We start from the raw sequence: 144,179 nt of genomic DNA on the forward strand, positions 1-144,179 counted from the left end.
TTGTTACCTGTGCTTCTGACCAGTAGGCTATAAATCAGAGATTCCCATGACCCTCTCCTTGGGTTCAATTAATTTGCTAGAGTGTTTCACAGAATCCAACACTTACTAAAGATATTTAATTATAGATTACTGGTTTATTATAAAAGTATAAAACTCAGGAACATCCAGACAGAAGAGATGTATAGGATAAGGTATGTGGAAAGGGGCTTGGAGTTTCCATGCCCTTTCTCTGAATCATCATGTGTTCACCAACCGAGGAACTCTCGAACCAGTCTTGTTGAGTTTTTGTGGAAACTTCAGTATGTAGCTACAATTAAGTTGTTGGCCATTAGTAATTGAACTCAATCTCCAGCCCCAGTCCCCTTCCCAGAGAAGGAGGGAGTGGTGGGACTGAGAGTTCCAAACTTTTAATCACATGGCTGGTTGCAGGGGTGTTCCAAAAGTCACCTCATTAATATAAACTCAGGTATGTTTAAAGGGCCTTGTTATGAATAACAAAATATGCTTATTGTAACTATCAACAATTATTCTAGCTAATTAAATAAAATCAATGCATTTGGAAGTTGGGGCCTGATGACTATTTGTAGTATCTGTAAACCAGGCACAATTATTATTATTTTTGTTTTAGGTCAAAAGATTATTAAAAATTCCTCATGAGTTCATAGGTATTTATGGTTAAACATTCAATTTCTGTGAGAATCTAAGAGCAAACCAGAAGTTGTTCCTTAAAAATCAGTTATCTGAAGAAGAGGGCATGGTTTTCTCCCAAACCTGAGAAGTGTGCACTAGGATATTTGTGTTAGGATTTTCCAGTGCCTTCATAGAAAAATTCTATTTTCTACGGACAATTTGAGTAAATCTGGATTAGCTGGATCAGAGGACAAGGTGCAATCTGCTGATGGCATCCTGGGATTGCTGTGGAGATTTTTCCTGCTGTGGGCTCCACTCACAGATGGAAGTGTTATGGCTTGCTTGGTAAATGGGTCAGAGTTGTATACTCAAGCATAGCATAGTTTTACCTTTAACATCTATACATTTTCTCCAAGATCTCTCACCAACTTGTTTCATCTCATCATGCTCTACATCCATGGATCTCCAGAAACTTCACTGAGATAACAGCCTTTGAAATCCCTGGCATTTATATTATACTTTCTAGTTCATATGCATCTTGATAAGGCATTTAAAATATGTACCAGGTTTTACTCATCAGGTCCAATTGACTTAATGTCATCAGTATTATACACAAGAATGAGACTCTGTGAAGTCCTGGTGTGTTCTGTGGAACAGCAAGATGACTGAGATCTTTGTAGACCTTTATATGGTGTAGATCAGGAGAACTGACTCTGGAGAGGCACTACTGTTTGCCAGATGAAAAAAAAAAAAAGACTCCTGGTAGGGCTTCATACAAAGAGAAACCACTTACCAGTTTCAGGAATACCAGTTGTGACAGTCTCTGTTGAATTGCTTTCTAAAACTGTAGCTGTACTGGAGTCACCACATGAATAAATTATAATAACTCATAGCCATTTCTCAAGACAGTCTCTTTTCTACATAAACCGACTGCACATTAAATGAGGATGTGATAGTCATGACCACCCTGAATCTTTAAGTCCTTGGCAGTAGCATTAGTCTCTGTAATACCCCGAGGAATGACTTACTGTACTAATAGAGTGATAGAACCAGGACATAGCTCCATTTAATCCCTTGATTTTGTAAACTCCTCTATGACTGGTTGACTATTGTTGCATTTTGATTCTGTAGAATTAGCGTCATGTCAGGGCTAATACCAAATAATCCACAAACATTTTGGTTATTTTACCAACTTCATTGCTAAGACACCCTGGCAAGTGACTTCAAGTTCCTTTAATTTTTTGTACACATTTTTTTATTCTATTGAGGTAAGGTTGGTATATAACATATTAGTTTCAAGTGTACAACACAATTCAATCTTTGTATACACTAAAAACTAATTGCCGTCAAGTTCCTTTAGAAAAGGCTCGGAGAAAGATTTACAGTACAGAGTTTTGGCTGAGTAGCAGAACATTTTCTCAAGCAAAAAGGGACTCTCTTTTATTCAAAAGTTTCTGGGTTTGTGAACTGTCTCATATCTAGGAATTTTTTGAGGAGAAACATCTCTCTATTATGATTTTGATAATAATATTTGATAATTTGATATGATGATATTAAAAAATTCAAAACTTATTTAAAAGATCTAGAATTTTTCTGCTTATACCAGCCACGTAAGATTTTATAATGCCCATCTGTCTCAGTTCTTTAGATAGTATGATACATAAGCCAATGACAACAATCTCCAAGTGTAAAATCATTCTGATCATGACTTTGAATATTTTTCAATTATGGTAAATATGCTCACCTGTCTCTGGCATTTAAGTGCCACCACTTGACCCATACGATCCCAGGATCCTGCCCTCATTGAATTCAGGAGACTCAGTTCAATGACAGCAATTCCCACAGTCACTTTGTCATTAAGATGATATTCTCACAGAGCTCTCAGGGATGTTAGCATTCCCCTCACTAATGTATGTTTCGCAGTTTTGCTGGTATGCTGGTGTCCAGAGTAAGGTTGTGTGTGAGCGGCTGTTACATAAGAAATTAATGCTGGTCTTTCCATCTATCTGTATCTTTAGTTATCTTTCTTTGCAGCATAGAAATAAGTTCTGACATTTCATTTTCATTCTGTGTCATCTATCTTTGCATACAGATTTCAGTCAGTCAGCCAAACAAACTGAAAGAGACACTCTCAACATGCTTAAGCTAACACTGAATATGGAATCTCTGATTACTGTACCATAGATACATAGCAAACAAGCTTTTCCCAATTCAACATTTCTATTCCACCCTGATCCAACTCTCTGCAGTTTTTTCCACACATGTTCTCCAGATTTTGCTATGTAAATTACCAACATCTTGAAATTCTTTTGGTTTGTATGGCACCTCTCCACAGGCCAAACTTTGCACTTGACCGCTTGGAGTGTACAGGACCTTGCTTCTAGAATAGAAGTAATGAGAAATGGTGGAGGTGGGTTCTGAAGAGCAGTCTCATGCACAAAAACTACTTCAGAAGAGGAAAGTCACTTAGAGGAAACTAGCACCTTGGACAGAGGAAGAAGGGCTATTTCTACTGACAAAGAAAGCTCATATAATTAAAACATTCAAGGTCCTAAGCTTCATTTGCATATTTTCAATAAATGTGTCATAGTGAAGTGCCTTTGTTGCTGTAGGTATGGGTTAAGGAATTGTTGACTGTGTAGCAGGGATGTACTGGGAGGTGAAACATCTGCTCATGTAACTTGCTTGTGCTTCTAGTACCTACCTGAGTTCAAAATTATATGTACATTTCCTATATGACTGAGTAATTTTAACCTTATTTTTTCTTGGCTTAGTGAAGCAGCTTACACATTGCTTATTATAGAGTCTCAGGTTGCAGAGTCTCTTGAAGTGTCGTATTCATGTTTTCAGTCTTTCAGAGGAATATAACATGTCTTTTCACTAAGTAAGGTGTAATTCTCTAATTCAGGATTGCCTCAGGCTCCATGCAGTATTTTCACCAGACAAACTTTGAGTACCATTTCCTTAGTTCCAAGTACCAATCAGCGTAGCAACTCTCTTTCAATTTATACGCTGGAAATCAGTTTTCTTTCTGTGGGCCTTACTCACAGATGTCAATAAATGAGGGATTACACTCATATGTAAAATATTTTTCTTATTAGCTTCCTTACTCTTGCACCATCAGATCTTTCCAAGTGTTACCATTCTGATTGGTGGCATTCCTCTCCTCTCCTTCCCGATCAATGCTCCTGCTTTTATATAACATAATTAGCATGGCCATAAATTCACTCAATGTTGACTTTGAAATATAAGGAAAGTTATACCACTTATCAAGGATCAAGGTTGTAATTTCCGTGTAAATGTATTTGTGCTCTTTTTCAGAACATCCAAACTTACCATACCATGTCAGAAGACTCATGCTTTAAGAGGAATTGATCTTTTTAAATTATCAAAAAAAGTAAGTTATCTAAACTCATAATTTTACAACGCTGTTTTTAAATAGCGAAGTATATTCTTGTTTTCTTCAAGTTAAAATGTATATAATCCTCATGGTAGTTCTGACAAACTCTTTCATTGGTGGGAATGTCAATAAATTATTTATAATGCAGTTGCAAGAGGTATTTTAGTGTGGAAGGAAATCTTTTTGGGAGAAATTCAACCAGTTGAGCCTTCTGTCTTAATATCACTCTGTTAGAAGAGTCTTGAATACATGTTTTTGCCTCATAGAAAGGTGGCGTTAACAAGAGCCTTAATTAAAAGTCTGAGCAATAGTTGGCCAAAAGTGGTCTTGGGAGCGGGGGAAGTTATTCTTTTAGTTCACAGCCCTTGGGCAAGTTATCAATATAGAAGGAAAGAGTTCCAGGGAAGTTGAAGAAAGTGGAGATATTTCAGTCCTTTAAAGACTCTTATACCCCAATCTTTAAAGTACAGTCATAGTTTGGATTTTTAACAGAAAGAAAATCATCATTTATGTCATTCCTTTAAAAGCTAACTCTGTTCCTCCTAAGATGATAGCCACTTCTTGAATCTTAACTTTGGTAGGTCTCTTTGTGATGTGAAATAAGTGAAATAAGTTTATGCTATGATCTGAATGCTTGTGTCCCCCAACAAATTAAATTTCATGTATTAAAATACTAACTGCCTAGGTGATGGTATTAGTAGGAGACGGAGCCTTTGATGTTAATTAGGTCATGAGGGTGGAATCTTCATATTTGGGATTAGTGTTCTTATAAATGAGATTTCAGAGGAGACAGTTGTCCCCCTCTGCCATCTGAAGACAGAGAAAGAAGATTCCCTCCTGGGAAGTGGGCTCTCACCAGACACTGAATGTGCCGGCACTTTGATTTTGAACTTTCTAGCCTCCAGAACAGTAAGAAATAAATAACTGTTGTTTATAAGCCATCCAGTCTATGGTATTTCTGTTATGGTAGCCCAAACAGACTAAGACAGTTTATATTTTAAAATATTAACCTGCATGATTTTCTTTTTCCTCTTTTTTTTTGAGAGGGAGGGGTAATTTCTGGGGCTTTCTTGGAACCCTTCACCTGAGGCTCAATGAGGGTAGAAGTCAACAAAGAGAAAGGAGAAATCACTGAGCTTTGTCTTTCAAGACAGAATTTTTCAAACTAGACTCTTGATAAATCTCCAAAGACAGTAGTCACAAATTGATTGCAAGAGTGATCTTCTTTAGAAAGAAAAGAGTTTTCTGATCTCCAGAAATGTGCACGTAATTTTCATGAGCAAAATTTGAAGGAAAAGGGAGAGTTAATGGACTCCAAGGAGATGAAAACATTCTTTCTATACAATATAGAAACACTGTGCCAAGATTCACTGACCAATTACATTCTCATTTCCCTTAAGATTTCTTAGAATAGATACAGGTATTATTATTTTGGCTTATCAGAGTAAATGAAAAGGAGCCCCCCCCCCCCAACACACACACATACACAGACAAGAAATCTGCTTTTCTGTATGTTATTCACCCCAAGTCAATAAACTGGAATGACTTGGATGAGTTATACAAATGTAGATTACTGTTACAAAAGTAAGGAAATTTCATGTCTGTGTTCCAAGAAGTATATATATATTTCTGAAGATGAGTCTCATCAATCAACAGTTATAATTTGAATCTCATTTAGACAGAGACATTTCAAAATGATTCTAAGGTTTTAAAGGAAGCCCATTTTTTTCTCTAAAACTTTCTAATATAAGCTAATTGCTTCATTTTCTATAAAATAGAAACATTTAGTAACTTTTGACAAAGGGGCATTCTTCGAAAATGTTAGTGTGTCTTTTATTCTGAGTATGCTCTCTCATGTGCTGTCAGCAGCCAAAAGCTATGCAGAATAAAATACACAAAGATATATAATGGGTGTTTCTAATACTACACCAGCTATCAGACAAAATAATGTGAGATAAGCCTAACCATTGGGATCAGATAATATGATGTATTTTTGAGTCATTACTTTTATTGGATTTTATCAGATCACGATGTCTTAAAAGGTACAATATTTAACTCATAAGTAAAAGATATTTTTGATTTATGTTCACATATCAAATTTGGCATCTTATGGATATTTATTTATATCCCCTTGCTTTTTATGCATAGTAATAGGATCCCGATGTTCCCAGAGAAGCAGCGAAGTTCTGCTGTTTGGGTCTAGCCAATACAAGGTCAAAAACAAATTGATTGTCACTGATTTTTTTCTCACATAATTTATCCACACTGTGTGTGGTATTGCAGTGGTTAAGCATCATCTCCTTTTCTGAATGATTCTATTTGATGTTCAGTAGATTGTATTTCCCCTACTGTTTTTATGTAGATCTTTATATTTTGTTTCTGTCTCTTAGAAAATTGTCTGAAAACAAATTTACTGACAAAATTGTTTGGAAATTGTTCTTCAAATGCCACTTTCCGTGCACTAGTTTCCAGTGTCATTTAAAATATAAAAATTATTTAAGAAAAAATATATTTTAAGTGTTTTTATTTTTTAAGATAAAGTTTATATTCTGTTAACTATGCTTACATTACCTATTTAAACATGTTTTTCAGCATTTTCTGTGCATTTTTATTCTATAATTAAGGAACTTTTTTTGAGTGAAATTTTTGAGTACAATTTTAAGAATAATTTCTAACACTATTTCATTATATTGCTATAATTCAAAACAATTTTTGCTTTCGAGATTAAAGCTATAGAAAGAAGTAGGTGCAATCTCAGTGACAAGTTTAGATGTAAAAAAATGAACTAAATGCTAATAAAACATACAAAACTTAAAAGCCCCTCTCCCAGGGTTTACAAAAAAATTTTTAATAGAAGGATAAAAAATGCTTCAGTTGCATGAAATTTGCAAAATCACCCCTGTGATCCAAGAAATTATAAATAATTGGAAGCCTTTGCTTGGAAGTGTTCACCTTTATTCAAACATCATTTTGAGCCATTTATCATTATGATCAATTTATCACATCAACTATGCTTTTTCAGTTTTATCCCTATGTTTAAATAAAATGGTCTACATTTGCTGGTGTCAGCTGTTAATTACAAAGTCACTAGAAATTAAAATGCTACTCAAGGTAATGACTCACAAAATTACTTTTTTTCCTTTATCCTTTCAGTTTGTGGCACAGTATTACCTTAGAACATATATCAATATAATTTATAGAATACACACTTTTATCATTTTCAAAATTTCAATCTCCTCTGCGTAAGGAAGATGAAGAAACTAATATTCATTTCCTTTATTTGCAGAAGAAATAATTAAATTGATGTTTACTGAAATGTTGATTTTAAAATATCTTCTCCTTTCTTTTTTAATATTGGTTTTTTAAAATATCCCCAAAATGTAAGTTAACTTTCTGGTTATTGTTCACTTCATCATATAAAGCATAGTTTATTGAGACATATGTAATAGAATATGTCAGGTAGTAAATTGATAAAATACAAAATTCCCACTGGAACAGTCTGCTAAATTTTCTTGCTGACTTACCTCACTTTTACATACAGAGCCTCAAGTTAAGAGAGTTACTGTGCTGGAGGAGGGATTAATCCCGTCTACCAAGGGGAAGTTGAACCACTCCTCCACAGTGGAGGTGAGAAGTCCTTGTCTGGACTACAGGAGATCCCTTAGAGCAGCTCTTAGTACTATTGTGCCCTGTGATTAAGGTCCATAAAAAACTACAAAAACCTAATCCAGGCAAGACTACGAATGGCAGACTCCTCCCAGATGAAGTTCAGGGTCACCCCGTCAGGTGAAAAACCATGACCAGCTGAGGCACGTGCTGAAGGCAAAGGGGATACAGAGTGGATAGTGGAATGAGGTAGTCATCAGTACCCACCACAACCACGTGGCCAGTTACAGAACTGAGGACTGTAATTGTCATGAGTACTTCCTCCTTATCTTGATATGAATCTGTGTATTTGTGTGTGTGAGCAAGTATCTTTTTTCTTTCCTCCTTTTTTCTCTTATCATGTAAAATAAGATGTATTGCGTTATTTATAGTATTTAGTATTGTTAATTTTATGCAATTTTATTTGAGGTATGGGATATCAAGGAAAAGAGTAAATATCACTCATTTAGCTCCTCTTCTGGGAAGGGGTTTGTTCACAATTGTACCATGTGAGGCAGAATTATGACTGTTAATTGTTTTTAGTTGGAGATTAATTACAGTTTAAGGAGATAGGTATAGGTACCAACTTTACAAGGAGTAGACTTATGATGACAACTTCATATGTCAACTTGACTGAAATACAGGGTGCCCAGATATTTGGCTAAACATTTTTTCTGGGTGTGTCTGTGCTGATTTTTCTGAATAAGATTAATATTTGAATCATTAGACTGAGTAATGCAATTTACCCTCTCCATCGTGAATTGGTATCACTCAGTCCCTTGAGGATCTGAATATATCCTATTGATTTTATTTTTCTGGAAAACTCTGGCCAATACATTGGCCTAAATTTATATTCAAAGTTTTCTTACAGCTCTAAGATAGCATAATTTGAGGATTATATAAATATAACAAAATTAAAATATAGTAACAACTAGATAAAAGGGAATGACCAAAGTTGAAATGAATTAGTGAGAGATGAACTCTGGTTCTTTTGTCAAATCTCTTCTACAATGTATAATCCACACTCTAACCCTAGGTGTAATACTTCAAACACAATTCTTATATTTTCCCAGTTTTTACTTGCCACAATGGAAAGTGCAATGTTACATCACATTCTATCTCTAAAGTATCTCAAATTGTACTTTCTGTTGCTACCAAATATTTGTATACGTTGTCCTTGTCTGCTATTTCTAACAATTTGAATAATAATTATGGTTTAACAATTTATTAGTCAAAGAATGTCAAGACCATTTTCAATTTGAGGAAGGCAATTCCTGTTGTGGACTTCAGTTTTCTTATTTCTGAAATGCATGAGGTTACCATTGCTTTCTCTGAACTCTGAGATGTGATGAATCTATAAAGAAATGAAGAAAATACTATTATAAATGTATGTTACTAAAAGAGGAGTTGTGGATACAGGATATTAGGTAACATACTACATGTGACTGATTCAGCAGTTTGAATATGAGCGTGTGTGTTTGTGTGTATTCATTCTACTTGTTCTTCTCTGAACTTAATTGGATCTATGGTTTGTTGCTTGTTATTAAGTTTGGAAAATTATTAATTATTTTCATTCAAATGTTTCTCTTCTTCAGTTATCTTTCTCTTCTTTGAGATTTCAACTGCACATGTATTATTTCATTTGATATCCTCCATGGCTCTTGGATTCTCTGACTTTGGATTTTGATTGTTTTACTATTTTTTCACATCATGTTTTCTTTTCTCTAAGTTTACTGATCTATCTTCAAGTTCACTGGTTCTTTCCTTGGCCATATCAAGGCTTTTGATGAGCCCATAAAAGGCATTTTCATGACTGCTTCTAGATTGTCCATTTCTATCATTTCTATTTGACTTTTTGTCATAGTTTCCATCTTTTTGCTAGAATCACTGGCTTGATCTTGCATTGAGTCTACCTGATGATTAGAGCTTTTAATAAGTTAATTATGGTTATTTTACATTCCCTTTCTGATGGTCTCAATATATATGTCATATCTGAGTCTGGTTCTGTTTTCTTTGTCTTTTGATAGGGTTTTGATGCCTGTTTTAAAATATTTTATGTGCCTCCTAATTATTTCTGTTCAAAATCAGACATCTTATATAGTATAGTAGAAGCAGATGTAAATGGTATCTTTGTCCTGAAATAGACAAAACTTTCTTTGTGAAAGGGCTTTACTGTGGGGATCTGAGTCAGTCTGGTCAGTAAGTGAGCTTGGTTTGGGATTTGCTGTTGCTTACCCACAGTGTATAAAAGGGTTCACATTTCTCTAAGGTCACTTGTGTTTAAGATGGAGGCTGGTTTACCACTCATTCTTTGTTTAACTCTCAATTTTATAACATTCCTTTCTGCTGTACTTCAAAATGGGCCTCTCTTGTCTCCCAATATTTGACTCTTACTTTTTAGTCCATATTTACTAGCTTTGTGGTGACAGTGGGAATTGTCCCAGTATTCTGATTCGGCCTCTGTCTTAGGTGGTTACTGTGTTCTTGTAGGGAATTCTCAGAAGTCTTTCTCCTTCCCATCTCTAGTATGGGCCAAGCATATATTCCTACCCTGTCCTAGTGGTAGAGGGTTTTTTATTTTCCTTTAACTCAATGCAGTGGATTTTCACCAGTGCTCAAAGGCAGCAGTGTTTGCTGTCCCTCTCTTAGTAGCTTAAGGTTTTGATTCAGTAAAAGAGATCAGGGAATGGATCTGGGCAGATTCTATTTCTTTACTGTAGTCACTGCCATTCTCATTCCCAGGCACTCACCATGAAGGAATCCTTCTCTCATTTCACAGTGATATTTTACTGAGGACCTTGTCTGATTTGTGGAGAGACTCCTGCAAACTGTATGAAAATTCCCCTTGTATCTACAACCCCCAGAGGTTCTACGTTTTCTTGCTAGTGCATACTTGCCCTTTATCAGTTCATTAACAACTGCTGCTCAGTTCTTCTTCCTGGTCTCCAGAGACACCTGCCCCAGATAAGCAGGTATTCATACCCTCTGCCTTGGTAAGCACTTGTTTTTTCCTTAAATTTCAAGTTAGTTGGTTGCTTGGTGACAGCATCTCTCTGATGGGTTTAAAGTTTGTGAATTTGAAGATGGTTTGACCATTATTGTTGCTATTATACAGTGGGAACAATGCCTTTTTCAAATTTTATATTCCAGGCAGAAACCTGGAAGAAGTCTTTTGCTTCTCAAAGAATCTTTTGTACTTTCGGTTTGGTCAAGCTGTGAACTTGGGCAGGCAAATTCTGAAGAGCTTTAACTTCAATTCCTCCATTTAATTCAGAAATGCCTTTTACCAAATTATTTAACTCACTATATCCTCTATTATCAGTAATTGAAGAGAAGACACATAGATTCTTCGTGAGATAACCCTAAATTTAAATTGCCAATATATCTGGTAACAAGCCTGTAAGATCATCAGAAATTTGAGAGTAGTTAGCGTGTCTTGATTTTGAAGTTTCCTAAACAGTACTGTCCCTCCAAACTAAGTAACATAGAAAAAAATCTAAGAAAAATTATTTCTAAAGATTGTTCAGCTCAGTAGTTTAGGAAAAGAATAGGACTTTAGCTCAGAGAAACTAATTACTGTTGATAATTCTATCACATTAAAATAAAAAGAAAAATCTTTTTGATACTTTTGCTCTTCTTTCTGCCTCCAGACTATCATATCCACAGATTTAATATGTATTCATTCTGTTGCAGCATAATATGTGACATCCTTTATATAATAGTATTTTAAAAACTGGATTATCTCTTCTCAAAATCATAGCTTAGAAGGATGGACTTACATTCATTCTAATAATCATTTGCGATTCTTCTCATTCACACTGTATATTGTATGTACAAATTATATTTGAATTATTCCACTGGAAAGCTGACAGTTCTATGATTTGGTATTATCAGATTAGATATCATATAGTACTTAGTGACATTTTGCTGTTTAAATTACTTTATAACTTCAAGGCCATGAAAAACTCTGAAGAATCTTCTGAATAATATTTTTCTTGTATTAAATTACATATTGGGAATTCTACTCTATTATATTTGCATTGAAATTTTTGATTTTGAGTCATCCATAGATAGTCTGCATACTGAATCAATTCCTGTATTTGCCTAAACAGATAATTCTGTTCATTAACTGCATCAGTGACCAACATTCCCATAGTATTGCCTAAGTTTGACTAAATGTTAGATGTATATATGTTTTTTCAAATTCTATCCAACTTTGAGTTCCCATACCCTGATAAAAGTCAACATGTTTCCCATGTTCATTTGGCTTTTGGCTTATGTAAGGCAGACATTTTTGTCAGTTGTCTTATATCTTTAAATTTTGGGGGATTTCCATAAAATGTACTTTAACTTTTTTCTGTATGTCACTAGGAACAGGGTAAATATCACCAAGTAACCTCTTATTAGCTACTCCCCCAAGTTAATAAATTTTATTCACTATCAACCTGACTAGATTTAGAGTAGCAAGTTAAATGTTGAAATTATCATAGTCCATGATTTGTTCTTGGTGGTCTTTGATGTTTTGAGTAAAATACCCCATAAAATATTCTCATGATCTATGCAACTTTTCACTGAGCTCAATAGGATACCCCAAACCAAACTATAAACTAATGTCTGTAAGGAGAGATCTAGGAACACAACGGAAATTAACAAACATGGGAAGGAAAAATATATTACCTTACAGGTAACTTGCTTTAAATATTATTGCTTGGAATTATTAAAAACAGAATGGTAAAGGGGAAGCCTTCATTATCTCTACTTTTGATTGCTAGTCCAAACTGCTTCATTTGGAAATGTTGTTGTTGTTCAGATATACAAACTGTACATGTCTTTTATAAGGAGCATTAATATATAGTAGAAGAAAAAGAGAGAGCGAAGGACAAAAGAAGGAAAGGGAGGTGGAGAGGAAGGGAAGGAAAAGGGAGGGAAAAGGGAGAAAAAAGAGGGAGGGAAGAAATAAATGGTAAAAGGATAGAAGGAAGGGAAGGAAGAAAAAAAAGATGATTTAGCTAATCACCTCTTTAATTACTCTTGCCTGCACTCCATCAAAAAAGAAAACGTGCTTTCTGTGTATTTAGGTTATAATTTTCTCAGTTCTAGGGGTTATAGTACTGTTAATAGATGTTGAAGGTGTAATAAATAGTAAATTAAACGTGTTTCACTCATGAGGTAATTTTCTACATAGTGGGTAGGTTCTTCATTTTTCCTTGGATTATCATTTATTACCACACAAACTGTCTTACATATTACGCATTAAGCTCACCGATGTATCATCAAGAAATTTATTTTGCCTGTATACCACAACACTATCTTTGCTCACAAATATTTGTTTTTACATGATGATGATCCAGATCTCATGATTTAAACACTGAAAGTAGCAGCTGGAGAGAAAGTGTCTTTAAGAAGAGATAATTAGGGGAGCTGCTTCAAGAGTTATTGTCTTCGTAAGACAGTGACATTCTTAAGAGTCATGTTCCTAACCTCCACTTAGATCAGAGGGGAAAATAAAACTCATTAAAGTTTCACGTCATATCATGAAGTGAGCATGACTTTTGCCCACTTATATTAACCTTTTAATTTTTCTTTTACTCAGAACAAAAAATTATCTATTTTATGGGAAGTTTTTTGATTGATGAAAAACTAGTTATGTTTAAGTTTGTAACAATGGTAAACATAAAATTATTTTAGCTGATTAACTTTTTAAGAGTCAAAAACTTATTTTGGAATTGGAAGAGATAATTAATACCTATGTGTTCAGTCATGAAAGAAAAATTTCCATTAACAAATATAGATATATTTGAAACAATCTCAAAATCTATAAAAGTTGTTTAAAACAGCCAACATACTGCTTTTCAAAGAAGAGGTCATAGCACACATTTCTAACTGCATTGAAATAATGTACCATAAATATTTATTGATATTTTAAGAAGTGTCACATTAACTGGTGCTAGATTTTAAACCAGTCAGCACATGCCCATTATTAGACTCAGCTGGGAGTCTCCAAGGACACAACCCTAGGACTGTTTATAATAGAATTGCAAGAGCTGAAACAACAAACTAAAAAACAAAGTTGATCAGCAAAAATTCTTTGAACAGAACACTTTCTTTGCACACTATGTTATAAAATAAAGCTTCCCAAAAGACCTTGATTATTCTTTAATAATGTCAGCAATCAGCAATCAAGAGGCCCTATGTCTAAATAGAGGGAAAACATTGGACTGCCCCAGGTAAGTCAAGTATTGATGTCTGCATCATGCATGTCCTTGACAGACAGTTGAGGGATATCATACAACATGGCAGAATCAATGTCATTTGGCTCTGCTTTCCAGGAAATAAACATATATTTATTTAGCAATTGATGTTGCTAATCTAGAATATTTTTAATAATCAATTGAATGCAATCCTATGAAATACTTATTAAGCAACTCCTGAAATAGGGACACTAAACCAAACACACTAAACCAAACCAAACAAATAACAAAAACTGGTTTGCCAGCATCAATGTATTCCCATCACATTTTTGTTTATTCAGAAATAATTTAAAAAATTATTCTCAGTTCCATAAAGAATTCTATCCACAGAATGCTGCAATAAAGACTCGTGAATTCTCTGGGCCATGACATCTGGAAGTGTTCCAGCCAGAACCTTATCTAATACACAATCCATATGGCACTTGAGTAGAAGCAGAACTTCAGAGAGATTCAGACTGTAGCCCAGCTGCTCTTTCTCAGGGCACCCAGTGAATCATCTCCAAACTCATCTACTACTCTGTCTGTGCTCGAGGGACCATTTTATTCAGCTTGATATCTAGTAGCTGAATGGAAGTCCTTTATTTTTCTCTTGCTTTTATTAGTGATGTTCTATACCTGGCATTTTAACCTGTAACCTCATTTCTTAATCTCCTAAATTTAGAATCTTGTATGATTTCTTTCTACAACCTGCAGTAGAGAGAAACGTATTTGAAGAATGGGATGCTTGAGTCCTTATTTATTGTTTACATCATGTAAAGCCCTGGGCCTTATATGATTATATATATTAGAATATACATATATGTGTGTGTATCTTTAATGTATTTTATTTGAAATCATATTATGTGCGTTTTGCTTTATATATTTGTAAGTCATAGAAAACTTGTATGTTTTGGAAGCTCAGATCTAAAATGTGATATGACAATAACTGATCAAAGTCGATGCAAAAAGTCACATCCTATGAGGTTTTACCAATTACCAATTTGAAATTTTTTAATTCATAGAAACTTCTACTCTGATTACTATGGATAGCATATTTTGATTTTATGATAAAGATAACAAATTTATTGTGTACTTATATAACAGGAACTTTCTGAATTCTTTATAATGGAATCTCTCATTCAATTTCGTTCAAATAATTTGAGATTGGTAAAGTTAGGGCCAATCTATGGGTAATTAAGTTGAAGCCCTTTCTATTGTGTAATCTATCCAAAATCTCCCAACAAATAAGTAGTGCAATAGGATGCAATACTATACGTAGTTTTTCTGAAAAGTGAGTTAAATAGGCAGAAATGTCATCTTCTGGGTTTAAAGCACCCATCTTAAAAAATGCACACGTACTTGAATTTATAGATCAGATGATTATTACCTGAGGTTTAAAGAGATTTTACAAAGCATATAGTTTACTATCATGCTATTTATTTCTGCAAAAAATTCAACTTTGTACACTCCTTGTCAACATAACTCTATTTATCTTGAACACTTATAAGAGAATTTCATTTTAGTTTGAAACTACTTGATCTTTACTTCTTTCTACTGAGATTTGTTCCAGAGACAGAACATTTCAGCCTCTGCTTTGCAGCACCTACTTTTAAAATCACTAGATTCCCATGATGACAGACGACACTATGTACCAAGAAGAAAATGTCAAGATACGCGTTATTGTCAAAAGTGTCTGACACTGTTGAGATTGGACCTAGAAGCTTAACTTAAAATAAATATGCTCTCTAAAATGTCCTTATCATAGTCTTCGTGTTATCACCACACTAAGGGTTTGCTGCACTGTTTCTCTTCTTCTTAAATTAACTGAATAAGTCACAGCTTCCATAGACACTGCATATGATGGCTTCAAGGATGAGGGTGTGGGGAAAAGTTATGCCATTTATCTGCATAAGGAGGAGAAAACTTGGAGCAGTCATAAATAAGCCTGCAGAAGTAAGATTGCCTGTATGGAATGATGGACAGTATTAAAAATGAAAAAAGAAAATTACATTAGAGTTAGAAAGTTTTTCTTAAACTAATAAATAGTCTCACTATAGGTTAAAAAGATTTATTTTTCTCTACCTAAGATTTTGTATTAGAGTGCTATATATAAATATACAGACACACACACACAGCACACACCCATACATATGCACAGAATTCCTCCTTATCCTATAGAGAAAATGTAGACCAGATTTCTAAACACAACAAAGAAAGTGTCTAAAAGATGTACTATGATTGAAAAATTTTCTTTCTAGTACAAAAATGATTATGTCAAGGGTTTTTTTCAGTTGTTGTTCTGTTAATGTCACCTAAATTTGGGGAGATTGGCAGTCTTTACTATAGTCTGTCTTCTGGTCCAAGAACATGATTTGTTTTTCAACTTGTTTAAATCTTATTTGATTTCTTCACTGAGTTTTACAGTTTTCTGCTTGTAGGCCTTGTACATATTTTGGGGTTTTTTGTTTGGTTTGGTTTTCTTTGGCTCGATTGTAAATAGGATGGTGTTTTTAATTTTAAATTTCAATTGTTCATTGCTACTATATAGGAAAACAATTGATACTGCATAATACTCCTACAACCTGTCACCTTTCTGTAATCACATATTAGTTCCTTCGGAATTTTTTCTTGGTTGCTGTTGTTGATTCTTTGGAATTTTATACATAGATAATCATGCCACCTGAGAACAAAGACAATTTTATTTCTTCCTTCCTAATCTGTATACCTTTTATTTTCTTTTATTGCCTTATGTTTTTGCTGTCAGAAGAATTGTTTTGTCAGCTTTTTCTTTATAGCTGATCAGGGCAAACTTGATTAAAATGATTTGTTTTAGAGTTAAACACTAATCTTTTACAACTTAAAAAAACTTCAATGATTAAGTAACAGATTTTATATCGAGATATTTCTTACTGGCTTTGTGGAATGACAGTAGTGGTAGGAGTGAAGTAGAATTAAAACTGATTAAAATTGATTCTTCAGATGATTTCTCTTCCGGGAATTCTATCCTAACTTACAACTTCTGCATCATTTACGGTTATCAGTACCTAATGGTGTGCCACAGACCTTCTGTTTGCCCTTTCCGAGTCATTCTACATCATGTTTTACCAAGTTCCTTCTTCTGCAAACCAATGGGTTAAACTAAATTAACGAAGTTACTTTTCCTCTAGCTTCAAGTTGGGTTCAGACTGTGTAAAGACCCAGACAAAGGAGGCAGTGGTTTCAGTAACCAGATAGATGTGCTAGATCTAATGAATGTTTAAAATTTCCATTCACCAGACCATTGACTAGGAAATGCAATCTAGTCCTGAGACAGGGAAAATAGTCCTAGATGGTTTGGGATCTGGTACAGGTGCCCAGGGCCACAAATGTACAAAAGAAAAAAATGTGCACCAAAAAAGCAAGAATAAAGAGGGAGTTTGGAGAATAATGATGTGAAATTACCAAAGATCATCTGAGGTTTTTTCAGAATTTAGTCTGTGACTAATACGGATTTTTGACTTTCTATTACAAAACTATATAATAGAATAAGAAGCTATCTTATTACTATGGCCTGAATTATATTCCCCTAAAATTCATATTTAAGGCCCTAATCCCCAATGTGATATATTTGGAGATAGGTCCTACAAGGAGGTAGCTAAAGTTAAATGAGGTCAGAAGAGTAGGGCCCAGGTAGGATGGAATTAATACTAATATTAGAAATATCCCACAACAAATTCATGCCAGTGGTAATATTTAGAGGTCATTCATTTACCTAAATGACAATGGTGCCTCTATAATTATTTTTAAATATCTCTTGAGTAAAGGCAAATCAAGTAGTTGATGCATTTTCAAGTCTGAAAAAATGATGGTTATATGGCAATTTGATATTTTCTCAGGTTACTAAGATTTTGATTTACTATTAAAACAGAAATTAAGGAGCCAAACTGTTATGATAAACAGTGTAAAAATCAACAGTGGCACCAGTGCACCTTACATGTTCCTTAGGTAAGTCAGATCAAGGTTCAGTGACTTTATAGCCTTCAGTGAAGTGAAAAGCCAAACTATTTAGATGAAGTTGTGATAGCACACTTCAGTTTACACCATTATGGGCCAGTGAGGAGTAGGTGGATGGGGATGGAAAAAAAATAGGAGGATGGGGAATATAAGATTCTACTTTATTACAAAGAGGAAATTTTTGTAGACCATAATTAGATCATATTTACATTTGTATTTAGGTGCATACATGTTTTACCACGCATTTTTATAGTAAAATGACCCACAAAATGCCTTGTAAGGAACTTATATTCTTAGTGTTCAGAAATTCAACACATGAGATATTCATGGCTGGACAATTTATTGGAAACACTGTATGATTCCTAATAAACTTTCTAGTATGTTCCAGAAAGACAGACTTCTACACAGGCTGATTTATATTTATTGGTGGTATTCCAATATCCAGTCATTTGGGATATGAGTAAATTATACAATAGCAGGAATAAGATTTAGATACAGCAATAATGTTACACTATCTGAATATGCCAACTTTCCATTGCCCATAGACAGTAACAGTATCTTGTTTATTCTTGGTGATTTCCTAAGAAACATAAATTTTTTTGTTGTGATTCAGCTTAATCTGTTATTTGACAAATATCAATGCCATGTGAATATTTACCTATTTGTTTTCAGACAAGACTTGAAAGGAAGTTTCAATTTGGAGTTTATACATTTATTTTGTTATAAGAAATTGTGCTAGGTAATAATGCCAACTATTTAAGCAGGTATATACTCAGATTGTTCAATAGCTGTAGTAATTAATTTCAAACAGAATTTTATTTTGAAAATAATACTTCTGAAGTATTCTTGAAATTTAATCCAAATAATAGACTATTCTATAAATTATCTATTTTATGGTTTACAGGTATATAAGATAGAAAACAAAATGAACATTATATATATCTTATATATTTCTATGTTAAAAAGTTATTTTTTTCTACATTAGCATGAACATTGGACCATTGTTTGTCATTTGACGTCTTCAGGATTCCATTGCAGAAAAAGTTTCTCTAGATATTTTAAACAGAAAATGATTTAAGTTTGTGAAATAACTGCTGAATACAGGAGTTGGCTCTAGATGGGGTCTCCAAAAATGACTCCAAGATGTCATGACAGTGCCTGTTGGAGGAGCTGCTGCTTCTACTCTGCTATGGGGGGAGGGACTGATCTAGCCCCTGGAATGATATCAGTAAGATCCTAGGTCTCCACAGGTCTCCACAGCTGTGTTTGTTGACAGAAAACGACTAAGCAAAAGGCCAATAGACCATCAAAATCTCATTGTGAATGCCTCTCATTGATTTAAAGTGATTTGCCAATGAGAACTCTGAGATATGTCATTTTTAATATTATAGTCTCTTCAGCTCAAGTGGAGCACATTGGGAGAAACAATAGAAAATGAGAACACTAATCCCACTATTTATCATAATTTAAAATTACTTTTTAAAAATTTCAGATGCATTTCTTAATCTTTTTCAAAATAAAAGGACAAATTGAAAATAGGAAGACTATTATCCTGATGAGTAATAAGATGATCCTTATGCATTTTATGCATGACATCAGATAAATAATTTTACTTAAGTACAATTCCTGGTTTTATGTTATGAAATCACAACTAATCCTTGTCTGCATTCCTAAAACGTCTAATATATTATCCTCAATTTTGTTTAAATGATGAGTTTAATCCTTAAGTAGTAATTGAAAAGGTATAAACGTGAATTGTATGCTCTCCACATTTATTTTATTAAACTATAATCACATAGAAAGTGAGAGGCTTTCCAGTATCTACAGTTTTGAAAACAGTAGAAAATGAAAGGGGTCTGAGGGAGGGAAAAAGTAGAAAGAAGGAACATAGTCCTGGAAATGGCTTTCAGCCTGTAGTGACACAGGCCACAGGGGTCTGTGAGCTAATACGTTTTTTCACCCTTGCTAGCAATAAAACAGTCTGAGACTTTTCAGTTTATATATTCATGACTTTTGGAGTTTTCAGGACGTAGTGAGGCAGTTTAGAGTATCACAAGGCAGAATATCATGAGTCAGATCACAAACACTGGGGCCAGAATGGTCAGGTTTGCCTCTCAGATTTGACTGCTTACTGGCTGTGCTTGCTTAGAATCCTCTGTGCTTCAGTTTCTTCATCTGTAAAATAATAATAGAACCTAATACAGGATTGTTGTGAGTGTTAAATATTACAATCCACATAAAATTCTTAGAATAGTGAGTATTCATTCAATAAATCATTTATATTTATCATGTACATAGCAATGCTTAAGCATTCTGTAATCATAATCCAGTAAGACATGCTTATCTTCATTTCTATTTAAAATTATAAAAAAATTAATTCTGTGATGGACCCCAAGTAGATATTAAACAGATAGTCATGTGTTTGTTCATTTTCTAAGCAATCGGATTCAGAAAAATAACAAAAATTACATCATAAGCACACATTCTCACCCACACATATACATATATAGCATGAAACAAATGGTAAGATAAGCTATTATAAATGGTTAAATAAATTACTTAACACTGTAACCCTATTTATAGTGTTAAATAGGACTAAATGTTTGTGTCTGTCCGAAATCCATATGTTGAAACTCTAATCCCCCAGGTGATAGTATTTGGAAGTGGAGCCTTGGGAAGATAATTAGAAGTATATTAGGTTATGAAGGTGGAACCCGCCTGATGGGACCCCTGCCCTTGTAAAAAGAAGAGACACAAGAATGCTCCCTCTTTTTGAAAGGTTGAGGGAGGACATAATCAGAAGAAGGCTCTCACCTGACCATGCTGTCAACTTGATCTGGGACTTCTGTCTCCAGAACTGTGAGGAATAAATTTCTGCTGTTCAGACCATCCAGTCTGTGGTAATTTGTTATAGAAGCCCAAGCTAAGACAAATACTAAGTTATTCTTTGTAGTTATTAGTCAAGAAAAATAGTTAAGTGATTAGTCATGAATATCTGTAAAGGTGATAAGTTAATTTAGATATTTATTTTCATAAGGTACAATGAGTGCTAAAATTGAATGTACTTCTAAAGGATATACGTAGTTTTCCTTAGGTTCAAAAATGGAGATTTACCAAAATGTAGTAATTTCATAAAACTGATACGTATAAAAGTTAAACTCCACACAGCCGTTGTTTCATAAATTATAAGACAGTGAGAACACACTGAGAAAGTTTTCATGCAGTCAAAAATCTATATCCTGTGTATTCAAGCAACAACATAAATAATGGTACTACATTTTTTAACACTAGTGAAAGAAGATTAAATTTTTTAAAAGCTTAAATTAATTAAGAAATTTTCATGGCATTATTTGTAAATACATATATGACAGATTCTTGAAGTTCTAATGAGAATTAAAATTTAGTTAGAAAGTTAGAACTTTGTCCATTATTTCATTTAAAAAAATCTAGATATCAGATTTTATATAAAGGATTAATGCCTTTGAGAAGTACATCCAATAAACATTCTTATTCTTCTGTATTTTCCCAATTTTTAAATTGATTCAGCTCCCTCTTTAAAATCTATCACTGTTGAATGTGGTGATCATCATCTTAAATTTACATATATGTATGTTTCCCAATCTTTTTTAACACTGAATTTTGATGTATTTCTGTTACAATTTTAAAGCTTGTTTTGGTCTAAGTAGGTATTGTTAAAATGTGATCTTTTTGACCATTTAGCTGACTTTAATGCTGAGAGGAGGAGGATGTCTAACGAAACTTGTGTATGGAAATAAAGATAGAGGGTGTATTTGGAATTGTATAGATACAGCACTGCCAAGCCTGCTCAGGAGTCTTTGAAACCTAACTAATTTTAGAGAGAGGTTTTATTGATTACACAGAGACAGGGCACATTTTAATCATTTTTACAGCACTGTATTGCCTGAGGTACCAAAACCACTAAACAAGGATTATAAACTTTGTTTTAAACCGGATCCTTAATTGTTTCTTGATGTATAGTCAACAGAAGCTCTATAAGATCAATCAGAGTTACTAAGGCATATTTAAATTATCAGCCTTAATTTTAATCGCTCATATGCCTGAATTTCTGAGGTGCAGCTGTTTCATGAAACTAAATTAGTTTTGTTCCTGACAGGAGTTTTGTTTTAAGTTTGGTCCTTCCTCCCCTATAAGACATCTTAGCTGCTCTATTTTCATTTATTTTAATACTAATGTCTTTTTCTGAACATAAGATAATTTATTGTATCCTTGCAGAATCCTGACTGGTTTAAGCATGCCACTATACACTTGGGAAAACAGTAGTTAGTATGTTTTAACAGAACATATATTTTATTGTTATAAATGAGTAATTGACTTGATTGATTCCATGAAAAACTGATTTACATCATTAATTTTAATATAACTAAACATATTTAAAGTAAATAGCTTTATTTTACTTTGGAAGGGTGCAGAGATAAATAAGTGGAGTACAGTGGACTTTAAGGTCAGTGAAAATACTCTCATCATTTCAATCACATAATGATCAATCAAAACACAACATATATTTGTCCAAACCCATAGAACGTACAATGCAAAAAGTGAACCCTAATATAAACTACAGACTTGGGTGACTATGATGTGTGAATGTGTGTTCATCAGTGATAAAAAATGTACCACTCTGGTGATGGATGTAGGTATTGGGTGAAGTTCTGCATGTGTGGGAAGAGGAGGTAAATGGGCAGTCTCTGTACCTTCTCCTTAATTGTGCTGTGAACCTCAAACTGCTCTATATAAGTAAAGTCTTAATTTTAAAAATTAAGTAGAAGAAAAGTAATTAGTGTAAACAAGATAATGAAAACTCTTTTGAAGGTGGTGGATAACATAAAGATAATGATTAGCTAGAGCAGAACTGACTGTAGGAGAATGATCTGAACCATAAGAACAAATCTAAGTAAAACCAAACAAGATGAAGCTGGAGAGATGAACCTTGTCAATGTCAAGTGACAAAGAGGCTGAGGTAAGGAAATTGCTGGATAGCACAATTGTGGGCATGCTTTATTATAATTTGATTTATCATGAGGTTTTAAGAAATTCATCTTGTGGTGTAAAAATAAACTATCTCTTTTCTCTAAGTCTAGGGCAATATCAGAAGTTTAATCAAGGAATGGGGACAATGTGATAGGACTGTGGAACACCATCATTCCCTACAGCTGTCTCCAACACCCTCTGCAATATCATTCTCAGTTTGTACCCACAGTTCTCATTTGAGACAATGATTGACCTTTTTGGCAGGGAATATGTTTTATTCTTAATGTCTCCAGAACCTAGCATAATACCTGTCCAAATAATAGCATTAAACACATAGATTGAATAATACATGTTTAAATAGCTTGCATATTTGGGAAAGATTAATCCGATATGCTGAATTAATTAAAAGGAAAAAACTGTTGATGGACTTTTGATAGAGAAGACTGAGGCAAATATCCAGATATATACTGAAGATGGTCAATGAAAAGCTAGACTAAGTAGCACCAGGATTCAAGATCGATAAAGGGAGAAATTATTGAGATAAATAAAAAGTCTTTTTTGAGACTTTGGTTATGCTGGTTTCTCAGTCTAGACAGGACAAAGTCTTTTCCTTGCCCTACTCAATTCTTTCTGTCCTAAAAGGAGAAACTAAAAGCTCCATTGTTCCCTTGTTTTCTCAGAATACTAGAACCAAATCTGTTGAAATCTTGATTTTATTATGGGATATGCATTCAATGTCAGAAACAAAGGTTAGAATTCTAGTTCTTAGAGGCTACTTTAATGTGTCTAATGGATATGTATTAGTTAATAGAACTCAGATAATATTTTTTCTGATTTTTCCCATAAATTGAAATGAAATGTCAAAAATGATCACAAAACATTAGTATCCTTTGGTCTTTGCATATACAGTTGTTCCTCAGTATCCCCAAGAGATTGGTTCCAAGACCTCCTGTGGATACCAAAATCCACAGATGCTTAAGTCCCTTATATAAAATAGTGTAGTATTTGCATATAACCTACATACATCCTCTGTATAGTTTAAATTGTCACTATGTTACTTATAGTACACAGTACAATGAAAATGCTATGTAAATAATTATAAATACAATGTAAATACTATATAAATAATCTCTAGAGCAAGTACTTTCTTTATGGGACTTTCTGGAATTTTCTTCATTTTCTAACATTTTTGATCTGAAGTTGGTTGAATCTGAGGATAGGGAAACCTAGGATAAGGAGGGAAGATTGTACTTTTGAAAAACTGTTTTTTAGCAGCTGAATCCAAATAACTCAGCCAAAAAATATTTGAATTCCAAATCAAATGCTACCCACAGTGACTAACTTGATGATATTATCACATTTTTTTCAAATTTCTATGAATTCAGTATCTTATAAAATAATGTAAAGTGACTTTTTTGTACTTACAGTATTTCATACACACATTAGAGCTGTAATGAGTTAGAATCTTATGTTTCCACCAAAATTTGGTAAAGTTTTTACCTAATATGCATGTACAGGAAATTTTATATTGACTATACCTTTTAAAATTAAGCAAATTAAAATAAATATGCGAATTAGAATTCATCTACTGTAGTCACCTTTTCTTAGAATTATCAGGTTTCTATTCTATTCTACTGTATAGTATTAGACTTTTTTAAAGTAAGGGAGTTAAAATGTGACACTTCTATGTATTTAATCATCACATTCTCCCTAGAAGTTAAGCTTTACCTAAGCATTACATATTTGTTTAAAAAAGCCTTTTGAAGAGCCATGGAGATCTTTAGCCAAGGTAAAAACTTAGCAGAAGGTCACTACTCCTTGATGGCATGGGGACACTCATTGATCAATGCTGACAGAATCCAAAATTCTGTCGTTATCTTAAATGTTAAAGGACAAAAATCAGCCTCAAGCATTGGGTATCAGATATATGAGAAAAACATTGCATGAATCATCATAAAATTATTGGGCAACATTTTATACAAGTTTAAACTTTCAGTGAAAACAGCAAATACTTATTTTCATTGATGTATAGAAAAAAGCAGGAATTATTAGAATTACCAAATACTAAAATTATGTGATATATACTGTATTTTTTTAAACTCCCTCAATATATTCACATTCATATAGGGAGATAATATTAATATTAAATATTTGCTAATATTTTAGGTACTATTAAAGATCACAAAACTGCCTTTTTATTTTTGAATCTTTTAGAGTATTTATTCAGCCTCTGTTGTCTTAAAAACATTGTGATATATTTTGGGTGGTAGACAAGTTAGACCCCCTCCCTGCCTTCATGGAATTCACATTATAATATAGACATTTAAAAATTATTACAGGAAGGAGGCTTGAATGTGAAAGGAGTAGAAAAACAAGTGGGCTAGCAAATTTACTATTGCTTTGATTTGATAAAATTGAAAATAAGAACATGTTTTTGTTCAGAAGGATCACACATTTTTCAATGAAGGGAAAGGAACACCAGATTGTTTGTACAGATCATTCAAAACACCTAGTTACCAAATGTTGGAAGTTGTTTGGGGCAGTATATTGAGATATATAGAAGAACCAAGAGATGAAATCAGTTTGGCAAGGAAGGATAAGTGTTCAGTTTGATTATGAAGTAATTTTGATTATGAGATGCATGAAGTAAATTTAAATATCCATGAGATATTGATAGGTGTTGAGATGGGAGAGAATAGCTAAAGCAAAGAAGTCAGTATAAGTGTGAATTTAAAAATCATTGTGACGTGTTGAAGTCTCTTTGTACTTGCTGAATTCCAAAGGAAAGAAAAAAAGAAAAATCAGAGGATAGAGCTTATGTAAAAGTAAAGTATAGAGAAGAAGCAGGATTTCCACTTTATACTTAAAACTTTAAGATGATGAGCTCCTATTCTATTAATTTAATATTATAATCTATTTCATTAATCATAAAATTTCAAAACATTTAATCAAAAGTTGAGTGTAGAATTATTTTGTTTTATTTTTAAAAATTAAGGATTTAAAAAAAAATCTAAAATATCATTTCCTATTTTATATGCTATGAAGAAACTGTAAACAAAATTTTCAAAGAGAACAAAAGTATCCGTTAGATGTATGCAAGTACTCTAGTGCAGAAAATGAAACTTAAAAAATAAAGACATATTCTGAAATGAAGAGACACACTATAGTGATAAAATTATTTTTATATATTTATTCTGGTAAATTAATAGAAAAATTGAAAATTCACGAATAGGGAAATTAAAATATAAAGATTAGAGCTGTGCAAAAAAAAAAAAAGATGAAGCAGTGTTTATCATATAAGTAAATGTGTTCCACGGGATTATGAAATGTACTGAAAAACCCAGAATTAGAGATGCAGTATTTGAAAATGATATATTAAGCTTAACTATATGACTCTACATCCTGATACTTTACCTAAAATTAAGAAATGTGCAGAAATTTGAGCGTAGATGTAAAAATAGAACAAGCGTCTCATCTTAAATGAAGGCAGGGCAGTTGTTACAGTTAATTCTTATGATTGACCATAAAAGAAAATGAAGTTCAAAATAGTTTAAACTAACATTATTTCATTTATTCCAGATAACAGAGGGTAACATGTCTAAAGTGCATACAGCAAATGTCCTAAAAAAATTAAAACAAATGTAGAAACCAGGAAACTTGATGATAAAAGTAAAATTAATATGACTGCTCAAAAGATAAACCTCACATGACTGACATATGTATACTTAGAGGTTTGTATTCTGCAAGAGAAAGCAGACACATGATCATATCAAATATTCATGGAACATTTACAGAGAGCCCAGAAAGTTATCTAAAGACATCTAAAGTGTGGTCCAAAGAGAAATATTTAAGAAATAAATAACTGGAATATTTTAAAAAAGGATGCAAGTATTTGGAAATTCAAAACTATTCTCAGAAATAGACCAAACCATCATAATCTCTGGTTTGTTAACAACAGCACATAAGTATAATTTATAATACAATCATGAGTGTTTGGGAAAGAAAAAGTCCATTGTTAAATAAAGATGAAAAAGTTTGACTCATAGAATTATCTCACTTTGTTCTTTCTGTCACAGATCTCAAAATAAAGTAAAATGTATCATTACGGATGAAAATAAATATTTTTAAAGTTTGGTAGATCTAAAGAATATATAGAAATGAAAATGTATTTCTGGTTAAGTATTTAAAAGTAACACATAGCTTTTTTTTCAAGTAAAAGCTTAGGACAATTGTTAGGAATTTTTGGCATTAGTACTTCCAAGCAGATTTTGGTACATAAAGTAGGTAACATAATTCTCAATTTTTATTTAATATTCTCCATATTGTGATATTTTATGAATAACACTATGTCAGTAATATTTGGATAAATTACTACTTTTTAACTGTTATATATGACCATATTTTTCTCATTCCTCTAAAGATAATTTCATTGTAAATATTTTGTGTCAGTGGTAGAAATGCAGCCTCCCCCAGTTAAATTATATTCACCTGAAATCTTAAAACACCAATGAATGCTTCCAGGGTAAAGTTAAGAGCTGAAGTCAAATGGCCTGGGGTTTTATTTTGATTGTATCTCTTACAAGCTATACAACTTTAGCTCTTGAGATCCTATTATATGTGAAAAAGGGTTAATCATAATACCTAATCTTTAGTTTCAACACCCATTTGGGTTTAATGGACTGGCAAAGTACAGATTGTTGTTGAATATTTTCTGGATTGCTCATTCATTAATTTTTTAATTCACTCATTCATTTAAAAATATTTTCTGAAATGCTGCTGTGTTGAAATTTTTTTATACTTTTTTTTATTTATATACATATATTTTTATTGAAGTATAATCAGTTTACAATGTTGTGTCAATTTCTGGTGTGCAGTACAATACATCAGTCATATAGGAACATACATATATTCGTTTTGGTTACATTAATGAACATATAAAAATCTCTGCCCTCCATGGGCTTATATTCTAGTGATTGCCAGACCAAAATGTAAAAGCAGCTAAACATGGTAATAGTCTCAGAGAAAAAGCACAAAGAGCAGCTATTTATAAACTTTATTTTATTTGATTGTGCAGAATTGGGATTTTTTTAAATAACCAAATTGGGGATTCAGCCCAATAGGTTTAAAAAGTGAAGTTCAAGTGCAATTATTTATTTATTTTTAATTATTAAATTAAAATTTAATTATTAAAGTTTTAATTATTAAGATTTAATTATTAAACTACTCATTTAGAATATTATGAATGTTTCTATTACTTCTTGTTTCATTTTTCATTTTTTGATTCTTAGCTTTCCAACTCTTTTTGTGTACTAAGTAAATGTGAATGAGTTGAGTAATTCAGAGGACAGCTGTTGTTTTGCAGTACGTTTGACAATCTACATTGACTGACTACTGCTTTTTTTTTTAACCATTGGTATTTTTCCTCAAACTTACTATCTCTTTAACTGAAAGGAAAGGAGAGGGGGAAATAATTAAATGTTTTAAGCCTTTGCTATCTGTCTAATGATTTAATGCCTTGAAATGCCCATAGCACTCATGGGAGCTATGCTCTCATATTAGAATTATTTAATGATAAAAAATGGAGACTAAACTGGTAATTGACAGAAAATATTTGATCCCTGATTGATCTGATACCACAGTTTATTAACTTTATTACACAAAGTTGAATTTGGACAAGTTATTGGAGAAAGGCAGCATTCTCTCTGCATAATCAACCACACAAATGAAGACAGGGAAGTTTGTGCCAGAATATGACTGATACATTTCTAGGAGTAACTGAGATTTCTATGGATTTAAACCCACCTTTATAGGCTGTTACAAAGCATACGATGGTAGAGTTAAATTGTGATCCTGAGTACTTTCATACCCAGCACTTTGATGGTGTTGTCATTAGATATCTCTGGACTGAATATGTGAAAGTGATTTAACTATAACTAGCCATGAAACAGTCACGGTATTATCACCAATTCAGATGTGAATGTTTTCTGCTAAAAATTACGTCTCTTTGAATACGTGCTTCTTGATCTGTCAGATATTGACCAATAACCTGCAAAACTTTGCATTGCTCTTTTGTCCAAATACCCAGAGACTCAAACTCTTAAACATTTCTAAGCATCAGCCTCATCAATCATTTTGACAGCCACTGGGGTGGATCAGAGACCCGTGAAAAGTCACATTATGGTTGAAAAACAACTCAGTAGAAAACTGTTGAAAATGAAAACTCTCCATCATTCTTACATAGTTTACCTACTTGAATTTTCATACTTCAGCAGAAAAGAGAATGAAAACAGCAAGTACAATGGCAGGTAAAAAGTGAGAACCTAACTTCACTGATTTGTATGTTCTTTCTCAAATATGCTTTGAGAACATTTGTTTACTCATTATTTAGATGCTTGTATAATACATGTTTCAATTTCTAACTTGAATTTTTCTGTATCAGTAATTGATAAACAACTCCTTCAAAACTCATTTAATTTCCTCCTAATGAAATTTCTCATTGAAGATTATATGCTTCCTAGCCATGTTTTTAAAAAAGTAATTTTAACTTGCATAAAAAGTACGGGAACTGCTGTTTTTTTTTAATTTGATTTGTTTGTTTTGGAAAAAAAGTATCACTTTTTTCCCTAAAATGAATGTTTGTAATCTGAATGATTGTATGTTTGAAAAGTTTGGCTTTTCTAGCTGAAATACAATTCAGGCTGTCTGTGAAATAATGTTGCCAAAATATCCCCTAAACAAAAATTAACTAGTAAACTAAAATTAGCTCTAAATTCAGTTATGTAAAAGAAGATATATATGTGCTAAAAACAGAAGAATTAAAACTTTTTTCCTAGAAAATTTTGTAATAATTTTCTCTTTTAAAAACTTCAAATAATTTGACCATTATTCCAAATGAAAGAATTTTAGTTCATCCCTTTCTCAATTGTTATCACACTTAAATACTCTATTTGTGATAAAACAGTATATTTAAATTACTTTTCTCTATTGATTGTCTTTCATATTGTCTGAATTTATTTTTAATAAGTACCATTAGCTGTGAAAAGCTTTCCTAGAAAAAAATCTACCTCAAGTGTCTGAAACAGAGTTATTTAGAAATCATTTTAAGATGATGAAATGTAGATATTGAATTTATATATTTAATTTTCAATTTGACTGAATTATTTCAGACAAAGATCTAGCCTTAAGAGTACTTTCATTGCAAAAACATTTTTTTTTTTGGAGGTAATCTCTTATTCTGTTTCTGCTACATAACTTTAACTGGATTTGCAAATAATGTTGCGTTAAAAAGCCCATGAGAGTTTTTAAAGCAATATATTTCAACAAGAAAATGTATTGAATATTCTGATGGCATGAGGCAAGAGGTAAAGTTTTTAAAAAGTATAATTTTAACATACTGGTTATAATGATCAAATTATAGAAAATAAGGCAAAATATACATTTAATATTTGTAGGTGAAGAACAAATTCCATTTTTCAGTGTTTACTTTAATTAAAGTTTTCTTGGTAGTTTCCTGAAAAGATGCAATTGATGCTTGCTTGCATACGAATCACAGTCTCCTGTGTTTCTAGGCTCACAGTCAGTCATTGCTTGAGAGCTTTATCTATTAATAGAGTCACTCGAGTTACTCTCATTATGTCTTCCTAATCTTTGACTCTGCCACAAATATCGATCTGAAAATGGATTGCCTAAGGACAGTAGCACCATGAATTGCTAGGTATTCTTAAAACAATTAGAGACACTTGCTCTTGTACGAATGGATAGTGAAATCTGTCAGCCTGATCAGATAAGGTTGTATTACCCCTGGACTGAAGAGACTCCTCGGAAACGTTCTCCACGTATGTCCATATTCCACTTCTCATGATAAACACACTTAATATACTTTATTTCTATATAGTTTTTTCTAAGAAATCTTCATTTTGGGGAATATGTGATCAAGAATAATATTGAATCAAGACACTACTTGACACACCAGTTATAACAGGTAAAAAAAAGTAGTAAGTCTTGAATAAAATAGTGTATCAAATTTTTGTACAAAATGGACTGAGCTATTCTAAAATCCTGCATATATTCCCACCTCTTTGTCAAAATACATCAATGTATATAAATCTTAATTAAAAACACAAGTATTTAGGTCAAGATTAAGTCATTATAAAGCATTGTTATATCCTCAATGTTAAAGTAACTCACAGAAATTCATTTTCATTGACTTTGTAATTGTCAGACCTTATAATCATTTCCTATGTATCTGGACCATAAATTAAAATACCTGACAATATAAATAGCATAATGATATCATTCATGTACATGATTTAAAATTTTAATAAGTGTTATGATTTTTTAAGACATCATCAGTTTAGAGGTGTCTCCTTAGACTTGACTGGCTTACTCTTTAAAAAATACTAGAAACTGAATTATTACTATTTTTATTATCATCTTGATTTATTACTTGACTTTTTAATATGTATTATTTTATCTCATTAAGTGACAACAAGCCACAAAGGAATGTTTTTTCTGCATATCATATGTATGATAATGATTATCCCAACAAAGGCTTTTCAAATAGAGACACATTGTTCCTTTTTTGTTGATTTATAATGTGTTAGTTTCAAGTATACAGCATAGTGATTCATTTTTGTTGCAGATTATATTCCATTACAAGTTATTAGAAGATATTGGTTGTAATTCCCTGTGCTATATAGTAAATCTTTGTTGCTTATCTATTTTATGGAGAGTAATTGGTGTCTGTTAATCCTATACTCCTAATTGGTCCCTCCCTCCCCTCTTCTCCTCTTTGGTAACCGTAAATTTATTTTCTGTGTTTGTGAATCTGTTTCTGTATTGTATATACATTCATTTGTACTATTTTTTTTAAATCTCATATACAAGTGATATCACATAGTATTTGTCTTTCTCTGATTTATTTCACTAAGTATAACATTCTCTAGGTCCATTCACATTGCTGCAAATATAATATTATTATTTTTAATGACTGGGTAATATCCCACTACCTATTTATCTAGGTAGATAGATAGATAGATAGATAGATAGATAGATAGATAGATAGACAGACAGACAGACTGCATCTTCTTAAGCCAGTTGTCTGTTAATGGGCATTTTGGTTGTGTCCATGTTTTGGCTCTTATAAACAATGCTACTATGGGCATTGTGGTGCATGTATCTTTTCAAACTAGTGTTTTAGTTTCTTCCAGGTATATACCCAGGAGTAGGATTGCTGGATCATATGGTAGTTCTATTTTGAATTTTTAGAGCAACCTCCATGTTTTCCATAGTGGCTGCCCCAATTTACATTTGCACCAACAGTGTAAGAGGGTTCACTTTTCTCCACATCCTCTTAACATTTGTTGTTTGTACACATTTTGATGATAGCTGTTCTGACAAGTGTGAAGTGATATCTCCTTGTGGTTTTAATTTACTGTTCTCTAATAATTAGTAATGTTGAGCATCTTTTCATATGCCTGTTACCCATCTGCATTTTTTTTCTTTGGAAAAATGTCTATTCAGGTCTCCTGCCCATTTTTTGATTGGGTAGTTTGTTGTTTTGATACTGAGTTGTATGAACCGTCTGTATATTTTAGATATTAATCCTCTTTTGGTCTTATCGTTTGCTAATAATTTTGCTCATTCCATATGATGTGTTTTTATTTTATCGATGGTTTCCTTTGCTGCATGAAAGCTGTTACGTTTGATTAGGTCCCATTTTTTTATTTTTCTTTTATTTCTTTTGCCTTGGAGACTGATCTCAGAAAACATTGCTATGATTTATGCCAAAATGTGTTTTGCATATGTTCTCTTTTAGGAATTTCATGGTAGATACATGGTTCATGATTTATCCATTCACTCATGCGACAAATGTTAATTTCACATGTAAAGATCTGGTACTGTGTTAGTTGTGGAATTCATAGTAAAGGACAAAAATTACAGCCACACCTCACAGATAGACTTTAGTTGAATGAAAGTGAAATTGAATTTGTATGTATTTTACACAAATTTTGTTATGTTCACCCAAACTGATTTTTTTGAAAAAAATGAGATAGGCATGTACATCATGAAAGAAGCCACCTACGATTTGAAAAACATTGTTGACCTGTAATAAATCGACTGTCAGATATTTCTCTAGCAAAGATGAGATTATTTGGGATCAATAATTTGGGGTCTACAACTATGGTGAGCCATGTGTGAGTCCCTTATACAGCAAGGGAAGAAAAATACTTTCATAGAGAGAAAAAGGAAATTGGAAGGGCTATAATAAACAAAAAATCTGTGGTTTTTCTGTGATTGAGTCCTTGCCAGGAAAGAAGCTTTTCTTCTTCCTATTGGACTCTGCTATCACTGCAGGTCATGAGAACTCCTCCTTCTGGTCTCCCAACTCTATTTCATTGACATTTCTGTTTATTAATTTTTTTATGTTTTCCCTTTTTGATTCAGATCTTTTTCTGAAAGCATATATTTTTTATTATGATAATGTAATACTCTCCCCCTGAAGACTGAAGGTGTATACTTAAAAATTTGCTGAGGATAGATCTTATTTAAGTGTTCCTGTCACAAAAATAATAGTAATAATAAAGAAGGTAGAGAAAACTTTTGGAGTTTATGGATATGTTTATGGCATAAATTGTGGTGATGGTTTCATGGCTCATCTCAAAACTCATCAAGTTGTATACATTAAATATATACAGCTTTTTGTATGTCAATCATACCTCAATAAGTAGCTTAACATTTTAAAAATAAATACCTTTTTAAAAGTTATGCTTACCCTAGTTTGTTGATTATAAAATAATTTAAATATTGAAAAATAGTCTTGCAAATCTTTTTCTTAAAACTGAAGAATTCCTCCATTATGTGTCTGTAGTAATTTATACATTTTACTTTTTAAAAAATCTATGTTCCAACTTGTCTAGAATGAAGGCCCATAGTAATAGTAATAAACTTGAAATTACATATACATACTACATACCAATTAGAATATAAAATGGAACCTTTAAATAACTAATTCAATCCTTTACTGAAAAATACTCTCAACTCTGAAGGAATTCAGAATGTGCCATCTCAGAAAATGCTGGTGTCGCACATTTAATATTTTGAGTTACAGGCCCTTGAAAACAATAAATACAAGAGAAGCACTCTGAATTTCCTTTTTTTTTTTTCAAAAACAGGAGGTGAAATTCCCATGTGTAAGGTGCCCTCCCTATATCAAAAGGAAAGTAACATTCTTATCAAGGATGAGAAATCGAGGCCAAGAGAATCCTATACAAACAGACCTTGTTAAAATAATTTGTATCTTCCTTTAGCTTCCCCACGTAATGTAGTTACTTCTGCACAATTGCCTCTCCTTGTTCAACCTAATATAAAAGTAGGTAGGTTTTGCCATTCTTAGGTTCTTTATTCTTATGAAGGCTCCCATGCCACATAAAACTTGTTTAAAACAGATCCATATTTTACTGCTGTTGATCTGTCTTATGTCAATTTAATTCTCAGGCCCAGCTAGGAAAAAAAAAGCCTAAGATGGTAAAGGTAGGGGAGATGCCTCCCCTACAACTCCAATCCAAGGCAATTTCTAAACTATGTCAAAGAAAATATATAGGCATTTAAATATGCAAATAAAATAATATTTTAAATTAAGGTAATTAAAACCAAGAATTCAGATTAAGTACATGAAAGCAAATAAACACAGATATTAAACAAGAAGCCGTTTTAACAGATTGCAATTTACAGTCAGTAAAGGGAAATACCAATGGCATGTATATAAACAGGATCATCAGGAAATTTTTTGAGTGTGATTAGAGAGATCTGGTTACTTTTTTCATATTCTAAAGCATGATAGTAAGCTCCTTAAAAGGGTGTAAATGATTAATAATAATGATAATAATAACTATGGAAAATATGTGTAACCCAGTCCTTATTGGTTCTAAAGAAAAACATAAAGGATCTGATCTCATTAGATTATAAACAGAGAAGGACCTCTTAATGCTTTGATGTCATAAAAGGCAAGGTCGGACCATCCAAGCTCTCAGAAATTTCTGCCCTGGCCCCTATCACCCTCACCCCTCTACTGCCAAAGCTCTGTTCAAACACAACAATTTCATGTTGCATAATTTGATTTTATATTCCCTGCGACGAAAACTTTTGTGCTATATTCTGTTATGTTATAATAGAATGCATAAACATGCAATGAGATTTAAAGACTACAAAAAGCCATTTAGTTAATGAAGATACTCCCAGATGCAATATATTTAAGATCCTTAAAATGTTTTTTAGAAATCCAAAATACTCCAACAATAATTTTATATTCCACGGATGCAGCAAATACTTACATTTCAGTATAATGGGATAATATTCTTGACAGAAGATTAATCATGATGCTTATGATGGTTGAGGATGTGGTTAGGATAATGTCAATGATAATATTAAGTCCTGCTCTACAGAATGAAAGATTCAGACATGTTGGCATATGTGTCAGGATAAAGGAAACAGCATATGAGGATCTAAAATCTTGGCAGATGTGTCATTTCCAGCTGCCAGTCTGGGAGCAGGTGCTCATAAATAAGGTACAATATAGAAACAGCTTCCAATCGAGTTCCTGAAGCACTAATATTGCAACCATTTTACTTTTCCATACTTTTATCTTAGAAGTTGCCAGGGAACATAGATTGGATTTTGTCCCTTGTAACTGAATAGAAGCATCTATAGAGCCAATAACTCAAAAAGTAAAGACTTCATATTCACCTTCAATTTGGAGAAGCAATACAAGTGAAGGCAATCTATGACAGTCATGAGAGAAAATGACAGAGAGAATTACAACACTTCTTATTAACCACGTTTACCATCTGCTGGGCTACAGCACTGAGATGTCTTTTATATATTAACTCACCGAATCCTCAGAAATATTCTTTGAGGTGGGTAATATTAATATCATCATCATCCCCATTTTTATTAAGATTAACCCTAGGCAAAAGTACTTTAATAACTTGCGCAGGGTCACACAGCTCGAAAGTGACAGAGCCAGAAAATGACAACGAGGTCATCTGACCTCTGATTTCACACTCTCAGCAACCAGACTGTATTGCATGTCTTTAATGACATTTAGACAATCTCTTCTCATTTTTTCTCCATTATTAGCTTCAGGAGAAAAAGAAAGAAAATACATTTTCTGTAGTCATTTTCTTTCCTTTTAATTTTTTTTAATGTATTTAGGATTCCTCTTCAAAGACTTCATGTTAAACTACCTAATATTTAAATTACATTATTTTCATATATAGCTAACATACGCTATAATACAAATTACTTAGAGTTTATCATTATAAAGACAGCTGATGAATGCTGAGTTAAGTCAAAAGCCGATAAAAGAAATATAATCTTCAATATTTAGAAGTAGTGTTAAAAAGACTGGCAATTTTGATCTAGAAGGAAAAGAATATATTGCTTTTAACTGATGGTTGGCTTCAATATGGCTGAAGAAGGAATCTCATCTATCTCCTATTTGTGGAAGGGCCAGGGGGGCAGAGACCAAATTTGCAAGTGACTGTCTTCTGTCTGTTACCCCAAAACATAATAGTAATAATTTAATACTATAATTGCACCCCTAAACTCTTCATTCGGAATTTTAAAAATTTCTAGATTTAATGAACTCATCAAGAAGATAGTCTCTGAGCATATGGTAAGGTGAAAAATCATGCCTTGATGATAAAGGGGAAAAAAGAGAAAAAGAAAAAAGACGAATCCTTAAAGAAATTGATGTTTGCAAGAGAGAACTAGAATATTTAGTGAATGCATAAATGAATATAAGGAAAGTTTTAGCAGAATGGTGCAATGTTTTCTCTGAAAGCAGCTAGCATGCCAAATATATTGGGTCATAGATTCCACAGTCAATACTTCACAAGTCTCAAATACTTTAAATCCTCATTACCAAGAAGACAGATTTCCAGGTTCTTAAAATTTCAAACACATTTTTAGAAGATGTTGGGGAGTTCAAGGAAAAAAGAATAAGATGTATATTAATACAATTCTGTTTTTTTTTTTTAAAGCATTTAACATCTTCACCATAAAGTGTGCATTATACTTCAGGTTCACAGGAAGTAGACCCTAATGTAAAGTTAGTGTGAAAGATATTAATTATTTAATATTCTCAGGATTTACACCTGTGGTTAATTTTTAAAAAAGCTTAGTGAATGTATGTTGGTTTTTATGGGGAAACATTCTTGTTTAATTTGAACTGGAAATTTTTATACTTATCCTTAAATTCATTACTTAATAAATCCATATAATTTTCCAATAAGATAATTTGGGTTCTCACAGCATTTTTTTCCCCCAGAGTTCTGTGTTAGAAAACTGAAGTCCTTCCTACTTCACAGTTGTCGGACAGGCAACTCTGGGGAGGAGCTCTCAGGTCATTGTCTGCTCAGCCCAGGAGCTATGCGGGGTTCTGTCTTTCCGGGAGGCAGGGCTAAGCCTGATGAGGCTCCTTGTCCCAAGACTTGTGGGACTGGAGGGTTTGATGTCCTGATGCCAGAAATGTTTGCCAATGCTCATTTACAATAAACGTTTCTAATCTTGGCTGATGAAAATTAAAATTTCCCTGATAAGATCTGAAGGGAATTTAATCAAAAATGTTATCTTTTTTTAAAAAAATAGGCTTTATAAAACTTGATTAGAGTATTATGATTCAAAGTATATAACTTTTGAAAGAAGCTGCTCGTGTTTTAGCTGAAAATAGTTTTAATTTATCGTAGAATTCAAAAGTGTAGGAAGTTACCATACTCATTATCATTTTACCCAAGCATCCTCTCATTCCAAGGGAAAATACTGATCAGATTTGAGGAGCATGAGCACTCACTGTCTGCTCCACACTGACAGAGCTGTCAAGTGGGAGAAGCAGAGAAAATGTCTATCAGCAGCCAAAACTCATTCTCTTTCTCCCTGACACAGTGTCTGGGTCATTATATAGAGATTGTACTATTGCTTTAGATGCCTTATGCTCTGTTAACATCCAGTGTCTCTTGATTTCTCAGAGTGAAACTGGTTAGACATTTTATTTGTAGTATTCTGCTAATTATTCCAGAAAAAAAATGTAGAAGCGGAGAAAGGTCACCTACCATTATCCATATTCCTGTAACCTCAAAGTAACTATTTTAATAAATATTGTTTTATCTTTATCATTTATGATGGATGTACATGCATCTTTTAGAAAATTAATAAATGTTAAGGAATTGAACTCGTACCGCAATAATGATAATCATCTTTACCATTTCCATGATTCAGCAAATTGTTTGACTTTATAGATATTACATTTCTGTTAAGCTTACAGTAATCCTTTTTTATAATGAGTTTTTTCTGTAGGATAATTACTACCTAGTGCTTTCTTATTATAATATTGATTCTAATCTTACAGTAACCTTAGAAACTCAGTCTCATGATAATGCCACATTCCTTATCTCTTCTTTCCCATTTGCTTTCATCTCAATGAATGCCATTCTCTCTTTCCTTTTGAGTTATATACATATATTTTTAAATATTTATTAAAGTTTCTCTGTGGAAATGTGAGGGCATACACATACATGCAAAAACCCAAAAAGCTAATTTTTTGTACATATATATATAGTACATATATATATTTCATATATATATAGTATATCTATATTTTATATATATATTATTTTTTTTTACTGAAGTATAGTCAGTTTACAATGTTGTATCAATTTCTGGTATGCAGCATAAGGCTTCAGTCATACATGAGCTTACATATATTCATTTTCATACTTTTTCATCATAAGTTACTACAAGATATTGAATATAGTTTCCTGTGCTATACAATATAAACTTGTTGTTTATATATTTTATATATATTAGTTAGTATCTGCAGATCTTGACTCCCAGCTTATCCCTTCCCACCCCTTTCCCCCTGGAAACCGTAGTTTGTTTTCTATGTCTGTGAGTCTGTTTCTGTTTTGTAGATAAGTTCATTTGTGTCCTTTTCTTTAGATTACACATATAAGTGATATCATATAGTGTTTTGCTTTCTCTTTCTGGCTTAATTCACTTAGAATGACGATCTCCAGGTCCATCCATGTTGCTGTAAATGACATTATTTTATTATTTTTATGGCTAAATAGTATTCCATTGTATAAGTATACCACCTCTTCTTTATCCAGTCATCTGTTGATGGACATTTAGGTTGTTTCCATGTCTTGGCTACTGTAAATAGTGCTGCTATGAACATTGGGGTGCAGGTATCTTTTTGAATTAAGATTCCCTCTGGATTTATGCCCAGGAGTGGGATTGCTGGGTCATATGGTAAGTCTATTTTTAGCCTTTTGAGGAATATCCATACTGTTTTCCATAGTGGCTACACCAAACTACATTCCCACCAACAGTGTAGGAGATTTCCCTTTCCTCCACGGCCCCTCCAGCATTTATCATTTCTGGACTCTTGAATGATGGCCATTTTGACTGGTGTGAGGTGATACCTCATTGTAGTTTTGATTACCATTTCTCTGATAATTAACAATACTAAGCATTTTTTCATGTGCCTATTGGCCATTTGTGTGTCTTCATTGGAGAATTGCTTGTTTAGGTTCTGCCCATTTTTGGATTGAGTTTTTTTTTTTTAATTTTTAATTTCTTTTTTTAAAATTTATTTTATTTGAAGCATAGTTGACCTACAAAGTTATATTAGTTTCAGGTATACAACATACTGACTTGATACTTATATACATTATGAATTGATCACCATGGTAAGTTTAGTAACCATCTCTCCCCATACAAAATTATTGCAATATTACTAACTATATTCCCCATGCTGTACATGATGTCCCAGTGACTTATTTACTTTACAACTGGTAGTTTGTACCTCTTACCCCCTTCACCTATTTCACCCAACCCTGCATACCCTCTCTTCTGGAGACCACCAGTTTGTTCTCTGTAGCTGTGAGCCTGTTTCTGTTTTGTTTTGTTTCTTTGTTTTGTTTTCTAGATTCCACATAAAACTGAAATCATATAGTATTTGTCTTCCTATACCTGACTTATTTCACTGAGCATACTACCTTCCAGGTCCTTTCATCTTGTTGCAAATGTCAAATTTTCATTCTTTTTCAAGGCTGAGTAGTATTCCTAAATGTATATTCACACACCACTGTTTTCTTTATCCATTTATCTATTGATAAACACTTAGGTTCCTTCCATATCTTGGCTATTGTAAGTTATGTTGCAGTGAACAGAGGGGTGCATGTATCTTTTCAATTTTGTGATTTCATTTTCTTTGAGTAAATACCCAGAAGTGGACTTGCTGGATCATATAGTCATTCTATTATTAATTTTTTGAGGAACCTCTATATTGTTTTCCATAGTAGCTGCACCAATTTATAATCCCACCAGTAGTGCACAAGTGTTCATTTTCTTCCACATCCTCACCAGCAATTGTTTTGTTGTCTTTTTGATAATAGCCATTCTGATAGGTATGAGGTGAGATGTCTCATTATGGTTCTGATTTGCATTTCCCTGGTGATTAGTGTTGAGCATCTTTTCTTGTATCTGTCAGCCATCTGTATGGGATCTAGGGCTGTCAAAATAGTAAGACTTGTAAATCCACATGTACATCTAGGATAAAAGAGAAATTTCTTTTCTATAAAATTTTACAGCTTATTCTGGAATTCTAGCAAAACCAAAAAGAATTAGTGTGAACATTTTATTTATTAAATGAACATGGAGTGTATGAGGAACAGAAATGACATTTCCTCTGAAAACATCCGTATAAAAACAAGTGTACCATCTTAGAAAGAGCTGAGACACATTATCAACAAGAGAAAATAGCCCAAAATTTTCACAAGAAAAATAATATTTAGTACTACCAGATATTAAATTTAATTAAGTAAAACTTACAGAGTCTGGATTTTAATATGAAAGGGGCAACTAGTGCATCATATTCTATAGCTTTTCAAAGAATAATGGAGACAGAAATCATTAAAAATGCACATAATATATGACCCAAGAATTACATTTGTAAGAATTTATCCTCTGCAAATGTACATATATATACAAAGATATCTGTACAAGAATGTCCATCATAGTATTGTTTATAATAATAAAAAATCAGGAATAAACTACTCAACATAAGGTGATGCATTAAATAAATTAGTTTGATTTATTCAATAAAACATAAGCTATATTTAAAATTTATACTGTTTATTATATCAATATATAATAATGAACTTTCTTTATATACTATGAATTGATTTTATAATGAGTATGTTTATAATTATATATACATACATATTCTAGAAAATATGTAGAAAAAGTTTAATATTGATTATCCATGATAAAATTATATGATTTAAATTTTTATTGTCATTCTATAATGTAGTTGATTTCACCACAGTGAGTATATATTACTTTTATAATTAGAGTTATGTTTATAAAAATAATCTCTTTGAATTTCTAAACTATTAGATTAGAGTAAAATGATAGGTAACCTATAAATATAAAACTATATCAAATAAAATGCATAATATTTATAGAGTGAAAGGCTGCAATCACTTAGTATATAGTGTCTAGATATTTTTTAAAGTTTCAATAAGTATATGAATAATTTTTCCAATAATGGTTGTAGAAGTGGTAGAATTGTACAGGATGTTCTAATTAAATCTCTCCAGTAGAAAAACTGCAAAAATGAATTATCTATGTGGTATATATTTATGAACATAGAACAATAGAAGGACAGTGAAAAAACTATTCCATTTTATTTGGTTAAATGTCATTTTACTCGTATTTTCTCAATATTAACTAATCACATTTGATCAAGGTGGTTATAGTTTATCATTTAGTCTCTGATTCCATTTGGCACACTGTAGAAAACTTCTTAAGAAATTACTTTCTCTCTAATATGATGAACATTATGTAGTAATAAAAAGGGAAAAAAAAGCAGTAGCTCCTCAAGTTTTTGTGTATGTTTAAGGGGCAATGCAGTAGTCATTTGAGAGAAAGCCTTAAGGTATTCTTAGGATTTGGTAATATGCAGATTATTTGGGGAAACTTACACTTTCTTCTTACAGAAGCCAAGTAGCAAGGCATAGTAACTAAAAATCAATAAATGTAAACTCTACTCATAATATGTTTGTTAGTTTCATATCTTGTATATATGTATATGCTTGAAGATTATTAATAGAACACATTGATCAATTCATTCATAAACAAAGCTTTTCCTTTTTTTAAAACATTTTTTATTGAGTTATAGTCATTTTACAACGTCATGTCAAATTCCAGTGTAGAGCACAATTTTTCATGAGCATACATACATTCATTGTCACATTCTTTTTCACCGTGAGCTACCACAAGATCTTGTATATATTTCTCTGTGCTATACAGTATAATCTTATTTATCTATTCTACATATGCCTGTCAGTAGCTACAAATTTTGAACTCCCAGTGTATCCCTTCCCTCCCTCCTCCCCCTTGGCAACCACAAGTTTGTATTCTATGTCTGTGAGTCTGTTTCTGTTTTGTATTTATGTTCTTTTCTTTTTTTTTTTTTTTTTAGATTCCACATATGAGCAATCTCATATGGTATTTTTCTTTCTCTTTCTGGCTTACTTCACTTAGAATGACATTCTCCAGGAACATCCATGTTACTGCAAATGGCGTTATGTTGTCGGTTTTTTATGGCTGAATAGTATGCCATTGTATAAATATACCACCTCTTCTTTATCCAGTCATCTGTTGATGGACATTTAGACTGTTTCCATGTCTTGGCTACTGTAAATAGTGTGCTGCTATGAACATTGGGGTGCAGGTGTCTTTTTGAAATAGAGTTCCTTCTGGATATATGCCCAGGAGCGGATTACTGGGTCATATGGTAAGTCTATTCCTAGTCTTTTGATGAATCTCCATACTATTTTCCACAGGGGCTGCACCAAACTGCATTCCCACCAGCAGTCTAGGAGGGCTCCCTTTTCTCCACAGCCTCTCTAGCATTTGTCATTTGTGGACTTTTGAATGATGGCTATTCTGACTGGTGTGAGGTGATACCTCATTGTAGTTTTGATTTGCACTTTTCTGATAATTAGTGATAGTGAGCATTTTTTCGTGTGCCTATTGATCATTTGTATTTCTTCCTTGGAGAATTGCTTGTTTAGGTCTTCTGCCAATTTTTGAATTGGGTGGTTTGTTTTTTTCTTATTAAGAAATATGAGCTGCTTATAACAAAGCTTTTCCTTGATAATGAGTGTATCTATGTAAATGATAACTGAAAGTAAATTAACTTTAGATTTAATCAAACTTCTATTCATTCTTAAATACAGATCAAATTCATACAACTCTACAAAATGCCAAGTATTTACAACTTGATATAATAAATAAGGTTTTTGCTTCAGAAATGACTATAATTCATAGCAGAAATTTATATTAACTAATCAGAAAGTATGTTTTATTTTATGACACATTTTATTAGACATGTAACAAGGCATAATGGTATGCAAGTTATTAAAATCTGCTAACGAGGTATGACACACATGTACTACTTACTGAGGTTTCTGTAATCATGGCTTTTTCAAGCCCCATTATGTTTTGGGCATCATAGACTTTATTTGATTAAGAAAAGCATGTTTATGCAGCAGCTGTCTGGTCATTTCCAGAATGTCTCTTACTGACACAACATTTTTCTGGAATTGTTCTATACATGAACGGCACCAAAGCATAACAATATTGTCATGGCCATGAAAAGTCACTAATTAGAGCTGACAGTTATGCTACAGGAAAATAAATTCAGCCCAATTCTATAGATAGATTGAATTTCACAAACTTTTTTTTCACTCTTAAGGGAATCAAAACAACTAAATCAGTGAGAAAGAAAATAATCTAGCGCGGTGATTATTAATAAAAACAACAACAAAAGTCAAGGAGCCACTTTTTTTCCTACATATAAACTATACATACACAGAAATGCATTCTGGGTAGAGTAGTCCCAGAATCTTGCCATCTCTCTGGACTAGACTAGAAATGTGACTTGTAAAAATTCTTAATGTCGTTCCTCATGATGATCAATATGCCAACCTTATTTTTATGTTTGAATACTGGCTGTTATTTCAACTATGGCACTAGTGAAATTGCTAATTCTTGGTTCCAAAAAAAAGGAGAAATATGTAGCTGTTAAAGGATTTCATGGGACAAATCATGGTTGAAAAGTATTGGCCCTTCCCATCCCACTCCCCAAATCTAGAGAGTCTAGGAGCAAGACAATGGGTAGCTGATATTTTGGGAGGCTGATGAGACCAGAAGTTTAGGTACTTCAGTTATTTTGCTTTGATTTTGTATGGATGTTTTCTTTGAATTCTCTAGAAATGCTCACTTCTAAGTTTTTAACTGTCAGAGGGGTGTCAAAACTAACCAGAGAAGGACCAGAAGTGTAAATCCCTAAATTCCTAAAGGAATTTCTGGTTCTTTAGCGGCTCCCTCTGATATCCGTGAATTCCACATCAAGAAAACATATTTGGAAATGATGAGATGCTGCTTAGCAGTTGTCCTCAGCATCTTATGGGTTCCAAAATCACAAATAAAGTAAATCCACCCAGACCCAGGTACAGTCCAGGGCTACACGTAATGTCCAGTCAGGCTGTGGCAGATCTCCATACCCCACACATCCACGAGGTGCCTTCCACATAGACCACCATATAAGTGGCTCTCCACCATGCTGTTTAATGTGGTGGCCTCGATCAGTACCAAGAAAAACAAAAACAAAATATACAACAAACAACCACCACCACAAAAACCTGCTGACCCACTGAGGGAATGAAATCCAAACCAGAATACTGTAAAGAAGCCAAATCATGTACTTAGGCCAAGCAGGATGGATTTAATTAGGTAGGCAGAAGCATTACATTACACTCACAACTAAAGTTCCATTCTTCCAAACCAACTTAACGTATGCAAGGAATTAAAAATGCATTTGTCCATAGGTATCCTCAGGGGATTGGTTCCAGAACACACTCCCTGCAAGATACCAAAATTCACAGATGGTGAAGTCTCATATAAAATGATGCAGTATTTGCAAATAACCTATGCACATCTACCTGAATGCTTTAAATCATCTCTAGATTACTTATAGTATCTAATAAAGTGTAATACAATGTAAATAGTTACCAGCACACAGCTAATTTAAGTTTTGCTTTTTGGAACTTACTGGATTTTTTATAAATTGAGGTATAGTTGATTTACAATACTGTGTTAGTTTCAGGTGTACAGCAAAGAGACTGAGTTACATATGTATTTCAGATTCTTTTGCTTTATAGTTTATTACAAGATATTGAATATAGTTCCCTGTGCTATATAGTAAGTTCTTATTTTTTGAATTTTTAAAAAATATTGTAGATTTGTAGTTGATTGAGTATGTGGATGGAGAACCCACAATATGAAGAGTTGACTGTAGATCACTTCATTCACCAGTGGGGAAGCAGCTTCTGATATTATAAAACCTGGTCTCATTACTTCAGCCACAATGTAGGACTGAGACTAGTGAAGTCAAAACAGCCTATTCATGTATGACTGAAGCATTATGCTGTACACCAGAAATTGACACAACACTGTAAACTGACTATACTTCAACTTTTTAAAAAAAGTAAAAAAACAAAACAAAACAACCCCCCCCCCCCAAAAAAACAGCTACTTCTGGTGCTGATAAAGGCTCCAACTGGGGTAAGCTGACACCAACAATCAATAAATTAATTAAAACATGAACAAATATTCAGGCCTTTTGAAAGCCATTTTATTTGACACAGTAACATGAAGGGGCTGAGCTTCGATCAAGAAACAAAAACGAAACAGCACCTAAAATACTGACCATTTTAAACTGTTTATTTTCTTCCCCTTGAAACAGGTGGTTGAGTAATCAAACTTGGAATTATTTTGGACACAGCACTGCACATGTGCAAGATGAGAACCCTTGTCTCCAGGATGACCCCAGAACCAAGAATCTTCAGTCTACAGAATTTAAAGAATAGAAAACCCTTCACAAAGGGAAAAGCCCTTCAAAAAGAGAAATCTGGCTTCCAACCACACGAGTAGCTTATATAGCCTGATTCAGGACTAGCCAATCAGCTCCTAAGTTTGAAATTCCTCTACCTTCTTCAGTTGTGCTCAGAACGCTGGATCCAGGAAACAGATTTCAGAGCCTTGCTTCTTGTCTTCTTGCTGATTGACCTTGCAATAAAGCTATTTTCTCAAAAGCCAGTGCCCTGATATTGGCCTCCATGCACCTCGGGCAGTGAGCCCTTCCTCAGTGACAATTTTGCTGACCATGAAGGGGCTTAGGTCTTGTGACCATGCGCCCCAGGCACTGCAGCCCCCGGCAGAGTAGGGGCCCTTGCCACCAACGCTGCGTGGCCACCTCGACTGAATCCATCTAGAGAGTCAGCTGTCGGGCTCCTGCTTCCCTTCTGCTGCTGCACTCCAGGCCCCACCTGCTACTTTGAGAGAAGAAACAGCTCCTGGGTCAGACCTTTTCGGTGAGTTGACCTTGTTAAAGCTCGCCTGTGCCTAAATTGTCTAATAATCTCCTCAGAATTGTGGGTTAGAGCCTCATCCTAAGGGAGACAACAGGGTACAGCAGCTGAGGCACTCAGAGAATCGGGTCATCACCCCAAACTCTGGGTTAGAGTCTCAGGCCTTTGGACTTTGTCTGTGTCTCTTTTCCTTGTTAGGATTGGGTACGAGGGCTTGGCTTTTGGATGCCTGTAGTAAAATGTCTTGGGCCTGATACTAGTGAACGTCCTCTGACTGTGGAGATAAAAGGCTTTGCTCTCTGACTGCAAACCTTGCCTTACGGAGATGTGGGGTTGGGGTAGGGGTGTTTCACCCACTCCCAACATAATCGTCTGGCGGTGTTGATACAGGTGTGTATTCTTAATGAAACCAGCCCTGATTACCTTGTTGAGTAAGAAGGTAAAGAAGAAACGAGGGCGTGTAAAGCAGGAAAACTCCCTACCCCAGAAGAACGTACCCCGTGCCTGTGTTAAAAGAATTTTATACAGAGACATTCTGGATTTTTCCTCACTGAAAATTTTAACCTGTTTTTGTATGAACCAAACTAGCAGGGAGTTAGCCTTGAACTGCTTTCAAGTGTGTGTGTATACATCATATATATACATACATACATATGTGTGTGTGTTAAAAAGGAAAGTTTTCCAGGAGAAACAAATTTTGGTGGTAGAGCTAAAGACCATGGACTAAATGAGGCCTCAGACTGGATATATTCGATCTGGAAATTGCCTAGATGTCTAGATTAGCTTGTCTGTGTACTTTGCTGGGGAATTAAAATGTTTTGGTCATCTACCAGAAATATTAAACCCCAACATGCTCAAAGGAAGTGAAGGCTTGAGTGTTTTCATCTGTATACTCATGACTAACTCTCTCAGATTCAGCTCTGAGTCTAAGACAGTGTCCTCATCTTGCTTTTCCACCTCTACCACCCTCCTCATCAGGTGGGGTCATAGTATTGGCTTCTATGAGCTTTGGGCAGCGAACTCTTGCTTGTACCAAAAAATATTATTAGTACCTTAATGAAAAGTACTAATTGATGAAATGGAGACTTAGGGAAGAGAGTAATCAGTTTAATCTTATCTGGGCATAAATGGGGTTCTCCAATTTTCTATTTTATGAAAGATGGGAAGAGTTTGAATCATAAGGTGCAGTGATAAGGGGATGAGTCTGGAGGAGAGGCACTAGGGTTGAATGTTGACTCTGTCACCCAGTGGCTGTGATTTTGGGCAGCTTGGTTAGGGGTTTTATCGGTTTCTTTATCTATGGGTACAATGATAGAACTTGTGTCTCAGGTTTACTTTGAGCAGTTAATATTAAAAAAGACTTGCAAGATTCCTCAGCTCACAATAAGCACTATGTGTATTAGAGTGATCATTGACCAAGATAGGGAAGACTGCAGATAGAACAGCTGTGGAGGATGAGAAACAAGGGTCTACTTTCATGCATACAGAGTGTAAGACATCTATTACACTCAAGTTCAGAAGTACAGAGTGAGATAAATGAATGATTCCAGAAAGTGGGATGAAGAATCCCGAGTTCTGGAACTTTCCAATGTTAAGGATATCAGGGAAAAGAAGAATTAGTAAAAGAAACTAAAAGGAATATTCAATAAGATTAGAATAAGTAAAAAGATGATATATTAGGATATTTTAGAAAGTGAAAAACATCCAGGGGATAGAGGAATCCCAGTGACAGTTACTGCTGATGCTAAAAAGGACTGGGAATTGGCAAGAGAGGACTACAATGTTGACTTTAACCTTGACATGAGCAGGTTTATTATGGTGGTGTGGTCAAAGTCTAATTAGAGTAATTTTAAGAGAAAAACTTAGTTACTATAAATCTTTTGAGTTTTGCTGGAAGGAAGAACAAAAAGATGGGTTAATAACTGTCAAGAGAAAGAGGACCAAGAGTATTTTCTCTTATTTTTAAAAATATTTTCAAGTAGGAATAATAGCAGCATATTTGCATGTTGATGGGATTCATTCAGTAGAAAGAGAAAACTGGTATGGAAAATGACTGGATGGACATCCTAGACAAAGTGAGAGAGAATGGAAACTAGTGCTCAAAGGAAAGGATTGATTTTAGATAAAAGCACTGATAGTTTATATTTAAGCAGGGTATGAGTTTTCCCAAATTATGTTCTGATTGATTCACCTATTTTGGCTCCAGCTTTTCATTAAGTATTCTAGGCTCCTTAAATACTGTAATCAATACATAATTGAATCTCCAAATACAGAAATGGGCTGCAATATGTAGTTCAGATACTTTGTTCCCACAAAATAAAGCTGAATATATGGCAACTTGAACAGAAAATTGACTTACAAATGTATTCACAGAGTTACATCTTCCATAGTTTCCTAAACCATTGAGGTTTATCCATGAGGGTCCTCGACTTTCATATATTTAAAGTCAAAGGGTTCTGACAAGTTTTTTGGGAAACACCCAGGAAACAAAATCAGTAACTCTAAGGACATGTACGGAAGCTATAGCATGTTGGATAGCAGTGGGCACTCAGTAAATTCTTGTCAAACAGAACTTGATTTGGGGATTCTGTTTTGGTGTTCCAGGCTCTGGTGTCAGGTTCATAAGGTCAGCACATGTAAAACTGAACACTTTGCTGATGAGATTTATATCTGCAACTCTAAGGCAGCCAAAATCCACCTGATTTGCATTAGTTATTTTAGTAAGCATAATAATTATCCTAAAGATGTCCGAGTTCTAATCTCAGAATATCTTACTGTATATGTTGGAAGGGACTTTGTTAGTATGATTAAGGTTAAGGACTGCGATATGAGGTTCATTCTGGATTATTCACATGGATCTGATGTAATGACACAGAGAGAGACAGGAGGATCAGAGTCAGAGGGGTGATGACACAGCAGAGGTAGGAGTGATGTGGCAACAACCCACAAAATACAAGCTCTAGAAGGTAGAAAATGCAAGAATTGGATTCTCCCCCACGACCTCTAAATGGAACACACCTCTGCCAACACCTTGATTTTTAGTCCCTTATGACTCAAGACTTCTGACCTCAAGAACTGTAAGATAATTAGTTCTGTGCAAACCACTAATTTTGTGATAATTTGTTCCAGCAGAAACATTGGGAAATGTCAAAAATATTAGGAAAGTAATGCAGCTATGAACCAATAAATGTGCAGTAATAAGTACTTTATATAAATGTAAAAGTATGAATTATATGTTCATTATATGTAAATTTCTTAGTGACATGTCTTAAAATTAACAAATGATAGATATTAAATATAAATAAACAATGATTTATCTATTTATCTTATGGAAAGCAGAGATAAATTATAAGACAGTATTAACAAAATTAATTGTTAAGATAAACTTTTTTTTAGAAATTATCTGGGTAGAATTTGACTAAAAGTATTATATATAAAAGTTTTAATAGAGAAATATTTAAGTCAAAAATATTTCTAAATACACCATATTGGATCTCTCAGCTAATGAGTCCTCTGGCCAAAAAATGCAAAGATAAATCATAGACTTTTGAGACAGTCCTATACCAAGCTGGGTGCCTTCTTAGGTGACAATTATCAATTCTCTCTCTCCCTTTATTTCTCAACCTTTATTCTCCGTCTCTGTGTTTCTCTTTTATTCTTCCAAATTTAATAGCACATATCAAGGAAAAACATCACTTTAGACCCACTTTTAGAGTAAACCCCAGCTGTAAATTAAATGCCTAAATAGAAGTGTGTGTGTGTATTTAAATGAGTGATCTGATAAAGATAATATTCGTGCATAGTATTATCTTTATATTATGCACGAATATTATCTTTCAAGCAGTCAAAATGTGATGGAGAGGACTATAACAAGAGAAAAAGACTTAGCTCTGAGGTCATGATGGACATATCTTCCTTTGAAGAACTCTGTCAATCCTATTACATACTAATTCTTCTCCACACATTTGATTTGAACAAGAATCATCTCTGTCCACCACAAGCTATAGACAAGTTATGTGAACCAACATCAGGGTAGTCAGAGCAGTGATCCCTGACTGCACCAGGAGACTAGCTATGTGCTTGTTGCCTTATTAAAACAATTATTTAATTCTTCCCTGGACATTTTGGGAAAGCTATTGAGAAAGATAATCTTTCTTACCCTGGAATTATAGCCATCTTGTCAACACTAAAAGGGAGCCTATCTCAGAAAAATCAGAAATAGAGAATGAAGTGAATAAAGGGAAAGGGTGAAAGCAAGAGTGAGTGTGGGAGTACACAAGAGCTTGATGTCATCACTTAAAATTCTGGACCTAGCTTTGCCTAACTTCCCCCATCCCATTTTACCAGTTACATGAGACAACAGCTCAGGCTGGGTGTATGTTTTATTTGCAGTGATAGTAGTCCTGATCAATGCAAGACAGTTTCTTTTATGCTATGACACATCAATTTGTAAAGATTGTAAAACAGGGGAAAATGCAGTTCTGTTGTGATAAGATGAAATCACTGATAGAATTCAATGATGAACATTCAGAGTAAATATAAGAAAGTTTGAAATTAAAATGAGTGCTTAGAGCTAAGTCTAATGTAATGCAGAATCACTGGAGAATCACAGTTTCACATGAAAAGCAAGGGAAAATAATAAATTAAGGAATTTCAGTTGGAGATTATGAAAATCAAGAACCATTTCTAAATATATCACTGAATAATTAGAATCACTTTAAAATGACAGTTAACCATCTTGATTTGTGTTTTGGACTGCTTTTAATGTAATTTTATAAATTGCAAATGAATGAGAATGTTTAATATAGGAGGATTATAAGACCAAATTGACAGTATTTGAATAGTGCTCACTATGTGTAATCAGTCATAAGAGCAAAATTTCCCAGTTCTAACGATTGTGTATGTGGTGAATATTCTTATTCCACACATGATGTGTAGAAGAGGAAACCTTCTCTTACTGAGGCAAATTGATTTCTCAAAGTGACTTTCATTTTTGCCCTTTCGAGGAGGAAACAATAGTGACTCATTACCATTTTAGAATTTGTTCTCTAAGCACATTTCTGTCAGTTTCTTAGGAGCTTAACTGCACTCAGCTTTCATTGGCTCTTTTAAGTTGGTAAGAATGTAAATAATGCCAAAAATGAAATTTCATTTTTTAGATAAATTCACCCATGTTCAGCTTCTTATGCTTCAAATTAGAAGTGCAGTAGCTTAGGAGAAACAGAGCATAGATTTATTTAGATTTTCATTTAAACCAAAAACAGAGTTATGCTTTCACAATGGTAGTATCATTCATTAGAATCAAAAGGCAACAATGTTCCAAAGATTTGTATTCTCATAAAACAGTTAAAATCTCATTATCAAAAACTACATAAAGAAAGTAACATTTAAATCCACTTTTAATGGACGGAAACATCCTCAACTTGATGAAGAATATCTTCAAAAGAAATTACAGCTAGCGTGATACATCATGGCAAGAAACTCAAGGCTTCCCCTTCTAAGATCAGGACTAAGGCAAGGAAGGCTTCTCCCACCGCTCCTGTTTGATACGGCACGTAAGTCCTAGCAAATGCAGTGAGGCGGGGAAGGAAATCAAATGTGTGCAGACTGGGATGGAAGAAATGAAATTCTCTTTGTTTGTAGATGACATAACCATGTAGGAAATCTTACGTGCACAATGCAAAGCAATGCAACCCTGGTTCAAAAATTGGTTATTTTAGCCTTAATTTATGCCCACTCCCCGCAGATTTCTCAATGTACTGACAGTGTAAGCACTGAGAGGATGAATTTTTAAGGCAAATGCCACCAAACATTTTTCTATGGGGCCCTAGGCAGAGTTGTCTAGGAATCTAAATTCTTATTTCTCAAAGTACATTTAGTCATTGTACTATTCTTGTGATACTGTAATGGCCTTGATTTTCTCTTTCTAGGTCAGGACAGTTTTAAAATTTTGCTCTCTTGAAAGAAAATGGGAAGATATATTCTATCTTTTTCTATTCCCAAGCTTGGATCATACTGCAAGTGAAAAAAATTTCTCACTCTCAGCAACATTACAAATGAGATACAGGTATTTTGGAATCAAAGAAATGAGAGAAATACAGAAGAATGATCATAAACGTTCTCTTTAAATTTTATCTGGCAGAGCCCAGACACCAGTGCACGTAGAACATAATTATCTTCCATTGAAGGACAGGGCTGCTATTGAAGGACAGCAATGCCACCACCTCATGGAGTTTTACAGCAACAATAAACCAGAAACACTGGCATTAAAGATACGCTGAAGTCTCCTGTTCCTGCTCTGTCGACAAATTTAAGGTATAATGAGAAAGAAAGGCATAGATGAGTCTATAATGTTTTACAGAGGTTTGAGGGAAACTTAGAGATTAAGGTCATGGAAACCAGAGGAAAAAAGAATTTCAGTAAAAGAATGAGAGTTTTGTAAATAGAATAAAATCAAGGAGAAATAAGCTTAAAGGAGATCCTGGCCTTGGTCACTGATAAGGCCTGGGTGGCAGAGTGAAGGGGGATTTCACCTGGTCAAACGTTAAGGGGTGGAACTGTCATTTAGCATGGCTTTTGAACACTGATTCCTCCTCAAGCTGAAATGCTTGTAGTGAAACTTTAAAATATATGATCCCATAACTATAGAGTACTAGCGAAGAGACAACAGCAGTTGAAAGGTGCAAACACATTTTCTGGAGGCGGGAAGTCAAACAGTAAGGGGTAAATAATTTATAGTGCAGATACAGCTGAGAGCTCAGTGTCTGCATGGGAGGGTGACAGGAAGAAACAAGTTGTGTTACAGGAACCACCACTGAAAGTTTCCTGTACTGGAGAGAAACAGACAATGAAGTAGGTGTAACAGTTTCAAAGAGTCTGTTGAAGGACAAGTTAGATTGTCCAAGATCCTCAGACCAACAGACGACTGAATAGTCCTTCTTGACAAGACAATGGGCGGATGCTTATTCTCAGGAAAAATTGAAACAAACAGATAGTCTCAGGAAAACCAGGGATAGTTGAGGGTCAGGGTGGAACAGTTTCCTTAACAATCAGTGAGGTAAATGCAACTTCAAATTAAACTATAGTTCTCATCCTTTTTCTCCCATTAGTTGCCCCTATGAAAGAAGCCAGATTTAGAAGTTCATCTTTGAAGAAACTAGCTGCCTTAGAAGGATTCAAACAAAAAGCAAAAACAACAAACTAGCAATAACCACAACAAAAAACTACAGACATAAGCAATTTGAATTTCACAATAAAACTTTATTAGGGAAATCCACCACATGAACATACACCTGAACACACAGAGAAGCCTCAAAATGCTTTTAAATGTCTCATTCTAAATTAGGATTCAACAGCCAAATATCAATAGACATTTCTTGAAAACCTATAACATAATAATGTTGAGACTGTCTCCCAGAAAGTAGGGGGAAAAAACAGAGATAGAAAATAGAAAAGTAAAATAAAATATAGTAGGGGTTGCAATTTCCACCTAATATTTTTAGAGTAAACAGAAAAAATAAATGGAAGATCATTTTGAAAATTTCCAAAATAATGAATATATATGTCCAAATTAAAAGATCTCATCAACTGTCCATCATCTCAAATGGAAAAAAAAAAGATTATATCAGGAAATACTATTCTAAAGTTTAAGAACAGAGGGATTATTTTTAAATACTAAAAGTAGCAAAAAGGAAAAAATATAATGAAAAAGCAGATTGTGTATAATGGAATAGGAGTAAGATTGCATATAATGGAATAGAAATAAGATTATCATTAGACCACTCAAGAGTATTACTAAGGCACAGATTACAATAGTTCATGCCTTCAGAGGCTGAGAAGTGTTGATTAGCAATCTGTAACTCTCTATCCAAGCGTCCACAAATGTCAGGATAACAATTAAGAGGTTTTTCTCACACCCAAGGCCTTACAGAAATCTTCTTTCCCATGTAGACTTCCTCAGACTACTGCTGCGTGAGCAGCCTACAAAAGGAAGAATAAGCCACAGGCAGTGAAAACATAAGACTGAGGAAACTGGGAACCCAGCCTTGAAACTGGGAACCTGTGCAGTTGGCTAGAGGTCACCCTGGACAGATTGAAGCAGCTTCTAAAGAAGGAGAGGAAACAGATTATTTGATTTCTTCAACTGTGAGAAGGATTTTTGCAGTTTCTTTCAATATATTGGGAGAATGAAAGTATGTAGGGGCAGAATTACATGACTATTTTCATAGAGTGGTAGAAATATGTAGATAAATCATGGGAGACATAATAATAGCAGTGTAAGTATAATATTTAGCCATGTAGAGGTGAATAAACCAATAAATGATTGAAACAAGTTTGCCTCTGTGGCACAATTTGCCTCAGTAGGCTGGAGCTAGAGTAGGCTGGCCAACGGTTTGGGTTTTAATTATTATGAGGCTCTTAGTTCTGATTGATTTTACAGCTTGTATTACTTTGATAAAATCATAATACATTATTTTAAAAATTGTGAGAAAGTAGTATCTATTATAAATTACTTTGATAAGACACCGTGATAATGTAGCAGTTAAGAAAGAACAGGATAACTGGAAGTATGGAGCAATATTCAGGGTTGACTTTAAAATGCAGATATTTTAGGGTAGACGAAAATGCATTTATATCCTGAAGGTAAAAATTTAAGTGGATGAATTAGAATTTGGATTGATGATTTGGATAAAAGAAGACATAAATGACAGAGCTAGTTTGGGTATGGAGATTACATACTATAACCACCCTGCATTAATTTTTTTTGTGCTGGTCATGAAAGATCTCATTTTATTATCACAGGTAACCTTATGGTGCAGTACTGTGATTCCCATTTTACGACATTGAAACCTGTGTTTCAGAGATTAAGTGGTAGAACAAGGACTTTACCAGTCTCAATCCCAAGTCTAGGAAGCTAAGCATTCTGTTTCATCTGTGAAATCTGGGTGATTTTGCAGGTAGTGTAAAATATGTGAAGAGTACAGTGCCCCAGCTGAGCGAGAGTGAAAGTTCAGATTTAGTTAGGTCTCATCATCGTAGTCATTGTTTTTATTATTTTTTATTATTGCTGTCAATGTCAATATGCCATATCCCTATCTGCATATGGACAATTACAAAGAGAACTGGAGTCTGGTGAACTAAAGTGAACTTGTAGCTACATTCACACTATATTGTCTGGCTAAAGTATCATTTTCAGGACAAGAAATTACTTTAAAATCATATCAGAGATACATTTCAGGTAAGCTATTGTTCTGAAAAAGACACAAAAAGGGAAAATGTACCTGTAAACTTTTTCAAGTCAGAAAATTTATGAGATGTAAGCAATCACAACTAATTTGACACTTTTGCCAGAGAATACAGATAGCTTTATATAATACCACTTAATCACTGAGAAAATAGACTTCCAAAATATTGGCCAAAGTTATAACTGAAGGTTAATACAAGCACTTAGCATTAATACTTAAAATGATGTGAGTATACCTGTGTGCATTTAGGTATATAACACAAATGTACAGAAAACTGCAGTATTTTAGCATATTGGCATTACTGTCCCATGCTAAGTGGCCTGTGAGTGGGTGGCCACGAAGCAAGGAGACAAAGAACACTAGGCTGCTGTTTCATACAAACGCCAAAATGCACTGGTTGAAGTCATTTTTAATTACTGAATTCTTGACTATGTTTCAGTTTCCCTAAAACTGAACAGTCAATTTTCAGGGACAAAAGAAACCTTTGGTATTTGAGGCTTCTTTCTTCTTTCATCTGAATCTCTAGTTTCAGAAATGAAGTACAGTAGTAAAACTCCCTTAAATGAAAGAATAAAAATGTAATGAAAATCCAGAAAATGTAGAACAGCTCAGCTCTGCATCAGTAATAGCAACCAGATGATACAGGCATGTATTTCAACCTCCTGGTGTTAAGCTAGCATCCCTTCCTTAGTACCTCTGAAATCATGTCATGGCTCCTCTAATTTCATCATATGTGTTTAACCTCCCTTCGCTTCTTTATATGTTTGTTATGTGTCAGTGTAATACATTATGAGCCTACACATTGTACCAAATAATAAAGTTATGTAACACAGCGTTACTAATAAGTTACTTAATGTGTATAATCAGCTGCTGATTTGTCTCCAACTCATTTGTTACATAAATTGTGTCTACCTTCTACAAATGAATCAACAGCTTCCAAAGGGTACAGGTAGAAAGGACATGCTAAATCACAACTACTTGGCTGCAAAAAAAAGCTGGCAAGGCCAAAATTATTCTGTGAAGCAAATGAAATTTTCTTTAATTGCAATACAAATTAAATTAGTTCTATTAATGTAACACAGTATTTATTGTTGCCTGGTCAGTTCATTTCAGAATTTAAAAAGGATTCTTTACAAATCCTTTCTCTCTCCTAGACAATATGTTGCATTAGCCATTCAATAAAATAAAGTGCTGTCAGTTTCACTTTTAATAGATAAATGTTTTTAATTTATTTGATACACACTAATTTGTGCCACTCTTAGAAAAATTAATATCAGGGAGTCACATTTGGAATCCAAATCCTGGCAATGACTCTTGGCTTAATATTCATATCCTCAAAAGAAAACTATAAACATGTGTACAAACCATTTGGTCCAATAGTAGGTGTACTTAGAAATTAGAAATTTCCATTCTACCCGTGCAGGAAGAGCCTACCTCACAGAGCTGAGGTCACCAGTCTGTCTGGCAACAGAAAATCAGTAATCTCGAGGGAAACTAGAACCAGTGCAGCATGGTGCTTTCTATGGAAAAGAGGCTGGGCTGGAGCATCTAACAGCTCTGTACCAGCTTTTCTTTTTACTAAATTACATGTTATTCCTCTCCTTTCACACGTCGAAGGAAATGAGAAATGTGGCATTGTCAGACACCTAAGACTTAGCTATTCATTAGGCAATACGTGTTACATCAAATCTGTGATTTTGCTCACCTCGGCCATCACCAAGAGGGATACCATCTACCCCGTCCTGTACTGTTATTTATGAAAGCTGGGTTTCATCACCATGACTAATATTTGCACTCAGAACTTTCTTGTCTGACAGTGCATGTACCTGTGTGTGTATGTGTTTGTATGTGCACATGCGTGCAGTTTTAGAAATTCTGAATTTTAGTAGGAATGTTCCACCTATAACTAAAAAAAAAAAAAAAAAAAAAGGTAGTTTGGAGGCACAGATGAGTGATTAGGTCTGAAAATGTACATTTTGTATTTCTTTAACCTTTCTGTTGACCCAACTCTCCCTGTTTACTCTTAAAATAAGTGAAACCTGTCCAGAAAAGATGTAGTAATGTCTGTATGGAGCAGCAGAGACATGACAGGGCTTAGGTTTTATTTTATTTTTTGAAAATCAGATTAAAGTACTTGACAAAAATTCTGAAGGAAAAGAATACATATTTTTTCCCATTAGAAATAGAAACAAGTTGAAAGAAAAGTAAAAAGGGAAACAGGAAGAAGGAGGAAGGATACAAATGGTGTTCATTTTCTCTGCTTATCCAGGACAGGATGGCTCTTTGAATTGTAAGAATTCTCTGAACATTAGAAATACCCATTTAATTTAAACACATAGTGATATTCCACTTTCCGTTATCTTCTTTTTCCTTTGCATCATTCTTACTCTTTATTGCTATATATAAAAACAGAAATTGATATATTTTTAAAGAAGAAGAAAATCTTTCAATCCTCATTGTTTATATATATGAACTATTTTTTAATTTTTTATTGAAGTATAGTCAGTTTACAATGTTATGTTAATTTCTGATGTATAGCATAGTGATTCAGTTATACATATATGAATTTTTAAAAGTTATCCCTAAAGAATTATCAAAAATTATATATTTAATATCATCCTCTAGGCAGGATCCCAAAACCGAATCATGGGAAGAAGAAACCCATTACTTGCAGTAAAACTGTGACTTGAGTAGACAGCACTGAACCTCATGCAGAGGCAGGACTTGAAGGTAAGAAGCTTTCTTTACCACACCTGTGTGTCCTAAAGGATAAGCTGTAAGGGAACTACAGGAAAAGCATGAAATATCTGAATGTAGCAAACATGTATGTCAAGAAAGTAAAAAAAAAATTAGCCAGGAAGTCAGCTGTGACTGAATTATAAGATCTGGAGTCTAAAGAGACATTGAACTGCAGAAATCAAATGTGTTTGCATGGAAAGGTGCTAGAATGGTCAAAATACAATTGGTATGCCTTAGGGTAGTCAAGAAATAAGTCGCTGTGGTCAAGCTTGCCTTTGTGTTTATTAAGGTCTCTATAGCATAACAAGGCCTATTTAAGTATTTTTAAACCATTTCAAAGGAATATTCCTATGTAAGTTGTTTGTTAATTATTACCTCAAGGAAAGATAAAGTTACACTTTGGTTAGATGTTTTAGCAATCAAAGTTTAACAGAAAATATTTAATTATGCTTTATAAGAAGTTAATGAATGAATATAAATAAGTGAATGAGTTTTCAATTTAATCAAATATATGCAGTAACTTAGGGGAAATTTTTTAATTATCCTTTTAATAGAAGCAAAAATAAAGGAAAATCAAATTGTTGCTCTTATGACATTTTTAAAAATTAAAAAGACAGCAAAGCCTTTAAGTTTTGCTTCCAGGTCTACTCTTATTTTCCTTATGGTAAAGTATATGAGTAGAAATCATTCCAGGAGTGTTGGTTGACATTTTCTATTACCATAGGAAGAAAATTTTCTGTATAAACACATGAATAGTTTTTCAAAACTGATACTATATTCTGGAATACCAAGGAAGCAATGTTCTTGAGATTGTCTTAGGAATACAGTTAAGACAGCATTTAAAATAGAAAATTTAAAGGACTTTCAATTTATGATTTAGAGCTGAAATTAAGATTTATTATCTCTTAATGGGTAATATGAAAATAACTTAGTTCCAACCTGAAGAGCAGGTTTACTGTTTAAATAAAATAACAGTGTATAGATGGAACTTGTCATTCCAATGAATGACTCAATGAAAACTGTACATGAAGTAAATTGGAATCTAAATATGTAGTCCTAGCAAAGATCATTTATTACTGGAAAATTACCGTCAGTTGCAGCGCAAGGCATAGGCAGGCATCGCCCACTCGCAGTGATCGTGTACTGAAAGCAAGATAAGAGCTGCACTTGCTCCCTCAGTTTTAAAGTAACACAGAGAGAATCCCAGCAGAGATGGAGGTGGGATGTGAATTAAAGAAATACTATTCAGACACTCCACTATTCCTCAAAAATCTTCTGGTGTTTAGTAAAAGGATCTATAGCTTCTATACTTACAGGAAAGTTTTTGAAATTCAACCCAATCATCTGTCTCCTTTTTTAAAGCTTCACGTGACTACACATGAAGGTTGTGTTTCTTGTTTTGATGCTATTGTTTTCCACTTAAATTTGTCAGTCCCTTTACTATCAGGGATATTTACTTGAAAAAAGGGCAGAAAAAAACCACAATGAAATACTTTGGCACATTAACGTCTTCCTGCAAGGTGATACTCATTTTCAGGCGAGAACCCTTGTCCTTTAAAGTAAACACACAGCGATGTAACACCACAAACATAAAATGAAAAAGTAAATAGAGTTTAGAGACTTTTAATTTCAGCAAAAACATATGATTTCTTTTGAAAGCCTATGTTGAAAGTTATTCTCATAGTACTTCCTACAGTCTCTCTGTATAAATGTCATGCAAGTCTTTCTAATCCCTTATTTCCACATAAGTAAAATGTAGAACTTTATTTAAACATAGATGTCAGAAATTCTTTGATTAAAAAATGATGCTTGTTGAAGTAAATAACTTGCTAAAATCATGTAGATTTTTAAAGGCATTTCTGTGAAGTTGTAGAGAGCACTGAAGTCTAAAAGAAAATTGTGGAATGCTGATGTTTAAGATATGGTGACTACATTTAGAACTGTAATCCTGTATTTTGTGTTAACAGAAAAAAATAAACTTGAGTAATCCTCATGCTGTAAAATTGGGTAGAAATCAGACTGACATGTTAATCAAAGATGCATCCATTTGACTGTCCTATGGTTAAATTAGGCAAACAAGAATGTTGTAAAAATTATAAATACACTAAATTTAGTGCTAAATTATAAAATATAATGCACATTGCTTGGCTATTTTATCTCCCTCTTCTTCAAATCATTTTTCTGTATCTCCCTCTCTTCTGTATCAATATAGCATTCTCTCTGAACCTAACACCACACTCCCCTCTTGGAATTCTTCCTTTAATCAGGAAACACCTTCTCAATACTTCAAGCTTTTATGAATTTTATAGCATATTACCACATAATGTTATAGTCTGTAGTCTACTGATATCTATATATCTCTATACATATCCACATGTCTATATGTCTATTAATATGGATATATTATCTCCAACAAAACTTATAAGTCTTGTTTTGTATATATCTCCTATATTATCTCCTATATTGCCATTCTAGAATTTGCACAAATGGGTACACACACAGATACAACTTAATCAATGAACTGACTGATTATTTAACTATTGAGTCTTCCTTTCTAACAAAGTGACAGAATCTGTTTATTAGAATAATTTTTATGTTTTTATTAACCATAAACACAGAGAATCAAATAATAGGAAATGGATTTAAGCTACAGCAAATAATATTTGTTTGCTATTAATAATAATTCTACTTAGAATAAATCATATTTATGAAAAAATCTATACAATACATGATTAGACAGATAATTTTTCTGTGTAGTTAACTTATACATTACAGCCTGCAAAATTTATACATGTTGAAAAATGGAAATAACTACAAAAAGATTGATATAGGGCAACAACTAGAAAATAATAACAAATGCAATATATATTAATGTAACTATATCAACAATCCAACTGGTACATTTAGACCAATGATGTTCACATTCAACAATGTAAAAACTAGTTATGTACCACAAAAAAAGTGGGATTTATTTAAAATATGCAAGGCTAGTTCAGCGTTTGAAAATCATATTGTAATCATGTCAACAGGCTAAAAAAGAAAAATCACATGATCCTATAAATAGATGTAGAAAAAGCTATTTGATAAAATCCAACACCCATTTATGATAAAAACGCTCAGTAAACTAGGAATAGAATGGAAACTTCCTAACTTGATAAAAATATTTACAAAAATCCTACAGCTAACATGGTTATTTAATGGTTAGGAACTTGAAGTTTTCCCACTAAAATCAGTGACAAAGTAATAAGAATGTGCCCCCAAACCACTTCTTTTCAACATTGTCCTAGAAGTTCTAGCGAATAAGAAAAATAAGTAAAAAGTACAAAGATTTGGAAGGAAGAAATAAAACTGTCTTTGTTCACAGACATGATTATCCATATAGAAAGTCTGAAAGAACTTGAAAAAAATTAACTTCCTGGAACTAAAAAGTAATTATAGCAAAGTTGTAGGATACAGGATAAATATACAAAAATCAATCACTTTTCTATATACCAGCAATGAATAAGTGGAATTTGAAATTACAAACACAATACCATTTACATTAGTACCCCTCAAAATAAAATAATTACATATAAATCTAGTAAAATATGTACAAGATCTATCTGAGGAAAACTACAAAACTAATAAACAAAATCAGAGAAGAACTAAATGAATAGAGAGACAGTCCATGTCCATGGACAGGATGACTCAATATTGTCTAAATGTCAGTTTTTCCCAACTTGATGCAATCCCAATCAAAATTTAAAACGTATATATGGAGAAGCAAAAGACTCAGAATAGCCAACACTATATTGAAGGAGAAAAAACAATGTTGGAGGATAAATACTACTCAACTTCAAGACTTACTATAAGGCTGTCATAAAGAAGAATATGGAATTGGTGGAAAAATAAATAGATCAATGGAACAGAATAAAGATCACAAAAGTCGACCCACATAAATAGAGTAAACTGATCTTTAATAAAAGAGCAAAGGCTATACAATGGAACAAAGAGTTTTTCCAACAAGTGGTGCAGAAACAAATGAACAACTGGACATCCACATGCCAAAAAATAGAATCTGGACACGGGCTTTACTCCCTTCACAAAAATTAACTCAAAATAGATCATAAACCTAAATATAAAACTAAAACCTGTAAAATTCCTGAAAGATAACAGGATAAAATTTAGATGACCTTGGGTATGGTGATAACTCCTTAGATACAACACTAAAGACACAATCCATGAAACAGAATTGGCAAGTTTGAATGCATTAAAATGAAAAGTTTTGCTCTGCAAAAGGCACTGACAAGAGAAAAAAACAAGCCATGGACTGGAAAAAAGTATTTGCGAAGATGTATCTGATAAAGGATGTTACACAAAATATACAAAGAACACTTAAAACTCAATAATAAGGAAAGAACCTTATAAAAAATGGGCCAAAATTCTTTTTTTTAACATTTTTTATTGAGTTATAGTCGTTTTACAATGTTGTGTCAAATTCCAGTGTAGAGCACAATTTTTCAGTTATACATGAACATACATGTATTCATTGTCATATTTTTTTTTGCTGTGAGCTACCATAAGATCTTGTGTATATTTCCCTGTGCTATGCAGTATAATCTTGTTTATCTATTCTGCATATACCTGTCAGTACCTACAAATTTTGAAATCCCAGTGTATCCCTTCCCATCCCCTGCCCCCTTGGCAACCACAAGTTTGTATTCTATGTCTGTGAGTCTATTTCTGTTTTGTATTTATGCTTTGTTTGTTGTTTCTTTTTTTTAGATTCCACATATGAGCAATCTCATATGATATTCTTCTTTCTCTTTCTGGCTTACTTCACTTAGAATGACATTCTCCAGGAACACCCATGTTGCTGCAAATGGTGTTATGTTGTCGGTTTTTATGGCTGAATACTATTCCATTGTATAAATATACCACCTCTTCTTTATCCAGTCATCTGTTGATGGACATTTAGGCTGTTTCCATGTCTTGGCTATTGTAAATAGTGCTGCTATGAACATTGGGGTGCAGGTGTCATTTTGAAGTAGGGTTCCTTCTGGATATATGCCCAGGAGCGGGATTCGTGGGTCCTATAGTAAGTCTATTCCTAGTCTTTTGAGGAATCTCCATACTGTTTTCCACAGGGACTGCATCAAACTGCATTCCCACCAGCAGTGTAGGAATGTTCCCTTTTCTTAACAGATACCTCAACAAAGAAGATGACAAGATAATACAGAGGTCAAATAATCATATGAAAAGTTGCTTCACATAATATGTCCTCAGGGAAGTAAAAACTAGAACCACAATGACATATCACTACACACCTATTAGAATGACCAAAATGCAAAACAATGAGAACACCAAATGCTAATGAGGATGGGGAGCAACAGAACTTTCATTCATTGCTGATAGAAATGGAAAATGGAATAGCCACTGTGGAAGACAGGTTTTGATTTCTCATCAAGAAAAAATACTCTTAATGTACCATCCAGCAGTCATGCTCCCTGATATTTACCCAGATGAACTGAGCTGAACATTTATGTCTAACTCATGGAAACTACATATGCATGTTTATAGCAACAGTCTTATTCATAATTGCCAACACTTGGAAGCAACCAAGATAACCTTCAGTAGGTGAATGGATAAATAAATAGTGATACATCCAAGCAATATTCAGCACTAAAATGACCTCTCAAGCTATGAAAAGACATGGAGGAAACTTAAGTGGGTATTATTAAGTAGAAGAATACTATATGAAAAGGCTATGTACTGTATGACTCCAACTATATAACATTCGGGAAAAGGCAAAACTATGGAGATAATAAAAAAATAAGTGATTGCCAGAGGTTGGTGGGGGGATGAATAGGTAAAACACAGAAGATTTTTAAATCAGTAAAACTGCTCTGTATGATACTATAAAGGTGAATAAATGTCATTACACATTCATCCAGACCCATGGAATGTACCACACAAGGGTGAAATCTAATGTAAACTAAGGACTTGGGGTCATAATATGTCAGTGAACATAAATTTTATCAAATATGCCACTGTGGTGTGGGATGTTGGTAATGGGGAATCTATGTGTTCATACAAACATGGAATATATGGCCAACCTCTGTACCTACCAACATTCATGTGAACCTAAAACTTTCCTAAAAAGCAAAGTCTATAAAAAAGATTCATATATTTCTAGTATGTTTTCTTGAGACTGTCAATATTTCAGTGGAGGAATCTTTCATCTATTGATCCTTATTGGTAGGATACATTTGCACTGGAATAGCTCTGACTTTGATGGCACCACATAATTGTCAAAGATAGGACAGGAAAGTAAATTGTCCTAAAAGTTACACCGTAACTTTTAGTATATAAATAATTGTTTCCATCCACCCAATTTCTTGTTCATATAAAAATCAAACAGTAGAAGGAAACACTATCATGAAAAAATTTTCAAAAATATTTTAAAAATCATGGAGGCTGAGTAAGAAATGATACAACTCAAGTAGAATTAACACATTTTCTCTTGTCAGCACTCTTTCACATGGTCATTTGGCTGTACAATATCAAAGAAGCACTCTATGATCAAGGAAGAACAGTTAATAAATTTATATTACATTTATACTTTTTTAGTACCTACATGTTTAAAGATTTCAGTCAGCTGAGTATTTCTACACATTCTGAAGTGGTCACTTATGGCCACATATAGGTATCCAAATCCATACAGAAAATGGTTAAGGGAGGAAAGTTAATATTGATGGTTTTATTTTCCTGCCATTTTCCCCTATAAAGTCCTACTTTTCCTCATTGTTAGAATTAAGTTGCTTTTCATTTCAAGTGAAGAAACATTGACTTTGGCTCTGTAGACTAAAGGAATTCTTTTGAAAGGATGCTGTGATAGTTTACAGAAAGCAAGAAATCACTGAACCAGAAAGACTTGAAAATGTCAGCAGCCTTGGAATCTGCAAGTACCTTAACAGCAAGAGTTCACCTATGTCTCTCTAGAACATTGCCAATAACCTATCTTGATGCAAAGCATTTCAGGTCACATCACAAATTTCCGAGAGAGAAAACCTGACTGGCCTTATGTGGATCAGGTAAACCACTCATACATGGACAGCATGCCTTTGAATAAATATAGCCTCTGGATAATTTAGTAAATCAAATAAAGAGACTAATTGCTGCTTAAGTGGAATAACAATTTTTACACACTTACTTTATTATAATTAAAGTGAGCCTAAATAAATGAGATATAGATAGTAAGAAATAAAAACAATGAAAAGCGCCAGGGAATTTCAATCCTTCATTTCACCTAAAGCATTTAAAGCTCTTTTGTAACCACATATTTTTTTAATGTTACAGACATTTTTAATGCTGTGTTGCCAAAGGCAAAAACTGACAAAACAATCCAATATATTTCATATAAAAATATGTTTATATTGGCCTTATTATTTGCCTAATGAACACCCATCCTTTCTGCTTCCCACCTGAACATCTCTTTTGTTCTGTGTTCACACTCTATTTTATTTAACCCGTGTTCACTATGAGAAGATGATATGATCTCCCAACACTGGTGAGACTGAGTGAAAAGCCTGAGGACAGCTACACCTTTTTTTTTTTCTTTAAAACTAGTGATCAATTTAGAATGGACATATGTTAAAATCCAGATCACTGGGAAGACTTAAGGAAAGTTTTTTTCAGCGTGCCTGAGAGTGACATGACAATGTTAAATCTGGACTATCACTGCCACCTTGCTACATGGGGGAAAAAAGCCAAAGGACTACAGGCAAATGGACCAAGGATTACCCAGTTTGGGGAGTCTGCCATCCCTCAGATGCCCACTTGTATAAACTGACATATTTCCTTTGTGCTTAATTCTCTTTGACCTGGGTATTAAGCTACTTGCCATTGACGGAAGTCTGATAGGCCTTTTCTCTTTATAGACTTTTTTGGATAATGTATCTGTATAAAGTCATGGAGGCAATGCAAGGTTTATTCCCAAGTGTAAGTATTCCCAAGTATAAATATTTTAGGGAAAGAACCATTTTTGTTGAAAATGGCTTTTGGCTTCATGTCTGAAAATGAAGCTGCTCTTTCCAAGGAGTGAGAGGAGAGAGCAAGACTGGGAACACAGGTGACAGTGGTCCAGTGTTTGGGGCGTGAAGGTTCCAGTGAGTAGTTCCCCATTGCACTGTGAGCACTAAATGACACGACACCTCATTACGCTCCCGCAAGACTTTGGCAATAAAAAAAGAAAAGCTAAATACGCTACGTTTGGTTATATTAAAATCCTGTGGAAGTCAGTGAAGGCATGGGGATTCTTACTGAGTTTTAGAGGAATTGAGAGAATTAACCCATATGGACAGGGACCAGAAATGACGCCTGTGCTATTAGTAGATGTTGGAATAACATACTCCGAAACGTTCATGGTGGGCATCTCTTTGTTGAGTTTTCCTTGTATTTTTTTCTCTGTTTTCCAACCTTGTGTTCTTTTCACTCTGAAAGTAATTTTTCAAGATCAGAAAATGTACTCCTTGTTATAAATAATGTCTATTGAGAGAGCCAATGACTAGAGCGGAAGGACACTGGTGAATCAGTGCAGTATCTCAGTGATGTGTATCACAATACAGGTGATGGATTGAGATGTCAGGAGGTGTTTGACAAAGTGATAAGTCCAATGTATCAGGTCAGTTGAAAGAATAGCAGCAATCCTTAGGGACACCAAGATGATAAGCGTAGTAAAAATATCTGATAATTAGATATTACAATAAAAAAAAAAAAGCATGTGGCTGAAATTCGGAATAAGATAGAATCTGTGACATGCTGTTAAAGTAAAAGGACCTTTACCTACCCTCCCACAATGTAAGTCACCCTTCAGAAGAAAAGATCAATTGTCGTTAAGTGTGCATGGAAGCCCATCACCCCCAAGAGGATAAAGAATCGTGCTAGTTATACTACAAGCATATGTAAATCTACTTCTCTAGTAACTTCTTTAAAAATGGAACTGCTTTTTTAAGGAAGGGATTACTTTTTTAAGACTATCTTTTTTTCAGAGAAGTTTTAGCTTTACAATAAATTTCAGAGGAAGGTACAGAGACTTCCTGTACCCTCTACCCACCCTGGCCCCCACCACACACACAGCCACCAATTGTCAACATCACTTACCTGAGTGGTACATTATTTGACAAGGATGAACCTTGTATGGGCATATCATACTCTCCCAAAGTCCATAGTTTTACTTTATTAATTTTTTCTTACAGACACATAACTATGGTACTACAAAGAAATTAAGTTATTATAATGAAACTTAATTATATTACTGTGATAGAACAATAGCCCCACAGAGAAGCCCCCAAAACTTGTGAATATATCACTTTATATGGCAAGGAGGAATTAAGATTATAAATGAAATTATGTTTGCTAACTAAATGATAAAAGATTATTTTAGGTTATCTGGCTAAATGATTATCACAAAGTCCTTGAAAGAGAAAGACGAGTGCAGGACTAGGAGGCCAGAGTGATGGGATATGAGAAAGATTCAACTTATCTTTGCTGGTTTTGAAGATGGAGTAAGGGGGATACAATCTAAGGAGTGTGGGTGGATTTGTAGATATAGACTACTATATATAAAATAAACAGCAAGGCCCTACTGGATAGCACAGGAAACTACATTCAATACCTTGTAATGGCCTATAATGAAAAGAATATGAAAAGGAGTATGTGTGTATATATGTATCCATGTATAACTGAATCACTATGCTTTACACCAGAAATTAACATAACATTGTAAATAGACTATACTTCAATTTAAAAAAAAGTTAAAAACTATAGTGAAAAGGCCAGCATTCCTGTGACTGATCTTGGTCAATTTTTGCAGCAAATGTTCTTTTCACTCAATGTAACACTTTTTACATGTTGTTAATGTTGTGCTTTGTATGAAAAACAGGCAGTTTCTTCGGGAATACATACTAAAAAGGGCAACAGTGACATGTTATATACAATGTGCTCAAGTATGAAAGATGTTGAGGGGACGGAGAGAGAGAGGGGATGAGAATGAGTGACAAAACAAATAGCAAATATATAAATGTTAGAAATTAGTAAACTGGGTAAACAGATTTCTGTGTTCAAGTCCATTTATATCGTCTGTGGACCTTTTAATGATGGCCATTCTGACCAGTGTGAGAAGATAGTTCATTGCAGTTTTGATTTGCATTTCCCTGATAATTTGAAGTTGACTTGTGAGAGAAAGTATGAACCCTGAGCAGTGGTTCTCAAAGTGTGGTCTCTGAGACAGCAGTCTCCACGTCACCTGGGTACCTACTCGTACAGCAAATTTTCATTCTATGCTACCACCAGAAGCATTACTCTATCAGAAGCTGTGTTGCTTGGGCCCAGAAATCTGCTTTTGAACAAGCCCTCAAAGTGATTCTGATATGTGCTAAAATTGACTATCACAGGTCTCCAGGCTACTGCAGTTCTTTAAGGGAACAAAGGTATTGGACAAAAAATTTACTAACATGCCTGCACATCTTGTCAGCCTCTTAAAAAGAACAATTTGGAAACGTAAAAGTTACTTACATTCCTGTTACACTAAATCTTCTACTGCAGGCAGTAAGTTCACTTTTTCACTGTGTGGACTGGACTGTGAAGAACACTTGAAAGTGACAGCATTTTTAGGGGTTAATATTCACTATTCTCTTCACATCTGGGTTGGTCAATTCACTCTGCCCTTCATGCAGTGAAAGCACAAGGTATTATACATAGTCCTGTAAGTGGAGTCCTGGGACCTTGGATATAGCGCATATCCTTTTTCCTTGTTTCTACTCTTCAGGATATAAACCTTTGGAAGGGTTTTTCAAAGCATTACACCAGCGTATACTCTACTTACCAAGGATCTCGGGAGCAGAGAAAAACTAAGACCTTACTGCATATTGTATTTCTCACCTAAATTATTGCATTTACCAAAGTCCCATACTAAATAATTCTAAATGAAATGTAAGAAGGCTGCATCTAGCCTAAAGGGTCTTTTTTTTATTGAGATATAGTTGATGTACAATATTTTGTAAGTTTCCGATATTCAACAAAGTGGTTCATAAATTTTAAGGTTACATTCCATGAAGAGTTATTATAAAATGTCGGCTACATTCCCTGTGTTGTACTGTATATCCTTGTAGCTCATTTATTTTATACATAGTAATTTGTACCTCTTAATCCCCACCCCCATGTTGCCCCTCCCCCTTCCCTCTCCCCATTGGTAACCACTAGTTTGTTCTCTATATCTGTGAATCTGATTCTTTTTTATTATATTCACTGGTTTATTTTTTTTAATTTTACATACAAGTTATAGCATATAGTATTTTTCTTTCCTTGTCTGACTTACTTCACTTAGCATAATACCCTCCAAGTCCATCTATGTTGTTGCAAATAGCAAAATTTCATTTTTATGGCTGAGTAATATTATGTTGTGTGTGTGTATATATGTCTCACATCTTCCTTATCCATTCTTCTGTTACGTTGCTTCCATATCTTGGCAATTATAAATAATGCTGCTATGAACATTGGGGAGCACATATCTTTTCAAATTAGTGTTTTCATTTTTTTTTTCCAAATAGATACCCAGGAGTGGAATTGCTGGGTCATATGGTAGTTCTGTTTTTCATTTTTTGAGAAGCCTCTATACTGTTTTCCATAGTGGCTGCACCAATTTACATTCCCACCCACAGTGTACAAGGTTCTCCTTTCTCCACATCCTCGCTAGCATTTGTTGTTTGTGTTCTTTTTGGTAATAGCCATTCTGACTGTGAGGTGATACCTCACTGTGGTTTTAATTTGCATTTCTATGATGATTAATTATTTGAACATCTTTTCATGTGCCTATTAGCCATCTGTATGTCTTCTTTTTAAAAATGTCTATTTAGGTCTTCTGCCCCTTTTTAAATTGAGTTGTTTATTTATTTATTTATTTATTTTTTGATGTTGAGTTGCATGAGCCACTTATATATTTTGGATATTAACCCCTTATCAGGAGTATAATTTACAAATATTTTCTCAATCAGTAGGTTATCCTTTGGTTTTGTGGATGGTGTCCTTTGCTGTGCAAAAGCTTTTAAGTTTAATCAAGTCCCATTTGTTTATATTTGCTTTTATTTTCTTCGCTTTAGGAGACAGATCTAAAAAAAAAACATTACTATGATTTATGTCAAAGAGTGTTGGGCCTATGTTTTCTTCTAGGAGTTTTATGGTTTCTGGCCTTATATTTACATTTAGGTCTTTAATCTATTTTGACTTTATTGTTGTATACGGTGTTAGAGAATATTGTAATTTGATCCAGCCTACAGAGTCTTAATAAGAAAAAAATTCTAGTTCTCTAAAAGGTTTCTCTTTAATCAATCAGTAGAGCTTGATGACAAGGAATTATAAAATTTGTATAGCCTTTCTGTTTGCTGTACAAAATTCACAGAGTTTAACAATTACAATAAAGTGAAGATAAATATTATTATAACTGTGTGCTACCTTGCATAATACTTTTGAAAAAAATAAAGAACAGTTTTCATGTTAGAGGCACATTGTGAAGTATTTTGGATGAATCTAAATGTCATTAGGATTTTGCCTTTAAATGCTCCAGAGACAGAATAGGAGGAAAAGAAATAGATTAAAGAATGCAAATGTGTAATTAGTGAGTCTGGGAGATTATTATACGCTTACCATTGTTTATTTAACATTTTTCATACTAAAAGTTAAAATCTAAAACAAATAATAAAAGGCTAAAAAAGACCAAAAAAAAAAAAAAAAACCTGGAAGAAACAATATTTTTCTACTTTGAACTTAAAAAGGATCTTTTACTTAAATGACTTCTATTCCTAGAGATAAGTGTTTTTCAGAAGCAAAGCAAGAGTTGCAATAGTAAAGGAATAAAAACATGTTACATTGAAGAAATTGATACAGTTTATAAAAATACAGATTATACTACGAAGGCATTAAGCAGTATCTTAAAGGCAACTATTTCAAAAATAAAAAAAAATGTGGAGTTAGTATATCAAAATAGTGATCTTTTTAAATGTTTATGTTTTGTCCATTTAACTCCCATAATAAGACTTTGATGGCAACTCTGGTTCATTCCAAAGCAAAAATAATTACAAAAAATACGTGCTATAGTTTAGATATAGTCTGATCTGATGCTGCTTGGAGAACCACTGTTTATCCTCCCAAAGAAGAGCTAACACTGGACATGGAGGAGGGGCAGGGAGATGCAGAAGAGCATCTGAGAGTCCAGCTATCAAAGCGGGGAGAAGCATAAGCAACATATGCAGCAAGACGGTCTTAAGGATAGAAGTGTCCTGCAGCCCGTCTCTGGACAGTATACTGTCCAGTTTTCTAGGAGGCTTGTAAACGCCTGCAGGGAGAGGAGTTGGATTCCTTCTTGGGTTTGGAATCAAGGAAGGAAACTTCTGAACATGGTGGAATTTAAAAGAACCAAGAAGGGCGTTTCCTTGCAGTCAAGCTTCTATAATCAGGTATCATAGTAAGTAAGCAGTTGTTCCAAATTAGCATTGCTATCTTTTGTTGAAGATGTCTGAAAATGGACTTCTGTGAGTTTAATGTTTTCATATAAAGCAGTTAAAAAAAATTCTTAATTTAATTTTTTTCATTTGTGTTGATTTTGTAGTTGTATGCATTACAATGTAGAATCCTGGAGTAAAGATATTAATAAATATTTTATGAATGTGCACACCTGTGTAGCAGCCACACCTATCAAAATGTAAAATATATTCACCACCTCAGACTGTTTCCTCATTTTCCTCATTTCCTGTGCCTGCCAGTGTCCTTTGTTCTGACTTCCATCACCATATGTTAGTGACTCGTTCTTGAAATTTATTTAAATCTGAACAATACAAGATAGACTGATTTTATCTGGTTCCTTTTGGTCATCATGCTGTCCCTGAGATTCAGGCAGGTTATTTTGTATATAAGTACATTGAAACAATTTTGTATAAGATAACTTGCATGTGTATATCAGAGTTTATTCATCGATTCTTCTTTTCACAGACAGACATTTGGGTTGTCTACAATTTCAGTTTTTCTATTGACAGCAAATAGCTGTTAATAGTTTGGTGCTATTTGGAGGAAAGCTGCTGTGAATGATATTTTACATGCCTTTTATAGCTAAATGCTATAAATTTCTTTTTGGATGTGTAAATAGGAATGAAATTACTGGCTCATGGGATAGGAAAATGCTTGGTTTCAGTAGGTACTGCCCAAGGGATTTCCATAGTTTCTTTTAATCAATTTAACTCTCTCCTGCAAAATACAAGTCTTCCAGTGACTTCACATCCTTGCTAATACTTAAAACTGTCACCTTTTAAATGTTTATCCATTCCAGGATATGTAGTAATAGTTCATTTTGGTTTTTATTTTCATTTCTCCATGAGTAATAGTATCAAGCAAGATTTTATAGATTTATTTCCTATTTGGAGATTCTCTTTAGTTAAGTGTATTTTAAAGACTTGTGTGCAATATATAAACTGTTTTCTTTACTTCTTTGTCTGTGGTTGTTCTTTACATATTTTGGAAATTATTCTTTTCTCATATATATGTTTGAAGTATCTTCTCCCATTCTGTGACTTGCCAACTTGATGCATTGAAGTTCTTAACTTTAATGAAGTCCAAATTATTAATTTTTATGCCTAATCCTCTTTGTAACCTGAATAACATTTTGGACTATGCAATATCATAAATACGTCTCCTATTTAAATTTCTATAATATTTATAATTTTTAAACCTTATATCTATAATCTTCACTGTATCAGCTTTCACACTTATAACTGTGATCCATATAAAATTAATATTTGTATATTGTATGAAGTAGCCAGTTTTGCTCCTGCCAAATTTATTGAACTGATCATTCTTCCCTTAAATGAATTGTGTTTTCTCTTTGCCATAAATTAAGTGAATGTAGTTGTCTCTTTATTTTTTTTCTATCTTTCAGTTTGTCTAAGCTTGCACTAATTATTTACTATTCCAAAGGTTTAGTGTAAACCTCAAAATATGGTACTAGAATTCTACAGTTCTGTTCTTGTTCTTCAAATTAGCATTGTCTAAGTCTGTTGCCTTTCTGTATGTTTTAGGCTTTTGCAGCCCTTAAATTTTAGGTTAAAATACCAATAAAAACATCTGGCCTTAAGATATTTTTACTTGTGGGGGGAGAGTAATTACATAGTTAATATCCTTTATATGTAGAAGACTGTCCAATTTTCTGTTTTCTCAGATTAGAGTAGTAATTTTGTATTTCAGTTTTCTGACTAGTCCTTGAAATATTACTTAGATTATATTCAATATACATATTAATTTAAGGATAATATTAACAATATACAATGTGGATCTCCATATATAATTATCAGTTAACAAGATATTTATTTACAATTTTAGGTTTAATTTTTATCAGCACTGTCTTGTAGTTCTAAATTCACAGATCTTCTATGACTCTTTTTTTTTTGAGATTTTTGCCTTCATAGTAAATAATTTTGATGCTACTATAAATGGTATTTTCATATTCAATTTCTATTTTTCACTAATGTATAGCAATATAATTGGTTTTATATATTGACATTAAGTTTGATGACCTTGCAAAATTTACATCTAAATTCTGAGAGTTTCTTTATAGAATTTTTAAAAACTAAATCATTTGTGAATCAGGACAGATTTTACCATTTCTTTTCAACGTTTATGCCATTCTTCCCCTTGTGCTATTGACTGACAGTGATTTTTGAGTATAATGTTTCATTCTAACCTCAGAAGACATGCATTAGTATTTTGCCATTGATTTTAATATGATCTGTAATTTAAAAAAGCAAAGATAGATGTAGAGATAGATGTAAACAGGTAAATATGGGTATACCCCCTTATTTGATAAAGGTGGCCTCTGTCTATTACAAGTTAATTGAGAATAGTTATCATATATAGGTGTTGAATTTAATAAAATGTATTTCAGCATCTACAAGATAATATACTTCTCTCCTTTATCCTGTAAACATGGTGCATCATATTGATTGATTTTCCAATGGTAAATCCCACTCACACCCCTGTAATTGCCTGCTCTTGGACATAATTAATCATATTTTTTATATATTGTTAAATCCCATTTGTTATTATTTAGGGTTTTTACATCTATGGCTATGAGAGTTAGTGTGTACTTAATTATAATTTCTTAAGTCTTTTTTTGAGTTTCATTTTCAAAGTTTTATTGGTCTCCTGAACTAAGTTTATAAACTGATTTTTGCTTTTCTCAGGAAGAATTTGTGTAAGGTTAGCATTATTTTGTCCTCAAAAGTTTGGAAAGATTTATCAGTGAAAGTGGTGATCTTGCCTTTGAAGGATTTGTTTTGTTTGGTTGGGATGATTTTCAAAGAGTATTCAAAATTTTTCCTTCTCATGGTGGTTTTGATAAATTGTGTTGAATATTATCATTTGCCATATTTATGTATCTATTGTACTAAATATGTTTTTATAATATCACATTATTTAATATTGTTATAATTCCACATCCGTGCATAATCTTGCCTGCTCTTCAGGAAATAAGAGATATAATTAGAGCATAACCTGAAGCTTTCATATAACAAAAATGCCTCTTTGACCTTGTAGTACACTCAAATGAAAAGTGTTGCTAATCTGTTTCTAGAAATCACATATATTTATGTGCATGATGCTGTAAGAATCCCTGATACCATTTCATCATCAGTCATACTTTTTAGCAGGAACCAATTCTAGCCCATTTCAGGAAAAAAACATCAGTCATATTTTATGTAATAAGTTTGTTGTTGACTATCACAATATACTCATATCTCACTTTTAAAGATCTACAGTTTTCAATATGCAATTTTAAATTAATAGTAACATCTACATTACAGGAAAAAAATAGGACTTCAGTAAATGATGTTAAAGCCCAGAAAATTATTATGTCATAGAAGTTTTAGTTTAATACATTAAATTACAAAAGATTTTTGGTAAATTCAGGGTGAACCCCACAGAATTCTTTGGATATGAGGAATATTGTAATTTGAGATAATAATACTAGAAAAACAATAATTAACAATAATAAAAACAAAAATATCTAACATTAAGTACTTTCAGTGTGTCAAATATTTGCTAATAATGTTGCATAAATCATCACATTTACTAAATTATGAATAGTTAGAGGTAAATATTAATATTCAGTTTCTGGATGACAAATAATCCTTAAATTTATATGGAATCACAAAAGATCGTAATTGCTAAAGAAATACTGAAGAAAAAGAACAAAGCTGGAGGAATAACCCTCCCATTCTACAGACAATACTACAGAGCTACAGTAATCAAAACAGCATGGTATTTGCACAAAAAAACATACATATGGATCAGTGGAATAGAATGGAGAGCCCAGAAATAAACCCACAGACTTACAGTCAATTAATCTTCAACAAAGGAGGCAAGAATATGCAATGGTGAAAAGATAGTCTCTTCAGCAAGTGTTGCTGGGAAAACTGGACAATCACATGTAAATCAGTGAAGTTAGAACACACCCTCACATCATACATGCAAATAAACTCACATGGCTATGATAAATGCTGGAGAGGGTGTGTAGAAAAGGGAACTCTCCTACACTGCTAGTGGGAATGTAGTTTGGTGCAGCCATTATGGAAAACGGTATGGAGATTCCTCAAAAATTTGAGAATAGACTTACCATATGATCCAGCAATCCCACTTCTGGGCATATATCTGGAGGGAACTCTAATTTGAAAAGATAAATGCACCCCAATGTTCATAGCAGCACTGTATACAATAGTCAAGACATGAAGCAACCTAAATGTTCATTGACAGATGACTGGATAAAGAAGTTGTGGTATATTTATACAATGGAATACTACTCAACCATGTAAAGAATAAAATAATGCCATTTGCAGCAACAGGGATGGATCTAGAGATCATCATTCTAAGTGAAGTAAGCCAGAATAAGAAAGAAGAATACCATATGATATCACTCATATGTGGAATCTTAAAAAAAAAAATCTACAAAACAGATACAGCCTCGCATAATAAACAAACTTACTTATGGTTACTGGGGGGAAGGAGGTATGAAGGGATAAATTGGGAGTTTGAGATATGCAAATACTAACTACTATATATAAAAGAGATGAAAAACAAATTTCTTCTATGTAGCACAGGGAGCTATATTCAATATCTTATAGTAACCAATAATGAAAAAATATGAAAACAATTATATGTATGTATATGTATGACTGAAACATTGTGCTGTACACTGGAAATTGACACATTGTAACTGACTATACTTCAATAAAAATATATATATTCAGTTTCTGCACATGAGGAAACAGATTTAGGCAAGTAGCTTATTTAAAGTCTCAAAGCCAGTAAGTACTGTAGTTGCATGACAACAGAAGCAGCATTCACCACTGCCTATCTGCAGTGGTCATAACTCTTGTAAACAAACAGCAGCACAGCTGGGCAGGTTTGCTTTCTAGACTGATGTATTGTTTAGCCAATTAATTCCTCATGATGGAAGAATTTATGCTCTTTCTGTATCAGTTTCTCAGGAAAAATAGAGACTGAGGAATCAGCTATACAAGAGAAGTGACATTCTATAACTCATGAGAGTGAAAAGTGTCAATAAGATTTAAAGAAACTAAGTTAAACATAATTTAGCAAAAGCCTCACTCTAGGCACAGGAAGTGTTAAGTTTTTAACTGAATTGTCTAGATATGTTTCTCAATAGAAAAGGCACCCAGTAGATGGTTTGGAAGAAAGGGAAATAAACTCCCAGCTTCAGATGATTTTTTTTAATACCCTAAATCCTAGATTGTTCAGGTTAATTTTAGAGCCAGAGACTTCCTGCAATTTGATTTTAGAAATAGCCAATATTTTTCTTAGAATTAAACCTGATGATTAAGGCAAGGATCAGAAATGGTAATACTATTTTCAGTCATTAAAAGGAAGATGGATTTAAAGACAGTAGAAAGATATTTAAGGCCACTCAGTAGTGTCTTAATAGATGGCTCCACTTCTAGGCTAAATGTATAGTCTCCCAGCTCAACTATACTGAAACACAAAACCCACTCTGTAGTATTTACATTTTCATAGTGTTAGTAAAACCAGTTCCACTTACATATATTAACACTTAACTTTGCATGTATTGCACGTCTCCTTTTCCATGATTATTTTTGAAAATGTTAGTGCTCATACACCAATCTCCAAAAGCTAAAAAGAAATCAACAGCATCACATGATTACATTGAATTAGTGACCAAAAACCTGTTTTCTTACAGGCCACAACTTGCAGGGCATGTCACTCAGCTAAGGCACAGCACCGAAGTTATCATGATACCATATCATCCCTGTCAGTTACAAGGATGATTCTAGAAAATTTTCAACTCTATGCCAGGGGGTGTCAGGTGGACTGAGATGCTAACAAAGATGAAGAAAAAAATAAATCATTGGCATTTTCATGAAGGAAAGTGGCAGACCCCTAACCTCATCAGCAAAACGGTTATTCCAGGCAAATGCTTGGAAATCTAGGATCTGTCTCTCCTCTCAGTGTTTTCCGCTTCACTCTTCAACAGAAACAATAACCGCATGAAGCCTCTAAAATATTGCAGAGAAGAATGTTACAAGCACAACCACTTTTTTTAAATTTCTTTGGTATTCCGCTTTAGCTTAGTCTTTCAAAGGAGAGAGATTATTCAAAGTATGTGATCTAAAATAATATCGTGGATGGAGCATTTGGCTTGGAGTTTAAACAGGCCTGACTTTGAATTCCAACTTAACTTTTGTATTATGAGATTTTGGACCAGTTACATGCTCTCAACAACTTGACTTTCCTCCCCTGTAAAACTGACATAAAAACATTACTGCAGATTCATTTTGTAAGATTAAGAAGTGAACAATGTTAAGGAACAGAGGGCCTTAAAAATTGCAAATATTATTATGTTTGAAATTTACCTTATTGATTCTTAAAGATAATTGATCATTTGAAAACAGTTCTCCCAAATGAAGATAACTGAGATCAGTAAGGTCATTTCCTGAAGAGTAGAACTTTCTGAAGATGTCTTCCAAAATATAAAAAAGAAAATCTTCATTCTTATTTTAGGTTACTTTTGAGCATGCAAACATTCTAAATGGAGAAAAAAATTGGTGCTCCTGAAATTTAGAATGTATAAAAAACTTTTAAAATGGCAAAACCAAAGGCTCTCAATATAATGAATTCCTCCTCGGTCCCTACTTTAAGAAACAAAGACATTTTGAGGCCAATACATAGTGAGCAATAACAAACATTACATTCCCACAAAAGTTGGTCAGCACTCTATGCAGCTTTGAGTCAGAGGTTTTCTGCTCCGAAATTAGAATCAAATTCTGCTTTTGTGAAAAAAAACTCTTGAGTGATGAGTTTCAACTTCAAAATTACATTTGAATGAGAAGGTGAACTTTTAATGGAACTTTGATAACTTGCATGCATATATTGTGTTTATCTGTATTTTGTGTGAAGGTTTAGTCAGAAATGTCTGAATAAAAGAACAGATGGAAACTTCATTTAAATTTCGAGAGAATGAATACCACATACTTGGTTCAATAAAGCAATTTAAATAAGTTTTCCATCTTATATAAACTCTATTTAATGGTGTATTCAACTGAGGAATTCTAAAATAGCAAAACACTAACTATAAAACAACTAACCCTAAACGTTTCTCACGTATGTGTAAGCTTAAAAACATGTTCTGAGAACATGGAAATTTTGATAGTGTTGTCCAAAGGATATTAAATGTCCATTATTGATTGATTAGGTCTACCATTTTTTTAAGTCCAAACTGTTCCACAATAGGAAAAAAAAAATCACGAATAAGACTAGATAGAGGAAAGCAAGGATTATGGTTCAGTGCAAAGATGAGAATGTATTTTCAGTAGGTCCCCAGGAGGGTTGTCAAGGGCTCCAGCAGGCTCAAAGGTTTAAATGCCACATTTCTCTTCAGTGACTATCTTTCTTTGCATTCTTTGTCATTGTTGTATGTTCCACTCCCTCATTTAGTACCAGGAATTAAACAAAAACCATTTTTGCTTTGCCTCACCTTTTAACACTATAAAGAATATAAAAATCATTTTTTCTCGTTCAGCTATTTTCTTTATGTATAACAATGCATATCCCCCTATGACACAATAGAGGTGAAAGACTCTAAAATACTTACAGAAATAAATAAATATGGAATAAAGTCGTATTAGTCATTATTGTTATAATGTCAATAGTTTGAAGTTTAATAAATAACATTTATCCAAGTCAAACAGTAGGTAATGAGGGGATCTTTGATAATAGCAAAGGGGTAGTATTGTAGAAGAAATAATCATACACTCTGCACAGTTCTTAAAAAGAAATATTTGAAGTGAAATATAGAAAGTGACAACAAATAGGCAGAAACATGAAGGTATTTGACCCTCAACAAAAGAGAACTACACTGAGGGAGACTGAATGTAATAACACATGACTTACCTTTGGAAGGCACCCCACAGCCCGTGTGGCTCAGTGCACACAGAATGTAGGGAGAAAACCTCAGACTTTGGTTTGAGGTGTCAGAAGATGGAATTAGAAAGTAACCAGAGAGGCAGGGAATTGAAAAGAGAAATCCCATGAAGGAAAGAAGTGTAGCAGAAAGTCCCCCAATAGACTTACAAGCTCTGTCCAAATCCTTAGATTACATCTAACCCATGCATACATTTAGAAAACTTCAAGGGTCTTAGTAGAAAGCCACAGCAGAAGGCTGAAAGAAGCAAACAGTTAGTTATAGCTGCACAATGACTCTTTTGCTTTTTGAGTTCAATAAATTATTTGACCACTGGAACAAAGATCAACACATTTAAGAGGAAGATGAGAAGCTAGAAAAAGGTCAGCACTTCCAGATGCACAAAGGAATAGGGAAAAGTCACTGGTAATTCAAAGAAAAGTAGTTGAGCGGCTCCAAACCTGAGGCTATCTTTATATATATAGTGACCAAAGGAAATATGACAGTAAAATTCATTTAATGGTGAATCTTTAAAAAATAGAAAGTGAAACAAAACAAAAATGGAAATGCTAGAACCAAAACATACAATAAATGAAATGAAAAGTTTACCAGATAGGCTCATCACAGATTAGAGAAAGCTGAAATTCAGGCAGGTCGACGGAAATGACCCAGTTTGAAGAACATAAAGGGAAGAACCTGTGTGGCAACCTGGCATGAGATGCTGGAGCGCCAGCCAGTTGAGGGGAGATCAACATGGGAGAAGAGACCAGTTTAAGGAGTGAGCCTGAGCAGGGAGACGAGGGTGGAGATGCAGTAAGGAGTGGCACGGACAATGAGTGAAAGCACTTGCATAGTGCAGGAAGTGTGTGGGAGAGGTGTCCACCATGAGGTACTGAAGCCTAAAAGAAGCATGATGGTCACCCTCTTTAAAAGATGGCTTGATACAAGGTGTTGGCACTTCAGTGGCTGCTTCCACCTGGGAAGCAATCAAATGTGGGGCGTCAGAGATCCCAGGGGGATGAGGAAAACATCGTTCCTCTGTTGAATACATTTTTCTAGAACGGTAGAAAACAAAACAAAAAAATGTTTAGATTATACTCTGTGAGTCATGCTTGTTCAGTGTCCTGGTTATATATACTGGGTTTAGCAAACCTTTGCATCACTACTTAAAGAAATGAGGAAAGTGGGTTTCAGAGAATAACTTTGCCTGCATATTGCAGGAAAAAGCCAGAACTAGCTCTTATTTCTCTTGAAACCAGAGTACAGTGCCTGTTTCACAACTACCACAATGTGCTTTAACATCAGCCCTCCAGTTACTAATTGTAAAATCAAAGAGTTAGTAAATTGTAAAATACTATTTTTAAAGTTTATGTTGAATATGTTGATTTTGTATTTTAAGCTCAGAGACCATGACAATTGCCTACTGAAGTAAGAACAAAAAATATGTTCTGTATTATACTTTACAAATGCAAATGATTTTTAATCTTCATTGTCAGCCTTCATGAAAATTAACAGAGACTAATTAAAGACTTATCCTATTTTTATTAGAGAGATGCTCAATTTAAATAGAAAAGAATTTATATAATATATATTTCATGACTGTATACAAGAATATTCAGCTAGTTGAGAAGAAGTTTTCACCAGTCTTCTAGATTAGGCTGCTCAGAATATGAGTGGTACAGAGTTGAAGAAATACAGACTTTGAAGTCATGAAGCTTGTAAGATAATTTGCGGGTATTAATTTACTGACTGAAATGAGGCTTGGGTTGTAACTTAACCTCCCTTAGTCAGTTTCTCTAAAGAATTAAAAATAGAGTTCTGAATATTTTGAAGGTGTCATGAGAGAGGTATTTTGGAGGGGGATCTTCTCTTACTGGAAAAGTAGCAATAATTCTTAACACCTTCTTCCTAGAGATTCACTTTTATATTATTCCCCATCCAATTTTATAATGTCCTCTATATTCCCATTATTTTTTGTTTGTTTATAATCTCTAAATGAGATTTGTAAAATTTTTAAGTTGAAGTACAGTCGATTTACAATATTGTGTTAATTTCTGGTGTGCAGCATAGTGATTCAGTTATACATACATATATTCCTTTTCATTATAAGCTATTACGAAGTACTGAATATAGTTCCCTGTGCTATACAGTAGGACCTTGTTGTTTATCTGTTATGTACAGTAGTGTGTATCTGCAAATCTCCAATTCCCAGTTTATCCTTCCCTACCTCCTTTCCTTGCTGTCAAGTATAAATTTGTTTCCTACGTCTGTGAATCTGTTTTGTAAAGAAGTTTATTTAGTGTCATTTTTTTAGATTCCACATATAAGTAATATCATATGGCTTATAAGACTTTGCATAGCAAAGAAACTATAAACAAAGTGAAAAGACAGCCTATGGAATGGGGAAAATATTTGCAAATGATGTGACTGAGAAGGGCTTAATTTCCAGAATATATAAGCAACTTATATAACTCAATAACAACAACAAAAACCCAGTCCAAAATTGGGCAGAAAATCTAAACAAGCAAGTTTCCACTGAAGACATACAAATGGCTAATAGAACCTAAAAAAAAAAAAAAAAAAAAAAGCTCAATATTGCTAATTATCAGAGAAATGCAGATCAAAACTACAATGAGAAAGCACCTCACACCAGTCAGAATGGCCATCATTAAAAAGTCCATAAACAATAAATGCTGGAGAGAGTGTGCAGAAAATGGAGCCCTTCTACAGTGTTGTTGGGAATATACTTTGGTATAGCCATTATGGAAAACAGTACAGAGATTCCTTAAAAAATTGAAAATAGACTTACTCTATAATCCAGTAATCTCATTCCTGCGCGTATATCTAGAGAAAACTCTAAATTGAAAAGATACATATACCCCAGTGTTCACAGTAGCACTATTTACAATGGCCAAGACATGGAAACAAGCTGAATGTCCATCAATAGATGATTGGATATCCATGTACTGGACAGCCTGACTCTGACCAATAAAGGTGGACAGTTTTGCTGCTCCCCCTTTAACATACATCTCCCAGGTATCCAGTCTTCTTGTACTGCTTTTGGGTTATTCAAAGTTTCTCAATATGGTATATTTCAGTCTGTATAAATCAGCTCACCTGAAATATTTTCATATACAATTAAAGCACATTTTTCTCAATTGAATTTTTCTGCCTCTTGAAGAAAATAGCCATCTGTTGATCAGTGCTAGGTTTTAAGAAACTGCCTTGTAACCTACCCCTCCCCACAAGATATCAGCATTATAAATGATGAGTTTATTTGCTCATAATAAATAGTTTGAAAAGGCAAAATTTTATGTAAGATATTTGAAAAGCATTGTCCTTCCTGGTCAAATTATCAATTAGTAGCCACAGAACTTCAGGGATTAGTTCTGGGTTTGTAGGTGTGAGCAGACATTAATTTCAGTTTAATAGACTCTAGTAAGGTGGACTAGCTTCTTTTCCAGCGTAACTTGGCACTTGTCTCCTTTAACATTCTTGAAGTGCTTCCTTTGAGAAAAAACATACATGCACTTATCAATGGAAATGAGGAGACAAAGTGGAAAAGAATGGATTGCAGTATGTTAAAATTTATGTGACCTAGTGCTTCTTCTTTATTTTTATATTAATGTACCCAGTATTGATTTATTTGCATTTCTTTATCCAGAATCATGGTGCATCAAGACTATGGTATCTTCCCCCTTGAACTAACATACCTGAGTATTAATCTTCATGTCTTTCCTAATAACCCATCTTCATTCAAGCTACCTGTGCTTATTATCAATCTGAATGCACTCAGATATTTTTTTTTTTTGACTAAGCTTGTGTAAATTAGAATGTAAGCTTAAGAAATGTGCCACCCTTTCATTCAGACTGCACAGCCCACAGCCATGCAGGTGCTTAGACGCTATGGTTAGAAAGTATCAGTGAAAACAGAGGAATGCAATTTCGTATGTTTAAAAACTACACAAGAATATATACTTAGATTCCAAGGCGTGTGCAATCTTCACCGTTTTCAGAAATACATTTTCTGCTTTTTTGTTGTTGTTGTTCATGAGGACATATATCAACATTTTTTAATCCATAAATATAAAGGTAAGGGGTCTGAGAGCAAGATGTGCCGCGTGGGCACTTTCCTTTGCAATGCCAGAGCGGACTCTGCAGAGAAGAAAGGAGACTTGTAATGAGACATGAGGAGTTGTGAGAAAAGACGTCATGGCAGTTTCCTGACAGAAAGACTGAGATTTAACCGCCCGAAGCCGCTCCGCGGCCGCCGTCGGGAAGCAGGACGCCCGTCAGGCCCGCAGTCAAGCCCACGGCACCGGGGCCGACGCGCCGCCGCCCGCGGACGACGGATGCCCCCCCCGAGCCGTTTATTTCCTTTGCGCGCGTTTAGATCTTGTGCTGTGTTATCTATAAAAAATACCCAGCCTGTATATCACTAGAAACGGACAGTGAGGGAGTAAAGTTTGCTATTAAATCTACGAGAAGGGAGAGGAAAATGCGTCTTCAGGGTTTCAGCTGCTGTTTTAAAATCTTGCTCCTGAGTAAAGCAAAGATCTATACGGATCAGATATCAAGAACTTTTAAGCTTTGCAGGAATACAGTTAAAACACTTTGTTTTAAAATGGAGAGACCATAGTAAGAATTACATAGTTTATGTCATATTGTAAAACTTCCAAGTATAAGCCTGCTCCTTAAGCGAGTTAAGTCACATTGCTTGGGTGACCTTGAGTAAGTAGCTTCGCCTCTTAGCTGGTTTCCTGCTCTAGAAAGAGGGACGACAACCTCTCTTTCGCTGCTTAACAGGGAAGTAAATTAGATCATCTACGTAAGGGTCCTAGCATGTGAAAGATACTTCAGACAAATGAGCTGGGGTTTTACTCTATTTTTTTTTTCCTGTACAGGGTCTCAACATCTATTTATTATAATCTTCATAGTTCAATAAATACTTGCAGGATTAAGGTAATATATGAAAAATTATGTCTTCCCACGCTCACCTCTGCTGAGAAAATGCCACACCCACAGGTCACTTCTCTGATAGCTAGTGGTATTGAACATTTTTTCATGTGCCTATAAATGTAGTATTGAGCTGAGTCTTAGAGGATGAATGGTCTTAGGGGTGTATCTTACTTTACACATTAGATGTGGACAAAATGTATAATAATTTTATTCAAGTCAAATGCAGTCCACCAACTTCAGTAAGTACTGCTTCCATGTCACGTTTGCACACAAGAATCTTTGCTTCTGGGTGAGCCTAAGTTGTCTCCTCTTTAAGATTCAGAAATGAAAAGATTACCCTGTGCTGCGTGGCCACCCATCCTGGCACCACCAGGGAGTAGGGAGTGCTCTCCTGTAGTCTAGTTATCTGTTGATCTCCTTCCCCTAACACTCATGGGCTTCCTTTCTCTTTTTCTCTCCCCTCACCCATCCTGTCCTCCCTTCATTCCTCTTAATAAGTAAAAATCCCTCAAGGCATCTGGCCTTCTGGGAAACAACAAAAACAACAACAACAGCAAAAAGCTGGGAAGATATATTATAGGACAAGTATTTTTTTCCCCTCTGGGAAAGTAAATTTTCCCTTGGTCAAAATTCTGTACGCTTGGGAAACAGCTTGAAATAATAAGGGAAAAATAAAAGCATAGCAAAATGTAAACAATACCTCAACAAATTATCCTGCCATATGTGAAAAAAGGATGTGCTAGGAGGTCCTTGTTGGGGAACAGTAGCCAAAGAAGTGGCTTGGACAGTAATGTTTGAGAGACAATGAATGAACCAGTCTAATATCTAGAAGATAACTTGAATTCTCAAAAAAAGAATTAAAAGAGAAAATATTTTTCTAAATATTCTAGATTCATATTAAACTTAAATTGGGCAAAATTTAAAGAACACTCTGACATGTAAAGAATACAAGGATACAGAGTTTATGTATAGCACTTTAGCTAACTAAGATTATTAGAAAATTTTCAGGAGCAGATTGATTTAAACAAAGCATGTTTTAGAAATTATTGAAGATAAGAAAATAGACTAGATTGAGGAAGGGAAAACCTAAAAGAATAAAGAATGAGTAGACAGGTTGAAACAGAAATGAGGTGTTTACTTTTTCAGCATATTTCATCTATGATAGTTGTGTGTCAAGTGTGAAATCTTACTGTAAATTGAAGTGCCATTGAGGTGATTAGCAAAATTAGGGGACAGTAAGTTAATGAGAAAGAGGAGTGAGGAATTGAAAGAAAACAATGACAGTGAGAAGGAACTTAGATTGCAAGTGATGTCTTGGGACTAGTATAGAGAATGTGACCAATTATTCATAAGAAAATTTAAAATATAAATGATACTGCAAATCATTTATTATTCTGAGAACTGCAAGAGGCGGGGAGGTTGACATACTGAAGTCCCACAGCTTGGAAGAGACATTTGAAAAATGAGCAAGGCAGCACAAAAAGCTCGGTTTAAATAAATTATATCTCAAATGCCAATGCCATTGGAATGTTGAATGATGACAAAGTTTCCACATTTTCTTGCAAAATGCAAATCAGTTGGGCAAAATTAAATTCTGTTTGAATTACTTTTAATTTTAAAAAAAGTCATTGGCTTTAATATAGGTGGAATGATTCACACTTTTTTTCTTGTTTCCCAAGAGGAAATTTGGGTTTAGGTCATCACATTTAAAAAGGAGTTTTGAAACCTATTAGTAATAGAATTAGCAGTTATTCAAAGAAAAAAAAAAATCTTGATATTCTGCACTCCTTAATGTTAAGGGATCTTCAAAGGTTTGCTATTGTAATGCCCATGTAGAAATTAAAACTTCATTTGTTCTTTAAAATTGACTTAATAAAGAACTCTTAATTAGTAGACAAATATGTAGAGTGACAACCCAGAAGCCTTATGTACTGTTGCATCTCTGTGGTCAGTCAGCTCTGTGATCTTAGCTTCTCAGATTTTATTCTCACTTCATAGGCCTTATTTCTTAATTTGCCAGATTGCAAAATTAAAAAAAAATTAATCTAGAACGAAAGATCATAAGCTAGATATGATGTATATTATAGTACATTTGACTGGGTAGCTTTTAAACAACAGAAGTTTGTGTCTCACGTTTGTGGAGGCTGAAAGTCCTAGATCAGGGTTCCAGCATGGTCAGGTGAAGGGCCTCTTTTGAGTTGCAGACTTTTGGTATCCTCACATGGTAGAAGAGATGCAGGATCTCTGCCAGTTCTCTTTTAAAACACTAATCCCCTTAATAAGGGGTTTGCCCTCAGGATCTAATCATCTCTCAGGAGCCCCATCTCCCAATACTATCACCCTTGGGGCTTAGGATTCAACATATGAATTGGGGTAGGGGGCACATTCAGACAATAAAACATGAAAAAAGGGATTTGCTTGACCTATGGTGTTAATTTAAAAAAAAAAAATTCCAACATCAAACAAGGAAAATTTTACATTAAAGTCTAGATATATAGCTCCTTTTGAACCCTGGGTCTTTCTCACTCAGTTGCATTCCTTTTTGGACCTGCCACAGACAGCAAGTGAAGCTTCATCAGCTTGTTCTGTGTTGTTGGCCTGGTCCTTGTAGGGATTGAAGTTAATAAACTCTGATCTAGATGATCAGTACATTCCCTTAAATATCTAAGAAATCTTGTTAGATGCTGTAAACAGATGGCATATATATTGAGGTGAATGTCTATGTGTGTTTTTAACTTACTTTTATAAATGTTGTTATTGTTTATATTTTCCTTTGTCAAACAATATACTGTTTTTTTACAAAGGTATTTCTTAACATTTTAACTAACTTTGTTATTATGTATATTATCCTAAGAAGCCAGATATTTTTGGAAATACAAATGAATTATATCTCTATCTCTGTATGTACATACATATATACACCTCATATACATATAATATAAATATACATTATATGCATTTATATGTGTGTGTGTATGAAGACAGAGACAGGGAGAGAAACACAGTCAGAAATACACAGACAGAGAAAGACAAATTGTATATGTACATGTGTATGTAGACAGCACAAAAGAAAAGAAAAAGAATATATTTGATTACCTAAATTTAAGTGACATAATGAATTAAGCAAGATAATGGATATCCTATATATCTATAGTATAGATTCACATGCACAAAAAATTCCATACTTGAGATGCTACATACAACACTGAATGGTGCTATGGCTTTATTACAGTAAATATAAAATGGGTGAGACTTAAAACTATGAGTGACACAAAATAATTATTTTTTTCTAAAATATTTTAATAATCCACCAAATAAAAATTAGCTGTCTGATCACTGAAATGTAATATCATCATTGAGAAAATTAACATATTTTAAAAGAAAAAATTCAATTTTATATTTTGTTCCAGGATATATGTACATTTCATGTGGTCTTAACAAACGTTTGCAAATATAGTCTGCACAAAATTTTACTTTCCACCTTTTACTATCTAGAATTACAACAGATATTCTTTTCCATGTTAAAATCCTATTCATAATTATTTTCATGTCAGTGTAAAGTGTCTTCAAATGACAATATTTTAATTTGCTTAATGATTCAATGCCTTTACTATTTATAATTTTTCTTTATTCTTATTGCTGCCATGCGCTTCTTTGTGCTTATAGTTTTTCTCCTCTTTTTTTCTTTCTTTTCTTCCCCCTCCTCTACTTCCCTTCTTCTTTTAAAGTGTTTTGTAAAGTACTTTTACAAGAATGGAATTATTGAGTCAAAGGTCAAAGTGATTTTTCTATAGTTTATGATATGCTTTGTCACATTCTTTATCAAAAGAATATGAATGAATTTGTACTGCCACATGAATGAACTAGTTCTGCTTGAAAGTTAGCAACACTTACCTATTATTACGTTAATTTACACTAATCAAAACACCTCATTGAAATAGGTGGTATTAATCATGAATATTTTAATATGAGGTTTGTGGTATTGGATAAAGTAAGTAAATAAAACATTCTATATTAGTAAATAAAAATAGAAATGAAAAATCCATGTAATAGGTCCTACCATCAGCAGAACATAGGAAAACTAGTGTTTGAAAGAAAACTCCCTCAGCTTACTTCAAATTACATTGCTATCAGTATAATTTTTTATGAAACCTTCCATAATTCAGAATCATATTTCTAGTTGCCACTCATTACAACAGTGAACAGTTAAATCAAATACTACTTTGCTGCACGACATTTTAATTTGCTTTCTAGAATATCTGAATATTTCAACTACTTTAATTATAAAAATTGAGCTGCATTTAAAGTTTTTGCTTGTCTAAGGCCTCAAATGAACAATTGAATCTGAATCTCAGATGACTGATAATTTGGAAGCGAGTAAAGGCAACATTTGAATTCAAATCTAAGTGAACAATCATTCTTAAGAAGGCTGTGTAAAATCAAATAACATGTAAAACAAGCTGCCCATTTACAGAATGAATGAATTCTGTGGGAGAAAAGAAACCTTAAATTGGAAAATCTAAAGAAATTAATAAAAACTACACACTCACACACACACACAGACACACAGGAGTCCACAAACAAGCAGAAATATAGATTGCTGGATAGAATGACAATGTTTTAGAAATGTTGATTATATCTAAATAATATGTAGATTTAATAGAATTATAATAGAAATTAAAGTGGGTATTTTAGAACTTGAATAGTTATGAAAAATTTGAAAGTTCTTCAGGAAAAATAGTAGGCAAGTAAATTTGTTTTGATAAAGAAATGAAATGGGAAAGATTTTTTACTACATGATATTCTGGTTTGTTACAAGGCATGATGATTGAAACACTGCTGTTGGGATGCAAGAAAAGACACTCAAATCAGACAAATCAGAAACAGACCCTAATATATATCAACGTTTAACATATGACAAAGGAAATATCACAAACCAATAGAAAAGGAGTGGGGTTTTCAATAAATTGTATCTAAATCATTGACATTTGGGGGTGAATAAAAACAAGAAAGTGCCTCATCTCCCATCACCTACCAAAATTCAAAATAGATAAAAGCAAGATGAAATAAAAAATAAAGGAATGCTGGTATGCATATTAGTGAAACATTTATTGAATCTAGGATAGGGGGCATATAATAAACTTTAATTATAAAAAAAGCATTAAAAAGGGAAAATTATTACTTTCTTAAAATGCACATATCAAAAATCATAGTCACAATAGTAAGATAAAATCAATAGGGTAAATATATATCAAAATATTGATTGATGATTAAAATATACAGAATACTTGTGAAATTTATAAGAAAAATCCCAATAGGGTAAAACAAACCAATGTACAAACAATCCATAGAAAACAAAATACAAAATAATTATTTTTAATCATCAATAATAATCAAAGAAATACAAGTTAAAATGACATTTTCACCTATAAAATGTTCTAAGATTTAAGGTCACAGCATTCATAGATAGTATGGACAAGTAATATGAACATTTTCCGAATGTTAATTGGTTGAACAGACCTCAAAGACATGTTTTAAATTATTTGGCTAACATTTAAAAATATTCATATCCTTAATGCAGCTACTGTACATCTAAGAATCTATACAAAGGAAGTGATCAGAAATATACCTAGTATGCCATTTTGCTTATTACAGTTTATGATGGCAAAATATTGGGAGTAACCAAAATATTCTAGTATAGCACTATTCAATTCTATAAAAAATAAATGTTTACAAATAGGAAACATATATGAATCAATTAGACCAAAATGTTCATAGGTTATCCTCTATGATGGAATATTATTGTATTTTCTATATTTCTAATATAGTTCTATAATTATCACATATTATATTATAATATATAATTCAATAATTCTAATATGATGATGGATTACTTTTATCTCATAAAAGTAAAAGTTTTCTAAACTTGAAATACATTTAAATAAAGTTAAATTTTATTTATTCATTTTAGAAAGGATGCATAATTAAATAAGAAAATTGATCTCCTGTTAGTTTTAAATGATTAAGAAGCCAAATTTCCAAAATATAAAGACACTGTATTTAGATTTTTTTCCTATTAAAATGTATAATTTCATTTTGGATTATTTAATCTGTCATTTCATTTCATATTCTCTTTTTTCAAATCAGAATAATCAAAGTGTTTTAATATATATGATTCATATATTTAGAAAGTTTATGCATTTTTGTGTTTCACTAAGTATTAAATGAAGACAATAATAGCTAAATGGCCTACAGGCAAATAATAATTTCCTTTCTGTTACAAAGCTGGTAAAAAAAAATTGAAACTAAATTTATTGATCCAGTAAAAAATCTTTATCTTTTTTTTCTGTGTTTGCAAACATCAACTTTTGAATGAATCTATTATCAAATCAGGTTAATGGTATATGAAAATTCTTTAAATCAAATAAATGGATCCTAAACACTATGATATTCTTCCTAATTTATAATACAATTTATGTTTTCTTGTCTGAAGAGTTTTGTTTTTATGCAACTATGAATCACAGCATACTTTTCTAGAAATGGAATATATAGGAATATATATTGTTTAAATTTTGGAATAAATAAGTCTTTCAGCAGTCACATTATTAAACTTTCATTACATGTGGCCCTCCACATTGAACAAAGGAGAAATTAAAAAGACCTTCATAACCCTAATTTCAAAGCATCAGAGAACAAATTTTACCCCCAAATTTTTCCTGAGAAAGAAAGGTTGCATCACAATCTTTCTTTTGATTCTTGTAAACATTTAATTTTTGCCTTGTCACTTTTTATAAAAATAGTAAACTGATTCTTTAATTAAACCACAAGAGAGCATGTGTTTGTGAAGTTATATGACAAATAATCCTATTTATGTTTTTTTTTTTTTTACTTTTTTTATTGAGGTATAGTCACTTTACAATGTTGTGTCAATTTCTGGTGTACAGCACATGCACCCCAATGTTCATAGCAGCACTATTTACAATAGCCAAGACATGGAAACAACCTAAATGTCCATCGACAGATGACTGGATAAAGAAGTTGTGGTATATTTATTCAATGGATACTACTCAGCCATAAAATAAGAATAAAATAATGCCATTTACAGCAACATGGATGGCCCTGGAGATTGTCTTCTAAGTGAAGTAACCCAGAAAGAGAAAGAAAAATACCATATGATATCACTCGTATGTGGAATCTGAAAAAAAAAAAAAAGACAAATTCTATTTATGTTTGATTGTTTTGTTCTGCTGATTATAATTACTGATTTTGAAAAGCCATTCTCATTTCTCAAGTGCCTAACACAAAATTCATTAATAAGAAGTTCATTATCTACCATGTAAAATTATACATACAGAGAGAAAGAAACATTTAGCAAAGTTCAGCCACATATAGCATAAGCTTGAAAATGAAATATGTCATTGGAAAATGTAAATGAATATGACGTGAGTAATATAGATAAGAGGTTGAAGCCTGTAGTTATTGAATTCTACTCACAATCAAATCCAACTGAAGTTTCTCCACAGCCACTGAAATCATGAGTTTTATTTCAGAAATCAGCCCACTGAAAAACAGAGACAATATGTTAAAACATTTTCAGTGGAGCAAGCCCTGGGAATCAACAAAGACTGATTCTGGAGGATGACTGTGTCATGACAGAGCACTGTGATTCTTCATCTAATAAAATAAAGGACATACTCAAGAGTGCACAAATCTTTTTGTGGCTGTTTCATTTTTATCATAACTACTTGGATGGGAGTACCTTGGACAATGTTTATGTCAACCAACGAAATATTACAGTAGCTAAATAAGCGAAAAGAATGTTTATTAGACAAAAGCAGGGTATTGATTTATACTAAACTATGATCAAGAACAAGCTCCAGGTGGTTATTGGAATTAGAAAAATCAATGACAAGATGGAAAATAACATTAAAAAATGTACTCTCAGTAAATGCCTAATGTAGCATATAATGCGGCTGAGTAAACATAATAAAAGAAAATAGTTTCAGACTCTAGCTGTTCTGAATGTACCAACAGTAATCTTTTTATCAGATAACATAACAGCATTGATAAGTTAATTATTTTCTCTGGGGGAAAAGTTTAAATATTCTCTGAATTCCATACATAATCAACAGATTAGAAGTTAATGGAATACCTTAAATTGAAGAATGAGCTCTTATAGAATTTTAGCTTCTATAAATCACATTATTTTTGACTGGTTTCACATTAAATCTGGCACATATTTTCTTCGGTACTTTTATTTTGAAATAATGTTAGATTTACAGAAGAGCTGTCAATATAGTACAGAGTTCCAGTGTACCATTCACACAGCACATAGCTTCTTAAAGCACCATGCTAATTTTATCAAACTAGGTATTCACATCAGTCCAATACTATTAACTAAACTACAGACTTTATTTGAGTTTCCCTGATATTTTCACTAATTTCCCTTTTCTATCCCAGAACTGAATCTAGGCCAATAGTCTTCATGTCACTTTAGTGTCTTATAGCTAGTCAGTCTTTTTTTGGCTGTCATGACTGTGACGTTTTTGAAGAGTATTGGCCACATATTTCATAGAAATGTCCTTATTGAGTGAACTGAAATTACAATTTTGGGGGGAAAAAACACAGAAATTATGCTGCCTTCTCATTGTATCATATCAATAGTCTATTAAATCAATCTGATATCCTAGTGGTAATGGGTTAATGTATTGTCTACCACCCTTGCCAACTGTCAAGGTACTGCTTCTCCTTTTCCATATTCTATTCATTAAGAGGGAGTCATTAAGTCTAGCTCATACGCAAGGGAAGAGAAATTAATCTTCACTTGGACCGAGTAATAACAACAAACTTGTAGATGTATGTTAAAAGCACCATGGTAATTAATATAAATATTGTGCAAGGTACTGTGAGGCTATGCATGTATCCTGTTTCTTAACTATTTCCCTAGTAATTTTAGCATCCATCACTGAATCTTGCATGTAGCAATTATTACGGTGGTGTTCTAATGGTGATTTTTTAGCTCCTTTATTTCTTCTGTATTTATTAATTAGAATTCTTCTGTAAAGATGATTTATCCCTTCTCCTTTATCTGTTTATTTAATCATTTATTAATATTAGTATGGAATCATGGATATTTTGTTTTTTGAGTCATAATCCAATACTACTGTTATACTTTTGCTCAAATCGTTTCAGATTTTGCCAGTGGAGGCACTGTCAGGGAGGCTCACTTGTTGTTTTGACCCACCTACCACCTCGTGTCCTCCCTTCTCCTCTCCTATGTTCTCTCCCTCCTTTCCTCTCTCTTCCTCTCACTCCCATTTTCCTGATCTCTCTCCCCTCCACCCTCTGTCCTTCTTTTCTTCTTTCTTTCAGCACTTTCTGGACTTGCTGACACTACAGGATGCTTCAGGCTCGTCTTTCATCTCCCCCGCCAACAGCTCTGGAATCAGCTATTTTCCCAACGATGTCTGACTCCTTTTATTGAATAATGGTATCTTGAAAGAAAAATCTTGGAATGTGTATGCGTCCTTATGACTGGGGTGTCATTGCTTCTAAACCTTCTTTTAATGCCATATATATGTATACTAGCTAACATATACCCATATATTTAAATGTGTATCTGTCTCTCTCTGTAGTAAAAAATAAACATACATTTAGATTGATATTGATTCTAATCCAGAACATTAGTGTCTATGCTAGCATTCCTAGCTTGCTTATTTTACTGTAACGTATTGTAAAAGAGGAATCTAGCTGTCATCTGCAATATTTTTCATCTATTAATTCAACTATAGGATACATATAAAGTAGAATCAGAATTACTAAATTGTACCCCTGTGACATAACTGTACTCCAACTACAGTTTTTATTCATAATTCTTTATGTTTTTATCCTTATGTCTGAGAACACATCTTTTCCAGAGTTGTTTAGGTTAGCTCATTCCTCCCCCACCCACTTCTGTGAGGTCATGTCATATATATATTGGAATAGAGTTAGATTTATTTGTCACAATCTGCATCCCATCCTGCCTGATTCCTTTTTTTTCAGTCTGAATACAGTAAAAGTCATTGGTTATAGTGTACAGTTCTATGGGTTTTGATTAAAAAATAGTCACCTGTCTACACAGTAACATAATGGATAACCCCATCACCCTACAAATTCCCTTTCGAAGACCCTTTGCAGAGAAAAGTTCTCTTTCCCCCATCTCTTCGAAACCTCTTATGTATTTCCTTTTCCTACAATTGTGCCTTTTTCCAGAATGCCATGTGAATGAAACCATATAATATGTAGCATTTGAGGGCTTTACAATTCTTATCTAAAATTACAAAGTGAAAAAAATTACACAAAAAGTGAATTGAACTTCTAGCATGCTGTACACTCAGGATATCATCTTGCCTACCCTATCTGTTTTTGAAAAGATTTTTCTTCTTCTTTCATTCTACTTTTATTTTCTCAACAAAGTTACAATAGTCATCATGTTGTGGAAGTTAACTTTTCTGTTTGAAATTGATGCTGTTAAAAGATGAGGTTAGAAATGAGGATAAATGGTGTGAATGATTTTCCAAGAAATCTTGTGTACTTTCTCAGAAATTAAATCTCAAATCCAGGATGCTTTTTTCAAAGCTTTGACAAAATTGGGAATTCTTCCCACTTTTGAAATTGTGATAGGCATGGATGATTTTTCTACTGGTAGCAGAGGTCACTACTACAGATATGTTTTCTTGTCTAGTAGCTTCATTCAAGCAGAGTTTAAGAGTTTGTAAGGCAAGAAGTCCCTCTGAGTGATGGTCATACTGAGATTCATAATGAGAATTAATGAGGTAATTGAATAAATGAGCCAAGCTAGAAGGTGCCATTCAGTTAATAGGGCTTTTGTATCTAATTGAACTAAAAGACATGATGGCTACAATATTTGGAAGAAGGCCACGTTCCTCCACATGCTTCTAATATGTACACTGTCACCAAGTTCATGCCTCCAAGTCTGTGGGGAGTCCTAACACCTAGGTCTCAGTGCCAGAAGAAAACCTATAACAGTGTTTCTGAGCTGTTAGCTTCTGGGAAAATGGATTTGAGACCATGCCTTGTTATCTAAATGACTTCTTTCAGTTTCCTGTTTTTCCATTACTGCCTTTTTTTTCTGGTTGTAGATGTTACATAGCACCATATTGGCTATTGATCTCTTCTGTTCTTAAGAAAAAAACATGTTCTGTTCACAGTTTCAACTTCCTGTGTGTCAATCCCTCTTGATTGCCCCTCTGGGTCTTTATAGTAATTGCAACTTCCTGCCTTCTGGTGACTAAGTGTCACCTACTGGCCTCATGGCCTGGCCATCGGTTGGTCTCATGGATATCAACCAGCCCAGCTCTGTAGTCATCCCTCTTGCTACTAACTTATGTCTGCAGAGGATAATCTCCAGTAAGCATCTTAGTGATGCTAGGGTCCCTTCCACAGTACATTCCTGATGACATTCAATGAATATAGTTTTGTCTGGTCCTCTGGTGGAACATAATCCAGGGGTGGGTATTCTGGCCTCAAGCAGTAAATTCTCCCCAGCACAGCAACCCTACCTCCTTCAGCCTCTTTAGTCCCTCCTCTTAAGTATGCCAGGGCAACCTAGATATTTCCATTTGGCTTAGCCTTAGCCATCACTTTCTAAGAGCCATGCTAGCAGTGAATTCACCTCTTTCCTTGGGGTCCTTCCTAGGATATTATACATTGTGTCCTAAGAAGGTGCCCCTAAGTCAATGAATTTTTATTTATTCAGTCTTAAATGTTGTGGCCGCCCTGATCAAGCACCTGCAAAATTTCATGCCAGGTGAACTCACCTGCCTCCTGCCTGTAGATGCTGATTCTTCCCATTCCACCCTCCCCTCCTATCAGGTGCAACCTGTCCCCAGTGAAGGTATGGTAGGACTTATGCTTAGATAAGGGTCTTACAGCCAAAAGAGTAGGTGGATGAAACTTCTCAGGGAAGTACGTGTTCGCCTGTGGAGGAGAAACCTCTGTAGCACTTCCCAGTACAGGGGAAATCTCTTATTTGGAAAGGGAGTGGTGGTGGGCACTTTTGCAAGAACTGAGGGTCCAGGTTGATTACAAAGCCAATATCCTCAGTAGCAACCACTACATATCAGCATCCATGTTTCAGGATTGCAAGTTTTTTTTTTTTTTTTTTTTTTTTTTTTCCCTGCTGGAGCCCTAACCTTAGCATAACAGACCTGCAGTGGGTAAGATTTCAACATTTCTGTGAGACTCTAACCTATAGGGTGCACAAAGTCCAGAACTAATTTTCTGTATTTGATTGCCCTGGCTTGGGCATAATGCATATCTCTGAAATAATCCCTGTTACCAGGGAAACAAGAAATTTCATTGAAGTCAGGGTCGTGTGCACTGGAGGCAGGCAGGAGTTAGCATCACCTGAAGTACATAGGCTGAGTGAGGGACAATTGCCTATTTACAATCAAAATCCTATTCACAATACTGTTTCCACAAAAGGAGGGTAGTGCTAGACAACAAACCCACAAATGTCAAAACACAACAAAACAAAACAACTCCCCAATGGTTGACTCCTGTTTATTAAATATTTGTGCCTTCTGAGTTATTTGGAATCAAAATAAGAATTAAAAAAAGACTCCCCTAACAAAACACAAATTTGAGGCACGCCTTAGATCCAAAAATGGTCTTTCAATTGCTGGCCTTCCTCTTGTCTTCTAGAGCCTGGAGCACCTGACTTTTCAGGACACTGGAGAACAGAGGGCAGCGCCCAGTTTAGACTGCCTCTCGCCAGTGGTTCATCCATTCATTCAAGGAAACCATGGGTTTTGAGCCTACTACGTGATAGCCATGTTGTGCTGAATCTGTACATCTAGACTCAATCTCAAGTCCCATTCCTGGTGGAGCTCTTAGCCTGCCTACCGGATATGTATGAAGAAATAAAACTCCAAGGAGCCAGTGAAAGCAGGTGGGTGGCAGTAATTAAGTATAAATTATGCCGAGGCCAAGTGACAGTCATTACACTGTACTAAAATTATCACCATTATAAGACGCATAGAGTAACTGACTATTCCCACCACCGTGCTAAGGAGCTGGGAGTAGATGCCCACGTGTGTGACTATAACCAACTTCGGAGCGCTCCGAAAAGCCGCCCTCCGTCGTTGCCTCAGGACACTCGCACCCACTTCCCAGGCGAGGAGACCCGGTTCTTCTTGGCGGCCGCCACCAACCTGCCCGGAGCCGCCTGGCCTGAGTCGGAGGGACGCCGTGGGCCCCACGCCGAGACCAGGCCGGGGGCAGGCAGATCAGCTGGATGGGCGGGACGGGAGCCCAGCAGACCCAGGTGCCTCCAGCCCCGGGCTCCCGGCCCCTCCCCTTCCCCCGGCGGGCGGGCGCGCGCGGGCCGGGAGCGGGGAGGCGGCGTGAGGGCGGCGGCGGCGCGGCGGGGCGGGTCCCGGGGCCGCGGAGCGCGTCGGAGCGAGCGCACGAGTCCCCGGCGCGCCCGCCGCGCTCTCCCCGCAGCCGCTCCCGCCCGGCGCCGCCCGCGCTCCGGGACCGGCCGAGGCTCCCACCCGCCGCGTCCAGGGGGACCGGCCTTCCGCGCGTCGTTCCCGCCCGGCTCCGGGCACCGCGTTGTCCCCGCGGAGGCCGAGGATCCCGGGGACGCCCGCAGCCCGAGGGAATCACCAGGGACCGGGCGGTCCTCGCCCAAAAGCCGGACCCGGCGCCTTGGGATGCGGACTCCAGAGGTGGGGCGCGCGGTCAGGACGAGTTTCTCGCGGCTCGAAAGGGGTCCTAAAGCCGCCACTCGTTTTATTGAATCAGTCTTTCCTCTCCTGGTTGAGTAAGTTTATTTAGACCAACAGTAAATGCTTCTTTGGAATATTTTGGGTTGAAAACATTGTCCTAGAAAGTTTTTGAAAGTATGCCGAGATTTTTGCGTATATATATTTGTTAACTTTCTAGCTAAATGGAAGCCCTTAAAATATTTTTAAAGTCATATTACAGGATAGCTGTAGCGCTTGGGCATCGTGTTATCAAGTTAGTTAGCATCTCTCGTCCAGGTGTGGGTCCTAAGCCAGTCCTTCGGGATGAGTTTTGCTTGTTACATTCTAGTGCTGTGAGCCTCACCTGGTTCTCAGACTTTGTATGGCTAATTTTAGTAACGCGTTCCCGAGCACGAGGTTATGGGGCCGCTACCATTACTGCTGATTCTTATGAAGCCTGTTTTCGAAAGGGCCTGAGCAGATGGGAGTGGATAGTGTAGTTCCCTGCTCTATCCTGCCTGGCTTAACATTTTCTCAAGTGCCGATTCAGCTTTTTGAAGTTTAACTTAAGGTAAGTGTGTGCATTCATTTGGTCTATCCTATAATAGTGACTCATGAACGTATTAACTTTTAAAGAGATGAAGCACCTATGTTTCTCTTCAGTTTAATTACTAAGACAATTTTAGAGTTGACCAAGTGACTATAATTTTCTTTCAGTTGAAATCATTCAGGTTAAATCAAACAAAACAAAACGAACCTCTTATTTTGAGTTATTCGTAAGTTTCTCTTTTTTGCAACATTTCTGTTTTGAAAAGAGGAAGTACCCCCTCCTAATTGTTTAACATCAATAGGTTTGTTTAAGCAAGCTAAGCCCTCTGTTGCTTGAGGGACTAGAGTTATGTAACAAGTATAAGGGATTCCTTCTTGACACAATGTGTGTTAATATCTTTTTCAATTAGTTGCTCTTACTGGGAACTCATTTGAATCTCAAATTTAGTTATGAGTAAAGTTGTACTTCTCTTTTTATCAACCATCGTAATATAGTGATGTGGGCAATCTGGAAGGATTTTGAGAAAAACACTTTTAAAAGATGGAAATACCTACATTAAAATACTAATACGTAAGTATTGTGAGACAAGTGAAACCAATCAAACACTTAGTAAGTCTTTTTTTTTTCTCCCCCACCCCCCACAAAGCTGTATTACAGCAGAATACTATTTAGGTGACTTTCTCAAAAGTCTACGTAAAATATGTGTTTTAAACTGTCCTGCACTTCAAATATAAAATAGAGATTCTTAAAAACAGGACTATACATACCAAGAAGCGTCTCTAACAGAGCTTCTCTCTTTTTCCCATTCCCACAGCATCTGCCTTCCCCATTATTTGCTTATTTGATTATTTTTATTTAAATGTATGTAATAGGAAAAATAGGAGGCTATCTCTTTGAATATGTAAAATCTTGACTCAAAATTAGTCTCATTATTTAACATGTGTATTTAGTGTCCTTAAAAAGGAGAAACCAAAATAATAACATCTTAGAAAAACACTTACGTTTTTGTGAAGAGATTTGTTACTTATTTTGTTGATTTACAATATGGCGTTTTCTTTTAGCTATTTCTTAGGGGCAGGAAACAGTATTTCTGAAACTTATAGGAAATATCTAGGTAATTTTGGTAAAACCGAAATTTACTTTTAGTGATAGTTGAGATAGTATTTTAATTTTTTTCCTAGACCATGTATCATACAGGTGAAGTTTATTATGAGCTGGAATTTAAACACACAACGGTTGATGTGGGTTTGGGGATATAAAAAAAACTTATATGTATTTTTTAATTGAAGTGTAGTTGATTTACAGTGTTAGTTTCAGGTGTACAGCAAAGTGATTCGGTTATGCATAAACATACATATATATTTTCTTTTCAGATTATTTTCCATTATACGTTATTACAAAAATTTGAATATAGTTCCCTGTGCTATGCAGTAGGTGCTTGTTGTTTATCTGTATTATGTATAGTAAAGTGTGTCTGTTAATCTCCAACCCCTAATTTATTCCTCCCGCTGTTTCCCCTTTGGTAACCTAGCTTATTTTCAATGTCCATGAGTCCGTTTTTGGTTTGTAAGTAGAATTTGCATTGATTTTTCTTTTTAGTTTTGTTTTTAATTAGGCACATGTTGACTTTATACTTCCTTGTGGTGGAGCTGTGACTTCACTACCCTTTGGTGCTGAGGGCCGAGTCACAGTAATTTACAGCTGCGGTTCTCTGACACCCACTCTGCAAACTTCAGGTCTTTCTCAAGCTGAAGTGCCATTTTTGTTAGTAGTATTTCTGTATTTGTCAATTATTTAATGTGTTTAAAACTGTGCTGCCATGTTAATTCAGTTCCTAGCTTTAATTTTTATGTGTCACTGACAAAGTTTCTGAGTGATATATACCTACCTTCAAGTTTCCCATAGGCCTTTTGATCATACTGCAAGATTTTGCACAGTTTGGTAATTTTTTTTAGCACTACATATGTCAGATTATAGCAGAACTGACTGCACATGTTTCTATAGGTGCTGTATTATATATGATCTGAAATATATAAATTGTAGGATAAATAATGTAATCATACTTATTATAATGCTGAGATATAATACCTGATCAGTTACCTCTGTAATCAAATAATCCTAGAACTTGATAGCTTATATCAAAATAAAATTAAAAGCTCAAATGGAAAGCTTAGTAGCTTTTACTCTCTCCCATGGTTCTGTGGCTTGACTGTGCTCAGCTGGGAAGTTCTCCTGCTGGCCTCACTTGGGGTCTCCTGTGGTTATAATCAGATGGCAGCTGGGTCTGGACTCATCTGAGGTCAACAAGTAGTTTATGATGACAGTACCTCCCTTTTTCTCTAAGGTGCCCCAGGGGCTCTTCTCTCCATCTGCTGTTTCTGTGTGTTATCCCTGACAGAGTAGCCACATTTCTTACATGGAAACTCAGGGTAACCAAGAAGCATAAAAGTGGAAACTGCCAGGCATTCTTAAACCTCAGACCTGGATTGGCACAGCATCACTTTCCCCAGCTCTAATAGGCTTAACAGTTTTGGGACCAGACAGAAGAAATGAATACTACGTCTTAATGGGCAAAATAGCAAAGAATCTGCATCTGCTTTAATCCACCATGATATTCTTCATTAATAGTTCTGTAAATGAATATCATAAGATTTTAGAGCCAGAAGATTTTTAGCAATCATTTAATCTAACATCATCAATATTCAGGAAAGAGTACAGGCGCAAACTAGCACAATAAAAGACAGCTGGAGCTATAACCCTCACTGTTTGAAATTCTCATAGCCCATGGAAACCTGCTCAGGATATAATAGGTAATAAATGTACACTTGTTGACATAGGGATTTATTAGTAAATAAAACCTAAGCTTCTAATAATACTCCACTTAAAAAAGCACCCATGTTTCTAACTAACTTGTTAGAAATATACCTACATTTTCCAAAAGGCGATAAAACTTAAGAAATATTTTTAGTGATAGCAAAACAAGATATTTCTATATCAAGGAAGTTTTAACTATATTTTCGGATAATTATTGCATCTTCTTCAAACACACACACAGAAAAGTGGAATTTTACCAGACAGTGAATCTAAGATAAATCTTTTATTCCTAAGGAAAATGTCACAATATCATAGTCTAATACCACGCTTATTGTGCCTTAAGTAATTTTTTGACCCCTCACACTCATCTCACCCCAAAAATGACCTTATTTAAGAGAAGTCTAACTGTGTTAATATGTAGTTTCGAAACGATAAATTCGAGTAAGGAATCTATTTTTATTACCAGAAGATAATTTCATTACTCCTAATAAAAACAACAAGGGTGATACTGTTTTGTGCCTGAATTAAAAAATACACGTACTAAGAAAATTCATTGTGTGTACAACTTAAGAGGGGAAAAAAATCTGTTGGTTTAAGTGAGGCACATAATGAAATGTTTTTAGACTTCCCTGACATTCAGTGTGTCTATCCATCTCAGTTTAGCTCTCCACCCCCAACCCTTTTTTAAACTAGTGTGTTTATCTTATAATCTTGACATCAGTTACCTCAATTTAAAAACACCATTGGAATTCTACTCCTTTCTACTCGTCTCTTGAGCATCCTTCTTTCACTCCTAGGGCTTTTAATTCTAACAGCAGTTATTCTTTCCCCTCTGCTTAGACTCACCTTCCTTCTTTATAAATGTTTACTGTATTCCGTTTTTCTCTCAACTAAACTGTTTATTGCCATTTTAGTTTTTGGAATTGGAATTGTCTATTTTCCTATTGGGATTTTTCTTATTGATTTGTTAGATTTTTATTCCTTCACAAAGAAAAAATATGTATTAATTGGACATAATAGCATATTACAGAGAAAGGCTTATGTAACCTCTTTTAGAAATACAAGTTGCAGCATCTTGTGTCCTTTTTCCAGTTTTGTTCCTGAACAGCAGGGGCCTGTTGATGGCAGTTTAATGGTCATGTGACTTTTTACACAGTTATGACACTGGGTCTGATCCCTTTGCAAAAATGAGAGTGTAAATAGCCTTACCTCCTCCAGTCTGCCCTTCATATCTGTGGTTCCACACCTGTGGCAATTGGCAAATATATGAAAAAAATTTCAGAATATTCCAAAAAACAAAACTTGAATTTATTGCACACTGGCAACTATTTACGTAGCATTCACATTGCATTTACTACTTTTTACATAGCATGTATATTGTATTAAGTATTATAAGTAATCTAGACATGATTTAAAATATATGGGAGAATATGTATAGATCATATACAAACATTACACCATTTTTTATAAGAGACTTGAGCATCTGTGGATTTTGGTATCCTCAGGGATACCTGGAGCCAATGCTCTGTGGATACTGAGGGACAGTGTTACTTCACCTAGTTATTATAAGAATGTAATGTAACCATTGATGTGCAAAGATTTTATAAGTTACCTAATTATTCATTTAGTTTTCAATTCGTTTGCTAATAAGATGTAAAAATTCAGTTTAATCATTTCTAAAGTCTCTGTCAGTTTGCACTGTATGAGATTGTCTAAAGCATGACTGAGGGAGACTCGGCATCCATTCATTTGAACATAGTAATCGTACAAAGTTGAGTGAGCAGAACATCCTCTCCGAGAGTTAGAATCCCCATCATCTGTCTATATGGTAAGCTTTGCCTAAACGAAGGGCATTTTGTGACGAGGCAGGGTTGGCCTCCCTGACTTCAGCCTCTTTGGGTGATGGACACCTTTCTAAAACACTCTGATTTCCCTGAACAACTTATTATCTAACTGTGATATAACACTTAAAGTATTTAAAAGATATTTATATAATTACTGTCTATCGTCTATTGTTGTAAGAAATTGCAAAAGCTTCTGGTATGAAAAGAACTTTACCAGCCCCTTATCGTCAAGGCAATATGACATCATTCTGCTTGTACTTTTGTAGAACTCAACTGTTTTCCTCTTATCTTTCACATTTGCATACTGAAAAACTTTTTTTTTTTTACTCTTAACTCTTTTAAAATTATTTATTTACCATAGTCAGATTCATAACTGGATAGGTTTGAAAGGGCTTGAGGTTTAGAGTGAGAGAAACTTCTAGTGAGGAAAGGAGGAAAATCAACCCATGGACAGATACAGTGATTTCAGATGTGGTAAGAACTATGCAGAACACAAAGCAGGTAATGACAGAAAGTGTGGCAGCGAGTGCCCAAGGAGGAGGGAGTGCTGCTTTGGTGACGGAGACTAAGAAAAGACTACTGTGACATTTGGGCTGTGACCTGTAAGGTGGGAAGAGCCTGCAGTGTGAATCTCCAGGCTGAGACCTTAAAGTAAAGTAATTTTTGTACAATCAAGAGAGAGAATGAAGACCAGTGTGAGTGGAGCACATTTGATGCAAGGGAGCCTGGAGTGAGATTCATTCAGAAAAGCAGGCAGGAACCCAATTCTGTGAAGTCTGGTGAGCCACGGAGAGGAGTTTGGATTTTATTCTAACTTTAGCAGGAGAGGGCCTTGGAAATGCCATGATAGGGCCTTACTTAGGTTTTTAAATGGTCACTCCGGCTGACATGAGGAGAACAGACTTCAGGAGAGGCGGAAGGGTTAATCAGCTGTTGAGTTAAATTAGGAGCTTAATGAATGCTTAATGAGACTAATAGCAGAGGAGATGGGGAGAAGTGATCAGGTTTAAGATACATGGTGGCAGTAGTGCTGAAAGGACCTGCTTAATAATTCTTTGTGGGGAAGAACTGAAGTAGCAAAAGGGGGTAAGTCGCAGGGTGGATAGAGGTGCATTCCTGTGGCAGGAAGGTGGAGAAGAGGAGTAGTATCGGGCAGTAGTTGTAAGAGTGTAGGCTCCAGAGACAAAAAGTCTGTCTCCATCTTCACCACTTACTGGCCTTGGGCAAGCTTCTTACATTCTCTGTGCCTTAGTTTTCTCAAGTATAAAATGAGAATGATAATACCTGTCTCATCACTGGCTCTAAGGATTGAAGGAGATTCTGTGTTAAAACTTGTTTAGAACAGGGCTTGACATATGATAAGTTTTATCACTGAAAGGATAGAACAAAAACTTTTTTGACATGTATGGTGTGAGATACCTAGTGGACATCTGAGCGGAGGTGCATATGTATGTCACAGAATGGTGGTATTGAAGTTGGAGAGAAGTGATCCAGGCTGAGATGTATGTTGGTGGTAGATCTGAAGAGATGTGACAATAGAGGGCCATGGGTGATTGGATGGACTCTGAAGACAGACTGAGTTTGCATCCCATCTTCACCACTTGCTGTCCATGGGCAGGTGCTGTAACCTGAGCGCCTTGAGTTCCTTGTGTTTGAAATGAGAAGCTTAATGGAAACTATCTCATACTTTTGTTCTAAGGATTAAAAATCTAATATATTAAATGTATGGTATGTGCCAGTTATCAAGGGAGAATGACTTAGAGTCACATTTGTACCTGGTAAGCTTGAAATGGGTTTGCAGTGTACAAGTGGAGATGTCTTCATAAACGAGTGCAGAGATCAGGAAGACTCAAAGCTCAAGATATGAATGCAATATCCATCAGCACACTGATGGCCCTTACAGAGCACCAGGACAGGATGAAACCTTACAGACTCTCTCTAACGTTTGAAAAACTAATGCCTGGTATGTATTGATGATTATTAAAGGGAAAACGATCAAGCAAAGTAGAAAAAAAAAAGGACAAGATCAGAAGCACTTCACAATTAAGGTCATTCCTCCAGTAAACTTAGATGAAAAGTTAATAGCAGGGAGTCAGAAATAATTGTAAAGTTCACTAATTTTTAGGGAGTCTTATTCCTAAAGTGACTCATGGAACAGTCTCATTTGAAGTTCTATACCCCAGACTATCCTTCATTTAACATTTTACTTAGTGCCTCAAATTAGTTTGTAGGCTTCTGTGTTGTATTATGAGATGTGGAAATACACATCACATAATGCGGTGTATTTTGGGGGGGCATGTCATTGCCCCTGGCATGGTGAATGCAAGTAGAAAGTTCCCATTTTAAATACGGTCTTTAATCATTTAATGTGGTGACTAAAGTATCTTTCCCTTACTACTGCGTAATGGACTAACCACTAGGGCCCTGGGTCATTTTGTTCTAAGGAAGAGATTTAGGTGGACAGCTCATGGTACTGCCATCCCCTCCCCCCAGCCCCCAGTGACTTTCTTTGGGGAACTGATCAAAGCTCAGTGGTCATGTTCAGAATACACATTGATTTATGTATATAGAATACAGAAATTATCTGTCTCTTTCTACAAAAGCCTCAATGGAAAGTGAAAAGATACTAGGTTTGTGGCTTGAGCAGGGAATTCCAGTGCTGGAATTTCACATACCCACTACAGCAAAAACTTTGCCAGTTTCCTAACCTTCTGAACCATAGTCAACTCATATATAAAATGGAGATGATGACACCTACCTCATAATAATTGAAGGTGCTGAATGAGGTATGTCCTCAGAAGATTGTTTTATTATCTGTCCTGCAGAATGTGTTCTCAGGAAGTATTTCGGGTGTTTACGAATTCCCATTTAACCATGTGCACCAACTACATATACACTCTTCGTCAATTCATTATGTGCTCAAAAAATTCAACCTGTTTTGAAAAGGATGTATACAGCATACATTTGAGTGTATGTATGCATATGTTATTTATGGCCATAAAATTACACAGTTAAAGAAGTGTACTGTTAACTTTACATACATACTTTCCTTATCATTTCTAAGTAGTTCTTCAAATGTAATAGGGGGGACTTTTTTTACAATTGTAGTTTTTTTTTTTTTTAAACAGATTTAGCAGCATTTATAGTCAAGGACTGTGACAGTCTCGTTATTTCCTGGCCCTCAGAGGAGAATTATGCTAATTAAGTACATTTAATGAGGAAAATTAATGCTTCTTTGCCATGTTCTCCTTAAGCTACTGTTTCTTTACTTACTAGTGCTTATTATAATTTATTAACCAAGAATTATACATCTCAGTAACTGAAACCCTCCTCTGCTCCTGACCCCACACTGAAATTACTAGGTAGAAATTTGCATAAAGTTACAAACCAGTCAATTAGCTTTCTGAGAATAAAGCTGCCATCAAACTGGTTTCTTGTAGTGCTGGAGGTCAGGAAAACGCAACAGCTTTTGTGGAGCCAGTGCTGATTTTCATTTTCAAGCCCAGGAGCCAAACATATAAATCATGCACAACACAGTGTACTTGTCATTGGAAAGCTGTTTATAGTCATGTATATTTATTAGTTTTCCCTGGTTGAGAGCTGCGTGTTTTCTTTGCCCTCTTGCTCTGTAGCTTTGCATCTCACAAACAGCACACACACACACACACACTCACACACACACAGTTCCTTTCTACAAATATGGTACATTTGATCACATTTCATGGCATGAATAGTTTTTCTACTTGCGTCTTTATACCATTGCTTCATTGGTACTTTAAATAAACTGCTTTTTTTTTTTCGCTGTACATGGCTGTCTACAAATTGTCATTTTGTCACTAGAGTTTTTTTTTCTCTTGATATATTGCATAACTGATTAATACTGTTGTCAATACATGTGAATCGACGTATTCTGTACTTGTGGATTTGTCAAAGCATATATTTCTTCTAAAGTGACACCCCAAATTCTCTGGTTTTTGTTTTTTGTTTTTTTTTTTTTTAATGAAGAGTCAGTTTTTAAGGCTTGCCCAATTTACTTAATCTCTGTGTGCCTTGATTTTTTTCATCTATAAAATGGACTGTATGAGTGAATTGAAGGAGATAGTCTGTACATGGTACTTATCACAGAGCTTAGTTTCTCTCTTGTAACTGACTGTGGCAGTGAAATGGAGTCTTTGTAATGTTTTCTTGAGTCGTGGTGGGCTTTGTAATGGCTTCTGCTATTAGAAATGATTCTTTACCAATTTCCCAGCCTGGGCAGTTTTTACCTCCCATCTCATGTTAGGCTGTGTCTGTGAGCTCTGGCTTGACATGTGAATTTTCTGACTACCCTTGAGACCGTGATGCTGGTGAGGCCGTGTGCAGGCTTTATGGTCCACTGTCTTAGCTAAGCCGAGGATTCCAGCCATTTCCATCAACACAGCAGGCATATGAATAAATCAGTTCTGAATGTTCCAAATTTAGCCCATCTACCAGGAGAGTACCACCGCAGAGGAACCTCTGCTTATGCTTCACACAGTGGAAGAATTTCTTACCCAAGTTCTAGCTGAATTCCTGACCCGCAAAACCTTGAGATTTAACAAAATGGTGGTTGTTGTATAAGCCACTAAGTTTGGACATCATTAGATAGCCAACATATAAATGACTTTATTCTTAACTATCCATTGTTCATTCATTCATTATCATGCCCCCTTGCAGTGACTAAAGCCTTTGATGCAGTGCTGGATATATGTGATCACGGAAGGATAGTGCTGTTTTTTATTTTAGGGGGAAAGCTGTTAAGGATTTCCCATTCAGTGTGATGTTTGCTTTAGGTATTTTGTAAATGCACTCTATCACATTAGGAAGTTCCAGAATGCTCTTGAAAACTATTTTTAAAAATATCTGCATGTTGTTTTCCTCTTATCTCTAATATTGAGTGCTCCATGAGGCTCTCATGTTCTGTATGCTTATTGCTGTAACTTACGCAACTAGAACAGTGACTGCTGAATACATCAGTTAATGACTGAAAAAATAATTTAACCTGTGAAAGTGAAACCTTCATGCTTTCTATTAGTATATTTATAGAACTAATTAAATTATTTGAAGATGTGAAAAATTGTGAAAGAAAACTACTAGAGAAAATATTTGCAAATGATGTGACTGACAAGAGCTTAATTTCCAGAATATACAGACAGCTCATACAACTCAATAACAAAAAAGCAAACAGCTCAATTCAAAATTGAGCAGAAGACCTAAACAAATATTTCTCTAGGGAAGACATGCAGGTGGCCAATAGACATATGAAAAAAAATGCTCAATATTGCTAAGTATCAGAGAAATGTTAAGTATTAGGATGAATAAATTATCTTCTGTTTTAAAGGCAGTTAACAGTATCAAACTTTACAGCAAGTCTGATGGGGACACAGTTCCTAATCGAATTGATCAACATATATTCTTTTTTTACACAGTGTAGCTATTAAAAATGTGGAAACATCTATATGGAGCTGATAACGAGTGAACTCCAAGATCTTGAAAGAGAACAAATAAAAGGCACAGTATAGTGACTAGAGCCTAATGCCATTGATATATAAAAAGAATGTATATCTCATTCTAAATTCTTCGCCTTATTTTATAGTCTAGGAAAGTAAGTTATGGACTGATTATGTAATTTGTCAAAGGTCACATAGCTGGTAAGTCTGTTTATCTGTGTACAAATCTGTCTGTCTCTGAAAGTATTTGTAATAAGCTAGTGAGACTCGCCTGGGCATCTCTGGAGATGGAAACTGGGAAGCATAAGATGAAAGGCAGGATCATAAAAGCCGTCTTATTTTATTGCTTTTCATGCTTTTCCATTTGTATCATATACATGTACTATCCTGATAAACACTATTTTAAAATGCTGCTATATTTAAATGTATTTATTATGGCATGGCATAGCTCTCTACAATTGCACATTCTTTTTAAATTTTCAATTCTAATATTATCAAGAGTTATTCTGTTTGCATTTTGCCAGACTCTTCAAAGGTTTAATGAGCATAAAGATTTTTAGACTACTAGTTATATACCAATACCAATCTTAAAACTTCCATGTGCTTAGACTAATACAAATATGTCTTTAGAGTAAATGAGGTCTCACCTATTTCTGTGGAATTTAATGAAACACTGGTTTTGATCCTAGTATGTTTGATACTAGATTTCAGTGAAAGTTGGGTTCTCAGTTTGTGATTTTTGAAGGTTGTAACTTTAAGAAGTCCTGAAGGCCTTATTTCCTTAAGCTTTTTAGACCAAGTGAATAATATCCAGAAATGTCCCAATAGTTCATGTTTTAAAATCATAGTGTGATTTAAAAAGGCCTTTACTTTCTAGTGATGAAAATAACAATTAAAAACCCAGTCCACAGATGTGTGAAGTGTTTTCTTAAATGCCCTATGCTGTATTTTAATAGGAGTGAATAAAAACTTCTTTCCTATGCTTTAACATGCTTTCCCAACAAAAATATTCCTTTGCTTATAAAATGTTTTTCTCAAAAGTAGTTAAATTTGGAAATGTATTTACCTCCTTCTGCCAAGGCATATGGCTACCTTGCTCAAAAGAGATAAATACATGCTGTACCCCCAAACTGTAAACATGTTTTAAAAAGTACTGTAAAGTTCTGGAATGCATTGATAAGGAGAGGAATTGCTTGTACATAAATTATGTGTTCACTTATGAAGAGTTTACGGTACTTTGGATGTAACAGGTACTAAAGGAAGATTTTTCTGACACTAGTGGAAACCATAAGAAAGGCATTTCAGGGCTACTGTGATAGACGTCAGTACCATCCCAGTGCAGGGAAGAGATTGGGTTCAACCCTGAAGGCAGTAAACACAGTTGGGAATTTATAGTCTAGTTGTGTGTGTATGTGTGTTAGTGGAGGGGGTCAGTGTTGGTGGGTGTAAAATTACTAAGTCGAGAAATCAAAGGTAGGATTCTTGCTAAACCAATTTACCAGGATTCTTGCTGAAGGAAGGCCAGAGGAATCAGGTATTTAGAGACAGAGGGATAAGGAACTTGGTCAGATATCAAGATGGATCAGATATCAATGGCAGGGGAACACAGCAGGAATCTTACTACAACTGTCCTTTGCTGGCCCAGCAAGGACTGAGGCCAAAGGATGAGGCCTAGACAAAAACAGTCTCAGAAGAGCCTACGCAAAGTTTGTTCATGGAGAGGATGAACCTGTCACCTGTCAGAATATGCCACATGCAACTTCAAGTCAGTAGAATCTGAGGCAAACCCAGAGCACCCAGGCTCTCCTAAAGGCCCATCTGGCCTGCCAGACGTGATGGGCACTGACATGAACTCCCTGTATCTCTCTTGAGTGACTGAGCTGCTTTCAGTAGTCCACATGTTGACCATAAGAGAACCGAAAGGGCAAAGACATCGGCAAGAAGAATGAGACATGCCAGCTGAGCGTCATCAGCGACCACGGCAGGCAGAGACTGTACTCCCTACACAGGTGGCACACAGCGTCCGCCCCTCACCTCCTGCTTGCTGGCAATTGCTGCTTAGCTTGTTCAAGAAGATAAATAAGTGAAAGGTCTTTAAGCCAAACCACGTTGGGGTGCAGTTTCTCTTGATATTATCTGCTCTTCACCATCTCTACTATCAGTCCTTGTTTTGACTTTGAAGTGTAGTTACTCAGAATAAAAGGTTAACCACTATCTATAAAAGATAGATTAAAAAAAACAAATTTCTTCTTTATAGCACAGGGAACTATATTCAATATCTTGTAATAACTTTTAATGAGGAAGAATATGATACACAATGTATGCATGAGTGGGACATTATGCTGTACACCAGAAATTAACACATTGCAACTGACTACTTAAAAAAAAAAAAAAAGTGCTAGGACCTCTTGAAGACTTTTAACATTTTTTGCTCCTAAGATAGTTTTGAACCAAGAAAACTTGCTTTATTTTATTTTTATGTTTTCTTCCAGAACATACAGCAGTGTTAAATATATGAATCATGTTGTACATTACCTCCAGAGTACTTATTTTTCTTATAACTGGAAGTTTGTACCACTTGGCCACATTTATCCAGTTCCCCCTTCCCCTCAGTCCCAGCCTCTGGTAACCACAAATCTAATCTTAGTATGAGTTTGTTTGTTTGTTTGTTCTTTTGTTTGTTTTTAAAGTACAATTGACTAAAGTGTCTCGTAAGATTTTGGTGCATAACATAGTGTTTCGATATTTCTCTACATTACAGTGATCACCATGATGAGGCTAGAGACCTTCTGTCACCATACAGAGACATTACACAATTACTGACTATATTCTCCATGCTGTACGTTTCATCCCCATGACTCCTTTATTTTTGTACCTGGAAGTTTTTACTTCTTAACCTCACTCACCCATTTCTCACCCACCCTGCCCCTGGCAACCACTTGTTTATTCTCTGTATCTGTGATTCTGTTTCTATTTTGTTATGGTTGTTCATTTTTTTTTTTTTTGGCTTCTTAGATTCTGCATGTAACTGAAATTATATAGTATTTGTATTTCTTTTATTACTTATTTCACTTAGCAAAATACTCTCCAGTTCCATCCATGTTGTCACAAATGACAAGATATCATTATTTTTAAATGGCTGAGTAATATTCCATTGTGTGTGTGTGTGTGTACACCACATCTTTATCCATTCATCTGGTGATTGGTACTTAAGAGTATGTTTTTTAATGGTTTGGCTATTATAAATAATGATGCAGTGAACATAGAAGTGCATTTTTTTTAAGGTTAGTGTTTTCATAATCTTTGGATAAATACTCAGAAGTGGGATAGCTGGAACATATGGTTCTATTCTTTATTTTTTGAGGAATTTCCAAACTATCTTCCATAGTGGCTTCACTAATTTACATTATGACCATCAGTGCATGAGAGTTCCCATTTCTTGACATCCTTGCTAACACTTGTTATTTATTGTCTTTTTGGCAATAGCCATTCTGATAGGTTTGAGGCTATATCACATTGTGGTTTTGATTTGCATTTCCCTGATGATTAGTAATATTGAATGCATTTTCATGTGCCTGTTGACCATCTGTGTCTTCTTTGGAAAAATCTATTCAGATCCTCTGCCCATTTTTTAATCAGATTGTTTGCTTTTTTTAATTGTTCAGTTGTTTCAGTTCTTTATATACTTAGGATATTAACCCCTTATTGGATATATCATTCGTAGATATATTCTCCATTAAGTTGCTTCTCTTTTCCTTTTATTGATTCTTTTCTTTGCTGTGCAGAAGCTTTTTAGTTTGATATGATCCCATTAATTTATTTTTGCTTGTGTTCCCCTTGCCTGAGGAGACATATCTAGTAAGATACTGCTAAGACTGATGTCAAAGAACATATCGTCTGTTTTCCTCTAGGAGTTTTATGGTTTCAGATCTTACTGTCAAGTCTTTAATCCATTTTGAGTTAATTTTTGTATATGGTTTGAGTTAGTGGTCTAATTTAATTTTTTTTCTTGCATATTGCTGTCCAGTTTTCTCAACACCACTTATTGAAGAACCTGACCTTTCTCTTGTCTTTTTTTTTTTTTTTTTTTTGCTTCCTTCTTGTAATTGTCCATATACATGATTTATTTCTTGGCCCTTAATTCTGTTTCATTGATCTGTGTATCTTTTTCTGCCAATATCATGCTATTTTGATTACTTTGGCCTTGTAGTATAGCTTAACAGGGAGGGTGATACCTTCAGCTTTGTTCTTTTTTTCAGGATTGCTTTGGCTATTCAGGATCTTTTGTGGTTCTATATAAATTTTAGATTGTGGTTCAGTTCTGTAAATATGCTTAGAATTTTGTTAGGGATTGCACTGAATCGATAGATTGCTTTAGGTAATACGAACCTTTTGACAATGTTAAATCTTCTAATCCATGAGTATGGAATATCTTTCTATTTATTGATGTCTTCAGTTTCTTACAGCAATACCTTATAGTTTTCAGCGTACTGGTCTTTCACTTCCTTGATTAGATTTATTCCTAGATATTTTTATTCTTTTTGTTGAGACTGTAAATGAGATAGTTTTCTTAATTTCTCTTCCTGCCAGCTCGTTGTTAGTGTATAGAAGTGCAACAGATTTTTCTGTAATGATTTTGTATCCTGCAACTTATCTGTATACACTTATTAGTTCTAACAGCTTTTGGTGGAATCATTAGTGTTTTCTCTATATAATATTATGTTTGTAAATAATGAGAGTTTTATGTCTTCCTTTCCAATTTGGGTCTCTCTTATTTCTTTTTATTGCCTAATTGCTCTGGTTAGGACTTTCAGTACTGTAAGAGTGGAGAGAATGAGCATCCTGTCTTGTTCCTGTACTTAGAGGGACAGCATTCATTTTTTTCACCATTAAATATGATGTTAGTTCTTTGTTTGTCATATATGACTTATATTATGTTAGGAACCTCCCAATGTACCCACTTTATTAAGGGTTATCATAAATAGGTGGTGAATCTTGTCAAATGCTGTTTCTGCATCAATTAAGATGATCATATGGTTTTTATCATTCATTTTGTTAATGTGGTATGTCATGATAATTGTTTGTGGATGTTGAACCATTCTTGCATCCCTGGAATAAATCTCACTTAATCATGGTGTATGATCCTTTTTATGTATTGTTGAATTCAATTTGCTAATATTTTCTTAAGGAATTTTGCATCTATGTTCATCAGAGATACTGGCTTATGATGTTCTTTTGTGTGTGTGTTATCTATGTCTTGCTTTGGTATTAGGGTGATGTTGGCCTCATAAATGAATTAGGAAATATTTCCTCCCCTTCAATAATTGGAATAGTTTGAAAAGGATATATATTAAATCTATTTTGGTTATTTAGTAGAATGTCTGGTCCTGGACTTTTGTTTTTTGAGAGCTTTTTGATTACTGTTTCAATCTCTGTATTCGTGATCATTCTATTCAGATTTTCTGTTTCTTGATGATTCTGTCTTGGAAGTTTATATAATTCTAAGACTTTGTCAATTTCTTCTAGGTTGTCCAATTTGTTAGTATATAGCTATTTATGGTATTCTCGTATAATCATTCGTGTTCATGTGATATCCATTATTATTTATCCTCTTTTATTACTGATTTTATTTATCAAGGCCTTGTCTCTCTCTCTCTCTCTCTCTCTCACTTTTTTTTTGTTAGTAAATCTAGTGAACAGTTTGTCAATTTGGTTTAGCTTTTCAGAAAACCAGCTCTTAATTTCATTGATGTTTTTTATTGCCATTTTAGTCTACTTCATTTATTTCTGCTCTGCTCGTCATTTTCTTCCTTCTACTAATTTTAGGTTTCATTTGTTCTTTCTCTAGTTTTTTCAGGGATAAGTTTAAGTTATTTATTTATTTTTCTGTTCCTTGATGTATTCCTATAGATTTCCCTCTTTGTACTTTTAATTATCTGTTGTTTTTTTTTTTTTTTTGCTTCTCCGCGTATTTCCTCATTGACTCACTAGTTGTTCAATAGCATGTTGTTCTGTCTCCACATATTTGTAGTTTTTCCAGTTTTTTTTTCTTGTAATTGATTTCGAGTTTCATACCATTGTGAACAAAAAGGGTGCTTGCTATGATTTCAGTCTCTTAAAATTCACTGAGACTTGCTTTGTGTCCCTGCATATAGTCTATCCTTGAGAGAGTTCTGTGTGCACTTGAGAAGAATGTATATTCTGCTGCATTTGGATGGAACGTTCTGTACAAATCTATCAAATCTATCTGGTCTGATGTTTCATTTAAAGTCAGTGTTTCCTTGTTGAATTTCTGCCTTAATGATCTAGCCATTGATCTAAGTGAGGTGTTAAAGTCACATCCTATTATTGTGTTGCTGCCAATTTCTCACTTTAGGTCTATTAATTGTTTTATATGTGTTGGTTTTCCTATATTAGGTACATAATATTAATCACTGTTATGTCTTCTTGATAAAATTTCCCCTTTATTATTATATCTGTCTATTTTTTTCTCTTATTACCTTTTTTGCCTTGAAGCTTCTGTTTGTTTTTTTATATGAAAAGAGTATGGCTCCATTTTCTTTTGTCTGGCATTTGCTTGAAGTATCATCTTTCATCCCTTTAGAGCTGAGTTGTGTCTCTGATTGGTATCATATCATTAGGTCTTGTTTCTCAATCTATCCAGCCACTCTGTATCTTTTGATTGGTGAATTCAATCCATTTACAGTTATAGTGATTATTGTAGATGACAATTTAGTACTGCCATTTTATCTTATGTTTTCTAGTTGTTCTGTATCTCTGTTTCTTTTTCCTTGTGTTTGTCATTTTGATTTGGTGGTTTTCTATGATGTTTTTCTCAGTTTCCTCTTTTTGTATGTTTTTTGTCTCTGTGCTATGTTTATTTTTTGATTACCCTGAAGTTTGTATGGAACATCTCATAGATAAAATAGACCTTTGTCTACTGATGCCATCTTATCTTCATTTACCTGTGTAAGTTCTTTTTTTCCTGTTCCTCTTCCAGTTTTATTTTTTGTTGTCTCAAATTATTCCTTTTTATGTTTTGAGTTTGTTACCAAACTGAAGTAGCTTTAGTTATTTTATGCTTTATTTTCCCTCTCTTTAACCTTTATGATATAATAAGGTGTTTGAAAAGCTATTCTTATAAAGATTTCAGTTTTATGGTTTATTTATCACTTTGCTTACTCAAAATTTTATGTACTTTTGCCTTTTTCTTTCTGGTAGAAGAACTCCTTTCAGCATTTCTCGTTAGGCAGGTCTAGTGTTGACGAACTTCCTCAGCTTTTGTTTGTCTTGAAAAGCCTTTATTTCTCCTTCATATCTGAATGATAACTTTCTTGGACAAAGTATTCTTTGGTGACAGATTTTATCTTTTAGGATTTCAAGAATGTCTTTCCATTCTCTTCTAGCCTGTCGGGTTTCTGATGAGAAATCCGTTGGTAGCCTAATGGGGGTTCTTTTATAGGTTACAATCCTTTTTCCCTCTGGCAGCCTTTATAATTCTTTGTCATTTACTTCTGACAGTGTTAATATAAAGTTTCTTGAAGAAGGCCTTTTTGCATTGAGGTAATTAGGAGTTCACTTATCTTCATGGTTTTATATATCCAGATCCTTCTCCAGGTTTGGGAAGTTCTCAACTATTATTTCTTTAAGTTAACTCTCGTGTTTCCTTCTTTTCGCCTTCTGGAATATCCATTGCCCTAACATTGCCTCTCCTAAAAGAGTCAGATAGCTCTCAGAAAATTTTCTCATTTTTTTATCTTATTTCTCTTTCCTCTTCTGCTTATTATCATTTCTTGATTTATATATATATATCTTTGAGCTTGTTAATTCTCTCTTCCATATGGTTTCAATTTCCACTGCTTTCTAAAGCATTCTTCATCTCATTATTTGAGTTCTTCATCTCCTGAATTTCTGTTTGATTCATTTTTACAGTTTCAGTCTCTTTGGTAAAGAATTCCTCTGTTCATTAATTTTTTTTTTTCCTGAGCTCATTAAACTGCCTTTCTGAGTTTCCTTGTAGCTCATTTGAGTTTCTTCATTACAGCTATTTTGATTTCTCTACCAGTTATGTTGGTTTCTGGAGAATTGTCATTTTTTTCTTGTGGTATAGTGTTACTGTGGTTTTTTGTGATACTTAAATTTTTCATCTGTCTTTGCATTTGAAATTAAATGACAAGTTAGCTGTTAGAGTTCTTTCTTTTGTTTTCTGGTAGGTGGTGCTATAACACACATTTTTGGTTTCCTTTACCTGAGCTGCCTCTGGTTATATTTGAGAGTCAGCACTTTCCAGCCTCCACAATCTAGTCTCTCCATGCATTCTTTATAGCTTCTTTTGCTTCTGGGATTGTCGCTGCTTTGCTTTTGCCAGAATCGCTATCATTACTGGGATAGTGGACTCTTCCATTGTGTCCAGGATCCTCTGAGTGAGTCTCTGTGCCCTAGCTGGAGGAGGATGGTGGGAGGGGGATAAGGTTGCACAGCTGTCTGTTCTGTGCCTCATTATTATATGGTTCACAGGGATCTCCCACTGCAAACGGGGGGCAGGGGCTGGGGTCATGGGTGCCTCAGCTTTGAAGGGTCCATCCCCACTGCTTCTGTTGCCTAGTTACCTGTGGCTATGGGTGCTGCTGTGATAGGGAGGCTGGAGTCATGTGTGACCTTTCCTGCTTTTACTGGATTCTCTGAGGCTTGATCTTAGCTGCCATGGTCAGAGGGTTGAGATTACAGACACTGACTCTGCTTTTTTTCTCAATTCCACCTCCAGTCCACCCAACTTTAGATGTGTAAATATGTGGAATTCTCTGGCATACTGTTGTGTTGGGTAGAGGCACCTTTCTGAGTTGTGGGTGTTTTACTGGTTGTAAATTGAAGAGGATGTAGAAAGGTAGTTTTTCACTCTACCATGTTTCTGGAAAGGGCATTCTTGGCTGTAAGTCTTTTTCTTTTCATCATTTTAAATATATGGTACCACTTCTGGTCTGCAAAGATTCTGCTGAAAAGTCAGCTGACAGTCTTGTGGGAGCTCCCTTTTATGTAACTTGTTGGTTTTCCTTTGCTGCTTTTAAGATTCTGTATTTGTCTTTAATTTTTGCTATTTTAGTACCATGTGTCTTCGTGTAGACCTTTTTGGGTTGATTTTATTGGGACTCTCTGTGCTTCCTGGACTTGAATGTGCTTTTTTCCTCAGATTAGGGAAGTTTTCAATTATTATTATTTCAAATAAATTTCTCTGCCCCCTTCTTTCTCTTTTCCTTCTAGGACCTCTATAATGTATTAGTATGCTAGATGTTGTCCCAGAAGTCTCTTAACTCTCTCATTTTTTTTTAATTCTTTTTTTCTTTTTGCTGTTTAGCTTGGGTAATTTCTACTACTCTGTCTTCCAGTTTGCTGATCTGTTTCTTGGTATCTTTTAATCTGTTGATTCCTTCTAGTGTATTTTTTATTTCAGTTACTGTGTTCTTCAGCTCTGTTTGGTTCTTTATATTTTCTAACTCTCTGTTATATTTCTTACTGTGTTCATCCATTCTTCTCCCATGTTTGTTGAGCATCTTTGATTTATTACCTTGAACTCTTTATTAGATAGACTGCTTATCTCCAGTTCACTTAGTTCTTCTTCTAGGCTTTTATATTGTTCTTTCAGTTGGAACATACTCCTCTCTTGCCTTATTTTACCTGATTCTCTGTTTTTATTTCTATGCATTAGTTAGATCGGTCACATTTCCCAATCTTGGAGATGTGGCCTTATGTAGGAGACATCCTATGGGGCCCAGCAGCACACTCCTCTTGGTCATCATAGCTATAATGATCTAGAGGTTCCCCTATGGGGAATGGTGCTGGACTGATGGTGTGTGGGTCTGGGTGCTGGTACCACTGGCTGCAGCATCTGGGGGTTCTGGGTCTGGTCTTGGTGCACTCATGGGCAAGGCCAGGTTGTGGGCAGCTGGCTGTGGCACCTGGAGGAGGAGGTCCCAGTCCTGGTACTGGTTGGTGGACCCAGGTCCTGGGTAGCTGGCTCTGGGATCTCAGGCTGGTGCTGGTCCACTGGTGCATGGAGTCAGTTCAGCACAGCAGGCCACTAGGGCATTGGAGTCTGGGCTAGTCCCTGCCCATTGGTTGGCAGTGCCAGGTCACTAGACTGCTTGCTGGAGGGCCTGGGGGAGCACAAGGGTAGAGTCGGCCTGATGGTGGTGGGTTAGGGCTGGGTTTCCACTTAGCTGTCTGCTGGGCCTAGGGTGTCCAGGGACTTGTGCCCACTGACTCGTTGGCAGGGAAGCCTCTAGTGCTAATAGGCTAGAGAGAGGACTCCAAAATGGTACTTGCCAGCACCACTGTCCTTGTAGTAGAAAGTGATCCCCAAAATGGTCACCGCCAGTGTCTTTTCCCATGGGGACTCTCAGTTGTTTCTTGCTTTCTAGAGGTTCTCCAAGAACAGCAAGTGTGTTTGATGCAGGTTCCTTTCAGATTATTCCCTCTGCACTGGACCTCAGGGTATGCGAGATTTTGTACGTGCCCTTTAAGAATGGTATCTCTGTTTCCTACAGCCCTCAGGGTCTGTGTGCAAGCCTGACTGGATTTCAAATCCATGTGTTCTAGGAGCTCATCTTCCTGATCCAGGACCCCTGGCTGGAGAGCCTGATGTGAGACTTGAACCCCTTGCTCCTTGGGGAGAACCTCTGCAATTGTGATTACTCTCCCATTTGTGGGTTGCCCTCCCCAGAATGTGGATCTTGACTATACCATGTTTCTGCACCTCCTACCCATCTTGCTGTGGCTCCTTTTTATATGTTTAGTTGTGGAAAGTTTTCTGTTACTATTCAGGTGGTTTTCATTGATAGTTGCTCTGTAAATAGTTGTGATTTTTGTGTGACTATGGGAGGAGGTGAGCTCAGGGTCTTCCAATGCCACCATCTTGGCCACTCTGCCCTAGTCCCTCAGATAAAACCAAGGTGTTGGTCAGGGCTGCATTCCTCTCGGAGGCTCTGGGGAAGAATTCCTTTTTTGTCTTTTTCAGTGTCTCGAGGCTGCCTTCATTCCTTGGTTCATGACTCTTTCTTCAGATCACTGCAACCTCTTGCTTCCAGAATCCTATCTCTTACTGTCTTATAACTTAATTTCAGATAAGAGAGAATATGTTTGGGAAAATAAAATAACAATAGATTTAAACATCAATTAATATTATCTGTAAAGTATATTCTCAGTTGAAAAACTGCCTACATTTTGACAAATCGTAGAGTTTTTAAAGTCATAAAAAACTTTGCAAATATCACGTGATAAAATTTTAATAGTAACAGTTAAATTATTACTGGAAATAAAGCGACGTTTCTAAAAACAAAAGCTTACCAAATGTCCTACTCTTTGATTATTTTATCATCGGCTTTTCAAATGTTCTTTCTTGCTCTTTTCCAGGTTCAGCAGAATGTGATAATAAGCAACAGCTAGAATGTCTGTGTTCAGTTTGCATTTTTTCAGACTGCTGAGCACATTCACTTTTCTGACATAGGAAAAAAAATCATAGCATCAAAATGCCATATGAAATATCTTGGAAGACTTGCTGACATAAGGAATGTGTGATAATATTTTAATGAGTATGCTTGCCAGCTAGAGATTTTTAGGTCAATGAATCCTATCACTTTTAATTTAGTAAAGCTCTTTTTACATGATTTACATGAAATTAATGATCAAATTATTAAGGAGGGTTCAATGAAAATTAAGCACACTTCCCTAAATAATTTTTCTTTAGAAGTTACAAGTTAAAAATAAAAGCTAAAGTGTAGTAGTATCTGAACATCTCTAATAGTTTGTAAACGTTTTATAAAATTTTCAAATATGAATTAAATGAGTGTTTCATGAAATATTACTGTATATATACTACACAGTATGATATACTATCTGGTATTGTAATATATTATTATAGTCAAATGAATGAAAATATGATTAACCTGATGACTTTAAAATTTTATAATTATTTACCATTTTAAAAAGAAAACTTTGTATGCATTGGATTCAACCATTTAAACAAAGAAAAAGAAGAAAATATTTTTGCTCTTTACGGCCCTTCCAAGACCTTCAGTCAGTCAGGTTTTTCTGTCTCACCCAGTCTTACGCTTGCATTGGGTTCCTTAACTAACTCTAAACAACACAGCCACTCAGTGTTTTATTTTTCACAGCCTGAATTTCCAAGCCCTTTGTGGTCCCCCCTCCGTCCTGGGTCTAGTAATTAAGCTTTGATCTTATCCCCCTTTTCCTGAATTGTTTTGGTACCCTGCCAGGGGCCTCTGCTGTGTCTTGATGTCTTTCTGAGCTTTATGTCCTGTGCTATATTCCAGTCTTGACTGGCATCCTGCTACCTGCTGAAAGAATTGTGGGATATTTTCTCTCTCAAACTTAGAATAGTTTCATATTTCTAATTATCACCTATGCAGAAAATCATACAAAGCAATGTATTTGTTTTATGATGAACCTCTATAAGATCTGTATTTAAACATTTCAGCTGAAACTGATTTCATCCATTTTATAAGCATATTAAAATCTAGTCCACTTAAAATCTTTTACAGAGACCTTTTACAATTTAATCCATGTTTTAATTTGATTTTTGATACATATAATATCTTCACCTTATGTATAAATTATTCATTTAAAATCAGTTTTTAATAAAAAGTTTACTTTGTCACCATTTGTACATACTCTAACATCTATTTCAGTATCAGTGCCAGATTTTTTTACAACCTAGTATTTTTTTCGGATTTCTAAAGGATTTGTCCTATAGGATTTGTTCATTTTTTTATCTAAATAATTCAAATGTCTTCTAAAGTAACACTTTTATTATTGCATTTATGATCAATAATATGAGCCAACAATTTTATCAAATTTCTATTACTTTTATAGTTTATAAACATATTTTTCTGTTTTGTTCTGGATGAAGATAAGCATCTTTCAGATGACACCATGTACATCTGGCCAGTTTTCTGGGCAGTCACAGCTGTACTTGACTTTTCCCAGATCACAGCTGCCACCGCTGACACTCTCACCAGGTGTCAGTCTCCACATTTTCCCATAAGGTGAAACGTGTATAGCCAATCACAATTTCACCTTAGGAAACACATTGTCTTAAAGCATGCTTTCATGATTTGATTGTTTCCTTCATGTACTGTTTGCATTCATACACACATGGATGTATATGTGTGTTATGTGTGTATTATGTTCTAAAGACTCTAATTTAATTTGTCAAACATGCATTTCTGCTCTCCCTCACTGTCCTCGCCCACTACACACATGCAGCCAACCTCCAGAGAAATGTGTTTTCTTACATATGTAGTTCTTAAATATGAAGTAATGATTCAAATACCATTGTGTTTGGAGAAGCCCTGTTGAAAATCAAAGCAAAATTACTTTTGTCTAGAGTTAACTCCAAATGTATCATAATATGTAAACATTTAGAAAGTCTGTTTTGTATTCACATAATTATAAATGTTAATTGTCAATATTGTGAGATTGTTAACCAAGGCATGAGTTTCAATTTCTCCTATCAGGAAATGGGGCATTCTAACCAAAGTAATTGTTTTAGAGTTGTTTTCATTTTTTAGTTCAGTGAATCTGCTAAACTCTCTAACATTGTGGGGATTTTAAAATTACATTTGTTTCCAGGCTTTCTTGTATACAAAATATTGAAATATTCAAAATGTTTTTTTTCATTAGTAGAAATTTTAAAAGTTTTACTTGTTCAAAAATTATGAAATGAAACAAAATGTTAAACTATTACTCTTAACTACTAGCATGAATTCAAACAACCCCCCCTATAAAATTATTAAGGATAGTAACACAAATTATGTATTTAGTATTGAAACTTAATGTGTTGTTTGTAACAGATGAATTGTTTCTTTTTTCTTTTGTGGAATATTAATATAAAATACTTTTTTAGAGAAAGTAGCATTTTCTTCATAAAGTTGAATTGGTCATTCAGCTTCTATTTAGAAAATATTTGATGCATAATCTAGAAAAATATTCAGTGTTTAATTTTGTCTGTTTAAATATATAAATGCATAAAAATTAATTGTATCTATATAGTAAAACAAAGTGGAAATTTTCAATTAGAGGGTCCAAGGTATTCTCCACATTTGCATAAGACAGATCTTAAAATTTCTTTGTGAGTCATTCAGTATCTAGTTTCCAGATTAAGTGGCCGTTTAATTTTACTGACAAAACTGAATAGAGGAAAAATAGAACAGAAAATGAATAGAACCTATGAAATAATTTATTCAAAATATTAACTTACTGCTTGCTGTTGAGTAAGAACTGATATTAGTGGAAAAAGGCAATGGAGCGAGGATGATAATTGCCAACGATAGGCAATACTTACTGGTATATATCATGTGTCAAGTAATGCATTTAATGCTTTGTATTCTTTCTTTTACTAGTCATCTGTATTAGGTAAACACTTTAATTTTTAGCACTTTAGAGAGAAAAGCACTAAGGTTTAGAAAGTTTGAGTAACTTTCCGAAGGTGATTTAGCTGGTTAGTGGAAGTGGTGGGCTGAAAAATGTCCCTCCAAAGGATACACACCTCCCATTCCCTGGACTCTGTGAATGTGACTTTAACAAAAAGGAGGGCCTTTGCAGATGTATTACATAAAGGAGACTGGCATGGAGACTTTATCCTGAATTATCCCAAGTGCAATCACCCGTATCCTTATAAGAGGGATGCAGAGAGGTATATTACACACTGACGCACAGAGGAATGTGTGATGTAACCACAAAGCAGAGACTGAAGTGATGTGACTGCAAGCCAAGGAGATCCAGCAGCCCCCCGAAGCTGGAAGATACAAGGAGCATATTCTCCCCTAGAACCTCCCCAGAGAGCACAGCCCTTCTGACACTACAGCTTCGGTCCAGTGATACTAATTGTGGACTTCTGGTCTTCAGAGTTGTGAGAGAAAAAGCATTCTGTTGTTTTAAGGTTCCAAGGCTGTGGTAATGTTTTAGCACAGGTATAGAGAACTAATAGATTTACTGAAATCAACCAGATATGTCTGTCTCCAGAATAGAGCTTTCAGTCACTGGCCAGAGCAGACCTATAAAGTATAAGCATAAAAAAGTATCAGGTTTTTTTTAGCACCAAAAGCTGGAAGGAAAAAAAGTTAAGTAGAAACTTATACTTTATATGTGAGTGTATAAATATATATCGTGTATGTATATGATAAATTATAAACTTTAAAAGCCTTAAAGGTAATATCTTAATTTTACAGTTTATACGAACACATATACAAACACGTATGTTCATAAATATTATTTGGCTAATTCAAAGGAGGGGAATGTTTGTACATTTGTGTACCATCCATTTATTATACTATATTCCTGTAGATACAGTTAACGTTTATTGATAATTAAAACTAGTTTGAGTCTGTGTCATTCCCTCAGGAGACATACTTTCCTCCAGATTTGAATTTGTTCTACTGAAATTTTGAAATGTATCTTACTCTTCTCACTTTCATTCTTTCAGTCTCTTAAAAGATTATTTTACTTGATAACTGGATAATTTTTCCTTCATTCATGCTCTGTGGTTGAAGTCTATGCTTCATACACTATCCTCCCTTCCTGGTATCATTTACGTTCAAAAATAAAGTCAGCCCTACTCTTCCAATATTCTACATCGATTTGTACAGTGTTTCTACAAATCAATGAGGTGAGCAAGACACCTCAGTTGTCTGTGTGAAACAGCTCTCTTGATGCACAAAAGCCAATATGCATTGAACTTTTGATGACACTAAAGCAATATAGACATAAAGGGTGAAAAAGAAAAGAGGTCATTCTAAAGGAAAATGAAAGTATTTGTAGAACACTGAGAACTATGGGGGCACTTTTTATAGAAAACATGTCTTCTTTTGCCAGTGCCTGTGTTTATTGCACCAAAGAGGTTATATAATGAAGCATCCTGAGGAAAGGAAATCCATCAAAAATTATACAAAACTGTCCCATTGCCACCATCACAACAATAACAACAACACATCACTTTTAAAACTTTTAGATGTCACACAGACTTATTTGAAGTGACAGGACCTGATGGAGGTCATACGAATAGAAGCATCTTGACACATGATATTTTATGAGCTTAGTGTATGTGTAGTTTTGGATTCATTTTTTTAAATTGACTAAGTTCTTAGTTTTTTTTTTTTTTTTTTTTTTAATACTTTCAGAAGCTCCTGCTTTCATTATGAGGAGGACATATCCCTTAAAGAGAATTATGGAATCTGACCATCCTATCCAATTTAAAGACTGTGTTTCTTCTAAGGTAAGTGTCATTGTTTATTACTGACCTTTGTGCTGAGTGACCAACAGAAATGTGACAAACTTGATGGCAACTAAGAAGTGGGCAAAATAAAATCCAGTCAAAAGGCCTGGCATTCCTTGGAGTGTGTTCTGCTTCTCTGTAGAAACTTGTTTAATTTTGTGGGAATGCTTAGGTTGTTTGGAGCAGATGTTTGCCATTTATTCCAATGGAATTGAGCAGTAGGCAGAGTGGATACTATGACAAGGATGTGCTGAATAGCAGGTAGACCATTCTCTCAAATCACTAGTCTGTCCCCCAGCTGTCAAGTACACGTTCCAACATCAAGCCTGTTGGAATAGCTATGAGGTTGGTGATGGACAAGGATATAAAGTTGCTACCTTCCTATCTAAGATCAGAAGACATACTTTATGGATACATGGATTCTGAAATTCCTTTGAAGTATTTGTTAGAAAAACTTAAACAAGGAATTGAAGCTTTATTTGAAACTGTCCTTGTGACTCTGGTTTAAATGCCTGGTAAGATCCCTGTAGAACATAATTTTTGTGGTTTAAGTGTAGGATGATCTTTGTGGACCTCTCATGCAATGGGGAGACAAGCATGGCCTTGTTTATTTTTTTTTTAAGCTGGAAAACATAACTGCAAAGTTTGGAGGCTCAGAAAGCCTATTTATCATGGTTCAGATTCCTAAGAGTGGGGAATGGAAATCTTTCAGATTATATTTGTTTTAAAAGCATATATCTACTCAGAAAAATCTGCACTGCTATTTTACAAATCCTCTCTACTCCATTTACAAGAGTAATTGGGTTTGATACGTTACATATTGTAATGCACTGTTTTGTTAATATCTGAATTATGAAGTTTATGTTTCTAATTCTGTATCTGCTTGGTCTCTAGTCTGTCTTTGAAAAGTTATCTCAAAAGTACTACTAGCCTCAAAAAGTACCACAGACTGATTCAGACTTTTCTAGTAAAAGACCTTGTTAGGCCTATGGTTCCTAGATACAAGGCTCGAGAAGGAAAAAAGAGAGTAAAATAAAAGCCACTATGAGATTTATCCACATGAATTCAGTGAAGTGGCTGTAGGAGAGGAAGGTAAAGAAAAAGCGCTGTAGGTCTAATGGGTAAACCAGTAAAATACTCGTCTCCTCTTTCCAGTTGGTAAGAGTAGATGAAAAATGTGCATATAAGAACAATTAAAGTAAAAATTCTTAAGCATTGAATAAAGCCAAATAAAATATACTTTTTACTATGTGCTGTTAATTTATTTAGTATTCAGAAGCACAGGATTGAGTTAATCAGACTAATGGCTTCACAATAACAAAAATGTTATTTACTAATGATTTTTCTTTGTTAATTTATTGTGCTATTACCTTTGACTTTCATCCCTTGACCCTAGGACCATTTACATAAACGTTCATGTTTAAGGTTTAAATATGTTTTTTTTTAATCCACTGCCTGGGTTTATTTTCTTATATGTATGTTTATGACACTATGGACAATTAATTAATGTTTTCATGTTTAGAAGCAGATTTTGCTATATACTTTTCTTGGTTTTTAAATTTAAATTCACATGTTTTTTGTATGTGTCCGAATTCAATATATACAAATAGTCCATTTGTTCTAATCATGACAAAGTACCCTGTTACACACATATAACAAATACAATTTCACATTGTCCTCATAATAGATTTCTAGGTACCTTTCTGCTATTTGCTAAAATATATATATAGCAGTAGATATCCCTATGCATGTGTCCCATGCTCCTCTGAAAAATTTTTCTGGTGCTTAATTTTATCTTTTTGAAAACATGCCAACATTTACACAGTTGAGCAGTTCTTTACTGGAAATTATGATATAATCAAATGTAGAAATAATGAAAAATAAGAGCAAGAAAGGAGGAAAAAAAAAGACTGGGTAGACAAACATGATGAGAAAATAGTAAAATAAGCCAACTCACTGATACGCTATTTGGAATTACCTAGAAAGAGAAACGGGAATATGTAAGTGAACAGTAGCTGCACAGAAAAAAAATCCCACATATTAAAGAAAAATAAGAGGGAAAATGTTAAAGGATGCCTATACATAAATAAAATAGGCAGTGAAGAATATGTTAGAAGGATAAAACAATTAAAATATAAGAAAAATTCAAAAACTTAAATAAATGTACCTAAGGAAATATGTTTTCGTCTATGAACTAATTGACATCAAAACAATAAAAATTTCATAGGTTAAAACCAATACCCCAGAAAAAGAGTGGTGTTTCTCTTGAAAAAAAATTCTTGATGGGAAAAACAAAAACCTCATATACAGATTAGGTGTTATAAGAGATTTATTGCTAATTAGATTCAAATATGATGTTTGAAAGTCAAAATGTGTCAAAGTTTAATTTAGCAAAAGGAATATAATTTTTAGAAAGTCAAACTGTTGATAGAATTTTGAAATGAAATGTTAAAATGAACATTAGCATGAAACATTTCCATTATGCTAAAATGAAATAAGTAAATAATAAAAAATGATAATAATTTGTTAGCTATACATAGTATCTTTTAGATTCAATAATATATTTAATATATAATGTACTTGTAATAAAATTAATGTATCAATATGTATTCTATAAAAAACATTAACTCATGGGGCTATTGTAACATTATATCTCTATATAATACTATAATTTATATTAAGATTGATGAGAAAAATGATGCATTTCTCAAAAAAAGAAAAAAAATTATAAGTTTAGAAATATAGATAATATACCATTGTTTTATGTGTGTGTTTTATACACGTAAAACCTACCAAAATAGTAACAGTAGAAAATTTATCGTAGTTAAGAATTGTTTGAGACATGTAGTGTTAAAAAAAAAAAAAAGTCTCTCAACCCAGAATACCTCCTACAAATGTAAAGGAGAGAGAAAATAATTTTAAGATTGCATAAGCAGTTAACCAGAATGTGAAGCACATCACTGGCAACCGCTAAAGAGATTGGAAGACAGAAAGAAATCTCACTCTTGTATGCAGAAGTAGATCAAGTCATTACATACATATTCTCAAGAAAAACAATAATTAGTTCTCAACTAAGAGGACTTGACAGCACTATTTGTCAGACATAGTTCATCCTAAATTCACCTGGTAATTGGCGTGAACATCTATGTTAACTAATAGGCTTTATCCAAAAGAAAAATAAACTTCTTCTGATAGGAGTTAACTTTGCAACTTAGAACAAGGAGCTCACTGAAATTAGGCTCCTACCCTCCCACAGAAACTGATAGGGGCACTATCTTCTTTGATGTTAACAATTCAAAGAGATAATTTTCAGGTCACAGGTCCTAGAGAAAGTTATTCCTGGGTCTTAAAGCTGGTAAAAGGCATATTTAACTTTTAAAAAGATTTATACACATATCAAACAGAGAAAAAAAACTTCCAATTTTAAAGTAAATATTCTAATAAAATAGAGGGAAAGGACGTCTCTTTCCTTATTTTTTTTTTTTTAATTGAAGTATGGTTGATTTACAATGTTGTGTTTCTGGTGACAGCATAGTGATTCATTATAGCTATATATGTGTGTGTGTGTGTGTTTGTTTTCATATTCTTTTTCATTATAGGCCATTACAAGTTACTGAATATAGTTCCCTGTGCTATACAGTAATTCCTTATTGTTTAGCTGTTTGATATATAGTAGTTAGTTTCTTATTTTCAACAAAGAGAATTAAACCTTTTGTTTTTAATTTGTACTTGCCGTTAGGGAATCTATATTGAGTAGATAGAAAATTTATTTTCTTTGGAAATTTGTACTATACATTTAAACTATACAGAAGAAAGATTACTATGCCTTTCTAGATGTATAAATACAATTATCAAATTGTGAAATCAAATGAGATCATAGGAAAACCATTTAAACCTAAATTATTTAAAAATTTAGTAAAATATATAAATTATATCCTCATTATATTTATTTCATATTTATTAGATACATTATATATAAATATATATTGAAAAATATATTTTTGATAAGACAAAACATTAAAGGTTACATTCTCTTTTTTTCTGAAAGAAAACCACCCATAGTCCATATTTACTTAGAATTTCATATACTTCAAGAAATCAGAGCTAGTGTTTGTAATTCAAAATATTAAGACTAACATAAACCTATTAAACCAGATTTAAGCTTGAAATAGAGTTATAATCTTCAGTCCTTTTTACTGAGAGAAAATTTTCACATTAAAGTTTCACACTTCTTAGATACATACTACTGGTTGCTTAAAAATTTCAACCCATTTTTCATTCTACGACATCAACAGTAACAATGGTTTTAAAAATAGCCTTGGTACTTGCAAATGATGAGACTGACAAGGGCTTAATTTCTAAAGTATACAAACAGTTCATACAACTTAGTAACAGAAAGGAAAACAAACAACCTAATCCAAAAATGAGCAGAAGACCTAACAAACAAGTTCTCTAATGAAGACATACAAATGGTCATGAAAAAATGGTCAGTATTGCTAATTATCAGAGAAATGCAAGTCAAAACTACAATGAGGTGTCACACCAGGCAAAATGGTCATCATTAAAGAGTCTACAAAAGATAAATGCTGGAGAGGGGGTGAAGAAAAGGGAACCCTCCTAAACTTTTGGTTGGAATGTAGTTTGGTGCAGCCATTATGGAAAATAGTATGGAAATTCCTTAAAAAAACTAAAAATAGACTTACAATATGATCCAGCAATCCCACTTTGGGACATATATCCAGAGGAAGCTCTAATTCAAAAAGACACCTGCACCCCAATGTTCACAGCAGCATACTATATACACACATACACACACACACACACAATTATACAATAGCCAAGACAAGCAGTATACAATATATACAATTATATATACTATAATATATATACACACACACACACAATAACCAAGACGTGGAAGCAACCTAAATGTCCATCAGAAGATGACTGGATAAATGAGTTGTGGTGTATATATATACAATGGAATAATACTCACTCAGCCATGTAAAAAGAATAAAATAATGTCATCTGCAGCAATAAGGAATGACCTGGAGATTGTCATTCTAAGTGAAGTAAGCCAAAAAGGGAAAGAAAAATACTGTATGATATCACTTATATTTGAAATCTAAAGCAATGACAAATGAACTTATTTACAAAGCAGAAACAGACACACAGACATAGAAAACAAACTTTTGGTTACCAGGGGAAAATGAAGGTGGGAATGGATAAATTGGCAGTTTGAGATCTACAGATACTGACTACTATATATAAAATAGATAAACAACAAGTTTCTTCTGTATAGCACAGAGGAATTATATTAAATATCTTGAAGTAATCTATAATGAAAAAGAATATGAAAAGGAGTATATGTATGGCAGAAACATTATACTGTACACCAGATATTTACACAACATTGTAATTTGACTACAATTAAAAAAAATAGCCTTGAATTTTGGTGTCTGTAGATGTGTAACAAGCACAGCATACTGTGAAACCTCTTCTATTGCTGACTCACTTTAATAGAGAAAGACATTTTTATCACCTGTCAGGCCTGAATTGGACATGATTTTTTTTTAAAGTTGTATATTTGGAAAATGCTCTAAATTTTCACTGAAATCATTTTGCAAATGATCCTTTCTCTTGGATCATAGATAACAATGTCCAAATTATGACCTAGATTTATTGAACATTTTTTTGTTTTTTATTAATGAAACATTTTTAGTAAGGTCTTACTTAAATACGACAAAGTTGACCACATGTACATTTGATGAATTTTGGAAACTCTCTCTAAAGATGTACCCACCAACAGCACAAGTGAGATACAGACAAATTCCATCTTCCTAAAAAGCTTCCTCCCACCTCTTTGCTGTGTATCCTGCCTCCCACGCCTGCTGCCAGGAAAGACTGCTCTGCTGTCTGTCACTATCATTTTTCCCTTTTATATAATTTTATATAAGTGAAATTATACTGTCCTTCATATTTTACCACTTTCAGTTAAATGTAACATCTAAGATTCAGCTAGGTCTTTTTGTGTTTCTTTTCCCCCCTTTTCATCACAACATAATTTCCTATAGTATGTTTAGCCACATTTTTTTTTTTTCCATTCATTGGTAGATGGGCATATGGGTTGTTTGCAGTGTTGAGTTATTATAAATAAAGCTGCTATGAATATTCACACACACATCTATGTGAACATATATTTTTGTTTCTCTTTAATGAGTTCCCAAGAGTAGAATTACTGATTGTACAGCAAGTGTTTGTTTTACTTTAAATGACATAGCCATATTGTTTCTAAAAGTGACTAACATTTTGGATACTTACCAGAATTGTATGAGAGTTCCACTTACTTTCCATATTCACCAAACCTGAGGATTTTTACTTTAGCTATTTTAATGTAAGTATTTGTAGTTGCATTTCATTATCACTCTAATTTGTATTTTTCTGATGGCTAGTAATGGTTAGCATCTTTTCACATGAAAAATTACTACTGTTTATCTTCCTTTGTGAAGTGTCTGTACGCACCTTGCTGATGTTTTAATTGGATTGTCTTGTTATTATTTGTGAGTTGTAAGAGCTCTTTACGTATCTTGTATAGAAACCCATTGTTGGATACTAAGATTTTCTTCCAGTCTGTATCTTGCTTTTCTGTTTCTTTAGCTATGTCTTTCAAAAAGCAAATGTGTTTTTGTTGATTAAATGTATTTTATTAATTTTTTTAATTTCACTTTTTGTGTTTTCAAACAAATCTTAGCCCAACCTAATTCTGAAATATTTTCTCCTAGGTTTGTATCTTCCACACTAATATAAGCATATGAGACTAAAGATACTAGAAGGTTTAAAAAAAAAACAAATTCCTTTTTATGTCAAGCTTTTTCTATTTTGGACATTTTTAGGTAAGTCCAAAATACTTTAAGTAGAATTCTTTCCTAAAAGAATTCTTTAAGTAGAATTCTTTCCTTTTAAGAAAAGGCAGTGTATTGAATTAAACATATTGCCAATAGTCCTAATCAAAAGTGGCAATTTTTGCATGTTATTTTTTTAAAGTAAGTTTTGACTATTTATAATCATGGTCTTATAATTACAAAAAAATATATATTCCTAGTATAGCTCCCTTTGGGAATTGTGTTAGCCAGGGTAAAATGATGAGAACTTTATAATGCAGAGAGAGTGAATAATGATATACAATTACTTAGAATTATTTGACATGGAAAAAGAGCATTAATAAAAATTCTGGGGTTGGTGAGCACTATCTCATTTGCCTATAATTTCTTTGTCCGGAAATTTTCTATAGTGCTGTGACATATTCTTAAAGGTCTCTATAAATAAACTCTACCTTAAAATATGCATACCATTACATTACACATATGATGTCACATAAGGCATTTGTCACTGGGAATTTATTTGGTGGTTTCTTTTTCCTACATTTATTGTGACTTAGCTCTTTTAAGAAATGCTACCTTAATTTTCTTCCAGATGCATTTATGATCCCTAAATAGATATGACAGTATATCTCACAACAAGATAGCTTTCAGATTTGTTCAGTACCATTTTTACATCGATACAAACTGAAATTTCTTGAAATTAGTCATTTATTCCTAAATTGTGGACATTTTGTCATTATCAAGTCTTATAATTACCTATGTATTCCTTACAGAGATGTAGTTTAATATATAGGACATTTTAAAATTGTGAATACTTAATAATAAAGATGAAGAAATGAGAACAAGTACAGGAAGAATTTCCTCGTCCTCACTGGTGGATGGTAAACTCATGTCCATATTTGTAGCTAATTGCATTTTCTAGGGATGGCCTTGTATCCCTTCTCACATACTGTTCTGACAATGTTACTGGCACTCTTCCACCCAGGTGGTAGGATCTGTGTTCCCCTCTTGCATCTGGGTTGAGATGGTGTCTGCTTGTCTCCATAGATAATGGTAGAAGCAAATTCTATGTGATTTTAATGCTAGATCTTAAAAATGTTACAGATTCTATGTGGATTTCTCCATCAGGTTACATGGCCATGGAAACCAGTCACTGTGCTGTGGAGAGGCCTGAACCAGCACAGTTGGAGAGACCACATGGACAAGCACAGTGGACAGGAACTGAGGCTCTTAGCAGACAGCCAGGATCAACCACCAGATTTGTGAGTAAATTATTCTTCAAAAGATTCCAGGCCCCAGTTTCTGGGGTTTCCTGCCACCGACACAATGGAACAGAGACAAGCTGTCACTGCTGTGCCCTGTTTGAAGTCCTGACAACAGAGTCAATGGTGGTTTTGTGCCAGTAAGTTTTATATTAATTTACTATATAGCACTGGATAACTGGAATTTTATTGAATATTTTTAAGGAAGTGGGTTACGTCTTGGAATAATAAACACACTAGATCAGAGATTTCTTTTTTTACTGTTCACGAGACTTGGCCATAAAGTTTAGTTTATGTCTATGTATTGGTAGGCTTTGTCTCACTAAATAGGATAAGCCATTTAATTCAATTTCATTACACTGAACAGTTGTTCTAAATCGGTCTCAGTAGTAGAGCAACCAAAAAGAAATAAGATTGTATGTGCCATAGAAAAGAGTTTAGGGTTTAGAACCACCAAGAGTTTGCCATCTCTGATCACATGAGCTCATAAATGGGACCACGAGTAAAGGTCTTAACACTCGGCAGAGGTTATAGTTGTTCTGACTGGCACGTCCTTCTTGTTTCAGTGCTTTACTGATATCACCGATCCCCTCTGATTTTGATTAGTAGGAATCAGTGGTAGTCAAGTCACAGTCCAGGGGCCTGAAATCATGACTTCCCCGGGAGAGAATGGCTGCTCTGTGGAAGCAAATTCCGTGTAACCAGAAAGGGGGAAGAAAGGAATGGGGAGTTGATCCGTCTTTGTTCTTTCAATGGGTCAACCTATTTTGGTCTTACTGTACCTTGAGTGGGAAAGTGAAGATATGCACAGACTAGTTCAAAATCTCCCTTGCACAAAGAGCATAGTGGAAAAACGTGAATTTTTGAAGCCACAGAGAAACAATCTTTGTTTTTCATGGTATAATTTTGTGACTCAGGGCCATTTATTTCACATATCTGAAAGTGAATTTGCATTTTTCTTCAATGCAGTTAGTAAACCAGTCATACTGAGATGTTGAGTAATAAATGAGATTGTAAATGTAAAATGCCAGCATAGTACAAAACTCAACTCAATATATTTAAAAAATAAAAGATCGAATGAAACAGCTGCAAATGATAACCCAAGGTGTACTCATTTCCTCTTCTCTTAGCATCTTTCCTTCTCCCTGGGAGATCTCATCTAGTCCCATGTCTTCAAGCATCATCTCTATGGTAAATGTATGCCTGCATCTCAGAATTATCAGACAAAACTAAGAGAGCATGCTGGAAACAAGGATGCTCTGTCGTAACTGAATAGGAAAAGGAGGGAAGAGAAAGAAACTTGGACATAAAAAAGATAAAGGACTCCAGTGTCTCTCAAATGGGGCTTTGGAAAGACAAAATTCTGGACCTGAAAAAGATAGTGTTTTAAGTTACGGAGCAAGAGTTTCAAAGGGCGCAGTCAGTGGGTTTGTGTTAGAATAGAGAAGCATTATGTTACAGTAGGGAGAGGAAACAGCACCATAAGTAGGAGAATGCCAGGGGGACCATTGTTGGCAATGGGAAATGGTGCTGAAGTAAAACGGGGGTGTGAAGCCTGGTGACTTTAGTACTGGGGATCCTGAGACACTGGTGAGTATTCATGACTGACGGTGCTCAGCGAAGGGCTGCGGGCTTTGGGTGACTCTCTAGTGTGGGTTGGTGGTGCTTTTCACTTTGTTCGCGGGGGTGGGTACTCACAGCCGCAGGCAGCACAGTCTGGCCGTAAGAACTTAGGGGCTTGGCACACAGAGTTCAGGTGCTCGCATGCATAAGCTGTGTTGTATGCCACATGCAGACGAGTGGCAGAGTACAGTCTTCTTAACTTGAGAACAATCCACAGATTACGACAATTTAGCGCCGAATTTAGCTTGAGTATCTAATTTGTTTTGCAGACAGAATAAACGCAATTGTTCTTTATGGATTGTTTTACGGGTAGAACTGAAGCCCAGCCTATGGAAGATGGCAGAATTTGACGTGACGCTCATTAGCATAGGTGGCTTCACCATCCTGTTGCAGAGAGTTAATGTGGAAAAGGGAGCAAATGACAGCTGAAAACTCGGAGATTATGGTGCTGATCACACCTAGTAATGGTTGGTGGTGCAGTGGGAGAGAAGGAGGTGGGGAAGGTCAGGTGGGAGACCCTGAAGTGGAACTTTAGATCTTGCAGGAGAGGGTGAGTCAAGAACTTTAAAAATATTGTCACTTTTTTTTTTTTAATCTTAGTCTGATGTGGAGTCAGAAACATGGTAACATCAACAAATGTTTGAGTTTCCATTTAATTTCTAAGAGTTACGACCCGTCTTATAGTTTCTGTTTATGTATTTTTTCATGCTAGTTTCTTCCCTTTCCGTAGTCATTCTTTTTCCATTAAACTCCTGCAATAGAAGGTAAAACATTTTCCTTTTGCAGTGAATGTTTTCTTTTTATTAAAAGCTTTCTTAAAATTTTCCCATTCTAACTGTTTCCAATTTGCATTTTAATCTACCTCCTTTCAATTTTTCATAGCTAATATTTTAGGTTGTTTTAAATTGTTTTCAAATAATTTCTGTGTTGTGTGTGTGTTTCTGATAGAGCAGGAATTTCTCAACTCTGGCTATCCACTGGGGGTGGCATATCTGTGAGTGGTACTCAAGTTTCATCCTCAGATGTATGATTAACTTAGGAGAGCTAATTTCTGAGAGTTTTTTTTAAAGCTCCACTAAGTGGTCTTAATATGATTTTAATGTACAGTGTTGAGAAACATTGAATTAGACTATTTTCATTTCTGAGAGTTTTACAGGCCCCCTAAGTGACTTTAATGTGGCTTTAATGTACAGATAGGGGTAAGAATCATTCAGCTAGAATATTTCAATTAGAATATTTGATTAGAAATTAGGCATTACCATGATTTACTGCTCCCTCCTTCTCTACACTTTTTATACAAGTGAAAAATCCTGCACTGGGATCTGGTCAGCACTATTATAAGTTTCTCTGAAGAAGGTGTCAGGAGGATGCCACCATCTGCTAATGCTTGTCTACAAGACAGCATTTCATATGTAAGCCACTTAGCAACATGTCAGAGCTTTATATGGCCTCTAACATTTTGAAAATTCATTTCTGCATTAGTCAATTCATCCTTGCATTTTGAGTGATGAGTCACAGGCAGCTGCTTCATGATGTCTTCACCACTAAATACAGGTTCTTTTCTTAATGAAAAGTATTGGGAGTAAAATGAATCTCATATACTCAGGCACCTGGTAGGGCTGATGGAAATCTTGGTTGTTTTGTTTATATGTAGTTATTCAAATGGTCTCTGTATATAAACAGTCACGGGTGGCCACATTTATTCTGCTTAAACACCTGGAAAGGTTGCTAAGAAAATCACAGGTATAACTTGATTTATTTTTGGATTTATTTTATTCATCAGCTGGTTGATAACATTAATAGAATGATTCCCTATAATATTGTGTTTCAGAATAATTCAGTCTGTTGACTATCCTCAACAAAGGCAGTCCCGAAAAATCTAGTGTTGTAGCTTTTGGTTGGTTGTTTCAAAGAGTTACAATATCTGTTCATTCACTCTAGGTTATAATTCCTGTTTGTTCAGTTACTGCTTATTTTCTCCCTTTAATGATTCCTTGCTTAAGTTACTTACTCATTCAGCACTCACTGTACAGACAGAGCCATGCAAGGTGCTCTGAAGCAATTCTCTGACAGCTCAGAGACATCAGATCTATTCTGCCCGCTCAGTGTTTACAGATTCCATCCCTGCTCTCCCCGACTGGCAGGCTGCCAGGTGCAGAGTCATTAGCTATGGAAAGATGGCAATTGCGTTCAGTACAGCCTGCTATGCCTTGACTTGATGTCCAGATACTAAAGTTGTGGTTAGTTACTGAGAAAAAGCTGATACCCAAGGGAAGCTGAATGGAGGAAAGAGGACAAATTTTGTAACCAAATATGAAACAGAATTCTGTTGCCAGCTTTAATATGCTGAATGGCAGTCGATGTGGAATTAATTCTTCCTAAACCTAAATGGTAGATTTGTTTTGAGGATTAGATCTAGGAGTTTATTGAAATTTTCAAGTGCAGTTCTCAAAGCTATCAAATGGTGTTAGCAGTATCTGTTGGTGTGATTATTGTTATTAAATACTAAAGGATAAGCCAGGTATTACTTTTCCTTCGAGTGTTTCGGCCCACAGTAAGTATCCTGTCCTCTGGCTTGGTGAACTGTCCTGGAGGTTTGTTTTGCTTCTTCTTTCACCGTAGATAGACTAGTGCAAGCTTGCACTCCAGTCTTCATCTTCTTCTTCTCTAATTCAACACTGACTGCATCTGCTTGATTTTCAGATTTTGAATCTAGATTTGAGAGAGAGAGAAGGAATGAGTTACTTCGTATCTACTACTTGGAACGTTTTTTTCATTTCAACTATATTTAACCTTCCATCCCAATCTTACTCCTCTGTAGTTCCAAAATCTATCCTTCAATTTGCCCTTAACTCACAAAATACGAGGATGACTTATGCCCCACTTCCCCTTTCTAAGTGAAGAGGTGCCAAGGAGTTCCTCACTTCCATAGTTGCTAGGACTTCTGCAAACCACAAACGTTGGAAAAATCATAGGAACCACGAGAGACTGTCCCTGAAAAACATCCATAAAACAGTAGGAACATTAAGTGAAAGGAAGACCAGTTCTCAGTTTAAGGTTTTGGTGTGATCTCTGCTCACAGGGGTGAGACACTGTTTGACAGCAGTGTGAGTTAAATCTTCTTTTTGGGAGAGTAAAACTATTTGGGCAGAAAAAGTAGAACAGTTTATCTGAGGTTGACTCATAAGTTACTCAATAGTAGACAAGTTTTGCAGGTTTTTGTGGTGAATTTTCTACCATCAAGATTTGGAAGATAAAGGATCCTTACTGACACTTTATCTCATAGTTCTCTACCTGCAGTGGAGTGACTTGAAGTAATTTCCCCAGTACAAGGTCTTAATTAAAAAAAAATTTAACCAACTTTATTATGGTATAATTTCTGTACAGTCACTGACCTATGTGAATATAATTTTAAAATCGTATTAAACTGATGTTAAATAAAAGGCAGTGTGATTAAATAATGACAAACGGCTATCCAAGCTAAGCTAGAAAGGTATTTATGGAATACTTTCCTTAGAAAATGACATTTATGGGCAGTTTCTGAAAGTTTTGGAAGTTTAGCAGCTGTGAGTACTGGGACATGTTTAAGCAAATCTTGGTCTCTGTGATGGCTTTTTTGTTTTTAAACATGTTGCAGAAAAGTAATACTTTTTTCAGCTTTGTTAAGATATATTTTAAATGAATAAATTCATCAGTTTACAGAGTAAATTTTTATGAATTTTGGTAATTGTGTAGTCGTGTGAAAACCACCGTGATGAAATACAGAAACTCTTCCTTATGTCTGTTTCCAGTTGTTCCCTTCTTGTATCAAATGGATCCAGACAACCACTGATCTGTCTGTTACTACAGAACTTTCTTTTCCTGGGCTTTCATATAAAGATAATTTAAAATAATATAACCTTTAATTTCTACTCTCTTTAACTTAGCATAAAGTTTTGAGATTCTTACATGTTGCTATGTTTGTTATTTCAATCATTTTATTGTTGATTAGTGTTCCATAGTAGGATAAAATCACATCCGTTGATAGCATGTGTTAGTATCATATTAGATATTGTTGTATCCATTCACAACATTTACTAATATCACATCAGATTTCTTCTAAAGAATCTTTCAGTATTGGGAAGCCATCAGGCTCATGGTGGTGGATACATACATTCCAAAATTCTAATTTTTGCTTGAAAGTTTAAATTGTATCATGAGAATAGATACTGTTTATCATTATCCTTGAAGTGAGTGGCTGATTTCATTAGTTTTTGAGAATATGTTTGCCAAACGTCCAAATCTGTTTAGGGATCATTCACCTATCAGTTGTGCTTTAAGTTAAAAACTGATGTTCCATGGAAAATAATTAGTTACATTGAAAACTCAAATACTTGTACAAGTACTTTTCCTTGAGACAACTGTATAACCTGTTGTACTGTGCTATCTCAAACTGGGATTGTAAAAAAGTTATCAGGTCTGAGATTTCTTTATAAACTGAAATAATATGCTGCTGCAGTTGAGGAATGATAGAAGAAACAAGACTCATGGGTCAGAGACAGAGGATATACCATTTTACTGGCAACAGGTAAGGGTAGACAGAGTTTCAACATATGTGCCAGCTCCCCAAACTCCACTTCCCACAGAGAGATGTGAAGAGATGCAGGAGATAACAGCATATGCCATGAGTTATATTATAGGTAAAGAATCCTGAGCTTGGGAACCTGAATCTTATAAGAGAGTTGTCTCCTTGACCTCTGCTTCAGTGAGAGACCTTGTCTTTATTAAACTGGGGAGTGAACAAACTTCCCTTTAGCTTCAGAGGATAATATGATCTGTATCTTTCAAGCCTATTTGTAAGAAAAGGACAATTAGAGTCTCTTACTAGTAAGATGTTCAGAAATATGAGAAATCTATGGAGAATTCTCTCTCAAAAATGTCCACTGCTAGTTTCTACACTTTTTTGTTTTTTGGTTCCTGGTGAGTTTTTCCATGAGTACATGACTTGCTTAGCCTCTTTGATGAATCTGATCATCAAAGGTTGGGACCAAATCTGTTCAGTTTGTCTCATACAATTTTTTAATTCTCCAAGAAGCAGAGTAAGACCAGTGTATATTATTGAACTCAACTGTAACCATCAAGATCCCAGACCCAACCAGCTTAACAAATCTCATAAACCATCAGGGTGTACCTTAGAAATCCAGGAAACTTTCTCCAGAGTGTGTTTTGGCTTTTTCACTTGGACTAAGGCATTACCACAGGTACACCAAGATGTATTTGGCATTACACAGACTCTCTCTTGGCTTTCAGGGAGGAAGTTCATAGCAATTCTATTATTCACAACAACCCTGGCCAGTGAATTCAAGCTCCCCGGAATGTCTTACAGGCTGAAGTGTTGTAACTGAACAGCTAAAGTCAGGGACTAATTTTACACCAACTTTTCTAATTTTATCTATCTCAACATAGTGATAACTTTCCACACAATGTTATTCCCCCCAGAAACCTCCTCAGTTAACCAAGGGTAGCCTCAAGTTGGAGCAGCAATCATCTGAGTACTACACGTAGCATCCGGTTCATCTACTGGTATCTCGTTAAACCCTTGAAGGTATTTTATGACAACCCCTAAAATGCAAGTCGTAGTGTTTCCGTGAGGGGGACCCCTTAAGGTTTTGCTTCCACACAAGAAGTACAATTCTTTGGGAGTCGTTAGTGATACTGGAGACAAAATGTTGTTTACAGTTATTGGGGCCTCCCAAATAAGATCTGTATCACTTGGGGGGATGAGTTGACAGTCCAGCTTGTCTCCTGACTAGATGGTAGATTTTAAGCTTATCAGTTCAGATAGTTCAGCACAATTTTTGTTTTTGTAGGGAGTTGTTTAGGGAGGGAGCAATAGCAAACTCAAGAGACAGTTAAATAGTTAAATTTAGTGCTCGCAGTAGTTTTGGTGAGCTCGTGGAGGGCTTTTCTCCTTTCTGAAGAAGGCTCTGGGTGTGATCGTGAAAGACAGAGATTTATGATGTTGATCCCACTTTTCCCATCTTCTCTTACTTGTATCCAGACTTGGTGACAGAAAGGATTAGGTGTAAGGCGAACAAGGATATTATTGTAAAACTTACAGGGACCCATTATGTCGCCCACTGCAGGCCACCTGAGCCACACAGGTGAAATAGTCAGCCATGTTCCCCACCAAATGGTTGTTATCATTATTATCTAGGAACGTGTTCGTCTAGCAGAATAATCCAAGCAGCTGAGTGAGATTAAATCTCTTAGGCTCTTGTTTGGGAAGAATTCTATTTAGAAAGCGTGCCAATCAGGTAGACCCATTAAGGGAGAGAAAAAATATGCCAAGTCAGTGAAAAGTCCAGAATTTTCCAAAGAGGCTTATATAACCTTTCACCACTTTAATGCTGATAATGACCTTGAAAGTGGCACAAGAAGATGATTCTTTTCTGGAGACAACTACAATCAGTATTAAAGTGCTTTTCTGAGGAATATGGACCAGGAGGAGGGGAGGAAGGTCAGTAATGCTTTGAGTTAATTTTTGAGGAAGCTGATCCAGTGCTTAACAATATCACATGAGACTGGATTGCAGAGTGCGTGGAAAGGACACGGAAATACATTCATCACGAGTCCACTTTTGAGTGGTCTCTGCAATGAAAGATGCACTGTTGTTAGTCTACAAATGGTCCAAAAAACCAAACACATAACACAGGTCAGTTTTAAGGGCCACCGTAGTGGGGCCACAGCCAATTTTCTGTGCTACAGCAACAGTACCATAACCCAAACTGTGTCAGTGACAGTGAGATGCCACCGGTGGGAGTCAAAGGTCTGGGGTAGTCAGATTGCTGGTGGCAGGCAGAGAGAGGGCACAGGGGCCATACAGTATGGTCTTCTTCACCTGGAGACAGATGAGTCACATTTTGACAAGAACAACAGTCTGGCATGCAGGGTGGCCTCTGCTACAGAAACAAGAGTCTTCACTTTGTACCTAGCACTTTGATACGTGGATGTGTTGTGATATCTGGTGTGATGATGGATCTAAGGAGCATTGGTGATGATCCAGTTCTCATCAGAGAATTACCTTTATTCTGAGCATCTGTATTAGTGACCCAAATAATTCAACCAGCAGCTGTGACTTGCTTCCATAGTCCATAGCCCTGGTAGGTTTATCGTTAGCCTGCCATTTTATAGTTGTCAAAGTAGTTGTCCAAACTGCTAGGTCATTGGCATCCGTCCAAGGGTCAATAAAAATACCAAAAGTTTCATCAAGGGGAGTGTTAGTCAAAACCAATTGGAATGGCCTTGATTTCTTGCCCACTTATTGTAACAACCGTTGTCTATTTTCAGTACTGGTTTGCTGTCACTCAAGTTGACCAGCCACGGTGGACACTGTTGGTTTCCAGGTTAGCTGAACCATGAGTAAAGCAGACCTTGCTACTTAGGGAAACCTCTAGGAGTTAAAGGCCCCAGTGAGCCAGCAGTGTTGCTTCAGATAGCAGAGTGGGAATGAAATTTCTTTAGGAAAGGTAAATTCAACATTTTAACCTAAAACCTTGTTGCTATGAGGTACATGTCAGCTTTGATTTTTTTTTTCTTTTAATTGAGATAAAATTGTTGTATAACATAGATTTCAGGTATACAGCATTATAAGTCAGTATTTGTATGCACTACAAAGTGATAACCATATCAGTTCTCATCTTAAATGTACTATTTTCATTTGATAAGTCAGGGGTTTGGGGCACTTCCAATGTTGTTGGTTGTTGAGTCTGAGTTGACCCACTCCCAAAATGAGAAGGGAGGGAGAATCACATGGTGTTCATGGGTGAAGCATTCAGTTTTAGTTAGAGTTCAGTAGCAATCTGCTTTTCTAATGGGTTTTCCTGGTATCTGTGCCTGAGAGGTGATGAGTACAAGACCCCTAGGGACTCTTCTGGGTAAAGCCACCTCCCTTTTCCAGAAGCTCCAAATATCAAATCATCAATCACAGAGACATTTTGCTCAAAGGAATTTTAAAATGGTGTGAACCTCGGAGTACCAGCACGTCTCTACCTGTATCTCTTTCCAGTCTCTGGACTCCTTCCAGCACTTATAGGACAGTGATATATAAGCATCTAACTGATACATCCCAACTACACATTCAGGTGTGAAATTTACAACAGTACATTGAATTGGCCCAAAAGACCTTACCAACTAGGTCACATTAGCATCCTTTTCCTAATGTAAACTTTGCCCAAACCCATCAGTTTGTGACCATTAGGAAAGAAAAAAAAAAAGACCTCAAGATGTTAATAATATTTTTTTATCTGAAACAGTTGCTATTTTTAATACTTACATTTAGGAAATTATATTAGGAAATTTCTTTTTAAAATAAAATAAAATATATGAATAGGGTAAACAAGCAAATCTTTTTATTGAAGTATGTTTGAAGTACAATGTTGTCTTAGTTTCTGGTGTTCAGCATATTGATTCAGTTATACATATATATATTCTTTATTATATTCTTTATCATTATAGGTAGAGAAAGAATTCTAAGATAATGCTTTAGAAATTGCTATTTTTAAAAATGGCACCCTTTTTTAACTCTAAGGAGGCATTGAAATGTTAAAAGAATCCATGCCATACATATTATAAAGGTGGTTGTAATATATTAAATCTACAGATAACTTGGTGGAATTTTAATTGTTTCTTCTGGCCCATTTTCAACTAGGGATTCCTTTCCTCAAGTTCTTTATATGATTGCATCAGACAGCATTGAGATTGTAGTCACTGAACAACCTAGCCAGACTAGATTTCCAAGTTGTTTCACTCTTGTGGGCATGACTGGCTGTTGATGCTGGATATCGGCTAGAGGTTCAG

The sequence above is a fragment of the Camelus ferus genome, chromosome 2, assembly GCF_009834535.1.
Source record: "Camelus ferus isolate YT-003-E chromosome 2, BCGSAC_Cfer_1.0, whole genome shotgun sequence".
Lineage (NCBI taxonomy): Eukaryota > Metazoa > Chordata > Mammalia > Artiodactyla > Camelidae > Camelus > Camelus ferus.